The 123,603-nt window shown below is 42.9% G+C and overlaps 8 protein-coding genes across 19 annotated transcripts; all 8 read right to left on the bottom strand.

Annotated features, from left to right (window-relative positions):
* Window positions 1–5,110: 5,110 nt before the first annotated feature.
* LOC133141202 (shootin-1-like) lies at window positions 5,111–12,479 on the bottom strand. Of its 2 annotated transcripts, XM_061261652.1 has the most exons (12): window positions 12,353–12,479; window positions 12,209–12,270; window positions 11,933–12,056; window positions 11,724–11,806; window positions 11,073–11,220; window positions 10,682–10,802; window positions 10,483–10,583; window positions 9,981–10,075; window positions 8,624–8,735; window positions 7,482–7,623; window positions 5,871–6,155; window positions 5,111–5,777 (listed from the first exon to the last, which is right to left on the bottom strand). In XM_061261652.1, the coding sequence occupies exons 1-12, from the start codon at window positions 12,402–12,404 to the stop codon at window positions 5,483–5,485; spliced, it is 1,620 nt and encodes a 539-aa protein (XP_061117636.1). In that variant the 5' UTR covers window positions 12,405–12,479; the 3' UTR covers window positions 5,111–5,482. The 2 variants fall into 2 exon arrangements, with proteins under 2 accessions (XP_061117636.1, XP_061117635.1); XM_061261651.1 differs by having other exon boundaries at window positions 5,111–6,155.
* A 677-nt stretch (window positions 12,480–13,156) lies between these two features.
* Window positions 13,157–22,352, bottom strand: LOC133140873 (V-type proton ATPase subunit B, brain isoform-like). Its single transcript, XM_061261146.1, has 14 exons — window positions 22,149–22,352; window positions 20,535–20,590; window positions 19,726–19,824; window positions 19,302–19,395; window positions 19,130–19,207; window positions 18,754–18,893; window positions 17,444–17,545; window positions 17,134–17,231; window positions 16,735–16,858; window positions 16,466–16,616; window positions 16,063–16,145; window positions 15,829–15,933; window positions 15,532–15,661; window positions 13,157–15,109 (listed from the first exon to the last, which is right to left on the bottom strand). The coding sequence occupies exons 1-14, from the start codon at window positions 22,297–22,299 to the stop codon at window positions 14,973–14,975; spliced, it is 1,548 nt and encodes a 515-aa protein (XP_061117130.1). The 5' UTR covers window positions 22,300–22,352; the 3' UTR covers window positions 13,157–14,972.
* Window positions 22,353–24,291: 1,939 nt separating this feature from the next.
* On the bottom strand, window positions 24,292–29,970 carry stambpb (STAM binding protein b). 2 transcript variants are annotated; one of them, XM_061260312.1, is made up of 10 exons: window positions 29,691–29,970; window positions 28,386–28,623; window positions 27,999–28,074; window positions 27,780–27,875; window positions 27,106–27,463; window positions 26,672–26,796; window positions 26,394–26,531; window positions 25,736–25,848; window positions 25,329–25,428; window positions 24,292–24,995 (listed from the first exon to the last, which is right to left on the bottom strand). In XM_061260312.1, exons 2-10 carry the CDS (start codon window positions 28,586–28,588, stop codon window positions 24,939–24,941), a joined length of 1,266 nt encoding a protein of 421 aa, XP_061116296.1. In that variant the 5' UTR covers window positions 28,589–28,623; window positions 29,691–29,970; the 3' UTR covers window positions 24,292–24,938. The 2 variants fall into 2 exon arrangements, with proteins under 2 accessions (XP_061116296.1, XP_061116297.1); XM_061260313.1 differs by lacking the exon at window positions 29,691–29,970 and adding an exon at window positions 28,702–28,910.
* Window positions 29,971–31,784: 1,814 nt separating this feature from the next.
* dusp11 (dual specificity phosphatase 11 (RNA/RNP complex 1-interacting)) lies at window positions 31,785–36,136 on the bottom strand. Of its 7 annotated transcripts, none has more exons than XM_061260373.1 (10): window positions 35,979–36,136; window positions 35,596–35,755; window positions 35,302–35,377; window positions 34,694–34,825; window positions 33,799–33,922; window positions 33,376–33,436; window positions 33,190–33,236; window positions 32,986–33,061; window positions 32,569–32,667; window positions 31,785–32,429 (listed from the first exon to the last, which is right to left on the bottom strand). In XM_061260373.1, the coding sequence occupies exons 2-10, from the start codon at window positions 35,625–35,627 to the stop codon at window positions 32,165–32,167; spliced, it is 912 nt and encodes a 303-aa protein (XP_061116357.1). In that variant the 5' UTR covers window positions 35,628–35,755; window positions 35,979–36,136; the 3' UTR covers window positions 31,785–32,164. The 7 variants fall into 7 exon arrangements, with proteins under 7 accessions (XP_061116357.1, XP_061116359.1, XP_061116360.1 ...); XM_061260378.1 differs by having other exon boundaries at window positions 32,229–32,365; XM_061260375.1 differs by lacking the exon at window positions 33,190–33,236 and having other exon boundaries at window positions 32,986–33,051.
* Window positions 36,137–37,512: 1,376 nt separating this feature from the next.
* On the bottom strand, window positions 37,513–43,458 carry LOC133140143 (clumping factor B-like). Its single transcript, XM_061259755.1, has 5 exons — window positions 43,254–43,458; window positions 39,897–41,030; window positions 39,511–39,746; window positions 39,170–39,253; window positions 37,513–38,907 (listed from the first exon to the last, which is right to left on the bottom strand). Exons 1-5 carry the CDS (start codon window positions 43,306–43,308, stop codon window positions 38,902–38,904), a joined length of 1,515 nt encoding a protein of 504 aa, XP_061115739.1. The 5' UTR covers window positions 43,309–43,458; the 3' UTR covers window positions 37,513–38,901.
* Window positions 43,459–51,413: 7,955 nt separating this feature from the next.
* LOC133140144 (trans-Golgi network integral membrane protein 1-like) lies at window positions 51,414–64,578 on the bottom strand. Of its 2 annotated transcripts, none has more exons than XM_061259756.1 (5): window positions 64,368–64,578; window positions 53,778–54,560; window positions 53,398–53,630; window positions 53,057–53,140; window positions 51,414–52,804 (listed from the first exon to the last, which is right to left on the bottom strand). In XM_061259756.1, the coding sequence occupies exons 1-5, from the start codon at window positions 64,420–64,422 to the stop codon at window positions 52,799–52,801; spliced, it is 1,161 nt and encodes a 386-aa protein (XP_061115740.1). In that variant the 5' UTR covers window positions 64,423–64,578; the 3' UTR covers window positions 51,414–52,798. The 2 variants fall into 2 exon arrangements, with proteins under 2 accessions (XP_061115740.1, XP_061115741.1); XM_061259757.1 differs by having other exon boundaries at window positions 53,398–53,627.
* On the bottom strand, window positions 54,570–60,232 carry LOC133140145 (uncharacterized). Of its 2 annotated transcripts, none has more exons than XM_061259760.1 (2): window positions 59,504–60,232; window positions 54,570–57,420 (listed from the first exon to the last, which is right to left on the bottom strand). In XM_061259760.1, exons 1-2 carry the CDS (start codon window positions 59,937–59,939, stop codon window positions 57,179–57,181), a joined length of 678 nt encoding a protein of 225 aa, XP_061115744.1. In that variant the 5' UTR covers window positions 59,940–60,232; the 3' UTR covers window positions 54,570–57,178. The 2 variants fall into 2 exon arrangements, with proteins under 2 accessions (XP_061115744.1, XP_061115743.1); XM_061259759.1 differs by having other exon boundaries at window positions 54,570–57,404.
* Window positions 64,579–72,812: 8,234 nt separating the features above from the next.
* Window positions 72,813–116,463, bottom strand: tcf7l1b (transcription factor 7 like 1b). Of its 2 annotated transcripts, none has more exons than XM_061260872.1 (12): window positions 115,371–116,463; window positions 115,149–115,221; window positions 114,905–115,032; window positions 87,803–87,886; window positions 78,733–78,868; window positions 78,537–78,639; window positions 78,076–78,159; window positions 75,502–75,639; window positions 75,170–75,350; window positions 74,829–74,936; window positions 74,567–74,618; window positions 72,813–73,733 (listed from the first exon to the last, which is right to left on the bottom strand). In XM_061260872.1, exons 1-12 carry the CDS (start codon window positions 115,554–115,556, stop codon window positions 73,264–73,266), a joined length of 1,743 nt encoding a protein of 580 aa, XP_061116856.1. In that variant the 5' UTR covers window positions 115,557–116,463; the 3' UTR covers window positions 72,813–73,263. The 2 variants fall into 2 exon arrangements, with proteins under 2 accessions (XP_061116856.1, XP_061116857.1); XM_061260873.1 differs by having other exon boundaries at window positions 75,170–75,329; window positions 115,371–116,461.
* Window positions 116,464–123,603: the final 7,140 nt, after the last annotated feature.

The raw sequence follows: 123,603 nt of genomic DNA, 5'->3' as shown, positions 1-123,603 counted from the left end.
CTCGCTCCTGAAACAAAAGGGATGCGATTCTTCACCCTCAGCTTCTTTGGGCCCGTGCAGGGAAACAATTCCCCGCCCTCCTCCGACAGCGGCCTTCCTCCACGGCAATTACCGAGCCGGTAAAGGAAATGGTTAATCGGGGGTGTAAAACAAATACGGCTCGGGCAAAAGTGTGGGCTTTTAATATGAGGGGGGAGGAGGGAGCTAATGAGCCACTGACAGCTGTGCGGGCCGACCCCAGGGGGCGCCAATTGGCTGACACCAGAGAGGGGGGCCCGGGGAGGTATAAATCATTGGGAGACTCATTCATCACCGCGAGCCGCGGCCCTCTGCCACCGCTGCTAAATCTGATAATAAGGTGATTCAGCATCTGCTTCCTCAAAGTACACAGGCCTTTCTTTTCTCTGGCAGGAGCCTCCTTATTAGCATGAGCCCCGCCCACAGCACCCCCGCACCTCTCCTGCAGAGAGAGGAGCCGCTTTCAGCTTTAAAAAGCGTCCCCACAGGCCTCCAGAAGCAGGGCGGCCAGGCCGGCCGAGCCCCCTCCAACGCGCCGTTTGTTCTAATGGAAACGAGCCGCGCTCGCCGCCGGGGGTCTGATTAATGTCGGCCCTTTTCCTCTGAGGGAATAAAGCCACGGGAGTCCACGTACGCGCCGGCTCCTCCACCGACGCCCGCTGGAGATGCGGCTGGTGATTACCATGACAAGAATTATTAGGAGGGAAACCGAATGGAAAGGCCCGATTCAGAAATAAGCAAAAGGTCACGTCTTTCTTTGAGATTAAGTATCGCCACACATTCACAAAAAAAACCACCCAGCCACTGCTGGCCCTGTTTAGCATTCTATCCAAGCAGACGCTTTTACAGTAGCGTTTTCTTGTTCACCACAAGCTTGGCAGGCAAGCCTTCCGCCAAGTTATAGTTTAACAGGACACAGATTCAAATGTACCATCCCAACCACATTATGTTAAATTGTATCAAATTCAACACCCACACTCAGTGAGTGCATTCACACTGACATGTACACAGCCAAAGTAATCTTTTAAACATCCATTCACGACACTACTCCCCCGAGCTTGAGAGAATGAACTAGAACAGCCCTCCTCCACACGCTTGTTTAATTACCTGGCCTGTTTAATTAATGGCACAGACCAGAATTAGAACATCACAAGGATGACAGTTTTTAAAACCAGCGCAGACATTCATTAAACGCCTTTGTTCCTCCATAGTTACTGAGGTATGTCGAGTGTTCTTCCTCCAACGCATTTCTCATCTGAAGACAACAAGCAATGCTAGTCACTCTCCCATTACAATTTTCATAATTAGGCTGAGACAAGGGCAGTGGTACCTTGACTTGACTTGAGCAGGCCAAATGCAGTAGGTGGGGTTGAATGCCCTAGTGCTGTCAAATAATGATGGAAAAGCTTCTATTCCACAGGACTGACTTCAGTCCAAATGTGGGGGAAATGGCAGCATTAGGATTAATGTGCACTCATTAAAATTTGCTACAACAGTTCTAAGCCATTATTTAAAGCAAAAAATGTTACTACATGACAATTTATCAAGGATACAACTGAAGTCAATAACGAGGCTTAAAGTTTAGCTTTTTTTTGTTTTTAACCTTTTCCTTCACGATGATTCATACACCAAAATAGTGTGTGGGACTCTATTTGCATTTTTACCCAGAATGCTGTAGGTGTGCAGAGAACAAATTTTTCATTTGAAGCACGATTACCACTCGTCTTAGCGTCAATACAAATGCCTTACCATGAAATCCCTACACCACAGATAAGGAGGTTTTCAGAGCACGGGCGGTGCCTGGGAGTGCCTGTTCAGTTGTGGGGCGCCCACACTCGCCGTAAAACAAACACGTTCTGACATCACGGCCAGGGGGCAGGCCCTTACTCGCACACACCCACACCTGCGCAAGGGGCTTTGGCAGACACAAGTGGGCAGTTCCTGTAATCCGCCTTAAGATGGCTCCACATCCATTCCCTGTGCTTAATTAGATGTTCATTTGGAGAGAGACTGACGGGAGAATCTGCGGGTGGCAGGGGCCTTCGCCTCTCCAGTGCTTTTGTAATCCTCTTTCTCCGGGCGTTTCATTACCTCCACGGTTGTTCTCTATGTGTCAGGGGGAAAAAACTGCCTTTCAGCTTTAAAAGGCAATTTGTCAACACAGAGTCAACAGAAAACAGAAATGCGTTAGAAGGGAAGGCCCAGGTGTCTTTCAGGTAGGCTCTGTTATTCCTCCAATCTTCTTTCCGGTCTTTTCTTCTCCATTTGTCATCAGATGCAGCCATGCACAAACACTGTCATGACTCTGCCACTTAACTGTAAGAAAGACACATTATTACAATTTTAAAATGGATTTCTGCTGCAATACACGGCCTCCACGGTCTCTGCAGTGTCTCCATGGCAATCATTTACGATCCTGTTCCATGGAATCTCGATCAATCCGAAGCCAAAAGACAGCTGCATCGTCAATGCAAATTATTTTGTACATGACATTAGCCTCATGCCTTAGCGCCAAGCTCGACCGAGTGAAGGTTCTTTGACCTTTTGGCTCCATCTAGTGTCAGCAGTGGAGCATGGCAGCACACTGAAAAAAGAGGGATTTAAAGTGAAGGCGGGGAGGGAACGCCGACGGGACTGAAAATAAACCTGTGGTGGGCATGACCGCAGAGCCACAGCACATTTTAGGAATGATGACACTGGAGCGAATCGCTCAGCCTCGTTCAGCGGCGTCTCGAGGCAGCGCTGTAATCCTGACCTCACGGAGACCTTTAATGACAGAAACAAGCTGCCGCAGTCGCGCGCAAGCACAGAGGACTAATCAGCACAGCCGCTAAATTTCATAATCTATTTCCAAGAGTGATTATATCACTGCACAGAGCTGCAATAGCGCGCGGTGACAGAGTCGTGACACAGGAGACGCCCGCTGTGAGCGTGCCGTTAGCGAAACGCGCGGCGGGGGAGACATGGGCTGGAGACATGGGCGGGAGTCACGGGCTGGAGACACGGGCGGGAGTCACGGCCGTGTTTACGTCCAGCCGCGCTCAGTCCACCGCCCGGAGGCCCGCTGACCCGACGAGAGGGCTCCCGTCCTGCTGCACACCTCCCGCCGCTAAACCTCCATGACCAAAATTGGATCCTGAAATTATTGGCACGCAAAGGATACCACATTCACGGAAAGAATGAAGCCTGCACAGCAATGGCTTAACAAAAAAGCGTTAGAAAAACATTAAAACGTATAAACATTTAAATAATACCTTTATGTTTTTATCACACACTGTTATCCTGATTGAGTAATTATTGTGATAAGGTTCACTGGCTGCATACTGCAGGAACATCAAAAACAGTATGCTCACTCAGGCCTGAGCACCAGGCTGAAAAACAGTACTAATATCTAATATCATACAATTCTGGACATAATCCAGTCAACATTACCAATCCTTACTGCATAATGTCTTCACCAGGACTAGAAGTGACATGAATGGCCTTATAAAAATACAAACGATGTAGCCTAAACGATGTTCGTTCTGGGCATCAAACACAGAGAACAGAGACGTCAAACCGCTGCCAACTTCAGGGAGGGCTTGGACAGAATGATGGGAGTGCAATGGTTAACACCCAGCGCACTCACAGAAACTGAAGCACCTTCAGGGTGTCATTTTTCAGAAAGCACTGATGTGAACGGTTTCAGTGTCGGAGAGCCTTCTGGAAAACAGGGCAGCCATTTGGCCACAGGCCTAAATCATGGTGACAGTGGGGCTCTCAAGCCCCTGGCCCAGGAGAGTGGGACAGGGCCGACTGTATCCCCGCAGCGTCACAGATCTGCACTTTTTTATGCCGCTCTGTGATATTCACATCCCACTGACTTCAAATAAACCAGTACACTAAGCTCCTGTCAGCACTATTCGGTGAGCATGCGTGGCTTTTCTGCTCAAACTGCACATTTAGACCAGTGTAGGCATCTGACAGAAACAGCGTTCATTTCCCTCTTTCCCACCAAATTCGGCACAGAAAACACAACCCTGACACTGCACACCCACCCACCCGAATGGGTAATTCATGGTATTTTTTGTGTTTGCGACAAGATGTTTTCTTCTCTCCAGCTCTGACAGAGCTGCTTTAGCAGCAAACCTCAATTAAAGTGTCCTTAACTAATAATAGCATAAGCTGCCACTTTTTCAACAGCAAGCTGAAAGGAAACTGAAAACATCAGCAGCAAGCGCTTTCTCTAATCTAAAGCCATTGTGGCAGACTTGAGTTCTCCTTAATCATTTCCTCTAGTCGCCAACATAAAAGGCCACACACTCCAGTAGACTCCCCTCAGAAGGGTAGCACCATTAACAACCTACTTTAATCGATTTCTCCATTCATAGATTTTTAAAACTTTCTTCAGTAAACACACAACCATGTTGGAATATGCACTAATATACATTGTCACTTAAAAAAAGCAAGCATAGTTTAATTCATCCCCAGCTGAAACAGCGTCATACAAGCAACAAAAAAGGCCGATGAATTGTAAAACCCAACAATCTTGGCAAATTGTTACTCTCTGGAATGCACATCGACTCGCAGTACACGATGGGTCCAGTCACTCCATACATCCCTCCTGTTTGCCTACACCTGCATTTAGAGGTCCCAGCATAGATGCTAGATACAACACCTGAAGATGTTCGGTCTTAAAATCTCAATCCAGGCAGCAGTTATGCATGAGCCAGAATGTCCAAAATAATTTAAAAAAGGATTCCCCACTTCTCCCCCTCTACTGCTGTTCTGATAAAATGACCAGCCAAGCCCAGCCACTTCTGAACAACTCTAATGTTACAATCATTTTGATTACAAAAGCCAGAACAATGTAGGCCTAATTCTAAGTTTTTAAACACTGGCATCGTTCAAAAGGCATGCTTTTGATAATTCATAAAACACCAGCTGTAGCAACAATCACTTTTCAGCCCACTCCATCTAGAAAAGGAAAATAAAATCACACCATTCATTACAGAATGTATTTATTGGAAAAAATTAATCTTTTATATTACAACATACAAAAAAAAAAAAATGCACTTAACTTTACAAACCCAAAGCAAATACAGAACAATTTAAACAATTTCACATTTATAAAATCCATCAGAAAACAAGTAAAAGTATTAAACCGGAAGTAAAATTGGACAAGAAAGCATATTGATTCACTACACCTCCAGAACAGAGGTACATTAGAGCGCCACGTGCTTAAACCACAGCCTGTGGGAGGGAAAGGGTGAAGTGCTCGTCAGTAGGTTTAGCTTGGCTGTTATTAGCAGCCGACATCGACAGTGGAAGAATGAATACAAACAGAATCTCTCTCCACTGACCACTGCAAGAAACAAAAGGCATCCAATTCATGCCAAGTGGAACGTCAACATGGACGGTCAAAAAAGGTCTGGGTGAGAGTCTCTCTGGAGGAATTAAGGAGGGACTTAAGACCTGGTGGGCTTTAAGGAAGTGGGCCGTCCAGCTCGGGCCCATCTACACTCTCCCCTAAAGCCTCTGAAATGAGGACGTGTGTGACGTCATTGGCGATCACGGCATGAGCCTGCTCTTCATGCGAGGCTATGGGAGGTTTGAGCATGTCGTGCAGCAGGGAGAACGGTCTGTGCGCATCCTCAGGAACGTCAGGAGAGCCCTTGCCAAAGTCCACGCTCCCAAAACTCTGACAGCTGAGGCGAGACTGCACGGCTTCCAGAGAAGTGCTCCTCTGGGCCTGCAGGGTGACTCTCTCTCCACCATCGCTGTTGGTCAGGAAAGAAACGGATTTAAAGATGGACTTGAAGGGCAAGGCAGCCTTCAGGTCTACACCGCTCCACTTATCCCAGTTTAGATACCGGACCACTGCGCTTTCGTCTGTCAGGTTTGGAGAAGAGTTTGACTGTAGAGTGGGGTCAACTGCAACTCTGTGGTCAGCAGTGAGGGCCTGTCCTTCCGAGCTGGTCCTCAGATCTGCATGTCCTTCCACCCAAGGCTGCCCACTGCTGGTGTCCAGAGCAGGTCCATCTGGACAGGGAGAAGCATTGGGAGAATCCACCTGGCCCTGGTCCAGTGGACAGGCGAGAGGGAGGGTGCTTGTGGTACTGGCTGCATCTCCATCTCCCGGCCCTTCATCCACTTCACTGCAAAAACCAAGAGAAACCATTACCAACACACAGCTAGCAATACTGCAACTTCCACTCACTGCAAAAACCAAGAGAAACCATTACCAACACACAGCTAGCAATACTGCATCTTCCACTAACTGCAAAAACCAAGAGAAACCATTACCAACACACAGCTAGCAATACTGCAACTTCCACTCACTGCAAAAACCAAGAGAAACTATTACCAACACACAGCTAGCAATACGGCTACTTCCACTCACTGCAAAAACCAAGGGAAACCATTACCAACGCACAGCTAGCAACATCAACTCACCCATAGCCATGGAATCAGCCATAACCAAGTTAGAATAACCACGCAGACACCATTAACAAAAAATGTACATTTAAAAATGGCCTGAATTCGGTACTCAAGTGTCATATGCAGATTCAGTGTAGATCCATAACCTTTTCAGAAACATGTTATTTGAGAAATTCCAAAAAGAAAGGAAGCGGACAACTCAATATTTCCAGAGTGCTGAAATCAGCAATTTAAAAAGGAATACATTTTTGCTTGACTGCAAAATGTAAATATTCCTGAAATAATTTTGGTAAATGTACTTATCTTCAAAACAACTGATCATGAATTCATGACCTACAGTAAGATAATGAACAGTACAATGTAAACCAGTAATGAGAGTCCAACACAAACTAAATCATTGGTATGCAATGAAAGGCTATGTGGAGAAGCAAAAAAAACTCCAGCACAAACCATGTTGATGTTACCGTTTATAGACACAGCACTTGGCTTGGCCCACATGGCCACTATGGGCGATTACAATTACTGCAATAAATACCTCAAAGTAAATGTAAAATAAATTAAATAAAACCCTAAACTGCAATATAAGTTTCAATATAACAGTAGCTTAGTCAGGGAATGTCAGTGTGCAGGAATACTATGTAAACTCCAGAGAAATTACCTGCAATGCCTTGGAGAGCAAGGTAGAAGCATTTTAGGATTTCCACAGAAATACAAAAACAAACGACACAAAATAATTATGAAGTCAATATATTTGTACAAGATAAACCGTTTAGCCACGGGTCTCGATTCAATGTCAATAGCAGGGGGTGGAAAAGGGAAAATAGCTACGGGCATGTTAACCATCACACCCACATGGGAAACAAATAAAACCAATCAATAGGCGTACAGCGAAAAGGCAAGTCCTGCTTCATGCATTCTGTCTCGTAATTCTTTTATCGATCAGATTTAAGTGGTTATTTTGCAGGTCGCTGTGAAGTGCATACATGCCACATGAGAGCCTGGTTTCTATCCCACACTTGGTGAAGATGAAGCCAGGTCCTTACCAGCTGGGGCCCCTGGTGTCCTGGGTGAAACTGTCCTGCAGGGGGGGGGTCTGGGTGCTCGCCCCAGGGCTGGTCCCCAGGGTGGGAGGGCTTAGCCCACAGGCAGCAGGGTCCTCCTCCATAGAGCCATCACATGAGCCGTCTACCAATCAGACAGCAGGGGGGTGGAGCTGAGTGAGACAGAGTGCCAGCCCTCCCCCCCCCTCTCCCTTCAGCAACCTCATGCTGGTAGTTCTGTGGGCAGGCCCAGTACCACTTCATTTCCCATGTTCTAGTAAGGCACTATAGAGCAGGCACTATAGTAACGGAACCCAACCAAATTGCAGTTACCCCAGTGGGCATAAAAATGGAGGGGACTCAAGCGAGTTTGGAACAGAGATCCTTTGAAAACTTTCATGAAAAGCAGGTGTCCAACATTTCGATTCACTCATTTTACAGAAACATAGGAGTTTCAGTGTTTTATCACAAAGGCCTTCAGTGGAAGGCAGGTCACCCAGGGACCTACACCAACACAGCATCCAGAGGTTGCCAAGCGGTGAAATCCTTAACACAGGCCTTCTCAGTAACTGTCAACATAGAGCTGAGAAAAACAAAGAGGAAAGGAAAAAAATAAAATCTAAACTCTTACAAAGCCTCTGCCAGCATGCAGTCAACCATGAGCCAGCACAATGCTGAGTGAGGACTTGGAGCAGCCCCTTGCTGATGGTTAGCATCACACAAATTCAGACAAAGGAGAGGGTTAGAACAATGCTTTTACATTAAACCATAAGCAAAACATTCAACAGCACCTGCCTTGTCAACACAAATATCTCAGTTCAGTAAAAAAAAAAAAACAAAAAAAAAAAACAATGCGCACAGAATTTATACAGTACATTCCAAAGTTTCAGAGAATTCATATTTTGCCAATTGCTGAAAATCATTTACAAGACTGCCCTCTGCCTACATCAGCAAAAACATGCGAATGAGCAAAATCCAAACCCACCCATTGTGTGTCACTCAGAATTGAATTGCTTACAAAAGAAATCAATAAACCATACACCTGTGCAGATTTGGCCTAACCAAATGGGACTCTCAGTGAGCAGAGATCTCTGAATTCGAGCCGAGCCAGACGAAAACGGCAAGCACGTGACCGAAGGCTTTACCCGATACGTGCTTGTCTGCAGACACCTTCCTCTTCTTCAGGATCTTCTGCAGTTCCGGCACCATCCAACTCCCTCCAGGCTCAGAGCAGTGCTCTCTAGCACGGACCCCCACCTTAAGACAAGCCACACAGATCACCGCCAGGCTTTAACCCAATGGCCCAAGAGTTAACTGGAACACAGGCCCCCTTCCACAGAACATGCTTTTATATCAGTATGAAAGCCAAGAAGGCCGTTTCTTTTGTTTTCTGAAGCTCCAGTGAGAGAAAAAGGACAAATAGAGACCCTGGGGGGGGGGGGGGGGAATCACCACATCAAGGCCAGCATCTCCACAATCAAAGTCCTTCCTGGGAGCTGTAGGCTTGCTGGCTTGCAAAGGCTTTATGTAGACATGATCATTTTTAGCTCAAGATTAAAACTATGGTAATTCAGCTACACTCACAGTACCAGTGTATACAGATTCAAGACATGAGAACTTAATTCAATTGGCCTTTTGCCTAAACTACAATTAAATATATATAATTTGCTGTGGATAAGTGCAAATGATATGCAGATAAATAATATCATCAGTGTCAATATTTACCACTTTGTTATATTTTGCGAATGCACCAGAACAAAAAAATAATTCTGTGTTTTGAGTAATACCAGCCTCAAAGAAAGAAAATCAAAACAAAAACCCACTATTTAGCAATCCAGTATAAAATTGCTCTTCAAATAAAAAATATATTCTTCTGCCAGAAAGAAAAATTCAAAACAAAACTCCCATTATGTGAAATGTTTAATCACTGTGCCAATTTTATATGGCAATTGTGGCTGCATCTTTGTTTGTCAAATTGTCATTGTGTCAACACTTTAGATGTTGTTTTCTGCAAGAGAAGCAGGCCTCCAGTGCCAGTGTGGAATGTTCTCTAGAGGCACGCTTGGGATGGGAATGCACAGTGTGCATTTCTGCACTACTAAAGTAACGGGAAAAATAAATCTGTTTAGTGCAGAGTAGGGTGGAACAAAATGCTCTACATATGCGAGTGCTTACTCTCCCAGTTTGTAGGCTACAACCTGAAATGAACAGTGAAATATGCAAGACCTCTTCAAAAGCAATAAAACCAGTAAGAATCACGTAATACAAAAACAATAAATCATCCAGAACCACACTGTCTGGCACAGATTATGATTGGCCACCTTTACTGTAAGGCAGCACTACTCAACTCCACGTCCTACGGGCTGCAGTGTCTGCAGACATTCATTTGAACTCACCGGAGGGAATACCTGCAGACACTGCGGCCCGCAGCACGTGGAGTTGAGTAGGATATTACCATGGTCACACCGCAGGTAAACCCTGACACACACGGCCGGGCCTCACCTTGTGCACCTGAATGACGTGTCGGAGAGAGACACCGCCACGGATCATCTCCAAAACCTGGTTCATCCCAGGACACTGGTGATTATAGGTCGTGTCTGACAGAAGGGAAAACACCTTCAGATGCCAAGCATCTCATACACAGCCTCCTACCACATTATCTACAGCTGCTACTGTAAAGAGGAGCCAACTCCACAAGTTTTGGATTCAGTAACCATTATTAAGTCACCAATCATTCATGATATCCCAGGGAAATAAACATTCACTCCTACGCAGCAGTTTCAGCTGGTCCTGATCTTACAAGGAATAAGTTACAACAGCTGCTTGCTGCTAATTTCCAAATGGTACACAAACACATCTAGGACTTGGGAGTGCCAATTCTAGTCCTGCATTTGCATGAAATAAAATTCTCCCTGAGAAAAGGCAACACCCCTAGCCACACCAGTACTTCATCTGCGGGTTCGATAACATTTGGGCATTCTGAGTGAAAACAACACGACCGTACCAGCGTCCTCTGGGCTTTCAGGAAGTGGGCCCGCATCCTGCAGCAGGCAGATGTTTGGATCCTTGGCACTCCTCCTTTTCTGGATTACTGTCAATAAAGCTCTAGGGCACAAAAGCGCTTCCATGATAAATTGTAATGTAAGAAGGGAAATGAAAGGCACAGAGATAACTCTGGATGACAGCTGGCGTGGGGCTGTTACCGGAGAGGGTTGACGTGCGGCTGAGCTGGCGGGGGGAGAGGGGGCGGCGGAGGTGGGCAAAGGGGAGGCAGGTTTGGCAGCCGGTTCTCTGCTACCTGGAGGCGCTTCTGCAACACAGCAACTGGGGGGGAAACATTGCCAATCCTGCAATTATCATAATACGCTGCAAACAAAATGAGCCACAAAGCTCCTCATCTCCACTGAACACTCTTAAAATGTACCAAAAGCATAGTTAATTACAAATCGTGAGGCCGAATGGCTGTTTTATAAAATCAGTAGTAGAAAATCAGTTCTGTTGGAGGTTTGTGTGCAGGATAATGTCTATAGAGCCCACACAGCTCCATGAGACACAGGGCTGTCGCACACCAGGGGCAGAAGGAATTATACCCACTTTCATGTCGGAGGTTTCGAACATCCTGATTGGCCTGGAGTACTTGAGCCTGAAGCTCATGCTTCTCCCTCAGCACAACTTCCAGCTGCTTCCTGGTTAGCCGGTTGTCCCTCTCCCGTTTTGATAGTGGGACCACCGAGCCACCAACCTGAAAAATGGAGGCATCAGTAGACAATTTTGATCAATAATTGGCCCACTCGCATCACACACACACACAAAAAAAAAAAAAGGTTTTCCGGCGCAATGTATTCAGCTTTTCTACAAATGACTTGTAAATGCAGTGGAGGGGGTTCATATTCGTAGTCATATACACTAGAGCACACGCTAGTGCTAAACATGCAAATGCAGCACATTTCTGGACATGGATAAATGAATTCAATAAATTGTGGGCATGACAGCATTTACACTGACTGAATGTTCATAGGGAACACCCATTCAGGTACAGCGAGAGCGTGCTGAAATGTGTTATGTCAAACCGTGTGCAACTCCACCATTCAATCAAATCAACAGCACTTAATAATAAATAAAATAAATGTAAAACATTTTACAAAGCTGTCCAATGCCTTCAAACTTAGTTCGTGTATGCATTAACAATTTGGGTTTTTTTTGTGGTTGTTTGTACTGCCAGTCTGCACTCGATGGCACACTTACCTCGTCAACACAGCCTTTTTGTTGAAACCCGCTCAAAGTCACTCCTATGCTGACGTTTTGATCGTGTGCGTAATCTCCCTGGTCTAAAGAAAAAATACATAATTGTATGCGTGCAAGCAAGCACTGAATTTCTGAAAAAGTTAGCACATTTCGCCGCTGCGGTTAACTTCGTGCCAGTGAACAAAGATAGTGGACGGGGAAATATACACCTTCGATGACGGTTTTTTGTATCTGTTCGACTTGTGTACTGCTCAGAAACTCTTTAATTGTCCTCTCTGGAAGTTCACCACTTTGAAAATCGTTGACATGTGCGATATCAATACCGTCTGTCCTCTGGAGGAAAAACAGAACTGGTGGTCAGTTAGTAAACGCTAGCCAGCAAAAATATACAATGTTCAAAATACAGGACAGAACTGAACAATCGAGTACTGGCTGTGAGCTAGCTAGGCTAGCTACCTTAGCCAGCTTGTAACGATCTCGCTTACCTGCTGCAGCGACTGGACATTAATTTCTTTGCCTTTTTGTTTTGTTTTTGACAAATGTTGGCCTATTAAAAGAAAAGTAGGACATTTACGATAGCATTTGTTTAAAATCGTTATTAATTTGAGAGGAAAATGTATAAAACTGACCTCGATCTTTTCTTTTTTGACAACAGCTAAAACGCCAAAGCTTTCCAGACATTTTCTTTCCTTTTCTTTTTTTTTTTAACCACAGTTAACAAAGAGCCCGTGCTCACGCCGTTCTGGTCTTCTATTTAATGGCCCGAATCACAGTGACCAATCAACAATTAGACAGTTTCCGGAGTGAAGATTTTTTGTTCTTCGCTCATCCGGTTATTTTCTAAACCTTTTTCTAATTAGAACAATAGGTTGTAATTCTCCCCAAAATTACAACAATAGGTTATCATTGTCCCCAAATTACATCTTATAAGCTACCTTGTTTTTATTTATATTTTATGTTCCAGATGTCAAATTCGAACAATCGGTATTCATTGTCCCTGAAATACATCATATACGTGTGCTTACCTATCAGTTTATGTCCTATGAAGCAAAATACCTCAGTAGGAAGGAAACTTACATGTCCCACAATTTTTAAATATGTATCGCTATATGCTCTATGGCATCTACTATCTAGTCGCCTAATATGTAGTGTGTAGTAATTATGAGCACCGAGTTCTGAAACCATTTTTCCAGTTAAAAAGTTTTTGTTGCTATAATTTTGAAGCAGGCTGTAAATCTGCTCAACATTTGATCCTTCAACATTTACGGTATCAGTGATCAACAGGCATCTCCTACTACGAACTGACACCATGGTCATCTTAAGACATTCACAGCTTGATAAAGCCAAATTCATTCTCTATGTTTGTGGGAAAGATGAAAATTTTAGGTTTTGGCGCCCTCCAGCGTGTAACAAATTATCACAAGAAAATTACAAACGTTATCAGACATCTTATTTATTCCACAAATAAACTCAGGTTACCCATAGCAGATTTATAGACAGTTTTACGAAGCAATATGCCTTAAAGCAAAAAAGATAACCTATTCATTTGCACATGAAGATGCATCCCTGTTGTCACTGGAAAAACTAGAATGAACTAATGGCAGCCAGACACATATTTTACAACATCTAAGGAAGCATGTTTTTAAACTCTGTGGCACAGAACATCAATAAGACAGGAAATTACTGTGATACCGAAGGCAACATTGAAAGTTCAAAGTCTTCCTACAAACTCCTTGAGGGTGTACATTTTCAATCACCCTCAATTGTAAACAATGTTAAAAGTCTTCACATGAAAGGTGTTGTATCCTGTGACCTGTCAAAGATTCTCTAAAAATCAGGTAAAAAAAGTCGTGTTATTCTCATTTGTCGTTTAACGAATGCAACATACATTTGCTAATCTTTGAATCATCGGCATAGCTCCTTTTCAATGTGGCCATCGTTTTTAATCAGCCAATTTTCTTACTTCAAACAAAAAAAAGATTTTTATTATTTTAAATAAACAATTCCGTATAACATCTTATTTGACTATTGTCACATTAAAGTGTTGACCTCTTCTATGCACAACCAGGCATGATGATAGTATCCATCCCTTTTGAAACAATGACCTATCCATAAACTTTGGTTAAGTTAGATAATACTTAGCATCCTGAACCAAATAACAGAAATAGAAAAAGCAACTGTAAATAATCAGATGGTCCTGTAATCTGATGTCAGCAAATATCATTGCCTTTTCACAACTAAAAAAAGAATCCTTAATTTCTAGCTTTGTTAAAACCTTTGTTATGCCACTGGTATGGACTCACACAAAATGTCAAGATTTACTTAGCCTACGTATGCATGTATATGAACATTCTGTTTCTGAAATGGCTTGTGTACTTTTCCCATTTTGAATATAGTCTCAATCGAAAAAAAAAAATCCATACGTATCTTGGTCTGACATCTATTATTGAAGGGTTTTCTTAAAGATGTGCAATATGCTTCTCTATATTTTCTGTAAGCTAAGCTGAAACGAGTCAGTTATGATGAACAGCTAACATATGGCTTACATTTTCAATCATGTCATTGGCAAAACCTTAACTCAGAAATGAATGTCACTATTGGCATGACATCATGTAGCTTCATTCTTCTAGAACAGGAAAATATAATGCTTTGCCGCAATCCATAAATTATCACAAGAATGCAAAAGTCAAATGTGGCTTTTGCCATCTTTGGTCATATTCATTCACCACTTATTGTATTTATGAGTTAATTCTCTGTTCCCTTCACACAAGTATCTTCAGAGTTAAGGATCCTGAGTAGAGGCCAATATGGCTCCGATGGTAAGGTATGGCAGCAACAATTGTTCATGTGAGGCTATGTGGATTTCGCTTACTTCAATGGCATTTTCTTCGATTTTCCATTTTAATATTTTAAATCCCTTCTACCATCTTTTGTTTGTGGCTGCACAGCAAAATTACATTGCTCACCAAATACAGCTTTACTGACTGATAGACTGATCATTGGGCACAACAATTACACAACAACATAACAGTCTGTGGCCTGTCGTACTCTATATGTGCTCAGGGGGCCTTTGAAACAGTCCCCATTAGGTTCTAAACATTGTCTGCATTTCTCACTAGATACACACATTGTAGCACATGTATTTTGAACTTTGAGGAGGCACAACCAAGCAGAAACCAGTTATTTGCACAGTATTTTGCAGTTGCTTAAATACCAAAACGATGGTGTAACAGACAGAAAGGGGAAGAGCTAGTGTTTGGAGTCTCGTGGGTAGAACTCGGCCAAGGTGCTCTGAGGGATCCTCTTCAGCATCTCCTTAGGGAAAATTCTCAACAGCTGCCAGCCTATGTCCAGGGTCTCAAACACTGTGCGGTTCTCATAAGCCCCTGTAGGTCACAGGAGAGGAGATACACAGTAAGATGGTACCAAACAATGAGCCACAGGACCACAGTTAATCATTCTCTCTATAAAGAAGGATTGCCTTGTGTTTTATTCACAGTCACAGAAACACAACCTGGGAATTTGCCGAAAAGGTCAAAGAAAATAAATTGTAATGAATAAACATTTGCTGCAAAAATACTGGGCTCTACTATATCCAAAGTGCAATACAATCTGCCCTTTGAGAAATGGTGTACTGCTCTTATTTTTACATATAATTTTTCATCCATTTCAGCCACTGACAAATGTGTCATTGGATCAGAAAAAAAGAAACAAACACTTCCTCCAAGTTTTAAGGTAAAAACATGCTGCTCTTGGAACAAAACGAAACCGTCATCTTCACTCCCACCTCACATCTTCTCTTACTCACCCTGAGCAATGAAGTTCTTCTCAAACTTCTGCAGGAACTCCAAGTAGAGCAGGTCATCAGCGGTCAGAGCTTCTTCCCCCACCACAGCCTTCATGGCCTGCACATCCTTCCCAATGGCATAGCAGGCATACTTCCCCAAAATAAAGGCAGGCATTACATGTAGACCAGCAACCACTCTCTACAAAACTATCCGCAACATGGAGACTAAAATATCCAAAGTGACCCCTAAAAACAATATCTCTAATAATGAACGCCATATAAATGCAATCCTTTGCCTTTATTGTGATGAATACCCACCAGCTGGTTGGACACATCAGCGTGGTCCTTGCGAGTCATCCCTTCGCCGATGGCGGACTTCATCAGTCGAGACAGAGAGGGCAGCACGTTGATGGGGGGGTAGATCTGGATGGGAAACAAGGGGAGTAAAGGGGAGATCTGTCCACTACCTGCAAACCACCTAGAAAGCAGTACAGAGACTAATGAAGACAAGTATGGATACTTCAGCAATGCTGTAGATTGCTAGGCACTGACTTGTCGGTTATGCAGCTGTCTCTCCACGTAGATCTGGCCCTCTGTGATGTATCCAGTCAGATCTGGGATGGGGTGAGTGATATCTGGAGAGGAGGATAGGGAAAGAGCTTTCAGAGCCAAAAACTAAACCAGGAGGCTTACCTACAAATCTGAGGGCAGGTATATCACGGTTGTGAAATCCTATTTGTGAAGGGCTGGTTGGAGTTTAGCATTACAGCTCAGCACTAAAACACCTGACCCAGCTTTTCATGGTCTTTATTCAAGACCTAGTATTAGAAGAGTCATGTTTTCGTACTGGGACAATGCCTGTAGCTCACCAGTTCTTCTCAGGTAAAACTGGACATCCCTGATCTAAATCCAAGGATAAAGAAGGGTTATGTCACACTGCTGGTTTGAGCCTCACCGTCGTTGGGCATGGTGAGGATGGGGATCTGGGTAATGGAGCCACTGCGACCCTCCACACGGCCAGCTCTCTCGTAGATGGTTGCCAGGTCTGTGTACATGTAGCCGGGGAAACCGCGTCGGCCCGGCACCTCCTCCCGAGCCGCCGACACCTGAGGAGGAGCAGACAGCAGGAGGGTTAGGGAGCGATTCTGCTCCGTTTTCTCCCCTCCACGCTCAGGTGCTGAGGAAGAAACAAACTGCACGGAGGTGGGGGACACAGGGTCTCACCTCTCGGAGAGCCTCGGCGTAGGAGCTCATGTCGGTCAGAATGACCAGCACGTGCTTCTCACACTGGTAGGCCAGGAACTCGGCAGTCGTGAGGGCCAAACGAGGGGTGATTATTCGCTCGATCCTGCAGGGGGAACGACAGCATCTCGCCTAGCTGCCACCGACTGCTCCTCTCATTTGCTTTTAAAATCAGCCTTAACATTGGATAACCCTTCTGACTTAAGGAACTCCGTTTCCCCCGTTACATCATTCACAAGAACACAACACCAAAGACACAGTTTAACAAGTACTTTAGCAGAAATACCATAACAGACAAAATTAGAGCAAAAGTAATCTGTAATGTTAGGCATGTATTTAAGGCATCAACAGGTTTAACCACAACAAAAATTGATCACGTACGTGGGGTCATTGGCCAAGTTCAAGAAGAGACACACGTTGTCCATAGATCCATTCTCCTCAAAGTCAGACTTGAAGAACCTTGCAGTCTCCATGTTAACCTAAGAGAACAAGTGGATACATGAGTCTGCTCTGCCAGTTTCCATCAAAACTTTATTTTTAAAAAGTTGTACTTTTTATCTTATGGGCGCCTGTAAACCAATGTTCTCTTACAAAAATCAATAGTTGGAATCAACAAAAAAATGGTTAGCCAGCATGAACTGTGCACGTCTCCCAAAAGGGTATATACAGTTGTACTGGAAAGTCTACTCACCCCCATAGCAGCAAACACAATGGCAAAGTTGTCTGCACTGTAATCCATCACGTCTTTGGATTTCTTCACTAGACCAGCCTGTCGGCAGATCTGAGCGGCAATCTGTAATACACACAGAGAAACAGCCATGGCCAAGCAAGGGAATGCTACAGAAAGAAAATCATTGAGTTATCGGTTTTCTAAAACTTCCAAATGCATTATATTTAACCATTTTGCTATTTACTAATGTTTCTGCTTTTAGAACTTTTCAGTAACATGAACCTCAGCTGCTTCACTGAAAAAACTGAATTATTTTGAATTATAAGCACTACCAGTGCAATTTAAAAGCTGTCATTTTTGAAAATGACAATGTAAAGGAACATATTTGGGGTTTGGGGTCCAGAAATCCAAGGTGGCTAACCACAGAGCAACATTATCATATCCCCTTACAGGCACTGAAACTGAAGATGGGAAATAAGCCAACTTAAGTAAACAAAGGACATAAAATCAGCTCCAGAATTATTGGCACCCTTGATCATCTCGGGGTCATCAAGTCTCGAAACAACCATTAAACACCGCCTCCATACCAAAAAACTCTTTAGAAGGGTAGTCTAATCAACTATACGTTGCTCTGGATAAGAGCGTCTGCCAAATGGCAATAATGTAATGTAATGTAGCACAAAGAATGCCCTTACTGAGCTCAATAAACAGATCCAAGTGTCTGGAGTTTGCCAAACCCCATTGGAATTATGACTGTAAGAGAGTGCTATGGACAGATGACACCAAAATGAAACCTTTTGGCCATTTACTCATCAACATATTTGGCGGCAAAAGAGGAACGCATACAATGACAAGCACCCCATACCTATTATCACACATGGAGCTGGGTAATTGTTCGGAGGATGTTTTGCTGCCAGTGGTCCTGGGGCACTATTTAAAATCAATGGCGTAATGAAGTCAATAAAGCACCAGGATATTTTGGCAGAAAATCTGGTTGTCTCTGCTAGGAAACTGAGACTTAACTGTAGGCCTCATGGCTGTGTCGTGGTTGCGATTATTAAACCATTATTATGGGGGGGAAAAAAATTTTTATCTGAAAGATTTGAATCCAGTGAATAGTTGAATCCAGTCAATCATTACGTAAAAAAAAGCACACTAACGTTGCACATGTTGGAAAATAAAGTAGTCAATAACAATAATATTTTTGGGCACATTTATGAAGGGTCCCAATAATTTAGGACCTGACTATATTTTCATACTTTTAGTCTCAACTAGGCCATTACAAAGATTTTGCAAGATGTGCAAATTTTAAAACGAGTTTGTCATGTTACCTCATTATGTGGCAAACCAGCAGCGGAGAAGATGGGGATCTTTTGTCCTCTGGCGATGCTGTTCATCCCATCGATGGCGGATATACCGGTCTGGATCATCTCCTCTGGGTATATTCGGCACTGTGGGTTAATGGGCTGTCCTGTGGGATGGAAACACCCCCAACCCCAGCAGAGACAATGTGAGACACCTCATTACCATTTGTGTAAAAAATACTGAACTCAACATGTTGCAGTCAACACAACAACACAGTCAAACGTATATCAACTGAAAATATGTCTTTCACTAGTGCAGATTGTGTCTTTAAAGTAATGTTCTAAATTGTGAAATCCCAAAGATTGACTTGGGTGTTGTGGTTGGCCATGCTGAGTTCCATACCCATAATGTCCAGATAATCTTCTGCCAAGACCATGGGCCCCCTGTCAATGGGTTTTCCTGACCCATTGAAAACACGACCTAAAAAGGCATAGTTTGTGTTAGGAGTAGAAATGTACCACCAGACCAACCTGCTGAATCAAAACATTGGTAATCACAGTTCAGGTGTACATACCCAACATGTCTTCTGACACAGGTGTGCGCAAGATATCGCCTGTAAATTCACAGCTTGTCTTTTTGGCATCAATACCTGATGTTCCTTCAAAGACCTTGGTAGATCACAGAATAGATTATGTTAGCAACATTCTCTTCAAGGCAAAAGGACATACGTGATATAACACTGTGGTTCTGGGTGAACTACAATGTACAACACAGCAGTTTCCACAGCATATTAGTGTGTAAAGAACTGGGTAGGTGATTGGTCTCCTGGTCAGAAAGCTGCAGGTTCAAGTCCCAAGTGGTTGCTTGTGTACTTAACTTTAACTGCTTGAGGAATATTTTTACGATGGTTAAAAACGGCATTGTAAATAAGGCTGTAATAAAAAAATAATGTAATGGTACAAACAATAGGCCTAGCACAAGCCTTGCACTCATCTCACCTGCACCACTGCCTTGGACCCGCTGACCTCCAGTACCTGTCCACTTCTTTTTGTGCCATCAGGAAGGGTCAGGTGGACTATCTCTGCATACCTGGGGAACTGGAAGAGACAGACAATCTCAATAGTGATGAGACTGGCTAGGGTCCCTCGTGTCTAATTTGTGTAAAACTTAGGAAACTTGGTGCCACTCAACTAGATTGACCTGTGTTCTTCCAAGTCGTCCCATGGCAGAGTAGATATGAAAGCAGCTTAAGCCAATTTTAAACATTTACTGTCTTTTGAATTACAATATGCGTGAGAAATTCAAACAGATCATTTAACTGCACAAGTGCATGTAGTCAGCCCATTTCTTCCCTTGACAGCAGTGTGCACACTTGCAAGTGTGCGTTAGCCACCTGAACAGTAATGTTGTGTTGAACCATGCACACAAGCCAGGGTAAGGAAATTTGGTGACTGCAGCACTTTTTAGTCATGTAGCATTCTGGTATCAATCACTGGTGAACAACAACATTACAGACTGGGTGGCCAAAAAGAAAGAGAAATAACAGAGTCAATACTTCCATTTTGTACATTGAACGAAAACAATGTTTTAATTAGTTGGAGACAAGAGCAATTGTCACGGCAATGTACCTTCTCCTTAACATTGAGAAAATAAATAGCCTGTATAGATTGCACAATATTATGTCTGGAGGTCTCTGCAATTAGCATAAAAGCAGTTAAATGCATCAGTCTTGAGGTGTAAAAACAGTGAGTAGTGGAGTTACACAGAGCAGAAACAGACAGAATAATGTTGAACAGACTCCACTTACCTTCACATGATCCAAAATAACCAGAGGACCATTGACACCAGACACAGTTTTATAAGCTGTGGGACAAGGAAAGGCAGTCAGCAGGGTTTTAAAGTCTTCCACAGAGATAAAGTACCCATGTAATAAAGAAATTCACATCACTGCTTAACTGCAGCAAACACAGAGACATCCGTCCATTATCTTAACCCGCTTATCCCAAACAGGGTCGCTGGAGCCTATCCCAGCATACATTGGGTGAATATACAAGGCAGGAATACACCCCGGACAGGTCGCCAGTCCATCGCAGGGCACACACACCATTCACTCACACACTCATACCCACGGGCAATTTAGACTCTCTAATCAGCCTAACCTGCATGTCTTTGGACTGTGGGAGGAAACTGGAGTACCCGGAGGAAACCCACACGAACACAGGGAGAACATGCAATCTCCACACAGAGAGGCCCCGGCCGACGGGGATTCAAACCCAGGACCTCCTTGCTGTGAGGCGGCAGTGCTACCCACTGCACCATCCATGCCGCCAACACAGAGACAGAGATAATGATTTCTCCGCAGAATTTCAAGTGGAGTCATGACTATGTGGGAGTGATTTTAACTCCTACGCTCTGCATCGTGCCAGTACTCTCGGCCACGACACTGATTCCTAATAAATCCCCACTATGCTCATCGCTCAAAAACAAGAGAAAGGTCTATGGTCAACCTGTAACTGTTGTGAACACTTAAGGCAGTCAATTTTTCTACTTCTGCTAAAAAAAAAAACTATAGTAACATGCCGTTAAATCTGATATTGCTTGGAAAAAGATTTGCCTCTCCATCTGCAGACATCAGACCAAACTAGCACGAAGGAGTAAACTGCGGTTATCAATCTTCTGCATGCAGCATGATGATTCATGCAGCCAGTCACCTCATCTGCCAAGGCATGGAGAAGACTATTTGTCTCAAAATACCATCTGTGGCTTCTAATTAGTCATTTTCACCGTGAAATGATAGTATTACAAAAGCCTGGGCAAGAAGTCGCTCCTTGCAGACACACGCTGCGGGGCTCATGTTCTAACTGTATTCTAAAATAGTAATTGACTTACCATTCTACACAGAATACCACATTTTAATACAAACCTGATCAGATAACTGACAGGCACTTCCCAAGCATGCATGAACAAGCGCGTTGTTGTTTATCTGAACATTGGCAAGCGAATAAGTGCATAAAACGAATGGATACGTGGCCCCTGACAGTTCATGGCATGTGCTGCAGACTGTAAACACATCAGTGGGACCTGGGCGGGCACAACAAGCCACCATCAGAGTCGCCAAACGCTAACGTTAATTTAAATTACATATTACGACGGAGATACCTGACTCCAGCAATACAAGCTGGGGCTAGCAATCATCTTAGCTAGCTAGTAAATTACAGTCACGTAAACTGCGGTTAACTATATAGAGATATATACCTATCTAGTTAGACTCACTGTAGCAACCAGCACACCACTTAAATTATTTCGTTATCTCTTAATTCTGATAGGTGGATAGTGTAAGAGCAACGTCAAATCTAGCTAGCTTGCTGTTAGGGCTAGCTAGCTACTGCTAGCAAACAACCAACATGCCTAGCTAACTCACTTAGTCGTGGTTGTGATATGTAGTCTCGGCTGACGGCTTGTACGTGTTCACAAGTCATGGCAGCTTTCGTCCCACTGACAGCCGAAGAAAGCTCGTTCATGGCTCCGTTGACAATTCCTCTGATTGCCTTCATTGCCATCTTTCTCTGCATTAACCAAGTTCCTGCTTGAGGACCAACTGGAGCAATGCGCACGCGCTGCTTCGTAGCGCCTTGCCCACTTATGTACAGCATGTGCCCAAAACACAGATTAAATAGCCGATTATTGAATTTTTCTGAAGTAGGAATCCACGTTGCATTTGCCTTGTTGCATCAGTGGTTAGACTCAGGAGACATCGGTACAAATATAGTATGTACGTATGTATACACAGAATGTAGTAATTTTCCTTCATTATATTGTGCATGCTATTTAAATATACTCTCAACCCAAATTAAATATTTGGCTACTACTGGCTTATAATAAAAGGTATAATAATTTAGATGATTGTATTGGCCCAGAATAAAATTATATCCGTTTGATTCCCCTGAATCTATTCTACATTATTTGCAGAATTATTCTGCATAGCATGTATTTGGTAGACACTTTTATTGAAAGCGACATACAATAAGTGCATATACCAAAGGTCATTGGAACATCTACAGAACATGGGTCAGACAAGGTACAAAAGAATTTGTAAATAAATGGCAATTGACTGCCATGCAAGGCACCAACCATCTCATCAGGAGCAATTAGGGGTAAGGTGTCTTGCTCAGGGACACTTCAACACACCCAGGGCAAAATCGACCAGCAACAATCCGACTGCTCTTACCACCTGAGCCAATGTCGCACCAACAATTCTCATGAAGTATCCGTTTTCCATAGCCATGAATACGTCTAGTTCACACAGCAGCCTAAGCATAGGCTAAGGGATATGTTAAAGATACAAATGCAATACAAGCAAGTGATACTAGACTGGTGGTAACTGGTGGTTGACAGAGGAACAGGGAGGTTGTTCCATCACTGGGGATCTAGGGTGAAGAAGCTCTGTGGTGAGGACAAGCAATAACCATTCACGCGGATGGCAGGAGGTGCAAGTCCCTGCTGCAGTAAAGCAGAGTGGCCGAGCTGATGTGTAGGGTTGAATTATGTCCTGTGGGGCGGTCCCGTTGGCTGCAGTGTAGGCCTGACCCTGGTGGCAGCTGGCAGCCAGTGGAGCGACCGCAGCAGGGGCATGACATACAAAAACATTTGACTGATGAAGACAAGCAGGGCAGCCGCATTCTGGATGAGCTGTAGAGGCTGTATGGAACAGGCTAGTAGTAGTAGTGCAAGAAGGGAATCGCAGTAGTCGCAGTAGTCTACATTGGAGATTACCAAGTAGCTGGAGTATGTGCATGTAACCTGCAAATTGATCACTGGGCCTTTGTATCTCCATAGGTTCACTTTAACAACTTGACTGTCCACTTGGTGCAGCTGCTAACCATAGGTTCTAAATTAATATTGAAACCTAAAGTAACTGCAGAAAGTAAAACATTTCAAAGGACCACACAAAAAGCAGAGATAGATATGTTGTATTTTGATGGTTGCCATAGGTCCCAACTTCTCAGTTAGACATTACCATATATTGTCCTTCACCTTCAGTGCATCCGCATTAACACCTGCGTCCACCTGTCCAGAAGTGTAAGAGATGGGTGTACATTTAACCTCACATTTTTAGCCACATATGGAAGAAAAGGCAATTTGCTCAAATACCATGTGTCATTATTACCAAGGGTCTTCTAAAGTGCGCATATTCTTTTACAAAATAAAATGAAAAAGGTAAATCAAGAGTGCACCCTCTGAAAACACCAGACAATACTAAGCAATAACAGATAGACATATGCACACACGTCTACCATGTATAATAAATATAATACATGCCTGTATAGGTCACAAATTAAAGGGAGAATGCTTTCCAGAGCTCTTGGTTTTCTGTGCATACAGTTTACAACTTAAATATGTCATCATAGCTTCAGGTAGTGCAGAGTTTACATACTGTCAGCCTACATCTACAAAAAAAAAAAATGAATGATGCCCAATGCATAGTATACTGATCAGTTAATGTCATTCATGGGAATTCGTAACAAATTAAGTTGGTAGTAATTAAAACAAGACACTCCATAATGTTTTCTTTTATAACAGTCATACATTTATATTGTTCAAGCAGAACATTAAACTGCAGAAGAATTTTGCAGAATATGTTAGTCTCTGAAATGAACAAAAACCTATCAAGAGTTCAAGAAAGCTTTTAAATAAAGTCACCCTTTTTCCAATAAAATAATGCTTAGAAATAAAAATGGCATTTCACAAACAAGCGGCATTTAGTATTAATTGAGTTGATGCCCCTGAAGCAGGGATTCACAAGGCTGTGTGAATCAGAACAACGAGGACTTGAGCAGACACCCTGATACATAAGCTCTTACACATCATAGTACAGTTCCAGGAGGTCCAGGGCACAATGTAAAAGTTCATCTAACATTCTGACCATCTGGCATGTTGGTGATGCTTAGAGTGCATTAAGACAACCAGAGAAGGCATGAGAGTTTCAAGACGGTCCCTGGGATGAGGCGGTCGTATCTCAGGGTCCTTTCTACATGAGCCGCACGGTGTGATTATTTACTATTAGATTTTTTTGAAGGCTAAGCCCTCGGCCTGACAAGCTGCCGAACTCGTCCGGAAAAGAAGACATGGCTGTTATATGGCAAATGAAATCCCTTGGTTCTGCGGAGGGGCCCGGTGGACTGGAGGTCAAAGGCACGCGCGCGGCTGCGAATCACCGCAGGTCCAGCACAGACACGCTGCAGTCCGTGATGGTCACGTGTCCGCTGGCCTGGGGGCAAACAGAAGGGCGGTTAGGAGCGTGTGGGAACACATACGCTAGCCTACATTCATGACTGCGGGACTAAAGTCTAATATAAGGCTGAATTCAGAAAGGGTTGATATAAATCACATAATGTTCATGAACGTTCTAACATCACCCGACATTAACTACGGTCGTCGTTTAATTTAAAATATTTAAACTGAATGTCGCTGGTTACAGTGACGGTCGCCCGATTATGAACCAGCCTTTAGATTGCTGTGGAAAGTTGGGGTTTGAAGGGTTCATTCAGTACACTGACAATGGAAAACTACAAGACGGTAGTTGGCGTATTACTGTACTCACGCTGAACAGTGGGGGTTCTTTGTGGTGCGGGTGGAAGCCTTTCTGCTTGCAGGAGGAGATCTCGTCCATTCCATAGTCTGTGAGCCGGAAGTATCCAGTCCTAGAACACACACACAGACACGCGCCGTGTAAACTAAAAACCTTACAACAGAGATCATAACACCCACACAAACACAAACATAGTCAAGCCCCAACAAAGCAACGGTAAGCTGACACAATGGCAGATCAAGTATCAGATCTTTAGAGGTCATTCATATCCTCTGGACCCTAACTTAAACCTGAAATAGCACACATCAAATTTCAGACAGAAAGCAGTTTGATGCAGTTGCTTTCAAAATGTAATAGCGGCAGTCGAACGTGGAAAAAAAATGACCCTGTCGTTTGAGAGCAGGCCTGATGGTACTCACTCCTTGAACTTGGGGGAGCATACGATTGCGATGGATTCGGGCAGCATGATCTGGTAGGAGCAGTGAGTGTGCAGGTCCACACTGGACAGGAAGGCCGTCTGAGTGGGATGTGTCTGCACACAAACAGAGGAACACTGTGGTCATCCTCCCTGTTCTGTGGCACAGCAACACCTCACCTCATTCTGAGGAGCCAGAAAGCACATGCTGGGCACTGTATTTCAGGGGTGCATCTGCCTTTCTGATTCGTATACAATAATACACAAATTATGGGGTACATCAAAACATGTGGGAGTATAGTTTTGTATTCCATGCTCCAATATTACAAACTAAAGTAACAGACGTTTAATATTTTGGAAATATTGTGGAAATGATTGAAGAGGCTGAGAGTAAAATACCTGAAATACCTGGTAGATACTGTAAAAGATATATTTCAAGATTAAAGATGACCTAAAGGAGGGATACAATTCCAGTCTGTCTAAAGCGTTGTACATCCCTGCCTGAAAGCAAAGTAGAGAGCTATATGGACATGCACACGCACACACACACACAAAAAGTAAAGCAGAGAGCTGCATGAACATGCACACACACACACACAAGAGCACACACACAAGCGCACGCACACACAGACACACGGAAAGTAAAGCTGTATGGGGCTCACATGGATCCAGCCCAGGGTGATGAGATCATACTGATCCTGGATCAGGAAGAGCTCCTCTTCATTCTCTGTGTCACAGTAATCTGGCCCTCCACTCTGTTTGGGCACGATCACATGGGTGATGGTGAAGGCATTCTGGGTCTGAAACGCACAAACACACACACACACACGTTATTGTTCTGCCTGGTTCCAGTCTTGCAATGCACACAGACACACAGACTCTCTCTCCGAAGCCGAAAGTTCTTACTACTTACAGAAGAAGAGAAGAGATAAAAACGTACCAGTTTTCCACAGAGGATTCCACAGGTCTCCACTGCCCGTGTCGTATTGGAATCCGCCAGCTTTAGGAACTTGTGGCAGAGCTCAGCAGGTACCGCCAACTGCCGCAGCCCGTCCACCATGACATCTGCAACACACAGGCTATGAGGCGGAGGTTGGAACGGTTCTATAAACACCAGGGTCTTCTGTAACTCACAATACACCACTTCACCTCAATTAACCCAGCAATGTCAATGTCAAAGAAGAAAAGAATGTGATTATACTGAACAATCAGCCCAAAGTTGTCAATAGCATGATGGACACACTTTGTTTTTCCTAAACTGGACATGTAAATTTCACTGTTAAAGTGATTGAGATAAAAACACTTCTATTAAAGCACAATTAATATTGTGTGCCTAATTTGCAGCGATGACAAACCCAAGATCAGTGTGCTTACTGTTGGCAGAGACCAGCGTCCCGGGTTTGAGAGAGCGGTCGAATGTGGGGGGCCCTGCAGGGGGACCGGAGGGGCTGGTGTTGGTGGGAGTGTCTCCTGGGCTCTGTGGGGGGGACTCCGAGGGTCCCTGGACACCTGGGAGGAGGGGGCCATCGAGCGGGGGGGCGCTGGGACCCGTGAACTCCTGGACGATGCGCTGGCGCTCCTTCTCCAGTTCCTGCCGGCGGATCATCTCCTCGAAGACGTTGAACTGTTCCTGCTCCTGCTGCCGCTTCTGCATCTCAGATACCCGCTGCCTTTCCACTGCCAGCTCCCTCTGCCGGGCCAGCTCTCGAGCCAGGGCCGCCTCCTCCGCTTTCTATAGCGGGTACACACACACACACACACACACACACACACACACACACACAAGCACAGACAAGCGCACACGTTCAGGTAACAATAGGGATGGCTGAGGACTTTCCACAACTTTGTGTGCCCTGCGTTTTAGGGTTTACATTACATTACATTAGGCTTGGTTGAAGGGGTTTACTCTTAAACGGCAACACGCAATCCACAATTATCCTTTAATGTGCCCAGTATGTAAACAGTAGGCCTGCCCCTGAGAAAAATACTGATAACTGCAGCAAAATAAAGTCACTGTATAATCACTGTTCTGTGCCATTGGTACATACCCTTTTAACAAGATACTCTGCATATTCCTTCTCATACTGCTTCAAAAGTCCTTTCTTCAGCTCCTCGGCCTGGGGAAAGGCTATTTCTTTCAGCTTCTGTTAAGTGAGAGTAAGACAGATAAGTGACCAAGCACATGCCGTTATGCAACACGTTCCCATGTGTTAATTGCTTCCCTGATGCACAAACGTAATGCTGAACGTAACACGTTTTCTCCCCACCTTCATTGTGTCCTTCTTCTCAGGAATGTTGGCGGTTTTGTAGTCCCGATGCTTCGGAAGTTTCTCAAAGAAAAGCCTGGGATCAGAAATCCAATCATTTGACACCACGTGATGGAGGAACTCACATTTCTACTAGGATCTCTCTTGGAAAAGACATTTTATCACCATGGGACTTCCTGGTTATACTAACCATAAATAAAAATGAAAATATATACAAAAGGAAAAACCAGTAAAAAGACTAGTCTTTATATGAAGCCACACATAGACCCTAAGATGTGGAGCAGAAGAAACAGAAGGCCTACTGCTATGTTAGTGAGAACACAGTGAACAGGAATCGTGACATCCTACCGTCCCAAGATGTCAGTCCTAATGAAGGCAGGTACTTACGTGATGTACTTATTGTAAAGCACAAAGGCATGTTCGGCGTTTCCCTCTTCGGTGTACACACTAGCCATGCGGATCATTTCCATGCCGGAGCGGAAGTAACGGCGAGGTGGCACGTCTTCGTTGATGTCTACCGAGCTGCCCTTCTTGGTGAGGGCGCGAACGCGATCCTCCGGCAGCAAGCTCACGTCGTTGTGGTCCGGCATGGTGGAAACCGATGCCTCGGCAATACAATTTGGACCTGCAACAAAAAGGATCAAGAACCATGGCTTGCGCAGTATCAATAAACACCAAACCCACACCAGAGCATTCGACCCACCATTAACCAAGTATTATTATTAACAATAAGTGGGGAGAATAGAGGAGATCATGAAAAATGTTAAAGTCACTGTTGGGCAGCATCACAAGAGCCAATCAATTTGAGAGCAGCATTGGGACACAGGTGAGACTGCCTAATTAAAACGCGTGCAAATCAGAAATATTCTATTTTCGTATGCTGTAATCATAACAATTCATGCATATCTTAAAACTGTCATGTGAAATACATCTGAAATGTTTTTCAAGTTTTTCCAAAAGGGCCATTTTTATATAGGAATCGAATTTGGTCCAATACGGATTAACAGAGATGCAGGTGTCAGATTGGCAACTGAGGTGTACAACGGAGCGTGGTGTACAACGGAGCGTGACGCACACACAGAACTAACGCCAGTGTTCAGTATGCATTCCTATTTGGAAAAAGCATTTTCTTAAAATGGCAACATCAGCTAATCTCTTGCCACTGAAAGACGTTTCGTGTTTTTCAGGTCCGTTGTATCAGTGTAATTTACTGAAAGTCAACTTAGAAAACCCATATAAAGTTAACAATCTAACTGTACAGTAACTGTACCGCCAAATGACTGCTAACGTTAGTCTAACCAAGGACAAACAACAAGATTGAACGAAATCAGATCAAAAATGTACAATAATGAATGACCAATTTCGTTCATATGATGACAACGCAAATCACATTACCTAAACGTGGGAACATTATCTATAAATTTTGCTAATGTTAGCCAAGCGTCATCAAATAGCTGGCTAGCTACCAGTCCAATCCCCATTTGCTACGTAACCACCTCCGCAAAGATTCTTGAGATAACTCGTTAACATTAGACGGCTGTCTTGGAACAGCCTGCTTGCAACTAGCTAACTACACTAGCTAAATAGACATGTTATTATAAAGCTGAATAGCCATTTTACTAAATAAATAAATCACGAATTAACGAATCACAAGCAAACCAAGTTACAGTCAGCCTTTAGTGGAATGCTTACCTGCGAATTGTCAGTATCAGTTGTTATTTTAACTCGCAAGCTAGCTTAGCTAGCTAGCCAGCTAGCAGTGTTTCCCTATTCCTGCAGTGTCAAGTAGCTAGCGAACTAGCTAATTTTGGGTAATAAAGTTAGCTAGCTGGCTAACTAAATTAGCCAAACACTGTAATACATTCCATATTTATTTTCAGTCAGTGGCTAGGTAGCTAGCTAACAAGAAAACTGAAAATCAGTTTATCAGGTAACGAACTGAAAGTGTAGTCTATTTACTGCTACCACGGCAATTCCTGTTCCTGTTTCAGCAGCCTATCATAAGCTTCTATAAATGAACTGAGTGTGACGCCCAAGTTGTTATTTCGACACGACTACCACTAGAGGGTGCTCCTTGCCTTTAAGAATTTGGTCCAAGAAGTCAAAAACGTGAATTTTACTTAGTAGATGGGTAAGTGAAAACCATTTTTTAGGTGTCAGGTGTGGCACTGTACTGCTTTAGTGGTTTAGTAACGCTGAATAAAGGGTCATATAATTTCAGAATCCCCCGTTCATTACAGTACCTGGAATCACTGAATATGGATAAAGCAGTGAAGATTAAACATGCATGAATTAAATGGGGCTTTGAGTGTATATTATTATTATTATTATTATTATTATTATTATTATTATATTGCATAAACATGAATTATGATATAAAACTGCTAGCGTACTTCCTAGGTCTATCACAACATGCCACCCATAAGAATACACCCAATTTAAATCATCTTTATTTCATGTCTTTATAAGAACTTACTTTATAAGTAATGACAGCAACAGTCCATTCAGCTGAACATGGCTTGTCAATTTTTTGTGCAGTTCATACTTACCCTGGTACAATAGGAATTTCATTTTGACAATCAATCACTCAATTTAAATTTATTGGATAAATGTTTGAGATTATTATTGCAATAATCCGTTGCTTTCCAGAGTTTTGTATGGCAATTTTTTTCAGCATCTATGATGCAATGATGTATGCTAGTGCACATACAAACACACAAAGACCATTATGGACATTATGTCATTTTTAAACTTTTAAATCACATGACCTGATTAGCATTACTAAAGGTTTGCATTTTGTGGTAGTGTAGTTTTGTAACAGTATTAGATGTTTATACCTAAATATGTAATTATGTGTATTTAACACATAAGAACCATGCCATCACTATTCTTTCTTCCTCTACATGTATTTTTCTTATCTATAACCGATTACTGCAAAGCCATCATGTATAACCAGTATCTGCCTAAGAAGAACCCTTCACTATCTGCTTAGAGGTCATCACCACCTTCTAGGGTCATGACATCACACTTTGATTAACTGTCTCTGGTTCCTTATTTCTTATGCAAAATAAAGTTCCCAGACAAATGCAGAAGTTGTGTGATGCTCAACACCCAGGGCTACCACAAGCACATGTACTTGTTTCTGAACACAGTATTAGGGGGTCTGGTCATTTTTTTTCTTAGCATGCTAAAAAAACAGGCCTGACCAATGGAGGGGTGAGAAATTTAGTGAGAGTAATGGTAATAAATACAATGGTAATTGAAAACCAGGGGGAGACCAGATGAGGCATTTAGAAAAGTCTATGTAATCTTAATATGCAGATTTACATTTCAGCTATATTGAAATGTAAATTAAAATGTGTTGTATATGACACATATTAACACGATGCAGCTGAACAGAGCACTGTACTTCACTATTCAGTTGTATTGGTTTAAATTATGTACGCAGAAAAGAACAGAAATAAATATGTCTATAATTATGTCTAGAATATCTTCGTCAGCAGGACATTTACTTTTGAAATGTTGTACTTTTAATTTAATTAGGAGGATGTGAAACCTATTGTTCAGGGGTTTTCATGATATTAAAATGCAAGATACATGCTCAAGCGGTGTATGTAAAACATAAATACATGAGGACATTAAGTTATTCTGATAGACAGTACGGCAGCACTTCAAGTAAACGCAGCCATAACAACCTGACCTCCAATGGCTACATTTTATCTCCCATGGTTGGACTGTACGTGTATACACTTCATCTTTTATGTTCTTTCTGATATGAACCTTAAATGCTCTGTAAAAATCACTTTAATTTGTTGCACAATGTGTTACACTACGTTCAAAATGGGCAATAAAGAAATAAGCAATATGCTATATAGGCTTGGTTAAAACAAAATGCAAACCTTTACCTAAGGTATCCAAACACAGAATTTACAAGAATATTGGCCAGTTTTGACAAGTTTTAGCTAGCTGCCATAGGCCAAGAATGTAGTCAGATTACTTGTCAGCTTTTCAAACTATACAAAAATGACAGACCATGTCCAACTGCCATGTTTTAAACCATGGCATTCTCTTCCACCAAGCTGCCAAAATATCCACAGGAGAAGATTGTTTAGGCATTCTGCATGTCTGGCCTTTGCAGAGTGGGATTGTTTGTTTGAGTCTCTCGGTCAAGACCGGTTTCCCTTGTTCTTTTTGTTGCGCTTCTTATGGGGCTTCCCAGGGGCTGACTGTGGTTTCTCTTGAGGGCCTTGCAGGCATGATGATAAGGCTACTCCACCACTGGGGTTATGCTCTGCACCAGAACGGCAAGGTGGGGGACGGCGCTGTGGAGGCCTCCTCAAGGCTTGCTCTTGGCCACAGGGCGTCAGCTCATGAGGAAGAAGAGGGGGGTGAGTAGGAGCGCCAGAAAAGGACTGACTCTGATGCAATGACCTGAAAATGAATGAGTGCAAGAGCAATATTTCTACACTTGACATTTACGTCTCAAAGACATAAAGGGACAAGACAATATAAAGCATCATGTGCATACATGCAAGGCTTGTGGTAAGGCTTCAGTTAGAGAGGCACTCACTTGTTAAAGGGTGAACATCTACAGACAGGAGGGCCATCTTGACTGCAGCCAGCACTTCCCCGAATAGGATCCTGGTCTGGCTCTTCTATGCCTGTGTTGCTGTGAGAAAAGGAATCATTCTGTTCACACAAATATCATAGTATGATCATGTTTTTCCGCTAATATGTGTATGAAAATTCTAGATAGGAGACCTTTCATTAATATATTTGTAGCAAGCACACATATATCAACAACCAAAAAGAGGATAACATTACTTGTCATCTCAGTCACAGTGATAATTATACATGGTTGTACCACAAACCCTTTCATTTGACACAAAACTCAAATATTTAATAACAGACTTTGTGACATCTTCATAACATGGTGTTCTTCACCTCTGCTAAAGGATGAAGTGTATTATTCAGTCCTCAGTCTTACCTCCTCTGGGGTCCAGAGAGCAGGTCATGAAGGTAGTTCTGTCTCTCTATGGGATGGCCCCGTGACCTGTTGAATACTGCAGGTAGAGCAGTGAAAGGCTAAAGCAGCCCTGTACAGACAACCACACCATTTCTTCCATGACTGTTCATGTTCACAAAAAAGAAATCCTTTGGATAATATATTTGTTTAACACACGATACTCACATGCGACAGCTTCACTTGGAACAATCCCTTCAACATCAATCAGATACCTTGATATGGAAACCCAAAGAGAAACCCAAGTACGTAAGACAAAAAGCAGCAAAATGATCATTATCATATCAAAATTAACAATGAATATAATTTACCTAACCTATCTGAATTTAGCTGTGGGAGCACTCACACACCAACCTGCACACAAGATAACCAGTACGATTCAACCCATGGGTGCAATGTACACCAATCACCTTGTCTGAAAAGAACAGAATGCCTATTACCAACCTTCTGCATCAGAGTCACTTGCACATTTAAATGAGCATAATCAATGAGATGGAATCCATACTGTATAACATTTAATAAACAAGTGTGCAAAAAAGAGTTTTCCCAACTCCCTTGGGTTCCAAATAGTTTATTGAAGCAGAAAGCAAACACATTTTGGAAACCAAGTGCTCTATGAGCTGCTCTATAAACTTTGCAACCCAAATGAGGACCAACATTTTTTTCTGACTAAATATTTAATCTTTGGGAATGTAAAAGTTAATTTCAAATGCAAACATGTAGCACAGAAAAAGCTGATGCACACTTCAGATCTTTGTTCTGAAGGACAGCACTAACCGTTGTTTTCATTTTCCTGCAGAAATCTGTACACAGCCTTTTTAAAACTAAGGATAGTTGGGTCACTTGGCACTTGATGTCCAGTAGTGAATATCTTCAGATAATGCACACTGTCAGGCAAATCCTTTAGTGTAATGAAGAGTATGAGAGAGAAGAAGAAGCATTTAAGATGAGCTACAAGCATAGGCACCAAGCATAACTTCACAATGAAATGTACATACACATACAAAATTGGTATTACTCTAACATACATGTAGAACCAGGGTGCCGATTCTTATGAGAAAAGGGCCAACAGATGCAGCTATTTGTTTAAGCCCAGAATCAACATCTGATTGTACTCAAAGCATTGATTGAAGAAGATTATATTATTTAGATGAAACAGGTGTCTTAGTGCTGGACTAAAAAAAACCTGCACCCACATCAGCCATTTTTTGGATGAGACTGGAGACCCCTTTCTGTAAAATCAAATGCACAGGCAGATGCCAAATTGCCTTTTTCCACAATCACCTGACCTCAACCCCATTGAACATTTATGGGTGCACTGACAAAAGCCAAGCATTCAGTAACGTCACAAGATGCTCTTTGGAACATTGTCAAATAATGGTGGGATAGCATGGATCATCAGGATTTCCACAAATTTGTGGAGTCCATGCCAGCTTGAGAGAAAGTTACCATTAAAAAAAGAGGGACATACAAATTACTAAGAATTTCTGAAAAAAATGTTCAAAGATTCAACTTTTCACTCAAATTCGTATGCTCATAATATAATTTGCAATGAAAAAGTTTGTACTAAATGAGTAAATAATGCAAAATGGAGGAATTTTCCCTAGTGATCTCTTTTGGACCCCACTGTATGTGTGCCCATGGCAATTCTCCTTCATCTGCACTTCCTCACCATGGGACTGTAGTAGCGTGTTGTGAATGTGAGGTCAATGATGAGGCCCAGCTCTTCCTTCTCTTCCTCGAGTTGATGCACCAGCTCAAAAGGGCCAAAGGCCTCGGAAGATGGAAAGCATTTCCTCAGTGACTGCAAAAGGCAGACGTATTCAGTGACTATATTACCCAGAGACTTGGTTGATGTTGCAAGATACACACTTTTAGTTGAATTACTGCAAGAATTAGGCAGCTGTAAACATTTAAACTGCCATGCCCTGGTGTAAAATCTAGCAATGCCAGCTTGAAAATTGAGCTGGTCAAGCTGGTCATACGTTGGTCTAGCTGGATTTGAGCTCGTCAACCAGCATGGCCAAGCTGCCAAGTTGGTCTAGCAGGGTATGAGCTTGTCAAGCAGCTAAACCATGCTGAGCTGTTAGCTTGTCTGAACTGGTCAAGCAGCTAAACCCTGTTGAGCTAGGAGCTTGTCTGAACTGGTCAAGCAGCTAAACCCTGTTAAACTAGGAGCTGGTCTGAACTAGTCAACCAGCTATCAGCTGTTTCAAAACTGTATTTTTCAGCAGGGTGTTACTCTGTTTTAGAATTCATTCTTTGGTGCTGCACTCTTACCTGTTTTAGGGGAACTTTAAATGCAATGAATCGTGTTCCGGGGATCCTCTTTCCCAAGGCTTGGTAATCCATCCATCTGCAGAAATGACACATTATGTGGTTGATTTCTTTGTGTACTAACGAAAAAAAAATAAAAAATAAAAGTCTGCAGTCCCACGACTGTCAACATTTAGGATATGTGGACGATAATCAAACGGCATTCATTTTCTTTTTTCACTGTATGTAATCACAGTGTAATGTTACAAATGGTAGTGTAGCAGATTTTGTCATAAGAGTTTAAAGGGCACGTGTTACCTGTCTGGAATTTTGTTCTTTTTAAACGGCATTTCTACTCTATTTGAATCAGAAATACTCCTCTTATGACACTCCAATATTGAAGTTGTTGCAGTACCCGGAACTCCGACCAGGCTCAGTTTATTAAACCTAGCGAAACTCTTGTCATTTTCCCTTCTCACTGTTGAAATGAAAACATGTCTTGTTCCAAAAGCTCTAGCACCTAAAAATAAGACTCCATGTTCTATCAAACAAAACATCTAGGCAATAGCAAACTGGCTCCCCCTGACTAATGACTTCGTAAATGAGATACACTATCACAACGGTAACGTTAGCTAAAGTGTAGCTAGCCAATTCGAATGACAATATGAAGACAAACGTAGCTAAGTTAAAGTATGACTTACAACTGAGTAAATTATCTGTAACACAAGCAATGTCGATCCTGCCAAGTTTAATTCTGCCACGTCAAGGTATCATTAATGAAACAGAACATTAACTCAAATTTCGAGATCCCTACTCGAACATATTTATAGGTCACCAAATTCGGCAGCTTAGAGATGACGTTGAAAATACCAGCGCCTTCAGGAAATCACAGCTATAATAAGCAGTTGCACACTGGGACTAAAACGTCATACAGATACAAAACAGTGAAAGGTCTTGGAGCCTACTGTAGCTTATACTGTATGTTATTGATCATCTATTTGAAGTTGATCATATATTTTTCTCAAGCTTGTACTTTAATAGTCCAAACGAACTGAAATATATGAGTAAGCCCAAGCTTGCCTTTCTGTTTATTAATGTACAAGATTCATATTGAGACCATACTCTTGAGATTTCAGTTTCTCATGTTCAATGTTTGACCCTGAAAATTCAGAAATACACAAAATGTGTATAAATGGTGGTATAATTAACGACGCATAACATAAAAAAACACAGGTGATGTCCCTTTGCATAACTTGAATTAATCATACTACATATGCTCATGACATCTATTTGATTAAAAGGGGGGAAGGATCCATAAAAGAATGTCAGGAACAAGAAGCCAGTATTTTCTTCATCTAACCCATATAATACAGCAAATAATTTTTTTTATTGTGAAATTGCCATATAGTTTAAGAGACTCACTAATCAGTAAATCTATATGCACTCAATTATTTGGTGAATTTGGTGAAAGAGAAGGATTTCACATTCACCAAATAGCAGTAGGCTAGTCTGACAATTATCAATAATTCTGTTGTCAGAATTGTCGTTTGTCCACAAGCCGGTGAATACACTGTAAAAAATAAAATCATCAAATATATTCATGGCACACTTCCGCACAACTTACCTAATTACTCACCTAATATGGGTGACTGAGATGAGACTTTCTAAGCAGCCTAAAAGCTTCCCTCGATATTCAGGTGTAACCGGTTTTCTATAACCAGTTGGCTTACAAAACATACAATCATTGCACAACTGTACACACCTCTGTAAAAATATCTGATGTCTCCCCTTCAGCCTGGGTTAAATAAGCCTGTGTTCTAACTGACAAGGAAGATATTGAAAAACAAAGATATGGAAGACAACTCCTTTCCTTGTGCTAATGCAGCATTAACAAAACATGAAACGAGTACTGAAAGTAGACTGAATACGCATTTCAATTATTTGTTGAATGAAATGCATGTTAAGAGGAAAATGTATACCCCACTTATGTCAGAAGCAAACCCAATGTATGGATTGACCATTCTGAACATGCTGATGAAAAAGTATTATTGTCCTAGATGTATTTAGGTAGTCGGTCAAAGGCATGTGAAGCAAACGGGATGCTGTATATTTCTAGTGTACAGTGCCTGTTGTCCACATTTTAAAATACATATGCAATACTCCTGTGCTCTTCTCTCACAGTATTTTCAGTGAACAATAGCCATCTTGGAATAATAGGAAAATAAGCATTTCACGCAGAATTGAATAATTTGATTTATTCAAAATTGTCTTCCACCACAGAAAACTGACAAATAGTGAACAATGTTCTTGAAATATTACATAATAGAAGTGGCAAAACCATAGCATGGCCAGCTGTATAAAAGTATTCAATTTAGGTATACATTTACTCCAACATTGGACCAAAAACCTCTGTCCAAACAAAACCAAATACCATTTTCCCCATTTACTACACATTCTGACCTACAGCAGAGCATATTTTCATTGGTTTCCACCTTTTATTTTTGAAGTTAGCTTTGTAGATATCCTGTACAGTTAAAAGCAGACACTGGAACATAATATAAATATATTGTTTGGACCAATAGTGAACAACCACTGCAGGAACCATCTTGAGAATCTTAATCTTCATGTAAATATTTCATTAACAGACTTCTCATAATACCTGAATTTCTATAGTCAATTAAATACCCTTCTTAAAGCATAAAGTGCTGGACATAAATAAAATGGAGCAGTCATATTTTCACTACATTTGGCACACCACAACAGCACCCAGTACGCCATGTGTGGTCCTACAATTAAATAAAAATTAAATTACACAACTGAACCAAAATGCTTCCAAATTCTCCACCTGCCTGTGCTGACAGTAAATTAAAATCAGGGTTAATCAGGCGTTACGCCTGTAATCCATACACAGTTTTGAATCACTCCACAGGTCACAAATTAACAATGACAAATAACCCCCTCACCACCCCACCCAGAAAAAAAAGAAAAACCTTAGAACGCCTTTACAATTAACACCTTTAACATGTTCAACATTAACAATTATCATGTGCCTCAGACATATTTTCTGGTTTCACTCTCAGTACAATTAACATGGCTTTTGAGTGGCTTTTGAGTGGCTTTTGAGATCTCACCAAAGGGAGAACTACCACCTTACATTCATCAACCTTAGGCATCTTGGTCAAAGTGTATGATTTCCTCTGGAGTTCAAAAAGTATCCTGAGTCAGTATCTTCAGGTAGTCAGTAATTTCACCAACAGTAAAGTGACAAGCTGCAGAGGCCTTACAGCAGCACGTTAAAATATGAAGTGCAGGCAGAGGCATGCTTCTTTTTCCTTCGTACAAGTCCCTAATGTGAGGCCATTTTACTCTCTGAATAGGCATGCAACAAGCTTCCAGGAACAAAAAAAATATTAAGATGTTCTCCTTTTTAAAAACTTTTTTTTTTAAATGACAAATGCAGCACCAGCAAATGTTGCCAAACAAAAGAAAAAGGGATAAAAATAAAGCAATATATCATTAAAAAAATAAAATCAATATGTTCTTTAAATCAAAGGGAAATCTTGTCCATTTGCTTCTCTGCTTCTCAATTCGTCCTCTGCATTGTCAATGTTTTCAAGGCAACTTTCACATCTGAAAGAGAAAACAAACTAAAATTTATAACCATTAACAAAACCATTTTGAGTGGTAAGATCACCTGTAAGAAATATATGGTCTGCAAAAAATACTTGAAAACTTGCACTTGGTGCAAATGAGTAAACAATCAATAGGGACCACTTTCCGGCAAAACAACCCATAAGCCTATCCTGTAATGGGAAGTGTGCCCCTATTTTGAAGTTGTGCAGGTGGGACAAGAAAGCACGTGAAGTGATGGCAAAATATTGTCTTTTCTTACGTTCTGCTCAAACTTCTGGTACTCTGCAGCTTTGGACCGACGTGAACTTCTCAACCTCCTTCCCTCCACAACATAGGCAAATATCTGACAAAAGGTGAAACAGCACAGATGGCATGCTTCAAAAATCACTGATCTGGGCACTTTCACAAGTTTATTCAGTCAATGTGACACACTGGGTGACAAAGAACAAATCTTTGACCAGAGAAGGAAAGAAATACATCATGGGACAGCAAAGTGAGCAAATGTACACAATAACAAATATAGCCATGGGAAGAACATACCAGTGCAATAAAGAGATGAAGACCAAGACCAGTATTTCAGAAGGTACTGAGCTGGCCTACCTTGCGTTTGTTGTGGTATCCAATGTACAGCACAGACACCAACACAGCTGTGCACACCAAATAAGCGTGCAATAAGTGGCTGCTTTCTGCTTCTTCTTCTCGAGGCATGGTTGGGACTTCTTGTCTGGGCCTTGGTACCTCCTTGGAGGGGTCATTAGCTCCAACATCAGTATCCACAGCATCATCTCCCACATCATCATCGTCGTCTCCGTCATCCCCATCTGTAAGTGTACCTCCTCCAGACAATAATAATAATAATAATTATTATTATTCTTATTATTAATAATGATAAAAACAAAGCATAGCATATAAACTGAAAATACACCACCAGTTTTGGCATTCACTGGCATTTTCTACAACAACAGCATTGCCCCCAGCTGGCTTACCTTTAGACTGCTTTGTGTCCCCGTCCGGCTGGGCGTCTGCGTCCGGCTGGGCATCCAGCTGGGCATCCGGCTGGGTCTCTGCATCAGGCTGGGGCTCTACGTCAGGCTGGGTGCCTGCGTCCGGCTGGGCTCCTGCGTCAGGCTGGGCTCCTGCATCAGGCTGGGCATCTGGCTGGGCATCTGGCTTGGCCCCTGCATCCGGCTGGGCATCTGGCTGGGCGTCAGGCTGGGCCCCTGCATCTGGCTGGGTGTATGGCTGCGCCCATGCGTCTGGCTGGGCCCCTGCGTCCGGCTGGGCGTCTGGCTGGGCATCTGGCTTGGCCCCTGTGTCCGGCTGGGCGTCTGGCTGGGCGTCCGGCTGGGCCCCTGCGTCCGGCCGGGTGTCCGGCTGGGCCCCTGCGTCCGGCTGGGCGTCCGGCTGCGCCCCTGCGTCCGGCTGGGCCCCTGCGTCCGGCTGGGCGTCTGGCTGGGCCCCTGCGTCCGGCTGGGCGTCTGGCCGGGCATCTGCGTCCGGCCGGGCATCCAGCTTGGCCCCTGCGTCCGGCTGGGTTCCAGCGTCCGGCTGGGCATCTGGCTGGGCATCTGGCTTGGCCCCTGCATCCGGCTGGGCGTCCGGCTGGGCCCCTGCATCCGGCTGGGCGTCCAGCTGCGCCCATGCGTCTGGCTGGGCCCCTGTGTCCAGCTGGGCGTCTGACTGGACCCCTGCATCTGGCTGGGCGTCTGGCTTGGCCCCTGCGTCCGGCTGGGCGTCTGGCTGGGCCCCTGCGTCCGGCTGGGCGTCCGGCTGGGCGTCTGGCTGCGCCCCTGCGTCCGGCTGGGTGTCTGGCTGGGCCCCTGCGTCCGGCTGGGTGTCTGGCTGGGCCCCTGCGTCCGGCTGGGTGTCTGGCTGCGCCCCTGCGTCCGGCTGGGTGTCTGGCTGGGCCCCTGCGTCCGGCTGGGTTCCAGCGTCCAGCTGTACTGCAGTGCCCACGTTCTGCTTGGTCGGGGGTGTGTCCTGCTTGATCGGGAGCGCGTCCGGCTTGGTCAGGGGCGTGTCCTGCTTGGTGGGGGGCGTGTCCTGCTTGGTGGAGGGCGTGCCCTGCTGGGTTGTGCCGTCATTTACAGGTGAGGGTGGGTTATTTACCAGTATGGCCCCTAAGTGTTGAAAGACATCAAGAGAAAACTTTCAGAGATACAGCTTTTTTTTTTTCCCCAAAGTATTTTTATCCAACAAAGGATTTCAAATGCAATAAGTAATTTGATGTAGATTTATTCAAATGAAGGACATTTTTGGCTGCATTCAAAAGCCTGTAAGCATATAAAAACCATGAGTACTCCATAAGCTTGATGGCTAAATTTGCTAGCTCCCTGCATGAACTCAGGACAGATGAGACCATAAATTAATTTCACCCCCCCAATAATGTTGTTTTGCTGCTAGCCAGTGCAACAATGTGCAAAATCTTTATAACACTTACACTGATTTAAACAGTATAATGTTGCTCTTTAATCCTTGTTGTTTTTGGTTCAGAACAGGGACAATTGTGAACTGCTTGAACTAGAAATAAAACATTAAATTCCATAATCTCATTCACAACTGGCTTTCACAAACAGTGGCATCTGGGCCATCTCTATCACTAAATCTGCATCACTACATTTATGATATTTATGATATTTTGTGGTAAGTCACACTGCCATACAAATATTTCTGGTGCATTTTCAGTGATGAAAAAATCACATAGACATATGAATTCAATTTCTGAACTTTCACATTTGAAATCTGATGCTATACGGTTTTGTGGAAAATAGAATAGAATTGAATAGCTGGGTCATTCCATGAAAAATCTACCAGAGGTTAGGAGGGGGTGACCACTCAAATGTTGTCAATAGGGAACATGCAAAACTGGCTCTTTGGGGTGGCACCCAAAAAGTCCCTCACCAGTAGAAACTGGGGTTTGCGCAAAATTTGGAGCGCCATCTTTGGCATTAAAGCAGGGAGAAACCTGAAAACATCTACTCTCACACAATTTTCGGTCTACTTTCAGATTATGAACTCTGATTTTCATACTACTGCTCTGGAAAATAACCACAAAGTGGGTCCTCCAGACAGAAAATGACCAAAAAGTGTTGCATGTTCAACCATGGCAGCATGGTGGAAAGTTTCTGACCATAATGAAACTTTAGGTAGTGTAGTTCAAAAGATATAATAAGTCTATGTATATACAAAATAAATAGTGGTCACTGGCATGTCTTGGCATGTTTTGATCATTTCAAAGAGAACCTTAATTCACAATAAAAACATACTGTGGGGGTGCAGACTGGCTAACTGGGGGCTCAGCACTGGTTCAGCACGACATCATTGAGCCCTCTAACAGCCCCAGCCATACCCATAATCAAGAAAGAATCCACCTGTGTTGACTACCGCCGCCTAAATGACATAATCAGAAAAGACTGATTCCCCCGCATCGATGACACACTGGACCACATTGCTGTCCCCAGCTGGTTCAGCTCCCTCAACCTCCGCAGTGGCTACTGGAAGGTGGAGCTGGCCCCGAAAGCAAGGTCTAAGACGGCGTTCACCATCGGCCATGGCCTGTGGCAGTTCAGTCATGCCGTTCGGGCTCTGCAATGTGCCACCGACCTTTGAGCGCGCGTCATGGAGAGGGGTCTAGCCGACGTGCCTCCAAACCACCATTAAACCAGTAAATATATAAGCCAAATATATAATTTATTCCAAAATTACAAATATTTCTGGCTATTATATTGTGTACATTGTACTCATGTACAAAAAGCCCCTCTAGATAACAAAATAAAGAATGTGTTGCGTGTTTTTGAACATTTACACAAAGTTTGAGCAAAATTGGAGTTGTCACCCTCACACCTCTTGGTTGATTGACCCATTATTATTATTATTTTCCCCAAGGGAAAGTTCAGGTCAAACGGGTTTGACAGCATATTTTTGATGTGACTACTAATGTAACGTTAGTGTGAGCTCTTATGGACGTGGCCGCAAATGAGTCGGCAAGCTAGAAAAGCAACGCCAAAGACATTGTAGGCGTCAAAATACAGCAATTAGAACTATTTATAAATGTGTAATACAATCAAAAAGCGCGGAAACAAATATTGTTGTTAGCACTATTCTATCTAAAGTTTCTGCCAAACTGTAAACGGCAAAGACGTAGCTAGCCAAGTAGCTCATTATAAAAGCTAGTCAAACGTTACCTACATACCAAGCTAAACATTAGCTAACGGACAGATATGATGTGTAAGAACACGGAAATCCTTTCAATTAACATTAAGCCCATGAAATGTTTGAGTAGCTTCCCTTCAGGCTTCCCCAATGACAAAGCTACGCAGCTATCGCTTGCTGACGTTACTTACCCTGGACGCAAACCAGAAAGGCCAAAGTAAAAATAATGAACATTACTCGCATCATGGCGTAGCAAGAAAGCGCAAAAGAAAAACTGCACCAGTTCAGTCTTATTCGTATCGAAGATGCTAGCTGACGAATACTAACGTTACCAGCTAATTTAAATGAAATGTGCCGCAAGAAGAAGAGGGCGACCCTACGCAAATAAAAAAACGTTTGCGCAGATCCGATTGGCTGTTATACACGAAGGTCTGGTTTTCTATGATGCCCATACGCCTGTCTGGAACTCTCGCTTCTGACGTAGCTAGCCTACCGTAAATCCTCAAATTGTGGCCGGGGTCTTTTATTTACTTAGGCTGCACAAAGCACAAGCCTTTATTTGGGGCAGGCTTGTATTCGAGGCAAGCCTTTATTTCTCATTAGGCTTCTGTTGTAGAATTTTATTCTTAGAAATAAAGTAAAAGGCTACACTTAAAGTGGGCCAACACTGTTCAACACTTCCTGTAACCGTTCAGAAACGCAACTTGAGTAGCTAAACCATTAATGAAAGCCAAAACAGATGCGTCTTCATAAAATACCAACTTGCCAGACACGCCTTCATGAACAATAACAAATTAGCGTAGATAACAGCAAGTTAAGGATATTTTTTTCCGAAAGTGCGTTTTATTGTGAGACATGCGTTTCGTTTGGAGCAGCATACCGGTAGGCTATCAAAAGATTTTCGCTTTGGTTTGGGATTTAATTTACTTTTGGACTATTTGATTCAATTGCTAAATGTTGGGACTGATGGGCACTGAAATCTGGGGGGTATTTGATGGTTCACTCTTAAGTTTTATGTAGTTGAAAGAGTGTCGGTATTTCCACCCGTCTGTTTATTGCGAGTCAAGGCAGCCGCTTTCATTCATTCATTGAACGTGCGCTTTGCTGTAAATACATGGAAACCTTATTGCGTAGCCAAGTAGCCTAAATTGAGTAAATTTTAAATTTTGCCTGATTTACTTTTGATTAAAGTCTTTAGGCTACAATTGTGTTTAAGTGTATACTGCTTCAGCTTTTGACAAGCTATTCAGAAGGGGGCGGCAAGCGACTGGTAGCTTGAGAGCAACGTGTTGAAGACCCATGGTGTAGGACAACGACTTTTCATTGGCAACAGTATTAAACCAACCAACAATATAAAATATTAAGAAGAGCTCTTTTATTTCATTGAGTTAAATCGAAACAATGTCTTCTAGTGCTCATGGACTGATAGCCCTACTGGTAGGCAATATTACCCCGGCTTGTATTTGGGGGCCGGCCTTTATTTGTCCGAATCGACCACGCCCCCGGCTATTATCCGAGGCCCGGCTTCAAATAGAATCCTGGACACAATTTGAGGATTTACTGTACTTCGGTATAATGTGAGCCAGGTCCGTCGATGTTGATGCGAATAATAATGTTAGTTGCTCCATCTATTACCACTGATGAATTCAGCTTCATCCATGCATGGCAAATGCAGAAATCATGAATATGCGCAGTGCTGGTGTGGCCTGAAATGCTGCAGTTTTCGGACTAGCTTCAATTCACAGGCAAGAAAAGTTGTATGGCACATTATTCTTTCTTCTGTGTGGGGGCCGGTTACTATTATAGCACAAATAGCAAGGCAACTGCCCATGACCAAGCAGTGATCAACAAAATTATGATCCATCTATTGTGTTGACTGTGCCATCATTCAGTAGTGACACCTCTTTCCAATTGGATGTCTGCGACACTGTTGTACTAGTTGCACAACCTGGGCGCAAAAAAATCAGGAACCAAACGATAACCTCTGTCACTGGTCGTAGCAGGTCTGCTATCCAGCGTACCATACAACCTGAAATGAGAAGAGAGTGAGACATACTGCAATTTGTAAATTCATACTGTAAGTTCATGACAGAAGTGATAGCAGTGCAACACAATATTAAAATCACATTTTCACGTTATTGTCTTATATCGACATTAGATGATACAGATCTGGATGAAAATGTGTGTTCATATAAATCACATGAAAGGTATTTTTTATCTGAGCTTTTTATTTTTGTCTATGACTAATAAAAAATTTGAATTCTGTTTCAAATCCAATGAAAATCTTCCATTGTGTTTTCCTCCAGCTGTATCTCTAACATGACATTAATTAGTTTTCAATTGGCAAAGATTTCTAGATTTAAGGTATCAAACTCTGGGAGATAAGAACAATGGAACATCAGTCTTGTGTAGGTGTAGGATCTCTTTTCCAGCTGTAAACAGATCCAACACAGACACCAGTTAAAGATAAATGTCTAAAGATATTATGTTGAGATGACATTTTTTTAACAGCAGAGGGCAATCCAGGAGCACCAATGGACTGTGCTCATCGGCATACCACTTTTGCTGTGTCTTGAATGCAGGCTACCTCTCATGAATCATTTTGTTAGGCACGATTACCAAACACTTTTGGTTAGCATAGATAATGCAGTACTAAAACAGGAACACAATTAATTAATAGCAAGGCAGCTAAACTCAGATTACAATATTACTAGATTAGTATTATATTACTATGTAATCTATGTAAAAAAAAAGTAATCTTTTGGATGCTTTATGTCTCTTTCTGCAACCTCTTTCTACAACCTTTTACAATCTGGATCAGATGTCTTTTTTTTTTTTCAAACTAAAAAATGTTTTAACAATGTTGCATTATTTGAAACCTGGTGTCATAGGATCAAGATTCCATTTCACTTTTTCAGAAAATACACATGCACATTCAGCACCCATAATTTCATCCGCTCAACAATGCATTGTGGGACTGATAAATTCTTATGAGGCTGACTACATACCAAGGAATAAGCACGATTCTTTGTCTTTTATTTAAAGCTAAAGATTTCCAACAAACCTGATTTGTGTCCATGCCAGCTTGAGGGAAAGTTACCATTAAAGAAAAAGAGGGACATACAAAATACTAAGAATTTCTGAAAAAAATGTTCAAAGAGTCAACTTTTCACTCAAATGCGTATGCTCATAATATAATTTGCAATGAAAAAGTTTGTACTAAATTAGTAAATAATGCAAAATGGAGGAATTTTCCCTAGTGATCTCTTTTGGACCCCACTGTATGTGTGCCCATGGCAATTCTCCTTCATCTGCACTTCCTCACCATGGGACTGTAGTAGCGTGTTGTGAATGTGAGGTCAATGATGAGGCCCAGCTCTTCCTTCTCTTCCTCGAGTTGATGCACCAGCTCAAAAGGGCCAAAGGCCTCGGAAGATGGAAAGCATTTCCTCAGTGACTGCAAAAGGCAGACGTATTCAGTGACTATATTACCCAGAGACTTGGTTGATATCAAAATCAGTTTGGATGTGGGGTCCTGTGCAGCAGGACCTTGGTGTATTATGATGCTAACAGGAGCACGGTGGTCTCAGCAGATGCTAGCAGCTACGGGATTGGTGGCGTCTTGTTACAGCTCCATGGCGAAGACTGGAGACCAGTGGCGTTCTGTTCAAGGCGACTAAGAGATGCTGAAACAAGATACGCCCAAATAGAAAAGGAGTGCCTAGCATCCGTGTGGGCATGTGAGAGATTTGAGAAATACCTGTATGGCCTGCCTGCATTCAAACTGATCACTGACCACAAACCCCTGATTCCACTGATGAACTCCCAAGACCTTGACAACACACCAGTTCGCTGCCAGAGTCTCCTCATGTGGCTGATGAGGTTTAACATGGAGGCTGAGTACGCACCAGGGAAAACACTGGTCGTGGCGGATATGCTGTCAAGGAGCCCACAGCAGGGAACAGAGCACAGCAGAGACAGCCACACAGAAGTTGAATGTTATGTTGCTGCCGTGATGAGCAGCATCCCAGCGTCACAGATGAAAATGGATGTCATCCGAGCTGAGACAGCTGCTGAGGAACAACTCCAAGATGTAATCAGGTACATTAAGAATGGGTGGCCTGAACACATAACACACACAGCAGTGTAAGAGAGTACTTTCCTGTGAGAAATGAACTATCTGTGCATGATGGGTTGGTACTCAAAGGGAGCAGGATAGTGATACCAGGGTCAATGAGGTCAGACACGTTAGAGCGAATACATGAGGGTCATCAAGGGCTTGACAAATGCAGAATGAGAGCTAACACTTGGTGCTAACTGTGGTGGCCGGGCATAGCCTCACAAATCACACACAAAGTGGAGAACTGCATGAACTGCCGGGAGTATAGACGAGCGCAGAACAGAGAACCTCTCCTGTCAACACCCCTCCCAGACAGGCCATGGAAGAAAATAGGCATAGATCGATGTGAACATGGAAAAGAGAACTTTCTCGTCATAGCAGACTACTACTCCAGATACCTGGAGATCCTCCAAATGCCAACCACGTGTGCACAGGTGACCTTAAAGCTGAGAGCTACATCCGCTATGGAATACCGGAAGAAGTCGTCAGCGACAACGGGCCACAGTTCAGCAGTGATGGTTTCAGAGACTTTGCCCGTGAGATGGACTTTAAGCATGTGACTTCTAGCCCCCATAACCCACAGGGCAATGGACATGCCGAACGCGCAGTGCAAACAGCAAAAAGAATATTGAGACAAAAAGATCCATTACTGGCTCTTATGATCTACAGATCATCACCACACTGCAGCACCGGTGTCAGTCCGGCAGAACTGTTAATGGGCAGGAAAATAAGAACAACTTTGCCTACTCTGGCTAAAAATCTGCAACCAGAATGGCCAAATCGACAGCTCGTCCAAGCCAAGGATGCTACGGAGAAAAGTAAGCAGACCTACCACTACAATGAGACATGGTGTGAGACAGCTCATACCACTGCAGCCAGGAGACCCTGTTCTCATTAGGCTGGACAATCAAAAGACTTGGGCAACACCCGCAACAGTGACTGGAGAGAGCACGACTGAGAGATCATACCTCATTGAGACGGAGCAGGGAGCCCTGTACAGGAGAAACCGTCGCCACCCCCAAGCACTACCTGTTGCGGGGCCCCCAGTCGAAATCATCAAAACAACAAATACACCAGACACCCAGGTGAGCCCAGAGTGCAGCTCTCCTGGTCTAAATGTGACACCTGATGGACTGTCTCAAACCAGGTCTGGTAGAGTCGTTAAACCTGTTCAGAGACTTGATCTGTAAAGGACATTATGTTCGGGTTGAGAAAAAAAAAAAAAAACAATGCAGTGAATAACTTTGTGTTCTGTAAAAGGGAAGTGTTTAAGAGAAAAAGAAAAAGAAAAAAAAAAGGGTACAAATTCTAAGTTTGTTTTCTGATAAGGTACTTAATGGCTGGTTGATAATTATTCCTAGACCATAAAAGGGCAGTTGCTGTTATTTACATTGAAGAATTTATGTTTCTAAAAATGAGCAAGGATGCTGTTTAAAAGGGGGAGATGTCAAGGGATGTTTTACGACATGTTTTACGATATGTGTTGCGTTGTATGAGGCAGGAAGTGACTTGCAGTGTTGTTGTTGAGACGGGTGTTGAGAGCACATGGTCAATAAAGAGACGTGTTGAAACCACAAGAAGTCTCATCATTTTTAGAATAAACAAACAAGTTTATTACACAAGCAATGTCGATCCTGTCAAGTTTAATTCTGCCACGTCAAGGTATCATTAATGAAACCGAACATTAACTCAAACTTCGAGATCCCTACTCGAACATATTTATAGGTCACCAAATTCGGCAGCTTAGAGATGACGTTGAAAATACCAGCGCCTTCAGGAAATCGCAGCTATAATAAGCAGTTTCACACTGGGACTAAAACGTCATACAGATACAAAACAGTGAAAGGTCTTGTAGCCTACTGTAGCTTATACTATATGTTATTGATCATCTATTTAAAGTTGATCATATATTTTTCTCAAGCTTGTACTTTAATAGTCCAAACGAACTGAAATATATGAGTAAGCCCAAGCTTGCCTTTCTGTTTATTAACGTACAAGATTCATATTGAGATGAGATAAAATTGGTATAATTAACGACGCATTACATAAAAAAACACAGGTGATGTCCCTTTGCATAACTTGAATTAATCATACTACATACGCTCATGACATCTATTTGATTAACAGGGGGGAAGGATCCATAAAAGAATGTCAGCCAGTATTTTTTTCATCTCATAATACAGCAAATAATTGTTATTGTGAAATTGCCATATAGTTTAAGACACTCACTAATCAGTAAATCTATATGCACTCAATTTGGTGAATGTGAAATCCTTCTCTGAAAGACAGATCAGCAGAGTAGCAGTAGGCTAGTCTGACAATTATCAATAATTCTGTTGTCACGTTTGTCCACAAGCCGGTAAATACACTTGTAGCGCCCCCTAGCGTGTCTGGCTATTAGTGTGGAGTGCGCTCCCCGAATTCCTATATAGCAAGAGATCACTCTCTCTAGTGTTAATCAATGCTCTAATGAAATAATTCACTAAATGTAGGCTACTGTAAACCTTTTCACTTTTAGCTTACTCTCAGTATCAAATAAGCTACCCACAGACAGGCAAATATCCAAGAGAATCAAGTTTAAACTATTTACTTGAAAAATATGTTATATACAAATATACACATGGAAATACAACAGATAAACACAAATGAATGGCTTGCTTTTCAGTTCTTTAACTGCTATGCATTCACTCAAAACACATTTCAATCAAAATATTTAAACCACACTTTTAGTTTCAAACCTAAAACTACGCCGGCAAATATATAACCTAAATGCAATAACATTGGGTACGCAACCAGTTGTCAGCAGAGAGATGCAGGCCTGTATCGATGCTAGCGTTCGGTGAAGCCTCAAACAAAATGGCTGCTTCGCGCCCAAAGAGCCGCGAGAGAAAACAAAACAAACTTGCGCTGGTTTCCTCCTCACCGCGATAGCAACGCAATGTCGGCGGCGCTGTGTGTGGAGACGCCGTCACTGCGGTCCTCCTCAATTGTGTTCGGTCCACGGAGATCTTGGAGACGATGTGTGAAGGACTGACCGGGCTGGCTACTCTTATACAAAGTCCTAGGATCCTCCAACGGCACGCTACGTCGAGCTAACTAGCATGTATCCTCGTCGTAAACTCTGTCCGAGTTTTCGATATCAAACACGTTATAACACCGCTGTATCACTGAAGAATGTTGTCAAAAGACTCACTGTCCGTTCGTCTAAACACATTCACTACAATGTCACTATACATTGGTGTTATACAAACTATAAACTTATCAATACCAGTGCTAGCTCTCCCGTCTTGTCTCTTCTCCTCTACTCCCGTTTTTTCTCTCTCGCGTCTTCCTGCTTCCCCCCTGAACTCTCACCCTGACTGCTGATTGGGCCACACTCAGTGAATTATAACTAACACATTTCTTAACGCATTTTTTAGATTATTAAAAACACGTTTAAAAGAAATTAAACAAAATAATAATACAATGAGTTTAGGAAATACCCAAAATTCCCATAGGGCTACACACTAAAAAATAAAATCATGAAATATATTCATGGCACACTTCCGCATAACTTACCTAATTACTCACCTAATATGGGTGACTGAGAAGACTTTCTAAGCAGCCTAAAAGCTTCCCTCGATATTCAGGTGTAACCGGTTATCTGAAACCAGTTGGCTTACAAAACATACAATCATTGCACAACTGTACACACCTCTGTAAAAATATCATTTTACAGCTCCGGTTATGCAACTGTTCCTTTGGACAATACCCCATTTGTACAAGGATGTCTCCCCTTCAGCCTGGGTTAAATAAGCCTGTGTTCTAACTGACAAGGAAGATATTGGAAAAACAAAGATATGGAAGACAACTCCTTTCCTTGTGCTAATGCAGCATTAACAAAACATGAAACGAGTACTGAAAGTAGGCTGAATACGCATTTCAATTATTTGTTGAATGAAATGCATGTTAAAAGGAAAATGTATACCCCACTTATGTCAGAAGCAAACCCAATGTATGGATTGTTGACCATTCTGAACATGCTGATGAAAAAGTATTATTGTCCTAGCTGTATTTAGGTAGTCGGTCAAAGGCATGTGAAGCAAACGGGATGCTGTATATTTCTAGTGTACAGTGCCTGTTGTCCACATTTTAAAATACATATGCAATACTCCTGTGCTCTTCTCTCACAGTATTTTCAGTGAACAATAGCCATCTTGGAATAATAGGAAAATAAGCATTTCACGCAGAATTGAATAATTTGATTTATTCAAAATTGTCTTCCACCACAGAAAACTGACAAATAGTGAACAATGTTCTTGAAATATTACATAATAGAAGTGGCAAACCCATAGCATGGCCAGCTGTATAAAAGTATTCAATTTAAGTATACATTTGCTCCAACATTGGACCAAAAACCTCTGTCCAAACAAAACCAAATACCATTTTCCCCATTTACTATACATTCTGACCTACAGCAGAGCATATTTTAATTGGTTTCAACCTTTGATTTTTGAAGTTAGCTTTGTAGATATCCTGTACAGTTAAATGCAGACACTGGAACATAATATAAATATATTGTTTGGACCAATAGTGAACAACCACTGCAGGAACCATCTTGAGAATCTTAATCTTCATGTAAATATTTCATTAACAGACTTCTCATAATACCTGAATTTCTATAGTCAATTAAATACCCTTCTTAAAGCATAAAGTGCTGGACATAAATAAAATGGAGCAGTCACATTTTCACTACATTTGGCACACCACAGCAGCACCCAGTACGCCATGTGTGGTCCTACAATTAAATTAAAATTCAATTACACAACTGAACCAAAATGTTTCCAAATTCTCCACCTGCCTGTCCTGACAGTAAATTAAAATCAGGGTTAATTGGGCGTTACGCCTGTAATCCATATACAGTTTTGAATCACTCCACAGGTCACAAATTAACAATGACAAATAACCCCCTCACCACCCCACCAAGAAAAAAAAGAAAAACCTTAGAACGCCTTTACAATTAACACCTTTAACATGTTCAACATTAACAATTATCATGTGCCTCAGACATATTTTCTAGTTTCACTCTCACTACAATTAACATGGCTTTTGAGTGGCTTTTGAGATCTCACCAAAGGGAGAACTACCACCTTACATTCATCAACCTTAGGCATCTTGGTCAAAGTGTATGATTTCCTCTGGAGTTCAAAAAGTATCCTGAGTCAGTATCTTCAGGTAGTCGGTAATTTCACCAACAGTAAAGTGACAAGCTGCAGAGGCCTTACAGCAGCACGTTAAAATATGAAGTGCAGGCAGAGGCATGCTTCTTTTTCCTTCGTACAAGTCCCTAATGTGAGGCCATTTTACTCTCTGAATAGGCATGCAACAAGCTTCCAGGAACAAAAAAAAATATTAAGATGTTCTCCTTTTTAAAAACATTTTTTTTTTTAAATGACAAATGCAGCACAAGCAAATGTTGCCAAACAAAAGAAAAACGGATAAAAATAAAGCAATATATCATTTCAAAAATAAAATCAATATGTTCTTTAAATCAAAGGGAAATCCTGTCCATTTACTTCTCTGCTTCTCAATTCGTCCTCTGCATTGTCAATGTTGTCTGTGTTTTCAAGGCAACTTTCACATCTGAAAGAGAAAACAAACTAAAATTTATAACCCTTAACAAAACCATTTTGAGTGGTAAGATCACCTGTAAGAAATATATGGTCTGCAAAAAAGACTTGAAAACTTGCACTTGGTGCAACTTAGTAAGCAATCAATAGGGACCACTTTCCGGCAAAACAACCCATAAGCCTATCCTGTAATGGGATATTTTGAAGTTGTGCAGGTGGGACAAGAAAGCATGTGAAGTGATGGTAAAATATTGTCTTTTCTTACGTTCTGCTCCAACTTCTGGTACTCTGCAGCTTTGGGCCGACGTGAACTTCTTGACCTCCTTCCCTCCACAACATAGGCAAATATCTGACAAAAGGTGAAACAGCACAGATGGCATGCTTCAAAAATCACTGATCTGGGCACTTTCACAAGTTTATTCAGTCAATGTGACACACTGGGTGACAAAGAACAAATCTTTGACCAGAGAAGGAAAGAAATACATCATGGGACAGCAAAGTGAGCAAATGTACACAATAACAAATATAGCCATGGGAAGAACATACCAGTGCAATAAAGAGATGAAGACCAAGACCAGTATTTCAGAAGGTACTGAGCTGGCCTACCTTGCGTTTGTTGTGGTATCCAATGTACAGCACAGCCACCAACACAGCTGTGCACACCAAATAAGCAAAGAAGTGGCTGCTTTCTGCTTCTTCTTCTCGAGGGATGGTTGGGACTTCTTGTCTTGGCCTTGGTACCTCCTTGGAGGGGTCATTAGCTCCAACATCAGTATCCACAGCATCATCTCCCACATCATCATCGTCGTCCCCGTCATCCCCATCTGTAAGTGTACCTCCTCCAGACAATAATAATAATAATAATAATAATAATAATAATTAATAATGATAAAAACAAAGCATAGCATATAAACTAAAAATACCCCACCAGTTTTGGCATTCACTGGCATTTTCTACAACAACAGCATTGCCCCCAGCTGGCTTACCTTTAGACTGCTTTGTGTCCCCGTCTGGCTGGGCCTCTGCGTCCGGCTGGGCATCCGGCTGGGCATCCGGCTGGGTCTCTGCATCCGTCTGGGTCTCGACGTCAGGCTGGGCGCCTGCGTCCGGCTGGGCTCCTGCGTCCGGCTGGGCTCCTGCGTCCGGCTGGGCTCCTGCGTCCGGCTGGGCTCCTGCGTCAGGCTGGGCTCCTGCGTCAGGCTGGGCCCCTGCATCTGGCTGGGCGTCTGGCTGGGCATCTGGGTTGGCCCCTGTGTCCGGCTGGGCCCCTGCGTCCGGCTGGGCCTCTGCGTCCGGCTGGGCCCCTGCGTCTGGCTGGGCGTCTGGCTTGCCCCCTGCGTCTGGCTGGACCCGTGCGTCTGGCTGGGCGTCTGGCTGGGCCCCTGCGTCTGGCTGGGCATCTGGCTTGCCCCCTGCGTCTGGCTGGACCCGTGCGTCTGGCTGGGCGTCTGGCAGGGTTCCAGCATCCAGCTGTACTGCAGTGCCCACGTTCTGCTTGGTCGGGGGTGTGTCCTGCTTGGTCGAGGGTGTGTCCTGCTTGATCGTGGGCGTGTCTAGCTTGTCCGGGGGCGTGTCCGGGGGCGTATCCGGCTTGGCCTGGGGCGTGTCCTGCGTGGTCGGGGGCGTGTCCTGCTTGGCCGGGGGCGTGTCCTGCTTGGTGAGGGGCGTGTCCTGCTTGGTGAGGGGCTTGTCCTGCTTGGTGGAGGGCGTGCCCTGCTGGGTTGTGCCGTCATTTACAGGTGAGGGTGGGTTACTTACCAGTGTGGCCCCTAAGTGTTGAAAGACATCAGGAGAAAACTTTCAGAGATACAGCTTTTTTTTCCCCAAAGTATTTTTTATCCAACAAAGGATTTCAAATGCAATAAGTAATTTGATGTAGATTTACTCAAATCAAGGACATTTTTGGCTGCATTCAAAAGCCTGTAAGCATATAAAAACCATGAGTACTCCATAAGCTTGATGGCTAAATTTGCTAGCTCCCTGCATGAACTCAGGACAAGATGAAACCATAAATTAATTTTACCTCCCTAATAATGTTGTTTTGCTGCTAGCCACATTGTTCAAATGCAATGATGTGCAAAATCTTTATAACAATTACACTGATTTAAACAGTATCATGTTGCTCTTTAATCCTTAACAAGTCAAACTTTTTTTCAAACTTTTTTTTCTGATTTGGTTCAGAACAGGGACAATTATGAACTGCTTGAACTAGAAATAAAACATTAAATTTGTCATGTCTAGGAAACGACAGAGTCCAAATCTTCAATTTGTTAAAAAAACATCTTCACGAGGGAAAAGACGATACCACGGCAGCAAGTTCTTCAGGAAAATCAGACTTAGCAGCAGCACATAAAGCCGGATCAGTTCTCCAGGACTGAACCCCGACTGTCATTTTTACACCCATTTTATACACAGTTACTCCACCTACAACTCCTCCTCAAACCTCATTCTGGCAAATCACCCACACTGTTCTTATCGTAACTCCTCCCAAAGCTCCTCCCACAACGTCATTGTGGCAAATCGTCCTTATGCTCTGCCAGCTCTGTACAAAGTTCAGGGCGTTCTGCCAACTACGAACAAAGTTCAGGACTCCCCCTGTCCTCACTTCACCCCGCACCTCATAAAGTTCTGGATGCCCCCCCTCTAACACACACGTCATCCATACACGTCACTCTGTATCTTTCACTTTTATAAGACTGTGGTGGCCCGACCTGCGATCGGTACACCACTGGGGTCGAACAACCAGTGCGCCGGCGCCAAGAGCTGGGGAAACTAATTAACTCCGAATATTTTCCCCTGACATATCTAAGAGCGGCACCTTGGAGAGAGGCCGGGAGGAGTATCAGCACCAAGGACAGCACCCCCGAGGCGAGACACGTGAGGAATGTGACTGGAAACTACTAACCTCCTCTGATTGAACAGGCACAGCTGCGCCGAGTTCAGGGAAGGGAGCGGCAACATTTAAAAGGCAGAACACAAATGCCAAGCGGGGCTCATGACGGAGGAGGGTTACCCGGAGCCCGAGTGAGTGAACCCTACGACTGAACCCCGAGCTAAGCACGCCGCAAAAGAAGCGGATCTATCCTGGACGGACTAAGAGAGAGCCCCATTTCGCGAAACGAAACCCTGCAGATGAAACCTCCAAAAACGAGGAGTCACGTGAGAAAATCACCACCCCCCTAACCCCGCTAATCTCTCCCTCTCTGCACCCAGAACGGAGCATCCCAGGTGGACGACTAGGCGGCCAGGACGCCACGGGAATCGAACAGATCCAACGGACGAGAGACGGATGAACAGATTTCCCGTTTTTTTTTTCTTTTTAGTTTTTTGGATTTTTTTCTTTTTGATTTTTCTTTTTTTGAAAAGAGAAGCACCTGGCTGTGCTGACTAGCTGCGCAGTGCCCTGAAGGCACATGTGGAAAACAATAAAAAAATCATTGTTTTGCACCAATTTTACTCTCTCTCTCAACCAGCGGCTCGCCACAAGATGAACTAAGCAGAAGTAATCTTTTCTAATATACAGACATACTAAACATTTGATTTAATATTATCTTCTAATATTATCTTCTAATATTATCTTCTAATATTATCTTCTAATAGACACATACTAAACATTTGATTAATTATTCTCTTCTAAGTGAGTAAATGTACGTTGCGTTCTTTGCATTCTTTGCTTTCATTTCAACAGTTTTCACTGTGGTTTCTTGCATTTTCATAAGCTCAGCTATAATTAATGTTCTAGGTTCATTTGATTTGATAACAAGCAGCGTACATGTGATATATTGATTATTAGTCACTTGCAGATAGATACACTTCTGGCATAAAACATTGAGAGTCCCGGGAGAAATCCGCTGTACAGTCATATCTCACTTTGTGCCTTGACTACACAGCTGGCTGCTTTATTAAACTCCGGTTACATATGGGTTCACTGTGTAATTCTAGCACAATTTAGCAGTTAATCAGTTTGAAACTATACAGAGTACATATCATACTTTAATATGGATATATTGATACACTTTTAGCATACATCGTCGAGAGTTTGGGAGGACCCAGCCTGCTCGTCAAGGTTGAGTCTGATTTTGACTTGTGATTGTTTATCATGCTTTTAGGAGGGAGATCTTTTGTTCTGTGCATTTTCCCCTACATTCAAAACCTATGGCCCCGAATATCTCCCTTAGCCAATGCACCATACGAAGTTGGATGCACATCCCCTGCTGCGATAGCAGCATCCAATTGCCTCAGACTCCTCAATATAACGGCGTTTCCCTGGTTCCTCCAACACTCTCTGCAAAAGTGCATCCCGCATAATTTGACTGGCCGTATCACAGCTGTATGTATTATCCTAAGTGACCCAACTATTAAAATTATCACACTTCTTTTAATTTTGTTAACACATTGATTCGTAGCACGAGGAATCGCCATAGTCCCTGTAACAGGTGGTCTCCTGGATCCAACCAGTGGATGTGGTCTGCACCTCCCTCCACTGGTGAGCCGGCTTGATCTTCCAACCAGTGGATGTGGTCTGCACGTCCCTCCACTGGTGAGCCGGCTTGCAATTCTCGTACTGGGTCCGCTGGGGCACTGTTGGTGCTTCTGGCACTCCCTGCTGTAAGCTGGAATAAAGCGACCCTAAAAAACAGGCCGAACACCCCAACCAAAATAACAACATACAGTCAGGTCCATAAATATTGGGACATTGACACAATTCTCATCTTTTTGGCTCTATACACCACCACAATGGATTTGAAATGAAACAAACAACTTGCTTTAACTGCAGACTTTCAGCTTTAATTTGAGGGTATTTACATCCAAATCAGGTGAACGGTGTAGGAATTACAACAGTTTCTATCAGTGCCTCCCACTATTTAAGGGAGAAAAAGTAATGGGACAAACTAACAATCATGAATCAACCTTTCACTTTTTAATACTTGGTTGCAAATCCCTGCAGTCAATTATAGCCTGAAGTCTGGAGCGCATAGACATCACCAGATGCTGGGTTTCATCCCTGGTGATGCTCTGCCAGGCCTCTACTGCAACTGTCTTCAGTTCCTGCTTGTTCTTGGGGCATTTTCCCTTCAGTTTTGTCTTCAGCAAGTGAAATGCAAGTTCAATCGGATTCAGGTCAGGTGATTGACGTGGCCATTGCATAACATTTCACTTCTTTGCCTTAAAAAACTCTTTGGTTGCTTTCGCAGTATGCTTCGGGTCATTGTCCATCTGCACTGTGAAGCGCCATCCAATGAGTTCTGAAGCATTTGGCTGAATATGAGCAGATAATATTGCCCGAAACACTTCAGAATTCATCCTGCTGCTTTTGTCAGCAGTCACATCATCAATAAATACAAGGGAACCAGTTCCATTGGCAGCCATACATGCCCACGCCATGACACTACCACCACCATGCTTCACTGATGAGGTGGTATGTTTTGGATCATGAGCATTCCTTTCCTTCTCCATACTCTTCTCTTCCCATCATTCTGGTACAAGTTGATCTTTGTCTCATCTGTCCATAGGATGTTGTTCCAGAACTGTAAAGGCTTTTTTAGATGTTGTTTGGCAAACTCTAATCTGGTCTTCCTGTTTTTGAGGCTCACCAATGGTTTACATCTTGTGGCAAACCCTCTGTATTCACTCTGGTGAAGTCTTCTCTTGATTGTTGACTTTGACACACATACACCTACCTCCTGGAGAGTGTTCTTGATCTGGCCAACTGTTGTGAAAGGGTTTTTCTTCACCAGGGAAAGAATTCTTCTGTCATCCACCACAGTTGTTTTCCGTGGTCTTCTGGGTCTTTTGGTGTTGCTGAGCTCACCGGTGCGTTCTTTCTTTTTAAGAATGTTCCAAACAGTTGATTTAGCCACACCTAATGTTTTTGCTATCTCTCCGATGGGTTTGTTTTGATTTTTCAGCCTAATGATGGTTTGCTTCACTGATAGTGACAGCTCTTTGGATCTCATATTGAGAGTTGACAGCAACAGATTCCAAATGCAAGTAGCACACTTGAAATGAACTCTAGACCTTTTATCTGCTCCTTGTAAATGAGATAATGAGGGAATAACACACACCTGGCCATGGAACAGCTGAGCAGCCAATTGTCCCATTACTTTTGGTCCCTTAAAAAGTGGGAGGCACATATAGAAACTGTGGTAATTCCTACACCGTTCACCTGATTTGGATGTAAATACCCTCAAATTAAAGCTGAAAGTCTGCAGTTAAAGCATATCTTGTTCGTTTCATTTCAAATACATTGTGGTGGTGTATAGAGCCAAAAAGAGGAGAATTGTGTCGATGTCCCAATATTTATGGACCTGACTGTACAACCCAGAAAAAACACTAGGCACAGAAATAAAGAACCATGATACGCAGCTCAGGAAAAAAACACAAACCAAAATACAAATACAGGGGACAACGTCCCTCACCCACAAGCTCACATGAGCAGGAAAATAAAAAGAGACAAATAACCTTTAGGAAGGCGTCTGGCTCTCTGTGTTACTACTCTGTCTAAGTTCACCAAGTTTACTTTTATTTTTACTTTGATTATCTACTCCAATTAGAATCAGATAAATAACAGCTATCATAAATACTACCACTACCAGCATCACCAAAATTGCGCTGATTCCGCTGCCCTTTCCACTGATTGGCTTGCCCACCATTCCCTGGCCCTCCCTTCATTTGGTTCCCACCCATTTGTAGTTCCCCCCTTGTATATTACCTTGCATGGCCACTGGGTGAGGGATGCCGGAGAAGTTGTAGACCACCGCTGGCCGGGGCACCATCGGGCTGCTCCATGGTTCAGGTGTGGGGGGTGCTTTTGTTCTTTGGCTTCCAGCTCCTTCAGCTGCACAGTAGTTTTCTTTGAATGTCTTTTGCTTGATCTTCCAGCTTTTTTCCTCTTTTCGCTGTCTCTCTACAGTGTGCACCACATGATCCACAAACTCCCGGTGTGTCATGGTGTTCAGTCCTTTTCGGTTATCAGCCTCCACCTGCGCAGCATGTACATTGTCAAATGGCCCACTGTCCACTGCTGGAGGTTGCACCTGGGCTCTGACAAAGCCAGCCTGCTTGAATATGTCCAGCATTGTTTCCATCCCCACAACCTTCCCCAGGAGAGCCTTCAGGCCCCCCACAGTCAAGATTTGGCCTGTCATCTCCTCCTCCAGCACCCTGAACCAGTGGCTCACTCCATTCTGCAATTCTGAGATTTGTTATTACATGCTGCATGTCCTGAGTGGACCAGGGAATGTATCGAGGTACAGCAGCCCTAATTAATAATGGCCCTACTATTTTTGGGAGCTCCTCCTTATCGCGAAACCGTATGGGTTTCTGTGTTAAGTCCCCCTGCACCCATACTGACTATCTCCTGTTCTCCTGTTCTGACCCCCCTTCTCCACATTCCTCCTTCCCAAGGCCACCTAGTTTTTATCACCCAGCCAAGTCCCTCTGCACCTGTTTTGACCCCCCTTCGCCACACTCCTCCTTCCCAAGGCCACCCCCACCTTTAAATTTGTTGTTTTGTATCGCCCAGCTAAGTCCCCCCCCTTTTCCTCCGCACATCCCAGCGTCTGTGCGTCATACGGAGGAGTCAGTCCCCACTTCGCTGCGGTCTCTACCTGCCGCCATTACACTCTCCTTCTCCTCTGCATATTTTTCTTATCAAACGGCCATTTTGCCGCCATTTTCTTCGTTCTTTTTCTTTGTTTCCACTTATCGGAGATAGTTTCCGCTATTATCTTAACCGCTGTTTTCTTTCCCTTTTTCATTTTCATATACTGCCCGTACTACTTTTATATTATTATCTATTTATTTATTTACTTTTATTTTTCCGCCTATTATTATCTATAGTATTATATATTTTCATCTTTATTTTTCCGCCAGAGCCTGTATTTTCTCCCGTTAATACCTTTATTCACCCTTTGCGTTTCTTATCTTACACATACATAAATAACGATTTTTACCTCCGTTGCCTCAATACAACGTTATATCCGAACACTTTTCAACACAATTTATAACACACTTTTATCAGAGATCTATCTTGCAGGAGCCCCTTCTTGGGTTTCTTTCCTTCCAAGTCTCTGGCACCTCTTATCACATAATACTTTTCAACACAATTTCAACACAAAATACACTTTTATCAGAGATCTTACAGGACAACCTTCTTGGGTTTCTTTCCTTCCAAGTCTCTGACACACCTTAAACCATTAGCAGCAACAATAAAATATATAATATGAGTTCTGCTTCAACAAAAACACTTTTCAACACAATTTATATCATCCCTTAGAAGTTCACACACACACTTAGTTCATTCACCCCATGCGTTTCCTGAAGAGTTTGCATTCTTTTTTTCCCCTCAATTTAGTTGCCAGGTTAGTTATACGAGAGGATGTTGCCTTGGGCGTCCAGGAGAGGAGATCAGAGTCGTTAAATACTTTCACTCCCTGATAAGCTGCAGCTGTAGCTCATCAAAAAGTACTCTCCGCCCTGGTCTCCAGTCGCCGGGAGCTTCTCTTTCTCTTTCGTATCCCGGACGAGCCCCCAAATGTCATGTCTAGGAAACGGAGTCCAAATCTTCAATTTGTCGAAAAACATCTTCACGAGGGAAAAGACGACACCATGGCAGCAAGTTCTTCAGGAAAATCAGACTTTATTAGCAGCAGCGCATGAAGCCGGATCCGGAAGTTCTCCAGAACTGAACCCTGACTGTCATTTTTACACCCATTTTATACACAGTTACTCCACCTACAACTCCTCCCACAACGTCATTGTGGCAAATCGTCCTTATGCTCTGCCAGCTCTGTACAAAGTTCAGGGCGTTCTGCCAACGACGAACAAAGTTCAGGACTCCCCCTGTCCTCACTTCACCCTGCACCTGCTCTTGGCAGAGTGGAAAACTACCAGACCTCATAAAGTTCTGGATGCCCCCCCTCTAACACACACGTCATCCATACACGTCATTCTGTATCTTTCACTTTTATAAGACGAACTAAGAAGCAGTAATCTTTTCTAATATACAGACATACTAAACATTTGATTTAATATTATCTTCTAAGTGAGTAAATGTACGTTGCATTCTTTGCTCTCATTTCAACAGTTTTCGCTGTGTCAGCCATAATTAATGTTCTAGGTTCATTTAATTTGATAACAAGCAGTGTACATGTGATATATTGATTATAAGTCACTTGCAGATAGATATACTTCTGGCATAAAACATCGAGAGTCCCGGAGACAGTCATATCTCGTGTCCTTGACTACACAGCTGGCTGCTTTATTAAACTCTGGTTACATATGGGTTCACTGTGTAATTCTAGCACAATTTAGCAGTTAATCAGTTTGAAACTATACAGGGTACATCTCATACTTTAATATGGATATATTGATACACTTTTAGCATACATCGTCGAGAGTTTTGGAGGAACCAGGCTGCTCATCAAGGTTGAGTCTGATTTTGACTTGTGATTGTTTATCATGCTTTTAGGAGGGAGATATTTTGTTCTGTGAATTTTCCCCTACAAATTCCATAATCTCTCATTCACAACTGGCTTTGCAAAAACAGTGGCATCTGAGCCATCTCTATCATTAAATCTGCATCGCTACATTTATGATGGCCACCACCATTTTATCTTTTAAGTCTGAATATTTTGTGGTAAGTCACACTGCCATACAAATATTTCTGGTGCATTTTCAGTGATGAAAAAATCACAGACATATGAATTCAATTTCTGAACTTTCACATTTGAAATCTGATGCTATACGGTTATGTGGAATATAGAATAGATTTGAATAGCTGGGTCATTCCATGAAAAATCTACCAGAGGTTAGGAGGGGGTGACCACTCAAATGTTGTCAATAGGGAACATGCAAAACTGGCTCTTTGGGGTGGCACCCAAAAAGTCCCTCACCAGTAGAAACTGGGGTTTGCGCAAAATTTGGAGCGCCATCTTTGGCATTAAAGCAGGGAGAAACCTGAAAACATCTACTCTCACACAATTTTTGGTCTACTATCAGATTATGAACTCTAATTTTCATACTACTGCTCTGGAAAATAACCACAAAGTGGGTCCTCCAGACAGAAAATGACCAAAAAGTGTTGCATGTTCAACCATGGCAACATGGTGAAAAGTTTCTGACCAAAATGAAACTTTAGGTAGTGTAGTTCAGAAGATATAATAAGTGTATATACAAAATAAATAGTGGTCACTGGCATATCTTGGCATGTTTTGATCATTTCAAAGAGAACCTTAATTCACAATAAAAACATACTGTGGCATCTGGGGGTGCAGACTGGTTAACTGGGGGCTCAGCACTGGTTCAGCACGACATCATTGAGCCCTCTAACAGCCCCTGGGCAGCCCCAGCCATACCCATAGTCAAGAAAGAATCCACCTGTGTTGACTACCGCCGCCTAAATGACGTAACCAGAAAAGACTGATTCCCCGCATCGATGACACACTGGACCACATTGCTGTCCCCAGCTGGTTCAGCTCCCTCAACCTCCGCAGTGGCTACTGGCAGGTGGAGCTGGCCCCGAAAGCAAGGTCTAAGACGGCGTTCACTATCGGTCATGGCCTGTGGAAGTTCAGTCATGCCGTTCGGGCTCTGCAATGCGCCAGCAACCTTTGAGCGCGGGTCATGGAGAGGGGTCTAGCCGACGTGCCTCCAAACCACCATTAAACCAGTAAATATATAAGCCAAATATATAATTTATTCCAAAACGACAAATATTTCTGGCTATTATACTGTGTACATTGTACTCATGTACAAAAAGCCCCTCTAGATAACAAATGTGTTGCGTGTTTTTGAATATATAAAGAACATTTACACAAGTTTGAGCAAAATTGGAGTTGTCACCCTCACACCTCTTGGTTGATTGACCCATTATTATTATTATTTTCCCCAGGGGAAAGTTCAGGTCAAACGGGTTTGACAGCATATTTTTGATGCGACTACTCATGTAACGTTAGTGTGAGCTCTTATGGACGTGGCCGCAAATGAGTTGGCAAGCTAGAAAAGCAACGCCAAAGACATTGTAGGCGTCAAAATACAACAATTAGAACTATTTATAAATGTGTAATACAACCAAAAAGCGCGGATGCAAATATTATTGATAGCAGTAGCACTATTCTATCTAAAGTTTCTGCCAAACTGTTAACGGCAAAGACCTGGTTCTTCATTTTGACCAGACCAACGTGGCTAGCCAAGTAGCTCATTATAAAAGCTAGTCAAACGTTACCTACATACCAAGCTAAACATTTGCTAACAGACAGATATGTTGCGTAATAACACGGAAATCCTTCCAGTTAACATTAGCCCATGAAATGTTTGAGTAGCTTCACTTCAGGTACTTAGGCTGGGCTAAGTTACTTACTTCCGTTTTAAACGTCATCCAATACGGATGTTCAGACGTTGACTACCTAACGACAATAAACTGAACAACTTTTCTAAAATAGCGTAGCTGCCATCAGGTGTGTTGGTTACGGTAGACAGCGTATCATTATTAGCAGTAGCTAAGAACCTAGACCCATGACATGGACTTCCCCATTGACAAAGCTACGCAGCTATCGCTTGCTGACGTTACTTACCCTGGACGCAAACCAGAAAGGCCAAAGTAAAAATAATCAACATTACTCGCATCATGGCTTTGCAGGGCAGCGAAACATACAAAACTGACGTTAGCAAGAAAGCGCAAAAGAAAAACTGCACCAGTTCAGTTTCATTCGTATCGAAGATACTAGCTGACGAATACTAACGTTACCAGCTAATTTAAATGAAATGTGCCGCAAGAGGAAGAGGGCGACCCTACGCAAATAAAAAAACGTTTGCGCAGATCCGATTGGTTGTTATACACGAAGGTCTGGTTTTCAATGATGCCCATACGCCCGTCTGGAACTTTCGCTTCTGACGTAGCTAGCCTACTTCGGTATAATGTGAGCCGGGCCCGTCGATGTTGATGCGAATAATAATGTTAGTTGCTCCATCTATTACCACTGATTAATTCAGTTTCATCCATGCATGGCAAATGTAGAAATCATGAATATGTGAATATATGAATGTGTGGGGGCCGGTTACTATTATGGAACAAATAGCAAGGCAGCTGCCCATGACCAAGCAGTGATCAACAAAATTATGATCCATCTATTGTGTTGACTGTGCCATCATTCAGTAGTGACACCTCTTTCCAATTGGATGTCTGCGACACTGTTGAACTAGTTGCACAACCTGGGCGCAAAAAAATCAGGAACCAAACGATAACCTCTGTCACTGGTCGTAGCATGTCTGCTATCCAGCGTACCATACAACCTGAAATGAGAAGAGAGTGAGACATACTGCAATTTGTGAATTCATATAGTTCATGACAGAAGTGATAACAGTGCAACACAATATTAAAATCACATTTTCACGTTATTGTCTTATATCGACATTAGATGATACACATCTGGATACAAATGTGTGTGTTCATATAAATCACATGAAAGATATTTTTTATCTGAGCTTTTTATTTTTGTCTATGAATAATAAAAAATTTGAATTCTGTTTCAAATCCAATGAAAATCTTCCATTGTGTTTTCCTCCAGCTGTATCTCTAACATTACATAAATTCGTTTTCAATTGGCAAAGATTTCTAGATTTAAAGTATCAAATTCTGGGAGATAAGAACAATGGAACATCAGTCTTGTGTAGGTGTAGGATCTCTTTTCCAGCTGTAAACAGATCCAACGCAGACACCAGTTAAAGATAAATGTCTAAACATATTATGTTGAGATGACATTTTTTGAACAGCAGAGGGCAATCCAGGAGCACCAATGAACTGAGCTCATCGGCATACCACTTTTGCTGTGTCTTGAATGAAGGCTACCTCTCATGAATCATTTTGTTAGGCATGATTACCAAACACTTTTGGTGAGCATAGATAATGCAGTAGCAAAACAGGAACACAATTAATTAATAGCAAGGCAGCTAAACTCAGATTACAATATTACTAGATTAGTATTATATTACTATGTAATCTATGTAAAAAAAGTAATCTTTTAGATGCTTTATGTCTCTTTCTGCAACCTCTTTTTACAACCTTTTACAATCTGGATCAGATGTCTTTTTTTTTTCAAACTAAAAAATGTTTTAACAATGTTGCATTATTTGAAACCTGGTGTCATAGGATCAAGATTCCATTTCACTTTTTCAGAAAATACACATGCACATTCAGCACCCATAATTTCATCCGCTCAACAATGCATTGTGGGACTGATAAATTCTTATAAGGCTGACTACATACCAAGGAATAAGCACAATTCTTTGTCTTTTATTTAAAGCTAAAGATTTCCAACAAACCTGATTCACATGAAACATAAGCATTCTTTTAATATGACACATAGCACTGAAATATGTAAATTGCTGAATCACTACTAACACAGCTCTCTCTGAATGCATCTGAAGCCAATTTTAGCATTTTCATACACTGGTAAGTGGCAACTGTTGAAAGCAAGGTTATCATTAGAGCTCATTCAATTGTAATTTGAGCAGGCCGCAGTGACCTAAATTGATTGTTCTGGTGTTCAGAATGGTGGTCGTTTCTACTCTGGCACTTTTCTGCTGGCGCAGAAGAGGGTGAGGACCATGTTTAAAGTTAGACTGATGTAACTTAGTGGTGAGAGCTACTCAGAAAAAGGCTTCTTCAAACCTGCATGCCTGTGTGGTCAAACCTATTTTAGAACTGCAAAGCAGTCGAGGGCCCCCAAATTTGAATGAAATGTTTTCATTTCAAGTAATTATACCCAACCGCAAGACATTCTAACCAGCCAGACCACAAGAGAAATGTATAAAGTGTCCCTGCTGTAAATAAGCCAGTGTGCCATACGAAAGAAGCAGCACATATTTTGGGTTACTCTCTCCCTATGTGAGTGCCTCCCTTCAATGGCACACAGGCAAGCCTCATCTCTCAGTCTAGCAGAGCTCTTGGGTTCATCTCTTCATCCTGGCTTCAAACAGCCAGGGCATTAAAATTTCAGCGCTGTCGCGCTGCAGGATTCAGCTAGGGCAAAGGAAGAAGATCAAAATTGTGTCAAAGGGAGCGAAAAATTCTGCCAGATTGAATTTCAACCCTTTATAAGTGACGTTCGTCCTTCCCCACTCCGTGGCCGCCTGAGCTTGGGAGCCAGGGAGGACGGAAACAACAAATGAGGCGATGTGCCGAGATGAGCGCCTTTCATGATCAGCGCATACCTTCAAATCCTGTCCAGAAAGCGCATCTGAGCGAGACGCCGCAAGCCGTTAGCAGCCTGTCTCCTAGCAGATGTCTTTTTCAGTTTTAATCACGAAGGGTAAAAATTAGCGTTTCATGCGTCTCCAGCCCTTTAATCTGTTTTCATCCTGTCAATTTGTGTACTTCCTGCCCCTGTCTATTTTCACCACTGCTCTCCTCACTAGGGAGGACCGTGGAAACTGTGTGATTCCCCAGCGCTGCTCCTTCTGGCTGAAACACCTCACAGGTGCACACATCATCGGGCATGCACGCCTGAGGAACCCTGAAAGAACCGGAGTGAAAGACCGTGCTGTGCTAATTTCATTTTACTGACCTGTCAACACTATATCCCGGCAGACAGATTTCATCATGCCACCAATCTAAAACTTTGCACCCAGGCATAAGAATCTTTATTTTTTTCGGAGACTTGCATCATCCTTAATAACTTGCTACTTCTTTGGACTCCATTTTATTTGCCCCATCTTGAGATCTTGGGGCACAGGATAATTAGCCAAATGTTAATTAGGGGTATTTTTACTCCTCAGCTGGAAATTAAGAACCTGTGGCGTTCTAATAATAAATGAGTCTTAATTATGCTATTTGACATTTAAGAAGCCAAATGATCCTTCTATTTCTTGAGTCGCATTTGCATTCCCGTCTTTAAGGTCAAATGGTTATAAATAATACATTAAAGGGCCTGCCTTTTCTCTCAGTCAGAAATACCTGTCTCCACAGAGGTGCCAGCTGAGTCTTGTCAAACTCAATGAGAACGAGGGGGAAACAATCAATTAATCTCTTAGTGGGGAGGCTGGAGAATAGCAATATGCTGGAATATCCCTGACATTTCCAACATCCTGTACTTAACAGACACACTATGATAACAGTGGCTTCTGAAATACATCTGAATGAATCATTAATGGCTGTTAGGCTTTATATTTACACAAGCTACATTTATTTTCTAATTCAAATGGATGAAGCATTCAACTTGACTTTACATGTAGGGTAAGTATTTCAGTGACTTTGTAAAAAGGAGGTTTGTGTATGTTTCTATGCACTGGCCTCCCTGTGACTGTAAAGCCAGCATCCTGACATTTTACGCAATGGAGAAAAAAATATATATTGCAAGAGAATGAATTTGGAATCAAGTAGATTCATATGCACAATCTCAAATACTTGTCATGCTGCAGTGACACCAGTAAGGCCTGCTCTGATTTTTATCAGTGCAGTCATTCAAATATGTGCATTTGTTCATTTGGTTCTCTCTCTCTCTCTCTCTCTCTCTCGCTCTCTCTCTCTCTCTCTCTCTCTCTCTCTCTCTCTCTCTCTCTCTCTCTCTCTCTCTCTCTCTCTCTCTCAACCTCACTCCCTCTCTGTTTTAGAGATAAAAGGCTTGCATGGTTTGTGTGCCTCATTAGAAAACTGTCTTATGAAGTGACTATACCTTTTGGGTTTGGATGGAATTGAATCCTCATCAAGTGATGGAAAATTTGCTCTCAAATTCGATTGCTATTTTTAACAAACCCATAACATAATACAACATGCTGTTTGAAGTGTGTGCGCGTGTAAATTGAGTAAAAAATGCTTAATCGTGTACATGTAGACAAGCCAAGTTATTGCATACTGATACATTATCACTGTCCAACAGGGCACACAATAAAAACTGTTATTTGAGCACCAGTCTCACCAAAATGAAAGGCTTCAACTGTTATTTTGTTATTCTGATTTCATAAGAATATAATAATGTAATAAGATATTTTAAATTGTGCAAATAACACAGCACACAAAACATTTAAGAAACATAGAACGTGTTGTTGTTATAACTAACAGACAAATACAGTCAAATATTTAATATTAAATCAAATGTTTACTCTCTAGGCCTACCCCGGTACTCGTTTAGAGTTGAATTAACTTTGAACATTTTACTGTGTACGTTTGAGTAAGCTGATTTTTCTTCGAAAAATGAGCTGCAACAACAGCCTGTTCTTAATCGCTCTATGAATCAAACCCTGTACTGTGAATATTTGTTCATCTTCAATGCACTTGAGAGTTTATAAACATGGATTCATTTGCCAATCAGTTATATCACAATTCTTGATAGTATGTCATTTGGTGGATTATTAATTTTCACATAGCTGGAGGAACAGTTTATATTCCATCAACCCATGGCCATTTTAACCATAGTTACAGTTTTGGTGTGTTGGTGTTTTTAGCCCCTATCTCGTCCTTTTTTGAGAACTGGCTAACTGTACTGCAAAGACCACATACGTCCAAGCTATGCTTTCCAAACATCAAAGGGTTAACCTGGCACGAATATAAGATCAAAGGAGACCCCGAAAAAGAACCTCAGCAAGCGCGTGTAAGAATTTAATGAGGCAAATTAACATTTATTAAATCTGACCTCGTGCATTGCGAGCAGATGTCAAATTCAAAAGGCTATAAAAAATAAAATAAAGAGGCAATCAGCCAGTTTTTTTTTTTTTGAGGGGGGGTTACATACTTTTTCTCACTTTTAAACAAATATTATACAACATTTTAGTTATTGTATGTACACTATTTAATTACCATTATGCTATTGTGGTACAATCCAGAAATATTTTAATATTTGAATTCAACAATAAATTAAGCTAAACAAAATTTGCAATGTAACATCCATACTGTAAAATCTTTCCCGCAGCATACTTAATTGTTATTTGGAAAACTTCTTCAGTTTCACAAATGTGATTTGTGGTACAAACACCTGTAGTCAGCAAAGGGTTGTGTGCTCTCCTGCCACTGGGTTTTACAGTAGCCTATAGAGCTGTTCAGAGTGTTGCTACTGTGTAGCATACACATCGCCTTAAGGAACAGGTTTTTCTGGCTGCTTTTGACAACTCATTACCTCTAATTTTGGTGATGGATCTGAGTACAGGCTGAGGGCAAAGAGAATTGTGGCACAGGAGACCGCAGCCTCTTGTCTGGGACGCGCTGATGATGCGAGTCTGAAACGCACGCCGGCAGATTCTTCTGCCGTTTAATGATTGTTGGTAAAAAAATGTGTGGGGGATTGACAGCTTGCTATCTCACCGCAGGCCAAAAGCAAAACGAATACTCCATGTGTCCGTCAGTCTGTCTCTCGCTGCCTGCAGTTCAAAAGGTAATGAACCCCAGTGAAGGAGAGCAGTCTAGAGGCCTAAAACGTGCGTCCAATCGCAATTACATTTTTCACACTATGAACAATACCTACTGTATATGTATGCCTTCTTTCTAGTAATGCTTTATACACATTCTTATACAAAGTGCAAAGGTAAATAGGTTTCATTCTAAAATTACAGATGGACATTTTCTTTTCTGCTAGAACCTGCTAGAATGCACTCCTTATCCCAGTTCCCTTGTAAGATGTAGGCTATCATGCACAGTTGAATAATGACACCTTATCCACGGTCCAGCTCTTTGGATGGGAAGGGTTAAGCTGTTTTTGGGACGTGCTATAGGTCAAGAAGGGACAGCTTGCCACAACCCCTTCAAATGTCTCCAAACAGAACAACTGTGAATGAGCCCCATACTGTGATGACTTTTAGCTGGGGACTGGTCGACACCTCCACACCTGAAAGAGAAGAATTCATGGCAAAGGGCAGGGAGGTGAGAAGAAGTGAAGAGGTTTACCTGGCACGGTGTGTGCATGTGCAGGTTCTGTGTGTATGGTACATGGATAGGCTACACACTGCAGTGTATAAATAGAGAGCCTCTCGTTCCCGTCGGTATAGCACTGTCCAGCAGGGAGCGAATGGGCGATCATCTGGCCGAGCAATTTATTTCTTGGCAGTTTGCAGAAAAACCTGCTCTTTCCCTCTTTCTTGGGGACAGGCTGGTGTCTCTCACAGGCTCTTGCTGTCAACGCAGTGAGGGATTGCCGGTGTCACTTCCAGCCCAGTCCCGCAGCTAGAGGCTAATTGGTCCATCCCTGGCAGCGGTCCTTGTCCCCTAAGCCACAGAAAGCCGTAACCTACCTTGTGTATTTTTCTCTAATTGAATTGCCTAATGAGGTCCCGGGGGCTACCTCCCATTACCTCCGAGTTAATTAAAGCTTCTGCGTTGTGCCAAACAGCAAATAAAGATGCAATAAAATTGGGGGGAGGGGTTTGTGTGTGTGTGTGTGTGTGTCTGTGTTTAAGGAGTTTGGGGGTTTTGACCCGTTTTCTTTTTTCTTTTTTAGCCGTTGTTCTGGGACACTGCATTCCATGAAGGAAAATGTTTATTTTATTTTTTTAATTGTATGTATTTCTGGCTCCAGATTTTCATATCCTGGCACAGCATTGTTTCCAGTGTGGACTGCCTAAATTCATCCCATTAAAGATTGAGTTGTAATACTTCCCAAATACTCTCCGACCCCTTCTAGTAAATGCAGAATTAGAATTAATAAAGAGGAGTACCCTAGGTTGCCCATCAAATTTTCTTTGAGAAAAATAATAGTACAATTAATTTCTACTGACCCTTAAAAATAAATCAACGGACAAAAGTCATACATAGATTTTATGTACTTGAGGTCAGTTTATCAAACAGTAAATACATCAGCTAAAGGGTGCACACTACTTTACACTACAGCATTTAATATACAACCTGCCTCTAACAAATTTGTGACCTACTAACACTGTATTCCCAGTATTTATCAGCAATTTTCACTTAAAAAAAAAAACTTACCGTCTTGCTAAGCATTTAGTCTTAGAAAAACTCAAGACACCTGCTAAAAGACATTTGAGGAAAAATGATCATAACATATCTACAGTCTTGAATATATCTAAATGCCTAATAGGCAATTCTGGATGCTATATTTTCACTGCACTCTCAAAAGTGATTGAATTTGATGGCCTCTGTAACCGTGCAGTGTATAAGGTACTTAATGGCACCAGAAACTAACAACTATTCTAGCTTCATAATCTCTGCTGATTCTTGATTTGTGACACCACTGCACAGGAATTTCACAAACTGTTACCCTGGGAAAATAAAGGCAGGGATTTTCCTTGTTCCGCTGCTTCTCCTGGCTGATAGGAATTTAAAGGAGGCCCAAGCAGCTGCATGAGGGGCCAATGCCGGCGGCTGTTCCACAAAACCCAGACCTAATGAAGTAGAGACTCCGGACACATCGTTTGCTAGAGACACTGCAACAGAAACGGGGGAAGCGATACAAGTACCGTAAATGCAAAGGGGAACTTTTCCATAACATACTGCAGGTTATCTATTCATTCTTTAACTGTAAGAGCATGACTGTTACGCAGTCCCCCACTCATTTATTTAAACCTCTTTGTTACATCTTGTCTATTCAGACATGGTAAAGGTTAAATATTACTGTCATTTTATATCATAAAAATAATATTCTATGCATTCAATTCTTTGTCTAACTGTTAGTAGTTAGCTAATTAACATTCATTTTTGTAATGTATAAACTTTGTCATTAATGTCATCTTCCTCAACAGAAACTTTCTAAAATGCTACAAACTCAGTAATGTAATGGGCAGAACGATTATTGAGAAATTCTATATTAAATGCAAATGAGGCAGAAAAATAATGTTAATTCAATAAAATCTATCTATCTTTGATGTTTTGAATGAGCCAAGCGTTGATTGTAGCATCAAACCGTTGCCAGTTAAAACAAACGAGTGTTCCAAAAACTTGAACAAGCCTGATGACCTTTGACCTCAGCTGCATTGTAAAGGAACCTACTCTCAATAGAACACATGGAGAGCAGGCCAGCCAGGCCATGTCACATTTCAGATTTCATTTCCCACACACAGAGAGAACGAGGCTTTTAAGAAACAATTTTAAGGTTTATTTATCATATCTCAAGGGAAGTCTCACACTTAAGATTGAGGGGGTTGGGGGAAGTTGTAGGGAATAAAGAGGGTTGGCCAGTACGGAAATAAAATGCCAAACTAACATTAAAAGAGGTTTTTAAACTAAAAAGACAGAGGGTTTTTTTGTTTTGTTTTTTAAAAAGAAACCTTTTTTACATTTGTTCTTTTATACAAGTAGCACATTGGATAAATGCATTGAGAAAAGAAACCAGTTCTGCGGTAAACTTTACAAAAAAATACATTTTGTTTCATAGAGAGAAGCAAAAAAGAGGTGGTGGTCAAATATTGACCAATAATATTTTTTTTTCCTTTTCATCATTTAAAAAAAAAAAACTTGGTCTAATATCTATAAAAGGTAAAAAGCAATATACAGCATAATAGAAAGAAAAAAAGAGAATTGCTCATTTTTATTTAGTCAGTTGATTTGGTAACCAAGGACAGTGGCTGTGATTGGAACAAAGCATGATGGGAATGCAGAGCTGCCTGATGGAAGGAGGTGGGCGGGGACAGCATGGAATGGTGCAGGGAGGTGAAGGGGATTGGCCGAGAGAGGATGGGCGAAGACTGGCTGCCAATGGGCAGGGAGATGCTGGGCTGGGAGGATGAGGAAGATGTGGAGGAAGAGGAGGAGGAGGAGGAGGACCCGGAGGGCTTGCCCGGCAGGGGGAAGTGGTGGTGTGAGCGGCCCTCGGGCTTGGTGGTGAGGGACAGGGGCTGGGCCTGCTCGGAGTGGGTGGCGGCAGGGGCGGCTGGCGAGGCCAGGGCAGCCGATGGCGTGGCCGGAGAGTCCAGCATGCTGCCGTGAGAGGAGGCGGGGCTGTCACACATCTTCTCCGAAGGAAGATACTGCACGCACTGCTTCTTATTCCGAGAGGAGAAGTCTGGAACGACAAAGGGGAATTGAGAACGTTAACAACGGTGAAGGAGACGCCTCGTGAGAGGATAAATTGGAAGGTCAGGGAAAGTAGCCAAAAAACACGAAAAACAGCTCCTCCCGTAATTTTTCTATTGGAAGACAAATGAAAAATGGATCAAATGAAAAAGCGCTGCGTGTTAGTAAAGGAGCACTGTTGCGCAAAGAAACAAAACTTCAAACAATCTGTTGGCAGATGAATGAAATCTCAGAATGAAGCGTGTAATACAGCAATGGGAATGTTAAGTAATGTGGATCCTGCCAGCACACACAGAATCACAACTCTAAGCACCGGCACAAACAAGCAGCCACATTCAAAAGACACTCAGGCAGGCAAAGGCCGATTACATATGGGGCATTCTCAAAAACACCACTGTGGAGAAAATGAAGATGGCTGTGGAAAAATCAGTCATGTCACAATGACCAGAACACACTGCAGCCTGGTGCTGGTGCCAATATGGCGTCTGTCAGGAACCCAGAACAGACATACCTGCCACTGTTAACACTGAACCTCATATGCTGCTTGTCAGAAGTGCAGAGGAGTGGTGGTTAGTAAGGGAGGAAGAGTTGCGGAAGAGAGAAAGATATTTTCTGTACAACAAGAGAAAACATTTTTTGTATATTAGTACATTAATCTGGTCTTGCACATTCTTTGAATCCTTCCACGCTCTTCCTGCTAACACGCGTTTCCTGTATCAGAATCCGTTGAACTAATTACAGCTGTAAATCCCTGTGTGAACGGGACTGGCTGCACATCTTCAACTTCAGAGAGGACAGATAGAAAAGAAATGGCCACCTTACCTTCTGGAGTGGAGTCAGTCTTATTGTCCCTCTTCCTCTTTTTCCTCTTTCCCTGTACACATCAAAAGAGAACAGTCAAGGACGTGAGACCAGTATTAGAATAAAACCAAAGGGACTAATAACAGGATCTAATACATGGGGTGGGGGAACACTGTATGTGGTTTACATTGACACGTTTCAGTTGAGTGCACTTAGATATTTCCTTGGTTGTTTAAAGCAAAGCTGGAAGTGTCTGGGAAGGCCTATTGGGCGTGTTACTTACGTAGTTATCTCGTGCCGACCAGCCGGGGTATAGCTGGGAATGCAGCTGCCTCTCTTTCCTTGCCAGCTCGTAGTACTTGGCCTGCTCTTCCCGCGATAGTGAGTGCCACTGTCAACACAAACGCCACCAGAGAATGTCACGGTTCACTGGGAACGCATAGCACGATGAACAAGTACGCACATGCAAACCAGCACACACACACATCATACACACGCACACAGGCACTCAGAGACAGACTGGGAAACAGACAGACAGACACATACACGTACACGTACACGTACAGGTATACATACAGACACAGACACAGACAGCGATAAGACAGACAGGTGTTGTGTACTCACCCTCCTGCCCAGGATCTGGTTGATGGCAGCACTCTCCTTCAGAGTGCACTCAGCCACCACCTTGGCCCGCATCTCCTTCATGTACAGCATGAAGGCGTTCAGTGGCTTCTTGATGTGGGGCCTCTTGTCTTCCTCCTTCTTCGCCGGTCCTGGGGACTTCCTGGAGAAGCACAGTGGACCCCTGGGTCAGGGAATGCCACATAGGCCCCTTACACACACACCAACTTCATCTGAACGTTTATCTGAAGCTATTGACCGAAAAGTCAGCTGAGCGCACAAGTACTACAGCCAAAGTGTGGTAGAGTGGAGCCGGGTTGAAGGGGAAAACTCACGAGTGAATGACGGAGCTCTCGTTGTTGGGCTCCTGCTTGATGGCGGGCGAGACGATGGCGGGGTGAGGGATGCCAGTCTGGTGCAGCCCGTGGGGGTGGTGAGGCACCATGTGAGGAGAAAACCGGCTGGACACCAGGCTGCGGGCACAGAAGAACACATTACTGTTAGAGTCCTCCTCTTTTACCCTTTACATACAGTTACATAGTTCCAAAGGGGTTTGGATCCGTGAAATTTCGTTCAAATCCTTCAAAAAGAGCCTTTTTGCAACCCAGAAGAAAATTATGAATCATGTTGTTGCCATGGTAATGGGGACCTGACAATTGTACTGGGTTCTCTCACCACCAGTTTCAAGCCTAAGAACATTTCACACAGCTCCCAGCATGAGGAAACCTGACGATGCTAATTTCCCCTTCGCCAAGGTAGGGAATGTACAATGGAACATTGTCACTTAATGTTCCTTGCTGGCAGCAAATTATTTTACATCCATATTTCCATGCAAGACTCCAACATTTGCTTTGCTCACTTAATATCAAATAAAAAACCTGTCTACCACGACGGGTGAGATGAAACAGTGCTATAAAAGAGAATATCAAATGAAGGTATGATTCTGTTGTTCGTAAGCACACTGGGGCCTTTTTTTCTGGATGGGCTGCTGGTTAGTTCATCAGGTTAAGGCACCGTTCACGTGTGGATGGGTATTGAATCTGGATCACGCCACTGCAAACTGTAGTAACTGGTAACCTCATAGGGCAACTCAATTGGCTCTGGTGTCACACAAGGAAGGAAGGGCTCAAGTCAGCTGGGATGACAGTGTCTCAATGTGCATCACCGACCCCTGCTGGTGATTCAAAATCTGTACAATGACATCTTCCTCCAACTCCTGTCTGTGCGAGTTCGACTTGCAAACTACTGCATGGCAAACTTCATGGGCTTCATTGGAGATGCACTCACCCAAATTGACAGCAAAGGTTGCAGCAATGAGTGCGATATATTTACATGAATGGGTATTTGAAATTGGGCAGAAAAAGAGGAAAACCCTTTCTCTGGTTGGGCAGGGAGCAAATAACTCATCTGCACTCTTTTTTCTCCAAAATAAGTGACATTTTATCAATAGTGTTAATGCGCACAACTATTCTCAATCCTAGAACAGGGGAGGGGATGGAGTTGTGGTCCCCACCCCTCTTATAAATTCTTAGCACACGATTGTAGTCCTTTCCTCCGCTTATATTAATTCTTGCGTCAAAGGCATGAAAATGACAGATTTCTCATTAAAATGGAAACAGCTGCGTCCATAAAGAGTCTCGCACAGAATGGGAACAAGAACCAACAACAACAGCAAAAAAAAATAAAAAAGAACCCCAAATATAATCACTTGTGCAACCGATTTTCAAGAGGGAAAGAAACATGCAAAGAGGTGCAATTATGATCAATTAGAGCTTTTAAAATGATTTGTTTTGAAGCCGGCAATGGGCTGACAAGGCAGTTCTAGCTCCGCTGGGAGACGAGAGGCAGCTCTCTTTTCCTCCCGAGTTTAAAAAGGGAGAAACGCGTCCCTTCTCCCTCCCCAGTTCCCCTTTCCTTCCGACTGTCTTCTTTGAACACAATGGAATTAATATTGGTGATGCATGAGCAGGAACCAGGCTGGAACGTGGCGTGGCGTGCCAGCGAACACCACGTGGGATATCACATCTGAAGACATCCAAGCGAGGAGCGTCAACACAAAGGACAGGACAGAAACCCGCCACGCGCTTCTGAGGGAGCAGGGGGAGAGCGGAGACGAGAGTGCGGCTGTACGCCGGGCTGCGTTGAGCGGATAAACGCTTGCGATTGGTTATGCAAGGGCTGCCATTAATATTTCAGCTCATACATGGACAGGAAGGCTCTGTACAAACTTTTAAATTGCGCAATTCTCCATGTTCGAGAGTGGTGCAGAAAGCTCAATTAGATGGGAGGTGTCGGTTTTTAGATGAGGTTTGATTCCTCCCGATCGATGGCGCAAGCCTTTCTTCTTTCTGCGTGTAGTGGAGCGGCTCAGCATCCCGGCTCAAGCGTAGAGCAGAGATTTTCACATCTTTAATCCAACACGGTACCATTTACTCAAAGAGGGAATAGCGAGAGGTTTTCAGGGTTACCCTGGATGTGCGAAGCCACTTTAGAATGCTGATGGTCTCTCTCCGTTGTCTTTGGAGAGTAAAGAGACCTTCTTTGTATTCATGCCAAAATCTGTTCTCTTGCTGAACATGCTCACAGCTAGAGGTCCTATTAAACTCAGAATGTTTGAAGTACCCCCCCCACCACCCAACCAACCCCACCAAAACTACAGCTCCAAACCTACTACGCCGACACTAACGAAAGCTTACAACATTCGCTGTGGCTTCACATGTCTTTGTGTGCAATTTGTTTCAGGGTTACCCAAACAAGAGCTGTGAAGTAATGCAACGAATCAGGTCACACCAAACAACCATAGCAATGGAATCGCACAACCAGAGCAGAGGCACCACACACAAAAAGGTCCACTTCTTAAGGGAGACGGAGTTGACCCATTTGACAATGGGAGAGGGGGAGACGCTCACCTGGACATGGACGCATTCATGGCAAGCGCAGGGTATGGGTGCCGGAACCCCCCCGGGGGAATAGAGTACATATGTTGGCCTTGCCTGGGAGAGAGGAGGTAGCAGTGAGAACCATCATAAACACATTAGACACGTAACGCACCCATGCTGATCGACCTCTCATCAACTGCGACCTTGTGCGTATACAACAGCACCGTTACAATCAATTCGAGGTCCACGTCAAAACGCACATTTCTTTGGATAATAATTCTTTTTTATTTTATTATTATTTATTAGCCTCCAAGTAAGCATTCCAAGTAATATTTCTGAGAAGAACATACTCCACGAGCATAGTTGACGATAAAAAATAATAAACAGAAATATGTATAGAGGGACCAGTGGAGTTAGTCTACTATTGACTAAACTGCATTTTCAATGATTACTCAGGCACGTACACACAGGATGGGGGCTGAGAGACTTACTGCGGAACCAGCCAGCCCAAAGGGTGTGGGATTTGCCCCACGGCGCCGGGAGAGAGGGGGTAGTACGGTGACAGCTCGGAGGGGTGGGGCGTCCGCGGGATGCCTGCAGGGGGGGCAGAGAGAGGGCGGGGCGGTCAGACCCAGTGCCATGCGGGATTGGCCGACAGGCGGAGCGGCGGGAGGAAGGGGTGTGTACCTGTCTTTGGGTCGAGGATCTCCGGGGACAGGTGCGAAGGAGGGGTCCCGGGGGAGAAGTGTTCGTTGCTGTAGGTGATGAGTGGCGTCAGCGGATGCACGTGGTGGGCGTGCTGCACAACGGGGACCTTGTTGGACTGTGGGAGGGAGAGGAATAGGAGATTTTAGGATTAAGGGGAAGGATATGACAGAGGATGATCATAATTCTACACTGAAACGGTACGGTTCCTCGGATTGACGATAGCCGATGTACGGCCATTACTCCACATTCACTCTCTTGGGGGGAAAAAAACTCATGCCCCAGAATATTGCTTGTGTGAATCAGTAACGTTCCTAAAAGAGAATTCAGGAGGTGTGAGAGAATAATCCCTTCAAGCTTTGAAAGGCAGATGTGCCTCATATGCCCTTGCTCTGCCTGGAAATAAACACCAGTTGCACAGTTGGCAGAGGTGGTTGAGAGCAAACAGGTCTGCTGACACACCCAGAGGCTGGTCAGGCTGCCAAACAGGCCTGGAGGCTGGGCCCAGTCAGACATCAGCACCTCTGCCTTCCACTTCCACAGACAGGCCTTAGTGGAAACACAGCCGGGCACTTGAGCCGGCATGGCCGCCGGTATCTCTGGTAAACAGCATACGGCTGTGCGTGTGACGGGCCTTATGATGCAATCTGGACAGCCACCAATGAGCTCCAAAAAAAACAAAAGAAAAAAAACTGGGCCGGCCTGCCAAGACTATTACTGCCCATTGCTAGAGGAGAGAACTGTTTGTTCAGCCCAAAGGACAAAACAACTGTGCCTCAGAGCCAGAAATCACAGCATTAAATACACCCCCACCAAAAACATGACTCCGTCTAGCAATCTACCAACAACTGTTCATCTCACTACAGTACTAAATCAACAACATACTACTACCTCAGTATCAATTCACAGAAATGACCATAACTTCTTAACGTCCTATTGAAGGTCAATCAACTGGTCGTTATTCTTGAACAGTGCCATTTAGAAACAGGTCGTCACACCCCACCTCCCAAGTGAAGTTTTCAGTAAATTTTTTGGCAATTCGGGAAAGCCATTTCACTAACCCCTAAAAAAAAAGCTATGGAGCTCCTGGAAAATGGTGGACGGAGAAAAGCTCAATAAACACAGTGGCGCCTCGCTAGCTACCAGCACACGACACCCAGTGTGGCACACAGAGCCCTGTCAACTCGGGGCGGGAGGGAGGAGGGCTGGGGCACACCTGTCTGGCCCAGGAGGGGTTAAAGCCGCTCTGTTGCCGGAGCCGCCAGAGCATTGTTATTTCAGCTATTTTAACTGTGGCCAGGAGTGCCAGAAGTGCGCCTCTGCCCAAAACTCCGGCTGGACTGCTGCTCGCAGACCTGCCCGGGACGATGATGGCAATAATCAGCAGCGTCTCTCCTTTCATTAGGCAGTGTTCAGCGCTGCGCTCATTTCCCCTGGCTGCCCGGCTGAAAGGGCTGCTTGTTGGCCCGGGCTGTCACATGGGAGGGCCAGGGGAGAATGGAGTCTTGTTCCTTGAGTCTAACCTCCCCACCCCCCCCCAGCCCGACTCCTTCCCAGGCAAGCGTGTTCGACCTCTCCACTCTCCTCCTCTCCTCTAACCACTGTGCTTCACCAAGGAACAAGGTTCGCATTGAGCTATCCCAGGCACTCAGTCCACGCTGCCCAAATTGTTCCAAATCTCTTGCATGCTTCTAAACGACCACCCTTCCCCTGCTCTCTTTATCCCATGCAAACTTTATTTTACTTTTATGAAAGGCTGTTTGCATTTTATAATGACTTTACTGATAATAATGAGGCTCTGCAAAAGAGAAAGATCCAGAAAGAAGCAGAGAAATTGTTCCTACAAAGACCCAACTGCAGGGGGAAAAAACGCTGGTTTCCTGTGGGGGTTAAAACATTAGGGGCTTTGTGCCACAAGGTTCAGCGCTTCACCACGGCCTTGTGAAGGTAAAATATTCACTGCATTATACATACTGCAGCACTCCTGCTTCAGACCCCCAGACCTGGGTGCCAAGACATTTTGGGCAGCACTTCAGTGAGAATTGGAAATTGTAGTTGTCAATAATTAATAACTTGGAATACACTGTTCGTGTGTTAACACCGATCTGATGTCGAAGATTGATAACAAATTTTGGCAAGCCGTGCAGCATTTCAACCAGCTTTTGAAAAAAATGAATAAATTGGGGGGAAAGAAATTCATGCAAGTCAAACAATGCCCAGAACAGTCAGTCAATTTGCAGTAGAATAAACACAAGAACATTTTGACCCGCTACTTACCACTTGTATGTTTTTAAATGCTTAAAAATACCTTAAAATATATTTTTAAAAAACATCCTTACAGCTTACATTTGTTGGTCATCCTTGTTTACAGAAGCACAGAACACGAGGGACAGAGAGAGGCAGAGAGGGAGAGTGTGATAACTCACACTCTTTTTTTTGACTGGTCACCTCATCTGGCCGTACAGACCACTGGAGCGTGAACAAACAATGTGGCCAGCAGCATTCCTCCCCGCTCAGACAATCCCGGGGCCGGCAGCCGGGCTGGCAGGACGCAGCGCAGTGTCAACACGGACCGCTCCGTAAGCCTGCGTGCTGACACTCACGCCCGGCCTGCAGACAGAGCCTGCCGGCCCGGCCCGGCCCGGCCCAGCCCAGCCCAGCCCAGCCCAGCCCAGCCCGGCCCTGCTCCCGGGGTCCAACGGACGGCCACGGGGGGCAGGAGAGCAGCGCGCCCGTTACTAAGCAGGCTGTGTTGTGGAGGGAGATTTTGGCTAGCGGGTGCCCTGTAACCCTGACCCCAGGGTTCCCTCATTATTGACAATTTGGTACAGAAACTACTGCATGTACATATAATTACTGATTGTCAAAGAAACCTGGTGTGCAGGAAAGATTTTTATGAAAACATCTGATAAAGTGTTCCAATTCATGATTTGATACCATTGCTACAATCAGCTCTGAGGTTATGGCAATTAATTATTATTATTATATTTTACATTTTCCAATTATTAAGGTCTGGAACAATAACAGGGAGAATGGCAGAGAATGATGTCACACAGAGCAGTGAATTTACGCATTTTCAACTGGTGAGCTTCCCAGCCTTCTAGACCACTAAACCAGTGAGATCATGTGGAGGCCTGTTCAAACCCCTATCAGATAAAAACAAGTTCTTTAAGTTAGCCAGCTAAGATGGCTACTCCGAACTGACTCACACTCCATTACATTTTGCAGCGTGACCGTGGTCGGGCCAGGGAGGGAGGTTAACAAGGCAGGCTGAAAGTTCTGCAGGACCATTAAATACATTTATGCAAATGAGCAGACCGCCATATGTACATAACACTGTAATCATACCATCAGATACTGAGAGATGTTCTAGAAGCCTAATCTTTAAAATAAATGACATCCAAATAGACACAGTGCAAAGGCATACACTTCAGGCATTTAGCAGTTTGGGGGTTTGGACCCAGACAAACTTTCCTGCATGAACAGAAATCACATTCTTTAAATCGAGCCAGGAGACGGGAGACCTGGACCAACTCAAAAATGCCCCTCCATTCTCATGTCTGCCCGTCCCAGCCAGGGCAATGCTGGGCAAAAACTGACATGGTTACAGGAAGGTGAAAAATAGCGAGAACTCGCTAAGCCAGTGTGCGCACAAGGTGCCCATCTGTGGAGCCATTTGACCTGACAGAGGCAGAAGTGGCTGTACCACGCTAGGCTGTTAAAGTTGGAACACGGCTAAGAAAAGCACGGTCCTTGGCAAGTATGGGCGGAGGGGGTGGATTTCATTCAAGCAAACATGTTTTTGGATTCCCCACATCTGAGTTGAATTACTAGACAAACAGCCCATGGGCAAGAGAGCACAGAACAAACTGAATAACCCTCCGAGCTTTGTGTGCCTTTTCTGCTACACGATCACTTCTGGGTGGGAGGAGAAGCAAGCCTTTCTAAACTCCAGGAAAAAGGGTGAAAAGAATGCACGGTATGTCGGGAGAAACCAGAGCCTTGTTTGTCAACCCCAACAGGAACCGGACGCAAAAGCAGGCTGACCACGTCTTTTGCATTTAAGGCTTTGTTCCACAGGTTAACCAGCCATTCATTCTGGAAGTGATTCTAAGTGTGTTGTCACCACACCCACCCTACAAACACACACACACACACACACACACACACACACACATGCAGGTCAGTGCCAATGTGATTCAAGAAAGTAAAAACTAAATGAAAAAATAATTTATATAATAAATAAGGAAATTGGTCTTCATCATGTGGCACACCTACTAAGTCATAAACCACAAAGTAGATAATGACTCCACAGACACTTTAAAAATCCTGATTATAAGTGGAAGGTGCCAAAGTCATATTCTATTTCAGGATTGTAAAACTCAGAACTAAAATAAAAAAACCCTCTGCCAACTAGTCTAAAGAAGCACGTTCAGAAAAGCAGCCATGCAACTGTCATCAGTGAAACCGCACGGAATGTGGAATTGTTAAAGTGGGGAGACCACAAAAAATACACTCCTGTAACGAGGTGCTGGGGCACCGAACAACACATTGTAGGGATTTTGGACCCTCTTTCTTTCTTTTCGCTTTTTTTGTTAAAGAGACAGAAGAAGCAACTCATCTCCTAATCCTCGTTAAATCCATTGTGACTCCGGGTCTGAAAATTCTCCAGGCTCTCTACATTTGCTAAGTTTCTGCACTGACTGCATCGGCCTTATTTAGCAGTAACAAGGGGGAGAGGAGGCCGGCAGGGTCAAGGCAGAGCACATTTGTGAGAATAGGGATAAGAGAAAGGGGGCAGAGGTTCTGGAGGTGCACTGGGTCCAAAACTTCCTGCCCTGTAAAATCCCTCTCTTCGACTGTTCTCCCTGACATTTCCAAATCTAGCCACGTATCGATATCCCGCCTGTGTGTCTCCAGGCCTTTGATTTCCTGAAGAGCTCGGGCGGGTTCGATGTGTGACGCAACCCAGGCTGCTCTTGGGAGGAATTCCAGCCAAAGGTTCTCTCACAGAACTGTGGGAAGAAAGCTTGGGACTGACATACCCCCAGAAAGACCTGTGCACATTAAACTGTAATGGACACTAAGTAATGAGCCATTTCTGGAATGCCAAGCACATTTTGTTCATCTTCAGGCCCATAAAGTCAAACCGTTTAACTAGCAATTTGGTGACATCCGTAATTTTGTAATTTAATTTATAAGAATGAGTTATGAGCCTGTTAGCTGAAGGGACATTACAAGTTCCTTGTCTAAATTATTAAACTTGGTTGCACAGCACAAATTCCTTCAAGTCCTGTCAAAAAAAAAGGGGGGACAATTCTAGCTCCACCAGCACACATTGCTGGGAAATATAACCAGTCCAAATTCTCAGCAATGCCCAAGACACGAACAGAAACAAACGTCGGCCTCCATTATGACATTGAGGAGCTTTAATACTTGGAATTGGTTGGTTTTGCATGTTCCCCTTTTCTGTGGGCGAAACACGTGAAACAGCCCTTGATTCAGCCCTGACAGGCATGTCAAACCACCACCCAAGTCCCGCCAGAGTTCATTGGTTATACTGCGATGTTTCACTTCTCTCAGTCCCTCAAAGCTAGAGAACTTGCAGCTTCCAGCCAGCAGGCCCCAACTGCTGACAGCCACAGAAACAAGCAAACAAAAGGGGCAGTGGTCTTGGGGAACTGCGGACGGGCCCGCCTTGGTTAAACACAACAGCGCCGTCTCCGAACAAAGAGGGAGGCGTAGTGAGGAAGCGGGCCGAGCGCCGTACAACAACATGGCTGCCGTATCCGTCCCGGGGCCTTTGGGCCCAGTGCAGCGGAGTAGTGCGCGGGTGCTAACTACACAAAAGGACTGGAGTCCCTGCTGCCACTTCCCTCAGTCACACTCCAGACAGAACAAACACAGGTAGCCAGGCAACAATGATCACCAATGCGCTCCCCGTAGAGAAGGAAGTTGTGTGGAAAATTCCTCCAGTTCACCTGCGGCACGCTTTTCACAGTCGATTTCTCTCCCAAAGGAAAAAGAAAAATTACCTTCCAACTAACAAATGAAGATAACTGCCAGCTGAATTCAAATAATTACTACGCTGAAAGGTAATGCAAATGAAAGGAGAACGTGTATGGACATTGGCATCAATGTCTGAACATGAACAAACTATTTTAACAAAGAAGGGATCCACTTTCTCTTTCTACATTGGAACAAGCACTGGAACATGAGTTGATTTAAAAACCAGGACAATGTTATGATTTTAAGGCTCCTAACTATACAGAAATGAGGTACTTGGGAAACATATATTTAATACATTATTAAGAGGATGTCTGTCCATGTGTACTCGTGGGGCTGCTGAAATTCCAGGTATGATTTCATGTCCTTGGAAAGACTGCAGAATATCAAATACTGTACTTGCTTTACTTGCAGGATTTTGCATTCCAATCTCCCAGGATAACGGGCATATTACATTCACAGCATATGTAGACAAGGGTCTTGGCAACAATTCATAGAGAAAAAATAAATTGATATAAAATTCACCCGTCTGTTTTCGAATGCAGACAACGCGTTTACCAGCTTCAGAATGCACATACACAAACTTAGACCACATAAACAGCGTAGAATTAAAGGCTGCCAGAAAAAGAAGATGCGCTGTCGGAGACGAGAACCACCGATTCAGCGAATCTCGATGGCCAGAATGGCGAAACGAGCACAGAGCCCCAGTCGAAGTGCAGTGGTGCTCGGTGATCAGACTCAATTAGTCGTGTCTGAAGATTCTATTAGCGTGGAGCAGATGCGTCGGAGCGTTTGAAGATCCAGGCTGCGGCAGCCCTGCGAGTCCAACACGGGCGCTACTGATGGACTGACAAGGCTGAGTCTCCCACAATGCATCACCTGCCCCCGCGCTGCCTTTGATGTATTATTCATGGTGAGGCAGCACTCTGAACGCAGGGCTTAGATGAGGAGGGGGGCACTGACAGACTCGCGCGCCTTCCCTTCTCCCCAACCCACCCACCCCAACACTCACATACCACCCAAAGCAATGCCAACAGAATGCTAAACAAACCTGTCTACTGAATAATTGAGAGGCTCGGACTGAGCTGGCTCACCTAATTAGCATACAGGCCTTATGGACCCAATCTGCACAGTGACAGGACGGGCTTCAACGGGCCTTTCGCATCCAGCGTTTTTCTCTTTTTCCTGTTCCAGAGCCTCCCGCTTCCTTTTCAACAAACGGAGGAGGAAGGGAGAAACAGCCGAGCGCCCCAGCATAACGACAACACGCTGTTTCTGCCGATTTCACCAGGGCCCCCTCGCCGTTTCCAGAGATGGGAAATCAGATGAGCAACGCTAGTCAAACAATTGGTTACACTTCTCAAGCTGGTGGGTACCGCTAACCAAGTGATGTGCTATTCCATATGGGACAAAACAAACATCAACTACGCATCACTAAAGATGAAGTTTACAAAAATATTAAAGAGAAAAAAAAAAGAGTGGAAATATTACATGTGATATCAAAAAAATATCAAGTGCGTTTGTGTGTCTACAGAGAAATCAATGTCCAATAAAAACCGCTTAAAGAAATGACTGCATGCTAGCAGTCATAAATATTCAGTGTTCTGAGACCCTGCAAATGCAAACCAAATGACTGCCTGAACAGGAAAAGCACCCATTGTGAGTCTGCCCTGTCCTTTCCCCACCAGGCCCCTCTCTGCCTTTATGTGGCCCTGAGCAGTAATCCCTCATTAGCGTGGGCCTGCAGGAAGAGCTCTCCTCGCCCTGCACATGGGGAAACAGGGAAATCAGGCAGACCCGTTCTGCGGAGAGAGACGTTCGATGGGCGTTCGAGGCATGGCCGCCGTCCCGCCTGCTCGGAACAAAGACGGGCCCTCTTTGGCCGAGAGGGCCCGCGGTCTCGTTCGCCCCGCCCGCCTCTTTTTACTGCCAGTGCGAAAGTCAGCCAGAGGGACTCAAACATTCACATCCACTCCTCAATACCCCATTCATTTCCCTCTAATTTAATTGCCATTACCCCTCTGCATATTCCAATTTTTCGCTGTCCCATAATGTGGGTGCATGCATTTCATAATGTTATATATTAAGTAAATAAAATAAAAACCCATCCTCGGGGCCAAACTGCGGCACAGGGAGAGCTGTGTCCCGAGGACAAACGTTTGGTGTGCGGAGATGGGTCATGGTGAGGTCAGCACTTATTGTAATAAAACGGCTTTAATTGGATTCCAATTGAGACTGGAGTGACCTACACAGCCACCCAGGAGTCCCCTGGGCAAGAAGCTGAAACCGGTCTCCCTCGACTACAGTCAATGCTCACTTTGTCTGGAGAATCATTGTGTTTACGAGACCGCGACAAACGCCCGGCGCGCAAAATGTGCTTCCCGAGTGGATAAGTGGGCGCTCGGGGTGAGTCCTCCCCGGAGGTTCTCTGCAGCGGTGTCTGGACAGGGTAGCAAAGGTCAGGAGTCAGACCACGGCAGTTACTAATCCATTCAGGGACAACTGTGAGCCCCGCTCGCTGTTGTTCTGGACCCAAAAAAATAGAACATTAACTTTCACCCCAGGCAGGCAGGCATAAATATAGATCTGATCAGCATGTTATGGAAATCTTGTGGCCAACTTCCTTAGTCTGTGGGAAGGGAAAACTCAAGCAGGGTAATCTGCTGTTGTCCTGACAGTACCCCTTCATATGTCTAACTGACCTGACAGATTCTGGTCAAGAAACCGTACCGTAAAGTGGCACTGTTTTGCCACGGGAGGAGTGATGATAACAGAGATAAACAGCGTATGTTCTCTCAGAGTGGAAAATACTGTAGGTTGCCATTTAAGATCAGGCAAATTAAAAAAGCTAGGTGAAGAAATGGTAGGATACAAAAAAAAGACAAAAACAACAAAACAAGTCTACGGCAAGAACAGATCAATATACAGGACATGCTAATTAATTTATGTACATAAAGTCTGCATGAGGTACTGTGTCCTGTAGTGTCATAGTGACATTTTGATTTGAGGTGGGAGGGAAGGCCAGCAGGAGAGAAGGTGTACTCACTAGGTGTCCTGGGGTGGGCGATCTGGAGTCTTTCAGACCAGCAGTTCCTGGAACGTCCAGCAGTGGCCATTTCATCTGCAGGTACTGCAGAAGGAGAAACAGAATCAGTGACCCCAAAGAGACATACACAGTCATCGCACAGGGAGACATACACAGCCCTCACAGGGAGACATACACAGCCATCGCACAGGGAGACATACACAGCCCTCACAGGGAGACATACACAGCCCTCACAGGGAGACATACACAGCCATCGCACAGGGAGACATACACAGCCCTCACAGGGAGACATACACAGCCATCGCACAGGGAGACATACACAACCATCACAGGGAGACATACACAGCCCTCACACAAGGAAAGCCTGCACAACAAACCCGGAGATGAGCGCTGTGGGCAAACACAAAGCACTTAGCATTCATTGACTCTGACAAAGTTGTGTGAACCAATAAATAACGCTATGCACAATTCAATAGACAAAAGGGAGCAAGACTGCTCCCAAGGGGAAATGGGCTAATTAACACAACAGCCTAATCGGTGCTGTAAAGTACAAGGGAACAAAATATGGCAAGAGTCGTTCATATTAATGGGACTACAGGTAGGCTGTGGCTATTACCACAACTTAAACTGTGCCTAATGCCGCAATGGTGACATCTGTCTTTAGTCACCACAGGTTGAGCAAACAAGACATAAGGTGGTTTGAGTGATTCAGTGTGTTGATGCTATCCACACACTGAACAACCACTTACTTGCCTTGTTCACATTACAGAAGAATGCCGAATGACAAAAAGCTCACTCATCACAAAACAGGCTTGTCCACTGAACTTAGATTTGCTCTGGTAGCCACTGAAGGAAGAACAGCACCAGTGAGGGCTATGCATTTGTAATAGCCATGTTTAGTTTTGGGCGACTGTCAAAAAAAAAAAAAAAAAGATTTTATTTTGATTTTTTTAAATACACAGGTGTCCCTTTTTTCTCTTCCAAGATAAATTTTACTCTGCAAGCTAACCTCACCGGGTCCTCCAGTCAGTCATCTCGAATAAATAACTCTCCGGTTCACACTTAGGGAGTCACTAAAATGCGCGAACACTCAATTCCCTGAAATAAGATTTTTCTATTATGGAGCAGAAGAGATGGTCATAAATATGAAAGCGTAAAAGTCAGCGGAGAGTCATAACTCTGACAGCGCATCTCTGCCACCTGTACGCTGCATAAGTCTGAGCTGTGGGAGTGGGAGTGGGACGGGGGGGGGGGAACTGTGAAATTGGGGTTTGTCGGGGAATGTGTCTCAGCGAAGACCCAGCTGTGGGCGCCTGTCCTCGGGACAGCTGGGAGGAAGTCCCATCAAGCTGTGAGTGGGAAGGCAGGGGGTGGGGGAGAGAGGGAGGGTACTTGTCTAACCAATGGCACCCGGGTGAATTACACTGGCCTTTTGACCCACACCAAACTAAACTGCCCCCCCCCCCCTACTGTAGATGTTATCAACAACCATTTCATGGGTGTGCACGAGAAAGAAAAAAAAAAAGAAAAAAAAGAAAAGACAATTATTTTTTAAACATGTTCATTCTCTGGAGTTTTCAAGCGTTAGGTCACTATTCTCCCCACAACAGCTTCACTCGGGCCTGTTCTCCATGGACTGGGAGATCTCGTGCTGAATGGCTAGTTTTCTCTGCTAAAAGCAACAATTTGTAAAATGGCCTTTTTTCACTTTTCTTGACTCCCATTACTGGTGCTCCAGTGCAGAGTTCAGCCATCTGGTATGTGTATCAGTTAAACACCAGATATATCAGATTTTCATGTGCCCAAGCAATTTTTTTCTATAAAACCCAAGGATTTAAAATTAATTTAACAGCTTTTATTAAGCTTCCAAAGTCAAACGCACACATACACAAAATCGCAAACACACCAAAATCTTGTATCATAAACAAACTGAGTTAGCTGGTTTAGTAGCTATCATGTTTATGAAGGAATCAAAGCTTCCACCTGGAATAAGAATAGCTACATGACTGCAGGGCTGGCAAAAATGGCAAAAATCTTCAGAGCAAAGAGCCGTAATGGTGGCATGGTTAGATGAGCTGGGTGAATAATCCATTCCACCTGCAGAGGCTGGGCCTTATCAGTGCACAAGCCTTTCTCCCATCTGCCTTTGCTGCTGGTCTGGCAAGGACATCATTTCCTGTTTCCTAACACCAGTCTTCTGCTGGGTCGTTTGTTCCCTACACCCTACTTCCTAGGAGCCATTTTATAGTTTCACACCTCAGTTCTAGACTAAAGCACACTCATGCCGTTTCACCAGTCTGCTTCCCTACGCACCACCTGTAATAAACAAATTACTTTTGCCCTTTATGGATTTAGACATGCAGTATAACTGATTTATGCTAAATGCGCAAAACGAAAATGCGTTTCCCATGGACTCGTGTACATGACTGGAGTTTTTTTTTTTTTTTTTTTTTACAGTCGCACACTGAAACATTTAGGCAGGTCCAAAAAGAAAGAAAAAAAACTCTGCAACTCTGAAAAAACATCTATCCAAGTTCACCAAGGGTTAATAATGATTTGCACAGGGCTGGATTTTTAAAGCTTCATTCATCACTGTGAGTTTGCTGGGAGGAAGGAAGTTTGGATGACTGCGGGTTAAAAATGGAAAAGACATTATAGTAGAGGGGAAAACGAGAGGGAAAAAAACATTTTCAGGAACGAGTTTGTCGAAGCAGGCAGAGGGTATTGTTTCCTGACAGCTGGGGGGGCCAAGAGAGCACTGAAAGGGGTGGGCGGGGCATGGCCCTCAAGTCCCATCTAAATAGGAGAAATTCTTGAAGTTTGCATCATTCCCCCTCATTTTTAACGGCCAGCCCAAGGCTGCATTAAGAGATGGAGCCACTGGGCCTGTGTCCATACAGCTGTCAGGAGGCCTGGCTCACACAGGCCACTGGGTGTCCATTCAAACCAACTAGCTGTGCTCCATGTCCACTGCCTAGTAAATCCTGCTTTCTGTGAAAAAGCACATTTCACTGTCTAATCTATGTCAATCATGAGGGTCCTCCCACATGGGCTATTGTGAGCACTAAGGAGCCTCAACCCCATGCCCCCCCCCCCCCCCCCCCCGGCACTCCACTGTCTGTCCCCTGTCTGACAGCTCCTGTCGGGATTTTGGCACATGCCCCCAAGCACTTTCTGAGTCTTCTATTTTATAATTGGTACTGTGCTCCAAGAGGAGTCTGGTTAAAACACCCCAAAACAACATAGTCAAAACTGCCCCCCACCCCCCACAAGAAAAAAACAATTCTGTCCCATCGCACCAATCACACCACCTCGCGCACACACACATATCTACGTACACACTCACGGGCACACAAGCGCACATGCACACACACACATGCGCGCATCCATCCACACACACACACACACACACACACACACACACAGTGGGAGAGGCAGAGGAGTGTGGGGGCCAGAGAGTTTCAGGAGACACGGAAGGAGAGCAGCCAAAATAAACAGCCGGGGGTCTGGGGAAGGGGGCCACTGTGGAATTGCATGTGAAAATCATAATACTTGCAGCAGATGCTTTGCAATATGTTTTGTTGAGTGGAAAAAAAAATACTACTACATATAACCCCCCAGTCGCAGTAACAAAGTACAATTCAGTCTTTTCAACACACAAAAATGATGGACCAGCCTCAATGTGTATCTTTGGTTAAACCACAAAACATAACTGAGGAACTTGAAAAGTCCGCTGGTGTAGAATTACAACTGGAGCAACCTCCGCCCCCCTGTGGAGTTCGCTCAAACTAAGACACAGTGTTCTAGATTTCTTCCTACCGTACACATGTTCTCTGATGCAAGTCATGACAGAGGACACGTATTTAGATTTAAAAAAGAAAAAAAGAAAAGCTTTTTTTTATATTCATGGCGGTTAATAGTTCACAAACAATGCATCTGTAAGAAAAAGTCAATGGGCAAAATACTGTTATGAACAAATAGAGTAACACTAAATCCTTTCAAATTTGATTTATAGCCACCTTGAGTAATTTTCTGCAAGTCTGCTAAGCTCTCCCATCTAGACCAAGTTCTCAAGATGCTTGGCCTACTCAAATGAAGCAAGCTCATAGTAAGGATTTGCCCTATTAAACTGTCTTCAAATTGGCACAAAGTAGTCCTACGTCCAAGCAGCAAAGCTCTGGTCAGCAAAATTCATTTCCGACACACCGCGGGAAGGAAAACAAAAGTGAATGAGAATATGAGAAGTGCTCTGGGCCAGAAACAAAGCAGTTGAGAATGACCCTGTTTGGGGTATTTATTCCAGCCTATTTCTGCAGTGAAGAGTTGAAGAAAACCTTAATGAGATATGGCTGCCCTGTAATGTTCTGCAGGTGCATTTCATTTCTTTTTGAAATAAATACAAGCGGGCTGGCATAGCTCTCGGGCTGTGAAGAAGAGCAGGGCCAGTATTTCTGTACAGAGACAGATCTAATGGGCAACGCGGTACAGTACGCCAGGCAAGTTGCAAAGTAGGCAGCAAAGTACACTTGAAGTTTTTAAACTCTCTGCTCTACTTTTCAAACTATTCCGTTCCAGTGTGTAAACGTCTTCCAATCTCCCTCAGCCTCCAGATTTCGTAATTAACATCAGTAGAATGTGCAATTAAGGCCGGGCACAAACGAAACAAAGGTGGCAAAGTCTCTTCAGAAATACATCCCCCATTCCAAATGCAAAATAAAAAAAGGCAGAAATGAAGCCCTTTGGTTTTCGAGCAGAGAGAATACAGAAAATGCTCTGGGGGACACACACTGCCAGTGTTTGGTTCTAATTGTTTAATTTCTTTCATGGAGCAACAGGAAAACAGGGCCAAGCGTCTTTGTCATCTCCGCTGAGTGGCGCCAGCCTGCCAGCCTGCATGGGAGCTTCTCAGATGGGCAGATGTTGGGACATTTGTTGTTCAAGTAAGTCACTAGCTCTGCCAAAGGGACAGAGAAACGCATGCCCTGCTCCCAGCATTATAACTTCAGAAAAACATACACACAAATATATACTTTAGCTTAGCCACATACAACAGAAGCCAGTAGACAGATAAGTTGTGGACCACAAGAGTTACCAGACTAGGTAATTTTAGGGCGCAAGTACAAAGCTACAGAGTAGGCTGCATATTAAATAAATGTGACAACAGGCCCAGGCAGTCACCACTGAGTCCACAGAGCTTTTAACAACTTGATATTTAAATTTCTATTTGCTTTATTTGCATAGAAAAGTGTATAACTATTACATAAAAAATAATTGGAGAAAGAAATGCTGTGTTTTTAAAAAATAAAAGACTTGCTTATATTATCAAAGATTTTAATCTCTGCATTTTCTGTGTGGAGAGGGGGGGGGGGCTTGATGGGTCACAAACAGCATACTGTGACATCCCCCTCCCAGAACAGGTCTAGAGGAATGTCTCCATGGAGTGGGCCCAGCAGATAATGTCAATCACCCAGTTTGCAGAAAAGCCCTCCCCTGTTATTTTCTTTAGGGCCCCCTGCTAAAAACAAATGGGCCACACAGTTTGCCGTAGGTGGACGTGTTAATGATCCTCTCACCATACGAACAGCAACTACAGACAATGGCTGTAGAAATACTTGCATGGGAGCTTCCCCCATTGTTCGCATGTTTTATATCACCTACTTATGCAAGCTATTGACACCTCTTGCTGGTCCATGCAGGAGATACAATTATCAGCCCTCGGGGCAAAGGCAATTTCAGTAAGCTCTCCCACCCTGTCTGTAAGTCTGAATTCAGACCCATTGTTTATGTGCGTTGTTGGTAATTACGTAAACAATTCTTAAGCAAACGATACCCCTTATTGTGCTAATTAGTAATTAATTGGTGGGGAGAGAACCAGGGTTCTTTTTCTGAGTGATGTAGGCTGCATTCCAGCCAACATTAACAGAAATAGTTGAAACAGGAAAAAGATCTCTTTATCCTGTCTACAATTGTGTGGATTCCTTTCACAGGAAGTTGTATGCAAAAACAACAGAATTTTAGGGAGTTATCAGTTATCCTAAAAAAAATAAAAAACACTTTCCAGTTGCACTGCAAAACGTTCCAAGTCCAGCCTATGTTCAGAAAAAGGACTACAAATATTTATTTTCAAATTCAAATATGCCAAACATTTCACCGGATTACTGACACAATTTTCATGAAGAATAAAAAAAGATCTCAGCGGTGAAAAACTACACCATCTCATTATAGTGTCCACAAATACCATTGTCCACCAGTTTCTACCCCATTGTGTAAAATTAAAAAACACATACAACTGAAAATATCAATCATCTGGCAGATGTTTTACTAACCGAGGCCGGCAAAAAAAAAACCTTATTAAAGTGTTCATTTAAAATCACAATGTTTTAATATTGTTTGACAGAAGTACAACAGCAGTGCTGACACATTTCACCTCAATACATTTGCTCTGCGTCGAGTGAATTGACTCGTCTGCCTAAACAGATGCCTGAAGTTAACCCCCTTTAAAAAGGAGCAGTCTGCCATTACACTCAGAGGAGAAAATGCTGTGTGTTTAAGGGTAGTCTGAATCAATACTTCACACAGAACTGGGGCCTGTGTACTGAACAAATGCTCCCTCTTGATGTTAACTCTGAAACCTCAGGATGATCTCGCCCATTCCAGCAAGTCAACACCAGTGCATTAGCTGGGGCGCATACGCCTGTTTGACTTGGCTAAACAACTTGTTTGCAGCAAAGCAAGTCTAGAACTTTTAATGAGTTTCATTTTTTTTGTTGCCCTGTTTACTGTCCATTTCTGTACTGCCAATTTAGCTGTAAACTAAAATGTATCAAATACCTTAAATCACCACTGTACTAAAATATAGCACCAGATACTATGTAGGCTATGTAATTACATTTTCTTAACATGCAAATCATTGCTACTGGGAAAAGATCTCCGACTAAACGTAAAGCTATACACAGGTTACATGGGGGGGGTAGGTTACATGCAGACCTGGCTCCTGATATGACACTTGCATCTGCTAATGGCTACCACATTGTAAGTGTCCATTAGTACATAAACGGGTGAAGTTAAGTGACTGCGACAGGGTTAGCCCCTCAGCTTGCTGGGTTTCTATTGTGACCTAACTGCTCATCCTGCACTCTCATTCACAACTTTAAAAAAAGAGAAAAAAAAAGAATGGGTCAAAGGTCAGCCATCCAGAGTGCAAGGGTATCCATGGCAACATGGCCTATTTAGGCCAGGCACATAGGCCTCTTCACATGCTCTTGTACACAAAAGAGCTATTAGCGCAAAGAGGGAGAGAGAGGGGAAAGCGAGACTGTACAGGAGGCTGTGCAAGGGACGGTTGGAGAAGGGTGGAGAAAACCCCTTTCGAAGGCTCTCAACCAATAGGTGACAAGCTGCATAATTAAAAATCCATCTAAATCCTGTATCTGGACATTCATTAGTGGCCCACGTCCTCTCAGCCACCACTTCAGCAGATGTTTCTCAGGAACTTGACCTGCAGTGATGTCATTTTCTTCACTGATCATTATCAGTTAACAAAATCCCATTCTCACATGCCACACGCATCAGAATTAAGAAACCGGCAATTAAGTTCTCTTTAGCCTCCAGGTTTAAATAAATATTATTGAATATAATTGCTTTCAAAAACTGCAAAGCTTACAAAAAGCATTTATCTGTGAAAATGGCCCGATGATGTTTAAATTTTGACCATACAACATCTTTCCCAGTAAATTTATGTGGGATAAAATAATTTCACAGAAATGTACTAGGAAGATTAGTGTAGACAGCATTTCATATTTGTCCAATGTGATTTTTCTTTCCCTTACAAGATTAAACGTTTTAAATGGTCAGTATTAGTATGTCTGAAAGATGTTCATCACTGTGAGAGATCAATCCTTTAATTAAAGCTAAGATTACTTGGAAAAATGGAAAGCAAAAGATAGTTAAAGGCTTTGATGTGTAAATTAAATCTAATTTTAGTTACAAAAAGTCCATAGTTAAAGAAAATTTGCCAAATAAATCAACATATCAGCGCCGTATGAATCATACAATCATGTACTTATATAAATAAAGAATAATAAATAATAAAGAATAATCGTCTAAATAAGCCTACAATTTGTGTGGTTCTATTCAGACTCAATTAAAAAAGGCACCTAGCACTTAGCATGCACATGCTAATTGTTAACTGCAATACCATATTTTAGGTAAACTTGACAAAGAAATCTGTTGCTCTGTACAACTAAAAAGTACAACAACTTTTTTTAAATTCAACAACAAAATTACAAATCTAATTTTGTATCTTATGCCATATGAAATAGAATAACCATAAACCTTTCTTTTGCAGTACATTCTGACATTTCAATCATTTCATCCTTTTCAAGGAGAATCTATTCGGTGGATTATGTTCCGGACATGACATGATCCTGAATTCCTGCCTACCGTGGATTGGATACAGTGCTCTTAGCGCAGATTGAATATGTCTTTTTAAATGAAGCGCAGCATTGTTCTAATCCCGTTTCGTTTCTTTTACGGGCCTCCATTTCAATAAGACGTGGTTTAGGGAGGGGGGGGGGGGGGGGGGAGAGAGGAAGCACTCTGCAAAGTCGTGCTGGAACAAAAGTGAAGAATAAGTGAGCTATTGTATTATGGAACACAACAGCAGGTCAAATAAAATCGTATGTATAATGAGAACCACAAGAAAATAATCAGGCTTCTGGCAGGAGTCCCTTGTTCTCATACTGAGAAGGCGGCGGCCATGCTCCTTAAGTCAATTACAAGTCAGTTATGCGGTTCTCTCTACCTGGGTATCTGGTTACAGTTCTGATGGGCATCTCTGGGAAACAAGCATGGCCCGAGTTTTACAAGGCTGTCCTAAATTAACCCATGCCGCTCCCATTCCGCCACACACCTCGGACAAAACATTTGTCTTCATTGTCACCTCTTGCAGTTACATATACGGCCGAGGGGAAGCTCCGGTCTCAGCCCAGGAGCTTCTGTTCACACTGACATTCACTGACGTTTAGCCTCACGCCTCTTCACCATTCACTCCAAAATCCTGGTTGCTGATTAAATGTTTGGCTGGATGCCTAAAGTCAACTTCAACTGATAAATAATAAAATGAAGGGGGGGGGGGTTGCTGGTTACCACCAGCAGACTGTCAGAGAAGTTGCACCTCACATCCTAATCCTACCCATTTTCTAACACTCATCTCCACAATTTGGCCAAATAAAGACCAAATGAGGTACCAATAAAACTCAGCTTGAGACAAAAAAAGATTGCAGTGTGATTTTTTTTTTCTTTTTTACAGGTTGAAACTGATGGGCCATGCCCCAAGCTAGGAAAAACCCTGTATTGCTAAAACATAATTAGTTAAATACCTTGGTGTAATAAATACAAATATAAAGCAAGAGGTAAAAATCTGAAATAAACTTAAACTTTTTTTCCTGAAAAAGGAAAAATAAATTTGTCCCAGAGCAAATATGATCTTATGGCACTCTGAAGGCTGCCAACTCAATAATAAGCATTCTACAAACCGAAGGCACACATGCACGCGTGCGCACACACACGCACACACACTTTTTTCCAGTTCTTTTCCAGGGGCTGATAGCAGCAGGAGGGCAAGAAGCGTCTTAAAGAAAAAGTCAGTTTAAAAAAGACAGGCGAGTGGGTGGGTGGGGGTGTAAAAAAAGGGGGAAAAAAAGGTTTAAATTGAACACATTTGTTTCTGCTCCCACATACCACGAGTCTTATGAAAACAGAGGGCTGATTGTACTCACTCCACAACCCCCCCTCCCCACTCCCACTCACCCCCTTACCAGCTCCCCCCTGGTCCTCAGAACCCCCTCCCCCAGCCACAGCTGCCTACAGATGCCTCCTGTGTTTGTACTGAGACCATGAACAGGCCCAAATCTCAGGCCTAAATCCACAGCCTGCCTCTGCACAGTTTTACTGTCCGACATCCAATCTACATGTCAGTCCCTATAAACAAACCCCCCCCCCCCCAATACGGTTAACCTCAGGAACAGGAGAACAGGAGGGGCAAAGGCCTGTGTAATGCCCACACTTCTATATCAAAGGCTATGAGAACATTTCTGCTGCACAAGTTCCCATGTTATGTAGAATGGCAAAGAAGAATGGAGAAAATCCTCCAAGTTACGTGACAGTCTATGACATTAAGTTGAGCTGCAACATTAGTGCGTTGGTGATTGGTACAGAGTTACTAGCCTAGCCTTTAGTGAGATGCCTAGCCTTTAGTGACTGACTGAACAGACACGTACATTTGAAAATTAATATCCTGTCACAGCATGATGCACCCCGGAAAGGTCTGGCCCCCACATCCTAACCTTTGGTATATATTTAGTCAGTGGAATGAAAAAGATAGTTTAACAGCTTAAAGAGAAGCACGGGTACTCCTCTAAACAAACACTGACACACACAAAATGCTACACCGTTCAATCCCTGCCCCTTCCAATGCAAAATCCATTAATTCCAAAAACATGCGTCTTTAGGAGGGAGGTAGAGCAAATCGAGAAAGGGGTCAGGCGGTCCCCCACCTCTTCAAGGTTCACTAAGTAGCCTGAGAGAAAAACAATGAATCTGAAAAACATATGCAGAGCCCTCTCCTTCCTCGAGCACATTAACCCCCCCACCCTCTCGCCACTTATCGTCAATGCTGTGTAAAAATGCTTTTCAGACCGTGTCGACAGTGGCCGGGGTTAAGATGAAATTGACTGAGATGATTACCATTGAAAGTTGACGATCTGCTCAAAAAATTTGTATAGCTCAAAATCGTCACCGTGTGAAACGAAATAATCCATTTCACCTGGCCGTAGCCCATGTGTTCCTAGAGGATTTTGGGGGGTGCCAAACACGCGGTGCCTGGCAACACTGTGAACCTCGAGAAGACGGCCAGAAAATCCCAGAGTTCAAGCTGCAGAAGGAAGGCAGACGTCCATTTGATATATGTCCTCCCATAGAGTACAGTGCGCACACCGTATAATTCTGAACAGAGAGCAGGCATTTCCACATAAAACAGTTGATTCAGCACTATTTTTTGACAGGCCCAAGGGAGACAGTGAGAGACTGTTGTTTTTACATGACGGGGAAGAATGGAGGTGGGAGGGCAGAAAAAGCACAAAAGGAGAAAAGTTGACTTTGACACAAACGGGCACAAACGCATGCCATGCTCACATTAGCCGAAAGTTAACCCCACCTCCAGAAAAACACCACAATCACCGCGTTTTGTTTGACTGCAAGAAAAGAAACTGTTCTGGGGCGGGAGAAAGTGCTGGGTGTGTGTGTGTCTGTGTGTGTGTGTGTGTGTGTGTGGGGGGGGGGGGGGGGGGGGGTTGCACAGCAAATATCAGATTCCCAGGGATCGAGCTTAGAGGAGGCCCCAACAAATTATACTCCGAGTGTGGAGGAATGCAGAAGAGGCGGGGAAAAAGGCCCTTTAGGAATAGAGCCTACAGACTGATAAAAAAGTTTCACAGTATCAAAAATGAATATATTCATCACTTTTATTAATGTATGGTGGGGGATATGAAAGACAGAGAGAGCAGAGTATACATTTTTCCAAACGAGTGGATTCTTCCCTAAACCCCAAAACTACGTGAGACCCCCACCAGCAACAAACCTCTTCCGAATCCAAGTCTCTCCCTCCTGCAAACAATTAGAGATGGCCTGGGCAGTGCGAGTGTGTGTGTGTGTGTGTGTGTGTGTGTGTGTGTGTGTGTGCGCGCGCGCTCGTGCGAGCCTGTGTGTGTAGGAGAAGGGAAGAGAAAAAGAGGGGAGCTTGGTGCACAATTACAGAAGGGATTTATGGCCTGAGAAACAATTTATAAATCACAGCGCCTGGGCTAATGTGATCCAGATTGTGCTCCATGCAGCTGCAACTGGGTCTCCGTGAAACTGCATAATAAAGTTGACTGCAAAAAAAATCTGCTTTTCAGAGATGTTGAAATTGTGGGTGGTGGCCAAAAGGGTGGGGGCTTTTGGAGCACAGAACTGGAGGTGTTTGGGACAAAAACATTCCAAGCGGCTGAGTGGTCCCATCCCTTTTTTGTACAATCTTTCAGTGGATGTATGAAAGTACAGCAAGTGAAGCTATTCAGATCGCTTGAGAAAGGAGAATCAGTGTTGCTATAATGGTACAGGGCTACCAGAGCCAGCATGCTTGCAAAATAAAAAGGACACTTTGCCCAATATCACAGAAATTACATAATCCACAAATAAACACGCAACCATGCATCAATGAAGCAAACACAGCATTTCGCTGTACCTTTCCTGTTCATCCTTTGGATTGTAAACCTCAGTAATTAGCTAGCTAGTTAACATTACACAGCAAACACACAAAAATAATAGCCTAATAAATACAAAATAAAAAAGTAAATACACTCATTTTATTTTGGAGTTCTGTTGTTCATTTGCTGGATTTACATGGCAACACTCTGATGATTTGTTAGCAAGCTCCTTAGGTAGAAATCAGTGCAAGCAAGTCAGCTTGCCTCATTGTTAAGAAACTGATTATCTTGATTTGCATCCAAAGACAGCATTGCAATTGGGTCATGACCTACGTAAGCTAGGATGTTCTGCTTAGCAAGGAGTTTTAAAAGTTGACATGTTCTTTAAAAAAGTACATTTGGCTGACAGTCAGAATAAAGCTGACTAAGACCCTGTAAGATCATAACAATCTAGCTAATGCCTATTTTCATTTAAATAACTCAGTCAGGTTGTCTGCCTTGTGCACAACCCTCCATCAAGACAACGTTCAATTGTGCCATCTGTCAGTGAAACACAAACCAGTATAGCCATTTGATTGTGCAATGTTGAAATAATAAGCAGATTCCTGCTGTCATAAAGACTGTTTTAAAAAGTACATGTCATGTTGTGCGACTAGGAACGGCTGCCACCACCCCTCAACTGACAACAGCTCTAGCACACCAAATCCTTGGGGAATTTGGATTTTTGTGCTTGTATGTAATATGTGAGGGTATGTTCCTATTTATCACATACCCACATTTCATATAAATGACAAGATCCTGAATGGAAAAAAGAAAAAAAATCCACAGTACTCCCCTGACAACAAGATGCCATCAAACTGAAACTCATACGTAAAAAAAAAAAAAAAAAAAAAATGGAATACACCCCAGTGGCGTTTTAATGTGAGGGTGAGGGGTCACCAATGACATGCAATGACAGACGGAGCATAGCTAGGCAACAAGCAAGCGTATACACAGACAATCGCCAGGTCTGCCAAGAGCACACAGATCTAATGACAAGAGTTTCCGGTTTAAGTACGTCCCTGCATCGGTGATATAAATACCAGTCTATGCTGCAGCATCCACACTGGAAACAGGGCTGCAACAACACCGCAAAGGACATGCACTCCCACTTAACTTCAGAGCTTTGTCATTTTTCATTCAACCGCTTTTTGAGTGCAACACTACAGCTGGGAAAGAATCACGTTGACAGATGGAATCAGAAACCAGAAACAAGGTAAAAAGAGTTATTTTGTCATGGCCAGCTGTTGACCTTGGAGATAATGTGAATAAAACAAAACATAAACAAGCTCTCAGACATAAAGAAAAACCAATAAAGAAAACAGAGAACACCTGTCAGAAGTTTAGGGATAATGATGGAGATAAACGGCTTCTTGCGTTTTGTTCATTCTCAAACTAGCTTTAGCACTGGCAACCGATTGCCGCACACGCATGCTTGCACACAAAAAAAAGCTTACTAATTCACAAGCACTACTCCGTCATGCATGATTAAGAGCTGGCATGTAGAGGTGGAGTGCAGGGCAGTTGACCTCTGACATTCCTGGAATAGGTCAGGGGTCAGGTATACCTGTAGAAATTCAACTAAGGCAAACCACCATCTCAGATGACCCCAAGTTCACATGGTATGGTTCACCCGTACCTGAATACAGCCAGCGAGAATTAGATCTCACCCCCCTCTTACCCTGAAGGTTTGAGTTTAGAACTTTTGTGAAAGGGAGTACGAAAAGGGCCCACCGGTTTGGTGAACTCCAGTCTACAGGAATCTGAGCTTTGGTGCCCACTCAACCAACTGGGCCTGAACTCCGACCCCTCACCCCCAGGGGTAAACAAAGCTGTGAGTGACGTCTGAAACGGGGCCGTATCTGGAGAAAGTGTCTGGATGGGGCTCAACTGACCTATTAACTCTCGTGACAAGGTTTAGTGCTTCCCCCCCCCCCCCCCCCCCCGCTTCATTTCCCACAAAGAACAGGCACAAACCGTACATTAAAACAAACGGGTAGATCCGCTAATTTTGGGTCAAAGTCTTTAATCTCATTTATTTGCCAACAGCTACATATTATCCTAAGGCACAGAAAAATGTAAACTAATGAATTGCTTTATCCAGCTGACAGAAAGCATTGCAGTAATTACCTAAATGAGGGCTGTGGAGTTTCTGTAAGAAAACACTAATACACATTAATCAAGGCCTTGTTCTAAGCCAGGGACAATATAAGTAATAGCACTGAGGGGGAAGGAGGAGAAACGGTACCAAACGGCAAAGCCAGCACAGGAAAGTCATAATAAATAAAACCTCCCAATTTCATACACGTGTATTCATGTTCATATGCACGTCTGTATCTCTGCGCTTATCCCCCAAGGATTTGCGTTTCTGAGCCTGCGGACTTCAATGGACGCCTTGCAGCAAGAGTGCCGGGCGGAGAAGTGAGAGCACCGTAAACAACAACAAAAGGAGAGAAAGCGGAGAGAGCGAGTGTGTGGCGCGGTGGTGGTGAATGCGTGCCGTCTGCAGAATGCCTAAAAACGCAGTAGTATTTAAATCAGGCCAGGGAGGGACAGCGGGCGAAAGCATTCTGCAGCTCAGCTGTGCGACTATAAGCTGCTGCCCTGGGGTCTTTGTCCTGCCTTTCAGGCCAGTCTGAGCCACTGAAAGACCCTATTCATGGGCGCCGCTCCCCCTGCCAACACGCCCATACAGCCCCGGTCAACTCGGCCGAGAGCGGCTATAGAGCCTTTCCATTTCACACGAGAATCAGGCCTGCCCCCCAGCCTGCTTCAGGGATTTCCAATGGCAAGCCCTCCCAGCACACGGAAAGGCCAAACAAAAGGCTTCCACTGCCAACTCTGTATCAGAGAAACTTGATTAGATCAATTTAGAAGTTTCCCCATTTTTGTGTGGAAAAGGCTGGAGGAGAGGAGCTGGGGGATGGTGGGCTAGCACGGTGAGTTGGCAACTTGCGCAAGAAGCCCCCTAAACAGTCACGTTTGTGAAGATTTGTTCCGTACGCCAAAACTGCATGAGGGATTATCCCAATGCAGCAATGACAGGTATGGAATTTGCCATCCATCAAAGTGTATCTGGCTTTCCTTCCTTCTCTCCACCCTTCTCTCATTTCATCAACGTGCGCAATCTCTGCAGCCAAACAAACTTTAAATATAAGTATCATTAAAATACATGTTTTCAAGCTACAGCATCTATTCTCAAAGTCATTTTTTTTTTTTTACTAGCTTGATTCATATTGGAAATTCCCTTTGTCAAGAGCAAAAATAAATATAATTTATTATTATTTTTTTTAAATATTAAATTCCTATATGCACTGGCAAATCCAGGGGTATCCCATTAAAGTCCCAAAAGTGCCATGTAGTATAAATCTGATTTGTGCTTGTAATAAGAACTATACCCATGTATGATAGTATACATGTGCAGAAACCAGGCTAGAAATATAAGCCAACCTAAAGTTCACCTTTAGGCGGTATACACATTTCAGCTTCAAATCATGACAACCAGGAAAAAAAAATCCTTCCTTACCAAAAAAAAAAAAAACCCAGAAACAATGATTCACTACTGTCTTGTCTGACAAGCTGCAATCATAAAAGCAGGTAAAAAGAAGGAAGCTATAGACAGCAAAGAACTTGTGCCTGTGCTTTGACTGTAATTCAATCCGATTCACCAGAGAACATTGTGACCCTCTAACAAGTACAATTCATTGAGGTGATCTTGAGGTAGGTGAAAACGCTTGAGAAATGATGTGGGCACTCAGTAAAGAACAGGTATCCACTGACCTCTGGACATCCAAGTCAAAAAGCAAAACTGCATTTTTATAACCTGCACACCTTCACTCATGATCTTACATTAAAGACCAACTGAGTATATCTGTGGCCATTTAAACAAGCTACTGGTGCCGGGCTACTTATCAGAATGTCCCGGTTAAAGATTAAGATCCTTAAACAGCAGCAAGCACTCAGGACACCATTCCAAGGGAGTGCGCTTTTCTTGGCTCATTACCCCCTGCCAAAACATAATAACCTCCTTTTGTAAACCTAGAAGAATAACACTGCACTTTGTGTGGAACTGTGTGGTTTGAGACAAAGACGGGCTTCTTCAGCGACACCTCAAATTATGAGCCTCAGGAGCCAACACTGGTTCAGTGAACACACCTTATTTAAGAGGTAAACCTGCACTACAGAGCAGCCAGCCAACAACGTGGGTCAGGGGCGCGGCTATGCGAGCGCGTAGCCAACAGCATCACAGCAGAGGTAATTACCAGAAGCACATAGGACACAGACTCCCAGCTCTCTATGGTGCAGGACTGTGCTAAACTCCTGGGGACACCCAGGGGGACGTGCAGGAAAGAGGCATCATACGGCAACAGAGATCCACTTTGGCGGAAAGAACATAGCTGATTTACAACTTCAACAAGAGGAGCAGCTGTTCCACTCCATTAGCTACCCAACTGTTCAGAAACCGCTGCATTTCCTTACAACGAGGAGATTGGAAAAGCTTGGCATGCACTTATGAGGGCACAAAAGACTAATCCAAATCCCAGTGAGAATGTGAACATAATCAATCTCAGAGAAATTAGCAAAACAATATTGGTCACAGAGATCTCAGCTACAGTTCCTAGGTGTCTCGTCTACTAACTACCCTGTTCAATGAAAGCTTGCAGAGCAAATCATACGAGGCCCAGTCATTTTCAACTGCATCTCAAAGTGCAATGAAATCCTCAAGTCAAATAGTTCCAAAGTTTCCATTTGACTTGTAAATGAATAGGCAATGAAGTTCTGCTTCACAACAGATGCACTTCTCTGTGGGGGAGGAAAGACCTAAGATTAGATAAAAAATAAAAAAAATAAAAGAAGTCAGCAGAGCCTACAGGTCTGGAAGCTAGCCACCACGGGATAAGAACTGAGGTGAAGAGACGCCCATATCTCCCCCACTCTGTGCCCCCCACTCGATCCCCTCCACTCTCTCTCTCCTTCTCCCACCCGACCACTCTCCCTCTCCCTGCACCCCCTCAGCCCAGGAAGCAGTGACGGGAGAACTTTAACTGAAAACAGCTGTCTGAATACCAGACTGATGAAACCCTATTTAGTGGGGGGGGTTTTTTTCTTTCTTTTTCACCCCACCAACCCCCCAAACTGCACAATCAGGTTTTATTAACGGGGGGTGAAGCATTTAGTGTACGGCTTAAGTGAGTTGTTGTTTCATAAAGTGAAAGAAAAACACTTGAGCACGTGAGGGCAGCACATGAGCACAGAGTCAGAGTGCAGAGGCTACGCTGTCATACCCCGCCAGCCCTCATCAATCAGCCACCAGCCTTATCACCTGGGAACCAGATTGATTACTCCAGCCCCTCGCACACAAGGGGGCTAAACTTACATGGGGACGGGGGCTCCAGTCCAGCTCTGGAGAAACTCAATAAAGACCACTGCACCTCGCGGAGGTCGGCCTTCGAGGGCACGCAAGGGCCAACTCCAACCCAGCCCCCTAAACGCAGTCCTTTTCAGGTTCCATGTTTGTTTTGCAAACACAATTTTAACTTCAGACTTGATCCTCATTCTGAAGCGCAATCATTCTGGTTTAGGAAATATACACTTAAAGAAGGCTTGCACCGCTTATGTTGAGTTGAGCTCATGGCATTTTGAGTTTTCCTCCAGGCAGGAAAGGCAGATATAGAACTGTATGGAGAATGCGATGCCACAGAGGTTTTTCAGAATTCATATCACGCAACTTTTTAAAAAAAGAAATCAACTTCCAAAAATACAACAAATGACAAGCTTAAAGTACTGAGCTGTGAAATAAATCAGTGGCAGCAGAGAAGTGAAACTTGACCAAAGCTAAAACTGTCCGTGATACGAGTGCTCAAACCAAAAAAAAAAAGTTAAATCACACAACTCGTACACACGGGTGTACTGTTGGGAAATGGAAATGGAAAGTTAACTTCTCCAATGTCTGGACTGTTCCCATAGCAACATAGGTCTAGGATAATCCAGAAGGAATAGCTGTCAAATCAGACTTTAATAGCTATATAAAATAAATAAATACATTTTTAAAGAGCAGTACAATGTTGGGGTTGTGCCCAAGGTGGAAGTGGCATGTCATATAAGGCTGCTTTTTCCTGCATGTAAAAGCCCAATAAAGCAAGCCCAAAACCATCTTATTCCAGAATATTTCAGTTGTGGCTTCTTTCTTTAAAACAAAGGGAAAACTAAAAAAAAAATTGATTTTGGCAATGGTGCATTGGGTGCCTTTGAAAAAGAGATTCCTTTCATGGAAAGTATCAGCATAATAAATCTTGTCATGTGTGAGACAATGTAGAGAGATATGATTTTCCGTCACAAGTCAGTTCTATTTGTGATTTTATAGACACTGTCTACAGTGATAGGAAAAAGACATAACACATGGAGTTTCCATTTAATATTACTGTCTAGATTATCACCAATTAGTATACGCTAATCAAGCCTGCACTGAAGAAGAACATTTGCAATATGACTAATGTTGGAAAACAAATATTGTAAAAAAACGATCAATTTCAGACACCACTAAAATGTAAAGGCTCCGTTGAGAGATTGTCCATTAAAGACCCAAAACCAGTCTGACCTGCTGAGCCGTAATGGGATTCCTGATTTTAGATTATCCTTTTGGTCGTGCCTCACTAATACTGTGGCACCCTCATTCCACAAGCCATCTGATGCGGGCCTAGTTAGCAAAAGACATTGTGCTAGGCCACTACATGAAAAACGAGTTAAACCCAGCTATGTTCCAGCATGGCGTAGTTTAACTCAGTTCTATTACTGACACAGGAGTGCACTAGTGACCTTCATTGTGTGTAGGTAGGGACACTGACTTACCTGGGTAAACCTCTCCACATAAAAAAGGGAGTCAATTTAAACATGGTAATGCAGAGGTAGGTATTGGTATTGTATCTATTCGTCTCCAAAGTTCTTCTAACCTCCCCCACGTTAGTTTGAGAAATAAAGTACACTACAGCTTGAAAAACAAATTTTGCTCTGCTTCCAAGCCAAACCCGGCACATCTAAAAAGACACATCTTGGATAAACAAATAGATAAAAACACATATACACATATATTCATCTTGGCACTTCAAAGGGATTCATTGATGTCACAGTACGTAGGGAGAGCGGTGGTGGGGGCGGTGGGGGTGCATTCATTCCTCAAAGGGTGCTGAGATACCCCTGATGGGCCAGCTCTGGAGAAACCAGCGAGTGCTATAAACAGAATTTCTAATGGCAGGCGGGTGGGCTGGTGGGTAGGTGGTGGACTAGCTGGGGGTGGCGGGCGGCATTGACGCCAGCTCTTGCTTTCCGCAGAGACCAAACGGGGAAAGGGAGAACCAAAACTGGCACCGTTTCACATACTTCTAAACGTGCTATGAACAGAAATACACAAACAGCAAAGCCCTTTCAGGAGATCAGTTTAGCAATGAAACACCGGCGTCGCTGCTTGCCAAAATAGAAGCGGGCCGTTTGCTTTTCACCCCCGACCCCCCTAACTCTACAGGATAAAGGGGTACGCAAAGATTCCTGCCAAGGCAAAGGTCTTCACGTCCAAGATTCTGACTAGGGCACAGGGCCCTCTTTCCGCTCTTCTACTTCCTGTAATACTTCAAACACCCTTTATAAGCACGCAAAAAAAAACACAATCATAACCCTCCAGTCCACATGCTAATCTTTTGAATGATTAACTCATAACGAGCACGCGGCACCCAAACGCTGTGGACACAATGCCTGTTCCGGGGAATGCGGCACATCTAATCTGAGGGTAAACAGAGAATTTTGGGGTTAATTCAATGAAAAACAAAACGGGACAGACTGAGGGGGGGAGAGCATAGTGCCAGGCTATTTTAGTGAGGAGAATGTTTTCATCTAAAACAGTTCTGCCCCTAATTGAGAGCCACAAACCTTCCAACGTTGACTAATCTGTGTGAAGTCGCAACCGTCTAACACTCTTCCCTTCACAAAGAGCTGATAAATTCATCAGAATTCTGACAGCCACTAGACAATGGCATGCGTTAATCACCTCTGACACTGCTGTCCTCAGCCTCATCCATAACCACCATAACTCATAAGTCAAGAGCCAACCAGCCGTTTTTCTACCATGTCGAAAAAACCAGTAACGAAGGAGGAGAGGGAACGAGACTGGGTTTTGCTCAACAATAATCTTCAGAGCCCTATTCCAGGACAAAGAGTGCACTGTGTGCAATGGCACAGTGCATTCCTTGCACACCTCTCGAAGATCCTGTATTTTATTTGAGCTTTCGGTTTTGAGTTTGCACAATAATTCTTTTTTTTTCCTGAGGAACTTACACCATTTGCTTTCTGTCTTACTCTCACAACGGGTACAGCGTGACTTATCAGAATTATTTTTGCAATCCAGATGTTATTAGTCCTTGACCTACTTGCAAATGCAATCTTAGTGGAGGAAAAAAAAAAAGTTCAGATAGAGCAACTACATTAATGTGGATTTGTGTGCCCTTACAGAAAAATCCTTTTCATAACACATTAAAACTTGGTTAAAAATGTAAAGCCCGTGTACACAAGTCGTTTACGAAAACATTCGCTCGCTAACTTTCAGATTTCCTTTACCGCCTCGCACAGCAGTAATGTTGCTGAAATTAAAGCTCTGGACAATGTTCCTTCTGTGGCAGGGGGAGCTCAGCAGCACCCCTCCCTCCTCCCTGCCATCCCTACTCCGACTGCTGAGTGCATGGAAAAGGCTCTGCCTGTTGACAGGACTGCTTTCCCGAACACTGTTTGTTTACGCAAGGAGAGGTCCTTTTATACTGCAGGACAATGCCACTGTTTACTTTGCATTGTCTCCAAAGTCTTAAAATACCGAAACCCAGCAGAAAGAGTGGAAAAACAGTTAAGCGTCAGACAGACGCACACGTATGTATAACGATTTGACGTGTTCAAACAGCATTGTTGCGTGATTTCTCCCTGTCCCTGTGCCATTTCCCAGCCCTCTCCACAACCTTAGCATTGGGAGTCAGCGCTCTAATTAGTATTTTGGGTGAGGCCTACTTGTTTGGGTGCCCCGTGAAAAGCACCGTTTATAGAGCTTACCTGGGCCCACCGCACAATACATGGAGTTACTATCCTAGTTTACTAAAAACTCAGGTCCTGTTAAAAAAAGCCACATTCATTAAAATGCAGCTAGGGTGAACTGTACCTGTTCACTTCTTTCATCACTTAATTAATGGATGTCCACAGACAAAGACAAAGTGTGTTCAAATAGTATTATTAGAATTTATTATTTCTAGATAATGTAAGAAAGAAACACTAGCATTACCTATCATCACCAAGTGCACCTAATCTCCAACCTCTAAACAAGCAGGGATCACCGCATATTCCTCTTGACATCTCTGACAAGTCAAACCCTTTGGCAAATGGAGGATGTTCGCTTTCATAGTCAAGGCAAAAAGGAAGGCTTAAGTCTTCATCCCACCAATGAGAGCCTGGTGAATAGTCCTCACAAAAGCCAAGACTACACACACACAAAAAAAGTTCCTCTTGAACTCTCGATGGATTACCCAAGAATTTCAGCATGGAGCAGGCAGTAAATAAATTATGGGAATCCCCTCCCCACCCCCCACATTTTTTTTTCGGTACAGAACTCCAATTGCAGAGCTGTTTGTTAGTACAACTTGAAGTGGGTGTTACCGCCTCATTAAACGTAAACGCAAGTTTTACAAGCTGCAATATGAAGTTGTGTATCACTATTCTGACAGAAATGACCCTCAGTATTTGGTTCAGTGAATACTTGTTTACTTTTAGTTGGTCCATTTAAAAATACAATTAAATGTGCTGCAGTTAAGCATAATACGGTTCTAAGAGCAACAATACAAAATGCAATGAAACATCACTTTCTTTCCACCATTGAAGGAAAATCCCCAGGTATCATTAAGAGCAGAATCTCTTGACAATGAAAGCTGTCGCTCTTCTGACGGACACACAATATTACTTTCATGATTCTAGTTTGTTACTCAGCTGATGAAAGGCCAGAAGAAGGTGTTGTCAACGGAAGGGTCCTAGGGACTCTTAATAAAGCTCCACTGGGAGCAGAAACTAATCTCTCTCACTGACAATCAGACATACGCCAAGGTTAGAGTTACATGGAAAACACAGAGCCAGGATCTTGAGCGGAAACTGCCGTCTGCGCACACACACACACACACACACACACACACACACACACACACACACACACAGCACAAATATGCACACATTTAATTTCAATGAAGTGGTAAACCTCCAATATCACAGAAATACATATATTTTTGAACTTTAGGATCTCTACACACATTGAAATCATGCCTTGCTTAAAAAAAAAATGTTTGAAAATGCAATCGCACAGTTATAAAAACAGACTTTACTGGGCACTAATTAAACTGACAAGAGAAAAAAAGGCCAGACCCATAGTGCATTTACAGCTAGATTGTGTTTACATTCCTTACTCTGCACCCACAGGTACTCTAAACATTTCCTGTTTAAATTTTGTAACAGGACAGTTTCTCCTTCTTTCAGTCGTGAAGGAGCTTCAAAAAATTATATTGTACATTTTCTGGCCATTGTGCAGCGAGGAGGACAAAGTTTGATTTTTGAGGTTTTTGTTTTCTCCAAAAGGACACATGCATTCGAGGTTGCAACAGAACACTGTTAAAAAAAATAATACAAAAACAATTCACCTATTCAAACCTGGGATGCCATGCCTAGGTTTCCTCAACTGCAGCTGAAATGTTTATTGCACGACATAAGTACTATTCTTCCACACTAACGGTACAAAATTTACTGCTTGAGAAAGAGTCGGCATCACGCCAGAGGGCCCCAACTTTTATGCCTTTGGAGCTTTCAGTATAGAATGCAACCCCTCACAACCCCCTCCCCACCACCCAACCAACCCCCATTCATATTCTGTACAGAAACTGTCAAACTCGACAGTCAAGCCATTCTCAACTGTGTGAGGTTATGTGGCCGTTTCATGGATTAATATCCACTAGGCCAACAAAGACCACCAAAATTGTTTCGCCATCTAATTCAACCTCCACAGCACATGACATTCTCCAAGCTGGGAAACCCTTACAGAAATCCTCTCAGTGGAGAACGGCGCAAGTAGCCCAGGGTAAATCATAGCATGCAGCACATTAATAAAAGTCAGCCCTTTTGGCTTTGCTTGCTAGATTCATGGAGAGATCGGCTCATTGCTGGAGATAACTGTAGAAAGGGAGCTTATTAAAACAAGGCCTACATAAAGAACAATATTCTTTTTCTAAAGTGAATCTTTACCAATTTATTTTTTCTTTTTCAGTTTTCTCTTCTGGGGTAAAGGCTCAATTGCAGCTCAATCTGCTGATTGGGCAAGCATCACACCATTACATACTACTTGCTTTGTAAATAACCAGAGTATGTGGCAAGCCATGGTCCTCCTATGTTATTTTCTTTAATAGGGCATACTGATTGACAGGACAAGACAATCTATCCAATCACCCCCCCCCCCCCCCCCCAAGCACCAGTCTCCCTCAACCAAAGTCTTTGGACTGACCAAACAGCTTTATCAATCCTTCTATGAATGACAACATAAGCTATTTTAATCTATTTTCTACTTTTTGTGGACAGTTCTACTCTTTTTGCAAGTTCTTTTTATTCAAACAATGCTAGAGCAGAGAGATCTTTGCTCCACCCTGCTATAAGAGAGGTCACTGAGGAATACTAAGGGACCACGGCAGGGTTCACCGAAATGTTGTTCTTTGCCTCACAAAGATAAAAATCCCCAGTTCTCCTATTCACCATCACATTTTCCATCCGTACCTCCAGCAAGAACTACAACAAGAAGCCGAGAATCTGGATTTGTTTTGGGACTTCCAAACAGCTCGACAAAAGGAGGCTCTCAAAACTGACAGCCCCTGAAGAAAATGAACAGAGTTTTTGATAACCCTGACCTTTTGATTATGACACAGAAAAATAGAACCAGAGATTTACAAGGGACAGACTATAGCCTACAAAAAGAATAGCAATTTCAAAAATAAAAAAGCACAGTGACAGGTATGAGAAAGGCTTCTTGCAGACATTCTGTGCAGCAATCAAAATTTGTATCTACAAATTATCTGCAAGTGACTCAAGATATGGCCACTTCTATAATAGCTATGTGAAAACTAGGAACATGCCAAACATATCCATCTGGTATGAAGGCTCCCAAGACAGTTGAAATGAAGCAAGAGTGAAAATCCAAGCACGCTACTTAAAGGAATTACAGTGTGCTTATTGGCTATCCCCACAAAACACCTATAGCTTAAGGAACAAAAGAGGATCCCCACACTGGCATGCACCTTGTGTGTAGAGAGTGGCCATTAAGTTAATGAGCCCCAATGGAGACCTCCAATGAAGCCATCAAGCGCCTGCTCAGAATAACAATGGCCGACTAACGCCTCTCTAATTGAATGGAGGGTATAGGGAGAGAGAGCGAGTTGGTTTGGGCCGGTGTAAAGAGAAAAGCAGAGGTTGGGTGGGGGGGTCATTCTGGTCTCATTTGCTTTTCAGTCTAACGCTTGGCTGGTTCCAATCAAATCACTTGCTTTTTGGGGTGAAAGAGAAGGACAGGGGGATGGAAATGGACTCTAAACAATATAATTCCATTAGCTAGTATTACAAAGAAGTCCCCAAGTTGTATGAAAATACTGATTTCAATGTAAGATGGACTAATGTTGTTGGCCAGTTTCAAGTGCAACATTCTATCCACCCAAACTACATTAGCACAAATTATTTTTGCAAGTAATAAAGTTTTTTAAAGTTGGTATTTCAACTGTACAATACAGTTTTAACTGTAGAGGCTGACATCTGAATCTCACATCAAAGTTTCTTCAACCTTGCCAATTGTAAGCATGTATCCACTCCTTGTTAAATCCCATTAAGAGAGTTCACAGGTGTGCTCAAAAGGGGTGTTTCCTTTCCAATGATGAACACGCAAAAACAACTACACTCATCACAAAGAACATTGGGGTGGTAAAATAGTCTCTTCTGACAGGAACAATAGAACAATGCAATTGCTATGATATTTCTAACCCTGTTCTAAAGCCCATTTTATTTTATTTAAACTAATATGAATCTCAATTGCTTACATTTACATACCACAGCATTGGATAGTCTAACCAACATTGCTGCAAACCAAAACATTTTTTTTGCTGCAGTGTTCCTATTTCTTTTTTTTTAATAATGTATTTATTTTGTAGGGGTAACGTGCCTTCTTCATTTCAAGCAGCATATTGAAACATTCATTAATTTCAGAAGAATGATCACACATCTACTGTCAAATTATGTGGTTCTATCTAATTTGTGGTACTGTGCAACTAAAAATTTACCGGTTGGTCTTCATTACACTAATTCAAGACCAAGATCTATTATTTTTCATTTTAATTTCCTCTTCTCTACCTGGCAAATAACTTTTTTTAAATAACACATTTTATTCAAAAAATGTGCATTGGCCACATGATCAGTTAATTTTCTTTTCAAGATGTTTTGACTGTGTGATAACATAAGTTCATTAAAATTAGTATTAGTATTATTTTCATGTGCGCTAAAACAATCATAGGTCAGTGGAGCCATTTATCATTTCCACAAATATTGACACAGGCAAATAGTTGTCAGTATTTCATTTCTGCCAAAGTGTGCTTGTCAAAATATAATTAAAAACAAGGCACTAGTATGCAAATAACCTAATCTGAGACTCAAAAATCTCAGACAAACAATGAAATATGAATTTTCATAGAATTTTAGATGGATTGTGACAACAATCTTGTATGCTTTATAATGCCCGTACCACAGCTTCATTTGGCGTATTGTCAAACTCATTAGATTTTTCACAATCTGCTGAGTAGACGCTTGAAGTAATATTAATATTTCTCTGCACATAGGAAAAGTCTGGCTGCAAGGACACCACAATTTGCACCAACCATAAATATTAGAAATATACTAATTTTCTACTCAAATAATAAGCCTGACAAAACTGCAAGATATTGCTGCAAAGCCGAATAATGTATGCCTTATCTGGGCGTCTTTCCAGCTAAATAGTAGGGTTAGTGGCCCCCTTGTTATCATAATACGCAATTAATTGTGTACACAGGGCAGGGATTCAAATCTCGGGAGTCCGATATCAATATTATAGTGTGTATATGCCCTCCATATGTCACACAACGGCTCAATTATTGATATACTCATGGAATTAATTTCTATAATTTGGTTAAATTGTCAGTTCCATTCCCAATGCCTAACTGAATGTCCACAATAAATGGCATTAATCAAATCATGTACACAGCTATGCCGTAATGCAAAAAAATAACGAAAAAATGTCAGTCCTTTAGACTCAGAATGCTTCAAGTGCAAAAAGCATGATATTTCTTCAACAAATCGAGATCTCCGTCCGTTTGTGAATTAAAGGAGAGGAAAGTTTTAAACTCTACCAAAGCCAATAGGAAATCAATGTCCACCCTTCCCTAGTCGAATGTCGCCCTTCAACAGACCAAACGCACTACTTAAAACATTTCCAACAACTTTGAATGATAATGAATGTGTCATAACAGGCTGCTAACTCGGAAAAAAAGACATTCTGAAATGAACAAAGGGCTGGTTACTCCTTGAGAGGCCACTTACAGGGAATATGGCGCTCTACTGCCAACTTTTTTAACGCGTGCCTGCAGAGTAGGCTATTTGACAGCGGAGGTAGCTAAATATGTAGCTTGGTCGCTGTGTGATTGTATTGGTTGTCAAAATGACAACAAATGCGTGCAGTTTATAAAATATCACTCACCGTTCTGGCGCTGGGGGATAGGGACCCGTTGGATAAGTATGGGTTGGTAAGATCTGGGATCATTAGAAACGGATAACCAGGATAATGGGGACTCTTAAAAAAGCCTCCATCTTGCTGTCTTCTTAATGCTTCAGGCAGAAGGGTATGGGAACCAAAAGGGAAAGAAGGAACAACATGGTGAAACAAAGGCTAACAGTGAGGAGAAATGTTAAATTGCAGCAAATAAGAAAAACAAAAATATTACCTTCGCTAAAGTAATCTCTGGTTTTCTCGTAACTTTCTGAGTCTGGTCTCGGCTGGGGACGCCTCTCTGCTTGCTGACACGCATAGCACGCAAATAAGAAGAGAACATGGAAATTAAAAGTTTGAGTATCGTTGTTAAAATAAAAGATTCAGCTTCAGTGGAAGAAAAAGAAAAGCCGTGTTTGTAAAAATGAAATTGTGTTACAATACCAAGGATTCTTACCTCAGAATCAGAAGAACTGCTGTTGTTTTCCGACTCATTCACTAAAGAGGATTTCACATCGTCCAAATCCCTCTCGGCCGAGACGTTCTCTGATATTTTTTCTTCTTGCTCCCCTTCATCTTTAAAGGAGATCATTTCATCGTTGGCCCCCAAGTCATCTCCGCCGCCTCCGTTAAGTTGTGGCATTTTGCAAGTAGATTCTCCTACTATCTCCCTCGAAAACAATAAAAAACGAGCCAATGCCTGTGTTGTACAATCCACTGGTTTGTTGCTGTTTAACTAAAGGAAATAGTGCTGTCCGCTCTGCCCACACTAGAATAAGCCCAAAACTGTTTTTGTCCGTTCCCACGGTTTCAGATCTTCAGTTTGAAACGCATAATAAAAATCTCCCACTTTCCATGGCTAAAACATGATAAACTTCCCATTAATCCACCAGATATATTTCGGTTATATAAACAAATAAATATTGCGCAAAATATAGTATTGACCGAAAATAATGGCAACTTTGTAAAGTTCGCGCTACCCGTCTTCTTGGCAGTTGCAATGTGTTTATGCTCCTTTATGCTCCGTCTGGGTCTCGAATAATGCAGCCTCAATCTTCTTCCCTGCAAGTTTCGGAGGTAGCAAACTGCAAAACAAACCACAATGAGCGAAACTCATAAACGATCGCAAAATCATCCCTTAAGGTCCATTGTTGTGCTTCAATTTGGATCTCGCTCTACGAGAGATCTACGATAGAATGAAAACCGATTCTGAAAAGTTCTGCGCCGTGGCTGCATGCATTGAAAACGCGCACGGAGATTAAAAAGTTTCTGCGATCAACTTTCCACCGGATTCCTGTCTGTTGTACGGGAGTTCCTATGCAAGTTTTGTATACGAGCCCGCGGAGTAAAGTTAACGTTCATTAGACTAGCACATGTTCAGCGACAGAATTCGAATGGATATGCTATCTATTGATAATAATGCATCGTTCGAATAAATGTAGGTCTGCCGTTCACTCCGCATCAGTCGACGAGGAATGTGCAGATATGTTAGTTCGCTTGCTGAAGTGCAAGGAAGAGGCAAGCTTGATTAGAATGCAGAGGAGGAGTTTGTGCTGAAAACCGACACTTCATTCACCACTGGTAAATGGGGGTATGTTTAAAGGAACAGTTGGGGCATGGAAGGCTATAGGCTATTCGTCAGAGTTGACATTGACATGGAACTGCACATTAAAATATTGCAATGTTCTTATCGAATATTTGCGCAATTAAAAATGGATAAACACGAATGTCACTTGCAAGTCGTTTAGACAGGCTGTAGTCTCGAAATTGATTGAAAAGACAGAGACCGTGGATGAATTATGGCGCCGAGTCGAGACCTCTGATCAGTGAACATGGACTGGTAAATTAAATTCGCTTCACATTATTCACATCACATAAGTGTTCAACAGAAGCGCATTTCTACGAATTGTTCATAGGGTGTCCAAAGAATGGGTTAATATACAGTTCAAAAATTGACCAAAGTGGACATAAATAATGAGCTATTATGCTATGCTATAACGTTCGGCTACTCATAACTGTGACAAGTTGATAGTAGCGACGGGTATGTGGTTTGGCGATAATATAACATTTATTTTTATGCATGTTGTCATTGTTGATAGTAAGGCTCATACAGGCCCTTACAAATATAGGATTCTGATTAATTGTAAGTTCCAGTAGTAAAACCTGTTTGTACACTGAAACATCTGGACATGTGCAATAATAACATTCCTGCGTGTCCAGGTAGTATTATGTTATTTGCTGGCTACCAAATAATGCATCGGTATTATTTCATTTACAGTGTGGCAGCATACTTGACTTTCGCATATTTGCCTTGTACTTTTTATTTCATAGTTTCATAGTGAAACGAGGTGTATTCCTCCATGTTTTAGCATTTATTTAAATACCTACAGGTTGTTATTTCCAGTTGTTTTCTTGCCAATAAAGTACTGCACGTATATTTCCAATATGCCAGTGCCAGCTCACTTTGATTATGAAGTTGAAAGCTATTATGTAGTTCTTTACAATATGTATTTCAGTAATGTTTTGTAATGAAAAGTTAATTTGAGGGATTTATGGGAATAACACTTTCATTCTGAATAATGCAAAAAAATTGAACCTCAATTTCTCTTTCAGTGTTATTTTTGTTTTCTGTATTAATGCAAATTTAGTAATTTGCTGCCTGCCCTTTTTCTACTCGCACCATATAAACAGCAAAATATGGATGTTCGGGCATTGGTGTTTTTCTCCACCGATTCACACTTTCTCAAAACAAAAGTCACACTTCATACATGATAAATTAGCCAGTTCAGGTGAAAAATTTAATCTCTGGCTGTGCAGTATTCACCTGTACGTGATGTCACGCTTTCCTAGACTTACACCAAATTCTCTGTGTCACAATTGTAGCTGTGCCTGTGAACTGGCACGCAGCAACTCACCTGCACTGTTTCTCTCAGAAGGGCTGCAGTCTCCCATGGCCTCTCAAGCTATAAGGGAGTCAATAACGTGGAGCAGTGCAGCTGTCTGAGTCAGGTCAGGCTTTATGACTTGGAAGCTGCTACATCACTAACAGCTTGAGTACATGGCATTTCTGTTGGTATGCAGTGCCACTGCAAGCTAAGTTCAGCAGCCAGGCAGAGGCCATGGTGACAGAATTGCGATTAACTCTTTCTGCAGGAAGAGTGCAGTAGACCAAGTGCTTCCACTTAAAAGTTTTATGGTATCTGCCAGTACTTCTGATTCGCTGGAAGGTGTGGGGGGTGTGTGGGTCATCTCATTTTATTTGCTCAGTGCCAACATCCCCCTGGCACTTCTTAGGTCCTGCCTGGCCCAAGAGCACATATCCCCTCCACCCCCCGCCAAGGCTGCCAGTAGCCGTGTGATAATGACAGGCTATGGTATGAGACTTAATTACACGCTGCCACGCTAATTGCATGTTGGTGTGTCCCAGAACAATGGGTGAGCGGTGGAACGGGAGAGCCCGGCAGCAGCGGGGATAAGCAGGTCTGTTAGCGCGGCTTTAGCCTGGCTGGGTGACGAAATCCTCTCTCAATAAGGTGTGATCCCCGGCCCTCCCACCTAGCCAGGGCCCCGCGGGCTGCAGGAGCGAGGGAGCGAGCGTGGAGAGCGGGAGGAAGGTGGGAACCTGGAGTCAGCTTTCCTGAGCTGCAGAGACATGAAGCTGAGAAATGACTTCACTGGTTATACTGCTCCCACCCCGCCCAGTGTAACCCCCCCTCCTACATGCACACCCACACATACACTCAAGTACTCATTTGGGTGCAATACTGAACTGATCATTCTTTTTACTTTAAACGTCTGTCTTTTCAACTACAATCACTTTTTCCAGTGTGTCAGTTAATGAGATATGTCTTGCAGGCTTGGATCTGCAAAGGTTAAGCATTTTTATTCGCTGAAGTACATGACTTCACATCTTACAAAAGTAACAGTGTGTTTGTCTTAGATTAGGCCTTCATGCTGGCTACAACTGCCAGGATATTTTACTTTGCAGAACAGGAATAGCAACTTTATTGTATAAAAAATATTTTGCTACTTTCTGCTAACTTTGTTTTGAAGTACGATCTATTGTAAACATACTCAACTAGACTACGAACCAACTAGACTACAACTTCATATCTTTATTGACCTTTGTGGTGTCTGTGACAAAAAATAAGGTACTATTATATTTCTGTGAAACTGAATACCCCATTTATAATAATATAGAAAGCAGTGTTTTACATTTATTCTGTCCTTTTTAAGCACTTTGACATATGAAGATACAATTGTAATCGCACCAGTAACATGGTGACCACCATTAAAAAAAAGCTTTTTTCTCAAATGCAGTTTCAGCTCAATGTGGCTTAAATTTGCACATTCAATGTTTTGTTCTGACTAATGATGAGTCATCATTAAAAAAGCAGTCAAAAAGTCAAAAGAAAGAAGCCATTTTAACAGTGAAACATTTTCAGTAATCTAATATTGAATTCCTCATTCTGATTGAGTAATGACTTTATTCAGATTACTGAGTGCCAATTACCGTTTGAAGGTCCTAACACTAAAAGTGATACTGATGCTGAAATGTAATTGGAATAAACAGATATAAACTGATTAAGGAATCACTTATAAAAAATAAAAAATGTATTTTTTAAAGCAAATACATTTATTTATAAATTATAACCAATTGTGCTGCTTGCCATGCAACAACACCTGACGCCCTATTCAATAAAAAAAAACTACGTAAAAAGTGATATTCACATTACATATTGTATCGCCCTTATGTGCAATGATGTCACTCAGGTATCAGGCCTCTGCTTTACCTCATTGTAGGTGCAGTCATAAAAGTTATTGGATGCTGCAGGTCCAATTAAACTAAAACAAGATGCCAAACCTTCAATGAGAAGTTCAATATTCATAAATATACAGAAAACAATAGATTTGTCACTATTACACAATAATCTCAATTTCAAAATACACCTCAATTATCTTAAAATATAAAAGGAGCATGCTGTTTTAAGCCCATGCCACTGAGGTTAAGACAGTATACCAAATGGACTTCTGGGTGCAATCCCCCTTTAATGTCTTTCACGCATATTTTGACGTGAATGTATATAACTGCGTATTTCAGTCTTTGACCTGGGTATCTGAAAATATTGTGTGTGTGTGTGTGTGTGTGTGTGTGTGTGTTCGTGAGAAAGAGAGGGGGGTGGGGGGACAGTCGTGTGGTGCAGGATAAATTATTTAAGTGCTGATATATTAAATCATATGAAAGATAAATTATTGACATGTTGACTCCGTGTTTATTCATAAAGGGGAAATGTTGATTTCCTTCCTTGTTGCCCAGGGACACATCATGATTGAGACTGATCAATGCCTAACCCCCCACCAACCCCTACCCCAAAAATAAAACGGAAATAAAATGTTAAATGTGTTGTACAAACATGTGCTTGTTCACAGAGCTCGCCGCAATTGACATCCACTGTTCTTTATTCAAAAAGTCCCAGCTGCATTGTAAATGGTTCATTCTCTTCATGCCACATTGCAAATATACTTTAGATATCAGGAAAAGCACCCTTTACCTATGCTTTCTGTCATCTTGAAAGGGTTTCAGCTGGAAATGACCCCTTTAACATTTTTAAATTTGGAAAAATATATATGCTTGTTTAATGTGAAATCTTTCTCTCATCTAGTATCCCTCAGTATCTGTGTAAGATTGTTTTATCCAATTACAGTTTTCATTTGAGAAACTAATTATGGGAAATTTAAACTGAGTGCTCTGAGAGTGTTGGATGGTATCTCACATGGTGAACATGCCCAAATTGAATAGTGAATCTTTCTTTGGCAATGTATAAGCTGTCAAGATAGGGTGTCTCAACCAAAACCCTGTTTCTTAGATTAAGTCCTATCAGGAGCAAATAATGTCTGATTCAAACAAAAATGAAACCTCGAGTTAAGGAAATAGAGAATTTTTCATGTTAACCAGATACTTATACTTTGTGTACAGTTCATTGTCTTTCATGTAATGGATGCTGGAAAATGGCTCTCAAACGATTAAATGTTTCAAGATTTATTTCTGTTTCAGTCAGCATTGTTTTGGTTGTACCTCCCTGTGCAACTGAGACATCAGCAAATACATAAGACTATCTTCATATCACTGTATGACTACATGTACTGTATCTAAACATGGGTTACACACAAGTGTTATCAAATTCAGTAATCCGTCATCCGTCTTGTTAGGGGTTTTAAGGAATATGTGAGCTGTCTGCTGTGAAGGGAAGACTTGCCTTCGTTCAAGATCTTTGGGACCTGGGCCCTTTCAAAGCAATTTGGGTCTTCTGAACGTTGCCTCTTACCAGCGTAGGGACTGGAGACGCATCGGGGGTTAAAGAGTGAAAGCTTCTTCAAAGACCTTGCCCAGTCGGGGCTTCTTCAAACAAGCCTTGCCTCTCTTCCTCTTCCTCTCTTTTCTGTTTCAGCTCCCCGACTGAGTTTCTGAAGATGAGGAAGAAGGCGGCGTGGTGGTGGCATGTAAAGAGTTAACCTCTTTGCGCGATCAAAGGCTAAGGGAGAAGTATAGTGCTTCTCTTTTCATTAGGCCATATCCCAACCCCCCCACCCCCAGCTGAAACATCACCATAACAACCTGCCACTGATACATCAGTCCAATTTCAGGGAAACGATGGAAGAAGAAGGGGTGGGGGTGATGCCATCCCTCTAATCATTACTATTAGTAGGATATATTGTATCACCTGCCATTTCCACATTTTGTTGTACTGTACATTTATTGCAAATGTAACCCTAGAAATTTCACACTGAACACGTACACACGATATGCAGTGTTCCAATGGCAAACACTGTAGGTATTTGTACATATACAGTGGCTACAGAAAGTATTCCGACCCCTTAAAAAATTTGGCACATTTATTAAAAATCAAAAACTGAAATCTCTCATTTACATAAGTAGATCTCAGGGTAGGCATTGGTTAAGTGGTCTTAACAGGGTAGGGCCTTGTTTTCTTGCTTTCACAGGTTATTTTACCTCACTTGCTCCAGTGAAAATATATATTAGATAAAATTACCATTATTTAGCTGACGCTTTTATCCAAAGCGACATGCAGTTTATTAGACTGAGCAGGAGATAATCCCCCCAGGAGCAATGTGGGGTTAAGGGCCTTGCCCCCCCCGTATATAGTTATATATAAGTTTTATAACTTTATCATGACTTTATAAGTTGCATTTTGTTAGATTTGAAATGATACACTGACTGAGCACTTTATTAGGAACAACTGTATGCCTACTTCATTCATGCGATTATCTAATAAGCAGTGCAATGCATAAAATCATGCAGATATGGGTCAGGAGCTTCAGTTAATGTTCACATCAACCATCAGAATGGGGAAAGAAATGTGATCTCAGTTATTTTGACCGCGGTAACTGCTGATCTCCTGGGATTTTTATGTTTTCACGCACAATAGTCTAATAAATACCTAATAAAGTGCTCACTGAGTGAATGTTGCCATGAAAAATGGCTGCAGATAAGCAAAGAAAGAAGTAGGTCTCCAAGTCGGTATCCCTGGAAATTCTCATGTGAGAGTTCTTACCTTACCTGAATCATATCTACTGTGTTGTATAGCAGTGTATAACAGACTTGCAAAGCTGTCAGATTCAGGGCAGTAGGAGTTATAACTCCATATTCAGGCGTCTCTTCAGAGTATCACACTATGAATAATCTAGAAGAAGGAACCGATAACGAACATGAGTCATTTGGAGACGAGGAATGCTGATTTCTCCTCATGTCTTAGAGTTCACGAGGTTATGTTGCTGTCCATTGGGCCACTTCTCCTTTCCTGCCACCGCTACTTCATATTTTACCAGGCACCTCCTGCCTGTCTCTCTCAGAACTGCTGTAGTGAAAAGCCTCGCTGACAAGGGGAACACGTTATTATTTTATGACGAAGCGGCAAACAAATCATTTTTTTTCTGGACACAACTTGTTCTTAAACGGAAACTTTCTTTTCTTTTCTTTTTAAAATAATGGTCCGTTTTGTGTAGGAGAATTTCAAACAGCTTCACAAATTCCGGATATTTTAGGGATAGCCAGGGCATACCACAAAAGCAAACTGCCTCAAAAAGTCAGATTTTTGTTCATTGATGATTGTACGGCCATTCTTGCCACAGTGGGGGACTGTTGAAAAAACAGTTGAAAAGATCAGTTAAACCATTATGCCAAACTGAAAAGCATTTTAATCTGTTCTGTGAAAGGCACGCAGTGATAAACGTCCTCATGGTGAAATGGATTCATGGCTAGCAGATCATACTGGGTTAGCACAACAGAGACCCCATTGGGAAGGGTGGAATAATGTTATTTCTGTTTTCCTATTTGTCTCCACACCACCACCCCTTCTCTTGTTTGTATTGTATACAATTGTATGCTCGCTCTCCCTCATACATGCGCACACACACACACACACACACACACACACACACCATCTCTTCCTGCTTTTCCTGCTCCCTTTCTCTTTTTCATCTCTCTTCACTCCAGCTCTCTTGCTTTTTAACTCTCTCTCGTTCTCTCTCTCTTTGCCTCTCTCGTTCCCGCTCTCATCTCTCTTTCTCAGGCTCCATGGAGCCCCGGTCCTTCTCTACTCTCATGCAATCTGACAGGCTCCCTTCTGGAAAAAAAGAGAAAAATCTCTTATTGATGTTGTCGACCGCGT

Source organism: Conger conger, chromosome 11 (assembly GCF_963514075.1).
Source record: "Conger conger chromosome 11, fConCon1.1, whole genome shotgun sequence".
Lineage (NCBI taxonomy): Eukaryota > Metazoa > Chordata > Actinopteri > Anguilliformes > Congridae > Conger > Conger conger.
The sequence above is the reverse complement of the archived record's forward strand: the minus strand, read 5'-3'. Positions and strand labels throughout refer to the sequence as shown.

Bases quoted from the DNA above. Each gene is read 5' to 3' on its own strand.
- LOC133141202 (XM_061261651.1), bottom strand. From the start codon at position 12,404: ATGTCTGGAAAGCTTTGGCGTTTTAGCTGTTGTCAAAAAAGAAAAGAT. The intron at 12,057-12,208 runs GTAAGCGAGATC...TTTTTCCTCCAG, and splicing joins ATGTCCAGTCGCTGCAGCAG to AGGACAGACGGTATTGATAT. The intron at 8,736-9,980 runs GTGAGGCCCGGC...GCTTGTCTTAAG, and splicing joins ACGTCATTCAGGTGCACAAG to GTGGGGGTCCGTGCTAGAGA.
- LOC133140873 (XM_061261146.1), bottom strand. From the start codon at position 22,299: ATGCAGAGAAAGATGGCAATGAAGGCAATCAGAGGAATTGTCAACGGA. The intron at 17,546-18,753 runs GTAACATGACAA...TGTGTATTACAG, and splicing joins CTGGTTTGCCACATAATGAG to ATTGCCGCTCAGATCTGCCG. The intron at 15,110-15,531 runs GTGAGTAAGAGA...TGTGACCTACAG, and splicing joins GAAGAACTTCATTGCTCAGG to GGGCTTATGAGAACCGCACA.
- stambpb (XM_061260312.1), bottom strand. From the start codon at position 28,588: ATGCCGGACCACAACGACGTGAGCTTGCTGCCGGAGGATCGCGTTCGC. The intron at 26,797-27,105 runs GTAAGCACACTG...TGTGTGTTGCAG, and splicing joins GACGCTGGTCTCTGCCAACA to ATGTCATGGTGGACGGGCTG. The intron at 25,849-26,393 runs GTGAGCCCCATA...GTTTGTGTGCAG, and splicing joins TCACCCTGGGCTGGATCCAT to ACACATCCCACTCAGACGGC.
- dusp11 (XM_061260373.1), bottom strand. From the start codon at position 35,627: ATGCCGTTTAAAAAGAACAAAATTCCAGACAG. The intron at 35,378-35,595 runs GTAACACGTGCC...TCATTTCTGCAG, and splicing joins AAGAACAAAATTCCAGACAG to ATGGATGGATTACCAAGCCT. The intron at 33,062-33,189 runs GTGAGTATCGTG...CTCTACCTGCAG, and splicing joins TCCAAGTGAAGCTGTCGCAT to TATTCAACAGGTCACGGGGC.
- LOC133140143 (XM_061259755.1), bottom strand. From the start codon at position 43,308: ATGATGCGAGTAATGTTCATTATTTTTACTTTGGCCTTTCTGGTTTGC. The intron at 39,747-39,896 runs GTAAGCCAGCTG...TATTGTCTGGAG, and splicing joins GGACACAAAGCAGTCTAAAG to GAGGTACACTTACAGATGGG. The intron at 39,254-39,510 runs GTAGGCCAGCTC...ACCTTTTGTCAG, and splicing joins GATACCACAACAAACGCAAG to ATATTTGCCTATGTTGTGGA.
- LOC133140145 (XM_061259759.1), bottom strand. From the start codon at position 59,939: ATGACAGGCCAAATCTTGACTGTGGGGGGCCTGAAGGCTCTCCTGGGG. The intron at 57,405-59,503 runs GTAATATACAAG...GCTTTATTCCAG, and splicing joins TCACCCAGTGGCCATGCAAG to CTTACAGCAGGGAGTGCCAG.
- LOC133140144 (XM_061259756.1), bottom strand. From the start codon at position 64,422: ATGATGCGAGTAATGTTGATTATTTTTACTTTGGCCTTTCTGGTTTGC. The intron at 53,631-53,777 runs GTAAGCCAGCTG...TATTGTCTGGAG, and splicing joins GGACACAAAGCAGTCTAAAG to GAGGTACACTTACAGATGGG. The intron at 53,141-53,397 runs GTAGGCCAGCTC...ACCTTTTGTCAG, and splicing joins GATACCACAACAAACGCAAG to ATATTTGCCTATGTTGTGGA.
- tcf7l1b (XM_061260872.1), bottom strand. From the start codon at position 115,556: ATGCCACAACTTAACGGAGGCGGCGGAGATGACTTGGGGGCCAACGAT. The intron at 87,887-114,904 runs GTGAGTGATATT...CTCCTTCTGCAG, and splicing joins TATCCCCCAGCGCCAGAACG to TACCTGCAGATGAAATGGCC. The intron at 78,869-87,802 runs GTGAGTACACCT...TCCCTCCCACAG, and splicing joins CGCCCACCCCAGGACACCTA to TCCAACAAGGTCCCCGTTGT.